This window comes from Cyrtonyx montezumae, unplaced genomic scaffold (assembly GCF_038088225.1).
Source record: "Cyrtonyx montezumae isolate F1298 unplaced genomic scaffold, pur_monq_1.0 scaffold_3, whole genome shotgun sequence".
NCBI lineage: Eukaryota > Metazoa > Chordata > Aves > Galliformes > Odontophoridae > Cyrtonyx > Cyrtonyx montezumae.
The window spans coordinates 31,120,579-31,264,757 of NW_027072034.1; the positions used below are offsets into that span (position 1 = coordinate 31,120,579).

The 144,179-nt window shown below is 39.2% G+C and overlaps 2 protein-coding genes across 2 annotated transcripts; one reads left to right on the plus strand and one right to left on the minus strand.

Annotated features, from left to right (window-relative positions):
* Nucleotides 1-24,986: 24,986 nt before the first annotated feature.
* ST6GAL2 (ST6 beta-galactoside alpha-2,6-sialyltransferase 2) lies at nt 24,987-47,702 on the plus strand. Its single transcript, XM_065743617.1, has 5 exons — nt 24,987-25,941; nt 29,759-29,856; nt 32,612-32,713; nt 33,832-34,006; nt 47,181-47,702. The coding sequence occupies exons 1-5, from the start codon at nt 25,002-25,004 to the stop codon at nt 47,447-47,449; spliced, it is 1,584 nt and encodes a 527-aa protein (XP_065599689.1). The 5' UTR covers nt 24,987-25,001; the 3' UTR covers nt 47,450-47,702.
* Nucleotides 44,444-117,124, minus strand: LOC136053049 (pinopsin-like). The gene is made up of 4 exons (XM_065743618.1): nt 116,788-117,124; nt 97,795-98,120; nt 68,423-68,656; nt 44,444-44,806 (listed from the first exon to the last, which is right to left on the minus strand). The coding sequence occupies exons 1-4, from the start codon at nt 117,122-117,124 to the stop codon at nt 44,582-44,584; spliced, it is 1,122 nt and encodes a 373-aa protein (XP_065599690.1). The 3' UTR covers nt 44,444-44,581.
* Between the last annotated feature and the right edge of the window lie 27,055 nt (nt 117,125-144,179).

Consider the following 144,179-nt stretch of genomic DNA (forward strand, 5'->3'; position numbering starts at 1 on the left):
TATTTTTGAAGAAATTAGCTCCAGGTTTGAAATCTGTTTTCTCAGTGCCCTAAGCTGAAGGGCGAAAAATGTTATTTTTATTAATTAATTGTGCTGCAATTCATGAAAGTTCTCAGTTAAGAAGAATAAATCAGTGGATGAACTCCTCTGGGATTTACAGTCATCTGCTTTTGACACGAAGGGTTAGCGCAGCACTCCTTTTTGGAAACGTTAACCCATTCCTGGTGGTACTTTTCTTTCACATCCATTTCTCCCCTTCTATATTCAAAGCCGCATCTCTCAGTTCAACCAACTGCACCGCTTTTGCTCAGATACTATTTGCGTTGCTCTCTCACTCGCTTCCTCACTTTGCAGGCACGCCTTTTGCAGGCGCCTTGTTCTCATCGTCTTACGCTTCGCAAACGTGGGCACCGTCGAGCTTCAGTCCCGGATGCCTTTGCACTAATCTGACACAATGAACGTTATCAAAGCGCTGCAGAGTTATCTCTGTACGTGAAAACTTACTTAGGCTATTTGCAAAGTAAAACACCATTCGATCTGAACAAAAGCAGCGAAACGCGCTGTGAGAGGGCGTTATTAAGCGCTCAGCAAAGCCGAGGAAGGACGAATATCGCCTCTCGAACGGCGCCGCGTTCCTCCCCGCATTTACGAGCGACTTAATGCGTTTCTTCTCAAGAGACCTTTCCGCTTCAAACGCCTCTTTAATTAACGCAGCCTAATCTTCAAGAGCCAAAGCCGTCTGCGGCACTCCCACGCCGCGCGGGTGTCGGAGCCACTCCGTCCTGCACAGTGGGGCGCATCACCGCACCTCCAACTTTCCTTCGGGCTCCGGAGCCCCGTGGCGACCGCCGCCCCCATCCCCACGCATCCTCCGGGCTGGAGCCGGGGGTGTGTGGGCGACCCACGCCCCTCCCCGAACAATGAGCCGGGGCAGCGCCGGCACGCCGGCCTCGGCCGAGAGGTAACGGCGGGAGGGAGGGCGGGCGGGGAAGGGGGTGCTCTGAGGGCCGTCCTTTGGCGGGGGGCGGCTCCCGCGGGGTGGGTGGGTTGGGGGGATGGGGCGGTGCGGCGCGGAGCCGCCCGCCTCGCCTCCTCTCTCCTCCCCTCCCGCGTCGCTGCTATCCGGCGGGAGCCGGGGTGCCGCCCGCCCCTGCGGCCGCCCGCGTCCTGCGCTTTGTGGCGGCAGCATGCGGGGGGAGCCGCGGCGGCGGCGGCGGGCGGTGGTGGTGGCGGTGGCCGGCGGCCGGGCGGAGCGCCCCGGCTGCTGCTGCTGCTCCTCCTTGGGGGGCGGGCGCCCCGCAGCGCCCTGAGCCCGGCGGTGCGGTACGTGGGGCACCCCCGGCACGTTTATTTGTTCATTTAGTTATTACTGGCTTTTTGTTCTCTTTTTTTTTTTTTTTTTGGGGGTGGGGGGGAGGAGGTGGGAGGGCGAGGGGGAGGGTTTCTACCGTGCAGCGTTTTCTGGGAGGAAAATCCTATAGGAGAAGCCATATGGATTCTCGGTGGCACAGTTCTGTGGCTTCGTGGTTGAGCAGCTCCCAAGCGGGGAGCGTGCAGGGTGTGTGCTCCGAGAGCCTGAATAGATATGTTTAGAGAAGCGGAGCTTTCCAGGAATTTAAATGAGAGCTTTTCTTTCTTTCTTTCTTTCTTCCCTTTTTCTTTTTCTCTTTTCTTTTTATTATGGTTGCTTTTCAAGGGTTTTCTGTTAATTCCGTGTTTGCTTGTGTAGGTTGCGTTTGTAAGTAATTAGCATATAGAAATCGATCTCCTCAAAGGGAAAAGAAAGAACATCTCGGCGAATTTACCGCTAATAAGCAGCGCAGATCGCTTCTGTGGGCTGCAGCGTGTATCTTTAGATGGAGCGTTATCATCCCTAACGCTCAGCTATCGTCTGTAGCCTATTCCGTCATGGCAGTGTGTTTCAATTGGTACTGGGGGAAAAAGAAAATGTGACGATGTTACGCGGTCGAACAGTTTAGCTGCTAATTGTTGGAGCAAGATTTAGCCATCTCATTTCTTCATTGGGAAGGAAATGTTCAGGAGGAGGCTGGGGGCAGCAGCAGACTTCGGGGTTAAGGTTTCTGTTGGCTTCTCAGTCTGATTTTCCTTTTTCCAGTCTTGCAAACTTTCTGAGCTTTAACCCTTTGCAATGAAACTTTCCAGACGAGGTGTCTGCATCCAGGTAATTCTAATACGTCTACATGTTTGTTTTGGAAAACTCACGCAAAAGTAATTCAGCTGTTTTTCATATGGTGGTTGGGGGGAATAATTACTGCCATTTTCTATATAAAGATGAAATTCTCACAAGTTCTTGAAGAGTTTTCTTCTTTATTTTGTTTTATTTTAAATACAACTTCAAGGCATTTCTCCTTCATAAGTGCTTTCAGATTTAAATGATATTTGTGGTGGTTACCCGTTGGTTTTGTGTGCATCTTGCTAAGACTGGGATTTGTGCTGTTGGTAGACAATGTCATGGGCGGTGTACTCTATACGGAGGTGAGAGGGTGCCTGTGTGTGCAAACAGAGGGATGGATATTCAGCACCAGTTCAGCAGCTGACACAACAGGCAGCCTGTCAGATCTCTGCTCCACTCACCATTTGCTGGGAAAGTGTTGACTTTGAACTTTTTGTAGGCTGAAGTCTCCAGTGATGGTGTTTAGGACCTCCCCAACTCCTGATATAGTAGCAAGAAAGCTGTTTTCTCCTACACTTCATCTGGGCAGAGAACAGGATTTCCCAGCATTGTCCATGCTGCACTTTCAGAGTTGGGGGATGCATACAAAATGCTACAGATTTGTTGTAAAGCAGCACAGCTCTTACATCTATGTTTTGTGATGTGTTTCCGCCCAAGGAAAGGAAGAGAAAGGCCAAACGAGTAGGAAAAGTATTATAAAAAATTTACAAAATGTGCTTATAGGTATGCTGGCATTGCATATGTAAGCATCCTAGCAGCAAAGTATGAAATATAAGTTTGTTGACCTTATCTTTGTCCTTTGAAATCCGCAGTGACTGTTTCCTTTGCACTCATAAACATAGTTGTACATAAGTGAAATTGGATGTAGTCTTTCCCAATTAAAAATTACAAAAGTAAAATAGAAATTAATTCTAATTCTTTATAATGTAATTTATTTTCATGAAATAAGATGAAGCAGCATCCTGTGTATAGCATCCTAATGATAGTATTGTGAATTGATGCTGTATGTGTTAGTCACTACATACACCAGTAGGGTTTTATGTAAGTCTTCAGAATGCTACTTGCCCATCAAAATTGTATGTAGATCTCTCTGCAATAATTTTCAGACTGTGTTTTGGGCACTTCTCTGTATTTTCTGGGGTCTGTTTGCATTTGGCAGGCAATCTCCAACTGAACTATTTGGGCATATGGTGTTGGCTCGTTTTCTTTAGGCTTATGTAGTAATGACATTAAAAGAAGCCAAAATGCATTAAGTACCTCTCTAATATTAATTATCTTGATAAGAAGTTGCTTCAGGTACTGTTAGAGCTTCAGATGTATACCAATGATTTGTGATTGGTGTGAAGGCAAATCTGGGGAATAGGGTCAGAAGGAAACCGGGTGCAATCTGTGAAAGTCTGTTGAAATTCTGTTGCTGCTACAAAAAAAAAAAAAAAAAAAAAAAAAAAAAAAAAAGAAAAAATTGAGCACTTGGTGACCCAGTAACTTTGGAACAAAAGCGTAGGCACTTGATTCAAGGAATGTGAAATCTGGAATTACTGCTACTTTTGTTGTGCTGAAATTATTTTTGTCAAGTAAGACTTCTGGGTTCCTTGGAGTAAGGGTTTACAGCCCTTAAATAGCTCTTCCTGACACTGAGCTGTATCCCTTTTGTGCTTTTCAAGCGTGCTAGAAAGACTGGCTAGCAGCATTGGTACTGATGAATGGAAAAGAAAGAAGTTTACAACAGCAGATACTTTCTGAAGTTGTTAGTTTCCCTCGCTGTTAGTTACTTTCATGCATTAGGCTGCCTAGCTTGAATATCATTAATGTAGTAAATGGTTTGTTAGGCACCATCTGACCTTTTGTCTTGTTTAATTATAGAAGCTTAGTGCAGTGGTCTGTGTACAATATTCGGCCAAAATAATTGCTTTCAGACTTTTATCTGACCATGGCTATTTTTGGAGCAGCTGTGTGCATGGCTTTTTTTTTTTTTCCTGAACTTTGCACTTTTTTAGGTTCTTATTTGTAGCCGTGCCACTACGTTTCCAATTCACAGAACCAAAAAGTACTTTGCTGCTGTATAATTTTGTTGACAGTCATACAGAGCAATTGTTCTGTGTGCCATCACAGTGTATGTTACGTGCCATCACAATGTATGATATTCCTTAAGGCTTGTCCATCATATTTAGAATCCATCAAGTCATGGCATGAATGGGAAAGTTGCTATTGATTTCTTTCTCCTTGAAAGTTTTAGAAGTTTTATACAGTTTCTGAAGTTAAGATTATTTCTTCCAGCGACACTGTGTATCTTAAAAAGTATTCTAAGGATGTAAAAGTAGTAGCAGAGGATGAAATCTGCTCTACAATAAATTTGTAGTGAAGAGTTTGTATGCAGCAAATCCCTATTCATGTCTTTAATTGCCTGTATTAATTCCATAATGAATGCCTCCTCCAGTACAACTCCTGTTGCCATATTTAGGATATAAGATCATATGTAAAGCTGAATGCAACTACCATCTTGAGAATAATGGGGGAAAAAACTGATATTTGTTATGAATTTTATGGCCATTTTATGTTTTAGATCCAGTCTTTTTTGCAGTGTAAACACTTAAAACGTTTTTCTTGATCTGGGGACAATGCTGAAAGGAAATGAATATTTCTTTTTATTTTGCCTGGAAATTTTACATAGATTGTAAGCAGAGCAGATATTTGTTAGCAGATACTTGGCCTTGAAGGCAAAGCATGCCAACATCATTATGTTTGTGGCATACATTTCTCAAAGATTGGCTATTTCTGGAGGGACAAATGCTAGAAGAGTTAAATGTCAGGGAGCTATTGTCAGGGTTCTTGATGAGGGTCCTTGACCTTGGGATCTTGTTCCTGACAGATACTGTGACAGCCTGTTTGTCTACACTCCTTCAAAGCCCTCTTCCACACCACTTGCTTTGGAGAGGACAAATCTTCCATGCTGCCAAAAACTGCTGGAAATCCACTGGGAGCTGAGGGAGTACAGTAAAGCTGGGCTCGGGGACATGGTGGCCCTTCTTGCTGTTACATCTCGACAAAGAGGTGGCCCCACATCTGGGTATGTGCTATATGCCCACATCTACCTTGTGCTTTCTGGAAAGCTGCATCTCCCAAATGTAAATGAAAAGTAAATGTTATTCGCTGCATAGCTCTGGTGTTGTCACTGTGGAAAGATGCCCCTCTGGTTTGGTACAGTCCTCTGTTTTTTATATTAAATTATATAAAACTATATGAGATTAGAACTTTGTATAGCTAGGGTTGCAAAATGACTACAAGTGTTCTCCGAAGGCTGAGCACAAAGTCATGTGAAACAAATGGTTGTTAAGTGGGAGAAGGAAATCTGTTCCTTTCCCTGTAATGTGTGTTGGTCTGGCTTGAAGATAAGTGACGCACCAGGTGTAGAGGAATTAGTGACATGTGGTGATTTGTTCTGCAGTTTTGCAACACCATTGTGTCACTAGGCGTAACATTTGATAAGGGATCTTTATTGGATCCTCAGTTTCTTGTAACTCTGTTTTGCTGAGTTCTCTTCCTGATTTTGGTAGTGGAGTTTCTTTTCAGTCTGTCCCTGAAAGGTTAACTTGTGCTCTGCTTGTTCTTATCTGTTCTTCACCTCTCTCTGCAAAATACCAATTCTCTTTCAGTTGTAATGCTATCTTTGAAGGTTTGGAGGTTTTTGGGCAAGAACCAGTGTAAACACTGTAAATATATTACGATTTTGTTCTATGGTAAGGGTCTAAAATGCCCTCATTCTTCAGGTATTTGCATAACCAAGAAATGAAGAATTTGACATTTTTATGAGTAAAGAAGTATCCACTGGATCATCTTTATATAAATTGTCGGACTTATTCCTGGATAACAAGGTGATAGATCAAAGCACTGTTTTAACACAATAGCTCGCGAATCTGAAATATATTGTTTATATTGTTTTATGTTTCAGTATGCAGAGCCAGAGTTCAGCTCCAGACTGGAAAGGGGAGATGGTGCATTTCACCCTGATGCTGTGGTAGTGAATATGGGTTAGTAGTAAATGAAAGCTGTTCCCATCTGATGGCTGTTCAGTCACCTGTGAAATGTGGTTTCTAATAGACAGGTTTCCAGAAGCAGCCGTGGCAATTAGCTGAGCAGAACCAGCCCCCTTGTCAAAGGACTTGTTAGAGTGGTTAACAAGGACATCATGCCTTGTCTTAGCCTAAAACCATCCTGTCAGCTAAGTGTTTCCAAACACTTCCAGCACAGTAAAGTTTGATTGCTGATCGTGCTCTGTCTGCTTGTGGAGAGAGGCCAACAGTGCTCTGTCCCTCCTATAAAGACTTAATCCATAAAAGCAGAAAGTAGTATACTGAGTGCACAGCTGTGTCGATGAGGTCCTGGCTCCAGCTGGAATTGCTTGCAGAATGTTCAAAGGCTTCACTGGGTTTAGGCTTTCAACTTACTTGTGGAAGCTTTAGGGAGGACAGGCTGTATATCTCCAGGTAAGGCTGATCACGTCCAGACTTGATAGTAGTTACTGACAGTTTGTTGGAGAAGTCAGTGATTAATTTTAACGAGTGAGTTTCCTTTGAATGTATGCTCATGCATACTAAATACAATATTATGCCTATGTTAAAATTGAGGTTGTTTTCTTTGTTTAAACTTCAAATCTGGTAATGGCTGATTATTTTTTCCAGTGTCTTTAAACATCCATGTTTTGTGGGCAGCCTCACTGTAGGAGGAAAGAAATAAAACCAAGTACCTATTCTTCCCCAGAACAGCCTAAATGCCAGTGAAATTTTCACAGTGGTTGCAAAATATTTTCAAGCACTTAAGGAATATTTAACATCACATATTATACAGCCTGGAAGGCCTCTAGTGTCTTTAGCAAATGCTAGGTCTGATCCCTAGTCCCCTGGGTTTGAGGTCTCTTGCTGATTTCAGGTAGGCGTTGGGTCTAACTCATGTGCTTCTTGGTTTGCATTCCAGCTGCAGGAGACAATAAACTTGGGTGGGAGAAAGCAAAGCTCCTAGGAAACGTACGTGAGTTAGGTTGTATTTTGATGTATTGAAAAAGTTGGTTTGAAAGCAAAGCCTGCTTGGACTAAATATATCATATGGTATTATAGAAGCGTTGAGAATAAGAGGAACGCAGGGATTTATTGAAGAAAATTGTATACTGCTATTATTGAAGAAAGCATTGTACAGTATTGGGTCTTTCTCTAAATTGTGGTTCTAGTATAGAAATTGCATTATATCTGCATAAACAAGAAACATTATTCCTTAGGAATATTGATGTGGTTTGAAGGAAGCAAGTCGTGACATTGAAGTTGGCTGTTGCACAGTACATGGGGGTACAGAGCCACAATCTGATTACCTTGACAGACATTGCTCCAACACTGCTGAAGGGCACAGAATATCAAGAGCAGTTTTACACTCATGAGTTTGTGTGACAGTAGCTGTGTGGTGTTGACATTTTCTACATAATATGCCACCTTTTTTACAGAAGCTTATCATTCACCCATAAAACACATGTTCTGATTTAAAGCGTAGTTAAAAGGTCTGCTTAGCAGAAAGAGAAATTTTACTAAATATAAAAACGATTGCTTTGACAAAGTGGAGATTTTTTGTTCTTCCTTTTTGAACAAGCATGGCTCTCAGTAGCCTTTGATTTAAAAGGCATTTTGGAAAAGATATTTAGAAAACTGGAAGTCCATTTAAAAGATTTGTTTCTTTCATTATCTCGACAAACCTTGAAAAGTAGTTTCTGTGCCTGCATAGTGATTATGTTTCAGAAACAGTTCTTACGGTTTTTATTATGTGCTGAAACATATGTTTATAAAAAAGACTATAACCCGGTGGAAAAAGTGTCTTATAATAATAAACCTGTCGATGGGCCATATGCTGCCATCAGTATGTTTGAAAAAATAAATTCTTATAAAAGTGTTAAGTAAGTTTACAGCCCAAGTGTTAAGTTGGGGTCAGGCTGTGGCTGGTCCTCTGTGGATTACTGGGGGAGGAAAGTGCCTCTCCTCATGCTCTTTTCATTAGCTCATGCACTGAGACAGTGAGGTAGAGCAGTGTAGCACATCCTCCCAAAGGACACGGAAGCCTCCTAGTTAGGAGCTCTGGGAGATGTAGAGAACCCCTCCTACAGCTGTCATTGGAGTTCCATAGGTTTGTGCCAATCCACTGTAGGACTGTGTATTTTATAAACCTTGACAGAGATTTGCAGGGTTGCTCCTGAGAAGCAAATGTGAGATATTATCAAGGAATTGTAGAGTCGTTGGAAAGGACATTAAAGATCATTTAGCTCCAACCTGCCTGCTGCAGGCAGAGACACCTTCCAGAAGATCAGGTTTCTCAAAGCCTTATTTAGCCTGACTGTGTTTAGCAGCATCTAAAAGATGGCAAAACAGAGCTCTGATAAATACATAACTGGATGAGAAATATAGGAAAAGCTTCACTTCTTCCTATTTTTTCTGGGCAGATCATTATATGGACTTTTTTGTGCTCATATTACACATCTTTAAATGTAGGTGCTGTGGTGGTTGCAAGGCCTTTTGTTTCTGAAGAGCAAAAGTAAGTTGCAGTAGGTCAAAGAATGTGTCACTGTTAAAAGGCACTTCTATGTGTGGGGTCAGTGTTTGGTGAATGTAGACACTTTCAAGCATAACTTCTATGAATGAGAGTCACGCATGTGTGCATCTCAAAAAGAATAGGCCTCTTTGTAACTGAGGCACTCTCTGTGTAGAAACCTACTTCACTCAGAAGTGGTTTTAGTTTCCTGTTGTTTTCCACTACTGATCAGCTGTGCAATGCTTATTTTTCCTGGTGACTCTGCAGGTGATAGCCATTGTCAAAGGAAATATCAAAGATAGAAGAACTGTTTAAAGTGGTTGACCATGCCAAAGGCTATGTCAAGAGATGCATGAGGTTGCCATAGTATCTGTTGTCAAAATTGAGATTGTGAACAGAGCCATTCCCACCAGGAGCAAATTTCTTACTCAGAATCATTCCTGGGTTCTTCAAAGCTTTGAGTTTGCTCAGGGGAAAATTTGCTTCTTGAGAGCTGAGATCTTTCCTGTGGGTTTTCTGCCCGGAAGCTTAATGAGATATATTGTGTCTGTGTACATGGCTCCCAATTTTCAAGAGGCCCTTGGAGACTGAGGGAATGAAGCAGAGAGAGGAAATAAGCTGCAAAAGAAGCTCACAGACCACAGCAAAGAGTTTGCAATTGCTACTGAAATGGAGAATAGGTGGAATCAGTAATCCACAGAAAAGAGGGGAGCTTCAGAGCTACGGGGAATGTTCTCTGGAAAAATAAGGCTAAATATGGATTGAAGAGGTGGTGAGCGGGCAGCAGAGTCTGGGGAGAAAACCATCAGTGCCTAGTGCTTAGCTTTCTACTGAAGCACTTTGGTACTGGAAAAGCTTGGAAGCATCGTTGGACCATTTCTCTTCAACCTGGGAAAATGTAGCTCTCCTGTGGAGACCATCAAGTCTGGCCAAGTCCTTACACCCTGTTGGACCTGAAGGATGGTTTGTGGGCTTCAGCACTGCCTCCTAAGCATAGCTGATGAGGTGATGAAGGAGTCTGCAGTGGGCCAGACTGGCTTGTCTACAGTATATACAAGCCAGCATGTGGTGTTAACGAGTGCAGCACTCAAAATTTGCACAAACCCACACTGAGTAATAAAATAGCCTGCAACTACTCCAAGGCACCAGTAGTAGCCAAGCAAATTTGGAATGTCTAAGCCAACCATTTTAAAGTTGTGATGAGCCAAAAAAAATTAGGAAACAGTCCAAGAAATGGAGAACGCTTTTCTGGAACTCTCATATCTCCAAGATGCTTTGGCCAATTTACCTCAAACTTTCCAGAGAAGCTTTCCTTGGCACAGGATCATGACTGTGAAATTTCATGTGGCTAGGCTTTACTTTGTTGAAGTTTTGAAGGTTAAAACTAAAGAAAAGCTAATCTCTCCATTAGAAGTATTTCTGCTTAGCTGATCTTCATTCCAACCTAATTGTTCATTGCTATTTCTTGTTTGGGCTGATTGTATTATTTTTCCTGTTTATTTTAGATTTCTTTTTTTAATTTTGAGAGCATGCATTCAGAACAGCATAGCTTGGAGTCACATGGTTTATGGCTGTGTGTGAACAAACGTGGTGAGACAGAAACATTAGCTCTATCTCTATATGCATACGAGAAGGAGTTACAGAGTCTTACTTCCACGTTGTTAAAGTTGGAGAGAGGTTTATAGAGTATCTGATTTCACCTCTATGCTTGACAGAAAGGAGTCTCACTGTCAACCAAGCTTTACTCTCTTTTACTTGCAAGAAAATGTCTGGTTGGCTAACTTGTCCATCTTGCTCCTGCCATGGAAAACCGTGAATGTGCCAGTATCCTAAGATAGGCAGCAGTGTTCTCCATGCGTGGTCTTGAACTGCTCTTCTTTTTTTTTCAAACAGCTAGAGTTGTTTGTTTGTCTGAGGTGCTCAGCTGCTAAAATTGCAAAATTCTAGGTAGGCATTAGAAAGTCTTCATCATTCTGGAAGTGCATTTATTTATTTATTTTTCCTTAAGCTGTGTGTGCCTTGGCTGAGATTTTATTCTATATAAGAGTTACACTTGTTGTGTACTATCCCTTTCTTCCGCTACAAGTACTGGTTTCTGGATGCCGTGGGGACCAAAGCATGATACTGCAGATAACTTGCTATTGTTATACAAAGCCAAAGGGATGGCACTAAGCAAAAGTATCTGAATATGCTGTATTTAAAGAGATTGAATTAATTTGACTGAGACACTTTATAGCAGGGCGGAACAGATGTCAAGTTGGAATGAGCCCTCACCCTGAGGCAGCACTTGAAAGTGTTTGATGTTGATGCTTGATTGTGTTTTTCTTTCCTGAGCTAGAGTTTAAAAGCACCAGGAAACACTCAAGAGAGTCAGTGGGTGCTGCTTCTTGAAGATCCAATGTCTGTTCCATGCAGGATCTGCTGGTGTTTGCTGAGCTCTACATTTCATGAGGCCAGCTCCGAGTAGGTGCAAGGACAGTCCTTGTGTTTGCTACCTGTACTAGAGGGAGGTAGCTCATTGTCGCTTAACACGCCCCAGCAAAAACATACAATTGTTTGTCCAAACATAGTACATTATCATGGGTTAATTCCCGAAAGAGAGAGTCTGCATAAAATACATATCAACTTTCTATTTGCTCAGGTGTTTTAATATTAGGAGCTTCAAAAAGATGAACACAGCCAGCCAAAAATCAATCTGCTGCTATGTAGACAGCCAATGAGAAGAGTGTAGGATGGGTGTAGTGCGATCACTGCTGTTTAAACCAGTGATCAGATATACTACTACTTTCTGCAAAAGCTGCAAGCAGTAGCAAAACCCTGCTGAAAACTCCTGAACCATAGAATTAAAATAATTAAGCCTTGCAGTCACTATAACATACTTTGGGTTTGCAAGGACATAATATAAATGAAGGTGCAGCTACTACACAGTGTACACAAAAAATTTTGCTTTTGTCATGTAGTACAGGCTCTTATATTTTTAGAATATGAATTATTTTCAGTTGAAAGTGCTCTGAAGGTTCTTCAGGTGGTAATACTAGCAAAGCCATAGTTATCAAAAAGTGGAAAAGTGGGAAAACAGGACATATAGGTAGAAGTATGAATCTTGATTACTGAGGTAGCTCAAGCATTGCTGCACATCTCTGTAGTGCTCTGCATAGAATCCTTGAATGATTTCTTTAGGAATCAAGGCCACAGTGGAAGAGATCACCTTAATGCATTTTTATTGTCTTGGCATTTCTAGGAGTAGCGTGTCGACAATCTGCAGGCTGCCAAACTGCAAAGCTTTGAGTTACTCCTGGTGCTGCTTTATCCTGTGCTTGCAAGTGAAAGTTTCCAATGAGTCTTATAAACCTACTGTGCAAGCTGAGAGAAGGGACAGAAGACTGTAGCCTTTGGAACTGCAGTGTTACAGCACTGCACTCTGCTGAAGCAACACCCAGCTGTGCTTGGAAAGGCATACCAGTACCATGGCTAATTGGTGCAGCAGCAATAGTAATTCATAGCTTTGACTGTTGATCGTTTGAACATGGCTAAGATCATCATCTGATCCAGCACAAAAACTCTGTGAAACCAAGTTCTCATTCTACATGTGATTTTTCCCTCCCCTAAATTGTTTGGAATCAGCTGTACAGAAGTGTGGTTGGTAATAGCAGAGCAATGAGAGGATTGTTCATGACCTCATGCCATTCATTTCTCAGAAAGTAATACATAATACCACATCAGCTCCACTGTGGCTTTAGGATTTAAACCAAAATTGCCTTTTTTTTTTTTTTTTCATTCAGATCTGCTAAAGAAAACAGTTACATTTTTTTATTTTTGAAATGGAATACCTTTCTAAGTAAAATATTCCTCTCATTTTCCTTCCATCTGAAGCGAGGTTACAAAAGAAGAAAATTGCGAGTCGCATACATGATAAGCACTCAGGAAAATGTCAAGTGACTTGGAAACAGGCATGCTGAAAACTGTGTCGTCAAGATGAAGGCAGATTCAGTCAAGACTTACAGCAAGGGTGTCTGGTTCATAGCACTTGGAGGAGGTTCAGGGTAGGATTGCTGATCTTCCTAAGAAAATCAAGTGGTTATAGTGACATGGTAATGCTGGAAAAATATCCACAATTGTAATATGGATTCAGCATTCACCTGTGCTGGCTGAGATACTGTAGAAATAGTAGCTCTAGAGAGGTACGTACAGTGTGTAAAGTGTATATTATATTTAGAGTGTTACGTTTTCTAAGAAGACAGTGTTTTCAGACAGCAAAAGTCATAAATTCTAAAATTCTATTTTTTCCCCCAATTTTCTGATGTCCAAGCCAAGTGAAATTGATTATAAACTAGACACCAATGTGCCTGTTTCTTACAACTGTGTGCTTGGCAGAGAAGCAGTGGATTAGAATTTGCATACACTTGGGTTCTGTGACTCCTGGAGAAGAAACTGTGTTACCTAATGCTGGCTTCTCTACAGCATGCCCTTGGGCATGTTCTGTTTAAGTGGCTTGAAAATATGTGATTATTCTCTATGTGCTTTTCCACACTCTGCATCCTTATGGAGACTGTGACATTTTCAGTGTCTGTGGTCTGCAACATTGCTTTTGCCATAGCTTTTAATGGTTATCTTCTGCTTTAACAGAGTCTTTGGTGTGATGATGGCATGGAAGGTTTAACAGACACAAATTCTTACCTGCATGAGGTAATAAAGTTGGAAATCACTTCAAAAGAATCAATGTTTCCATTTGCTTAATCCATAGAAATTCTGCTCCTTTAATTTCTGTCCTCATTGTAAAAAATCATGCAAGCCTGCTTGTTCTTTCATCAAAAATGATTCAGACCTGAGGGACACTTGTAATTTGGAAGTAATTAGTAAATAAGTCAGATAAATACTATCCATTGAGAATCGTGAAATCACATTGGACAGGATTCATAAAGAGCTGTATCAAATTCTAACAATTAAAGCTTAAAAAAATTATCAGTAGTTGGTACGATAAGTCCATTTCATCATAAATTAGCTCAGTGTTAATAACTTCTGCTGTTTTCTGAGCAGTCTGAAGAGATTTCACAATTTCAAAAAATGACTAAAAGAGAAGGAGAAATTCTGTATAAGTTGAGAATCCTTAGGCAAAAGTGTGTCTGTAACTGGCTATCTGGTTTGCAATAAATGTAGGTAGACAAATCTGCTACCCATCTTCTTCAGACTCACAGGAGTTTTACCTCATTTCCCGAACCACAGTAGACCACGCACAGCAGAACATTTTGTACAGATTATTGAAAAACTTGAGAAATTTGGCGTAGATTGTAGACAAGTGATGACTAGGACAAGAATCTCATTGCTGCTTGATTTAGTTTGTGGTTGCTGCCAGTATATATATTTTGTCTTTTTATACCCATCTTTAGTGTGAACTTCAGTGTCTTTTTCTTCCACTAGTTTGAAAAAATGAATCTGATGGAAACAGGAAAATCTTGCTCTGCTTGCAGGGTGCTGTGTAGCACTCCCATACCTCCTTTAGTATTTTTAACTGCAAAACTTCTATATTAACATTACTGACTTGAAATATAGATGCAAATCAGAAAATAAAAGCAAGAATCATCTAAATGTTAATAACGTTAAACGTGAGCTCTTTGATCAAGCTAAATGATCATTCATTTAGTCTCTGAACAGGGCTGAAGCAGGACTGAAAAACCATCAGCAAAATAGGTTTGACAGGATTGGATGTTGCTACGGAGTCTTATGTTAAGACAAAGATTTCTTTCTCAGAACATTCTCTTTTTGTACTGGCAGAGAAAACCTTTTGATCGATTTAGGGCAGTGAATTGTCTTCACTTTATTACTTACTCTTTGCTGTTAGCACTTAAAAGCTGCAGACATGGATTGGGTCTGTATTTTACAAGACAAGGCAAAAACGCGGAACTTTGTCTCCGTTCTTACCAACAGTTTTCCTGATTCTGTGAATGGTTGCTGTCAGTGTTGTCAATAGGTTTCTGGAGAGGTAGATAGTGCCATGGAGAAGGAAGGGCTGAGAGAATTAGGGTTGTTCAGCCTGGAAATGAGAAGACTTTGGGGAAGCCTCATTACAGCCTTTCAGTACTTAAGGGGAAACTATAAAAGAATAAATAAATAATAAATCAGTCTCCATATATATATAATTATATAATATATATTTACATGTTCTGATAGTGATAGAACAAGGGGAAATATTTTTAAACTAAAAGAGGGAAGATTTGAATTAATTATTAGGAGGAAATTCTGTACACACTGGGAAGTAAAGCACTAGCACATACTGTACAGAGAAGTTGTGAATGCCCCATCCCTGGAGGTGTTCAAGGTCTGGTTGGATGGGGCCCTGGGCAGCCTCACCTAGTAGGAAATGTCCCTGCCCACAGCATGGGGTTGGAACTAAGTCATTTTTAAGGTCTCTTCCAACCCAGACCATTCTATGATTAAGGCCAGGAACCTGAAGAGATGCCAGCACTGGCTCCAGACAGGCTCTCAGGGAATGCAAGCAAGCAGCTGGGCAGATCCCAGCTTCTCCTTGCAACAACCAGGAGGGAGCCCTCACCCACAGCTACTCAGTTGCCAGGATGTCACTAGGTAGTGATGAAGGAGGTATAAAGTTTCTGGCGTCTTCCTGAGGGGGTGGGTGGTGAAAGAATGCATGCCATTGGTGACTCAAGGGAACTGCTTCTTACTGTGGGGCAACCTCCAGTGCTCCCCCTGTGCATCCTTCTCCTGCTGGAGTAGACCATTTCCCTTCACCTGTTCCTCCTTTTCCCCTGGAGAATCACATTCTTCTAAGTGGAGCATGCAAAAGATAGACTTGTTAATGAAATCAGCAGTATTTCAAAGAGTTGTCTATTGGCTGAAAACCAAAGATGACACAGCATTTGAAATCCCAGTAAATAATTTTATGAAAATCTTACAAATTTCACTTGTTGAAGAATTGCGTGAAGGGAGTGGATGCTGATTAACTTCAGACTTCAAAGTTGGTATTTAAATTGAGAATTTTTCCTCTGGAGGTAAAGGCATGTCAGCAACCTCCCACAACTATAGTAGTAAGAAATGTAGAAATGTATTTTCTATTCCTCAGATTAATAGTATCCTATAAATCTAAAAATACAAGGGTTTAGACTCCGTTGTCTCTTATGATGGTTAGAATTATCACCAAATGCTAATTTCACTGATGTATCCCATAGATAGATCAAAATATTATCCTGTTATTTCAACTTATATAGCAAAACCAACTGGTGCAGCTGTCTTGCAGTCCGACCAACTCTCTCTCACATTTCACCTCAGTTTCTCATTGTTGTAATGCTGTCAGAGCTTTCAGAGACACTAATTTTTTTTTGTTCTACTTTCTACCTTGTAAAGCCCTTTGTACTTTGTAGGGAGTGAATGGCAAGCTCTGGGCAAGAAGATTGGCTATACCTTATGTGCACAGCATGTAGGCACTAATGACTGCACAAAAAGTAAATCTGTAGAGAAGCCAACCAGCAACCTTGATCTGACACTATTTTAGTGCTGGTTTGTGATGGTAGTCCTCAGAGATCCTGTTTCTTTGCAAAGCTTCTAGTCAGGTAAAATTCAAGTTCTAGTGGTTAGGATCAGGTTACAAACAGCTGTATCTCTCACAGAAGAGATTTCTGTTGATCTTGTCATAGTTCAGACTAATATTGCCCTAAGCCAAACATAAAACACTACCAGAACAAGGGGAGGGGAAGAAAATTAAAAAATTACCCTTAAGTACAAATACCACCATATTTTGTTTTGCGAAGCCAAACAAAGCATCCCAGCTAGTATAGGTTGGCTTATCTTTGGCATAGTCATGTTAAATATTAAAGTATGTACAAATAAAAAAAGGGAGAAAAAGCATTCAAGTCCAGGAAACTTTGGTTTCTGGATTGTATTTGTAATGTAGAAAGGGCTCAATTGACTTCGTACTTCAGTTTGGCAGACCTTCTTCCAGGGTGAAACTTCTCATTCAAACTTCTAGCCTTGAGCAAATTAGCCTGTAGAAGACATGTTGTTTGTAAGCGTGTGAGAATACAGAAATGGAATATTAACAATGATACTTTTCTAAATGCTCTCTTACAATTATGTTGCTAACATAAACAAATCGGAGTTGGCTTGAGATAGAGTTGAGAAATCGGGAACCATTTATTTACCATTGTTCTTTTTTAGAGTTTTAAAACAAGAGCCTGCTTGCTGGCTTTCTGGAACTAATATAAAAATACAGACCGGAGCCTAATAAAAAGTAAGCAATAAAGAGTAAAGCAAAATTCAGTACATATAAGACTTGCATTATTGGATCATGCAGTAGAAACATTACTGTATGGATGTGAAGTTTACTGCTGTATTGAGATAGAGACATTCTGTATATCTCAGAAATATTATTGCTTTGGAGTAGAAAACTTAAGTTCGCAAACCATTCCTGCTTGGAACAGTCTGTGAGTTTGGTTGGGGTTTTGTGGCACTGTTGACACAGACCTTTTGTAACTGTGCTCTCTGTTCGTGTGCATGTTAGTATAAATGCTTTCATCTTTCAGGAAGCAATTCAGATTGCCCTTTTTCAGTGCAATTACTGCTCTGTTAAGTTCAAGTAATATAGCATCTAAAAATGTTTATGGAGCAAAGAAAAGATGTCTTTTATTCTAACCTTGCCAAGAGCAGAAATAAAATGAGCTGTTGTGCTCGCAGTGTAGAACTGCATGAGGATTTGTAACATCCTATTTCTTGTGGTTTAGTCTTGTGTGCAGTCTGAGATTTGTGTGATTTAATGAGATTGTGATTCGCTTATCCTGTCAACCTTTAAATAAAACACCCTCAAAGCACTTCCTTCCTTTTTTAAGTCATGTGTTTTGCAAGTACAGTATCAAAAGCTGTCCCTCAAAAATAGAGGGGAGAAACCAAATACAGTTGTACGTGCTGGTTTGACTTTTTTCCTTATGTTTCATTGGGCACTGAGTAAGCCATCCATTTTTCTGTGTTTCTGCCTTGTTCTAGGCTGCAAGAAATTTATGCCATCATGTTTGGTTACGTATGACATCAGTATATTGGCATGGGCTGCTCCTAAACTGCGGTTTTGCAGGAGGAAGGGATTAAAACCTCCTGTGGGCAGGGAAGGATCAGTCCCATAGAAACCAGGCTGTACTGAAGTCAGGCAGCAACTCCTGCTTGCAGTCTTTGGTCACCAACCCTGCCTGTAGTTTGGATCATCTCTGCGTGCTGTGTGAAGCAAATACTCAGGGTGGAAGAGGGGAAAATATGTGCAGCTGTTCAGGATTCTAATCCATTGCAAAGCTCAGTCCCCAGTGTTGCATGGAGTGGGAGGGGAGCAAGGGTCCTGCTGCACCCCCTGATCTTACATTTTTTACAGGAGCATGCTGGTCATCTATTGGGTGGGAGACATAGGGCAAGATGTCCTGGGACAGAGTCTCTCCCAACAGGAGGGGGACTCACCTGGTGGGTTTGATGATGACTTACTTCCTGCCCACCCAACCTCTCTCTTTCTTCCTCTTCTTTTCTCTCTTCTGTGTGCTCACTTTTTCATGGACCTTCCATTGACAATATAAGCAAATAACTTAAAAAGATGTGCAGGAATGAATGGAAGATGAGAGAACAAGTGGTGCCAGTCAATCTGTTGGCTTTGTTTCTACACCTCTCTTTTACCTACAAGTCATCTGGCTCTTTCCTGCAAATGCACATTAGGCTTTGAAAGAGCCTGATGCTGATCAGATCCTCTGGGAGTAAGCATAGTCCTATTGATACTTGTAGTTTGTGGTGGTGGGTGGGGGGTGTCAAAGATGCATAGATATAGTGCAGGGATAAATGTGGACAGCTTTATGGCCTGATCCTGTCGTGGAAGCAGTCACTACTGACATGTGGTGCAGTGTAAAGCAGCCTTGAGCCTTCACATTTTGCTGTGAACTAAGTCAGGACATTGCAAAGGTCTGAGAAGAGCAAATGGCATACATGTATGTGGTCTCTGGGCTGTGCTGGTGGTTCTGTGGCCTGTAGGAAAGTAATAGCTAGCCCCAGTGCCAGGCAGTTTGAACTTGATGGTGGAGCATGGAGGGGAGGGTGTCAAAGGCACAGAAGATGGCTTTGTCCTTGCACTAAAACCTGGAGATTTACACTTCTAAGCCCCTGTGCTCATACAGAATAATCTGGGACATGTTCCTTGGCAGAAGCCACACTGAACATTTCTCCAGCTGCTGGGTTGCCAGCTTGAGTGAATTTTACTGCAAATCACACTATGTTTGGTAATTGTCTTACAGCCTGAGCTACTGGAAATGGGTCATTAGTAACAAATGGAAAAAAAATATAAATAAAAGCTCCCGCCACCATCCTCCTTCAACTTGAAACCATAGGTTTTGTCATAGAACCTGAAGACAGGCACCCTGCTTGGCTTCGTCTATCCCCAGGAGCAAACAAAAACCTGAGACTGCTTTCCAGATGCCCCACTTGAGAAGCTTGACTTGCATTGAACAAACGACTCTGGTAAGCAATGCTATCATTTGTGTTCTGCCCAAGGAATCTCCCTTGAGAAGATAAATATATATATTTAAAAGGCACTGAGCAATGTTGAAAAGAAAAAGATCTTGTTTTGATGTTTCTTCTTTGTTTCAGAAGATGTTTTCTTAAGTTGCTACAAGTAATGCAGAATTCAGCTTGACTCTGCTGAATATAACGCTGAAGGAAATAGCCAGATTTATTGGGACTAACAAGGAAGTTGTCCAAAAGGGATTCATTAATTAGGAGGTCTCATCACAGCCAATAAGACAAGTGCCTGGGCCATCAAGTGACTAATATACATCTTTTGGCAGTCACTACTCCCCACAGGCTTGCCTGTCTGTTGCTGCCTACTGTACAGCTTGCACCACAGATATGATGTGATAATGCTAAAACCAATTTGGTATTTCCCACAGGAGAGGATGAGCGTGCCTCCCCACCCTGGTAATGCAGCCTCCAGCTGTCTTGCCCTGTGCCAGGGGTTTCTTAATACCTTGGAATTAGCTGAATGAAAGATGAAGTGGACTAAAAGAGCATTTGCTATCTGTTCAGGCTGCTGAAGTCTTCCATCAAATAAACCCCCCTCATCTGATTCTCAGCCCTCTGGGAACGGTTGCCCACAACTAACATTTGCTACCCCAAATAACCCCGGGGTGACCTTCTCACTGCAAAGCTGCAGCCAAGAAAAGCCCTGTTTAACATAACAGTGCTCAGCTTAGAACATCAACTTGAACCATTCTGACCCCTGAGCCGCTGGGGTCTGTACAAATTAATTTTAACAATAGACAGTGTTGAAAGGGAGGAATGTTTCAAAGAAATTAAAAAAAAAATCTCCCTCATCCATCTCTTTTCATTTAATAGTCATGAGGCCTGCTTCAGAAAAATCAGGAGTGCTCCTTGTTAACAAACAATGGACCATATACAGGGAATGGGGAATGCTTTGGTATCTTGCATCTTAGTGTTGGAAATATCTTGTTAAGTTGGTTCTGCTTTTGCAAAATTGGCCTTTAATTTTCGCTGGAGAGGTGGCTTCATTTTGTGGGTTACTTTGAATGTGCTCTTGCTGTTTTCCTTTATTTTTCATAGTTGACACCAGTACTTGTATTAAGTAAATACATAACTCTCTCTACTCGCTGTACTGGTTTGTGTCTTAGACTCATGGTATTTTTAAGGTTGGGAAAGACCTCTCAGATCACCCAGTCTAACCATTAGCCCATCCCCACCATGCCCACTAACCATGTTCCTCCATGCCATATCTGCACAGCTCTTGAACACCTCTAGGGACAGTGACTCCACCACCTCCCTGAGCAGCCTGTGCCACTGCCTCACTGCTCCTGAAAATAAATGTTTCCTGATATCCAACCTGAACCTCCTCTGGTGCAGCTTGAGGCTGTTAGCTTTCATCCCATCACTGTTACCTGGGAGGTCAACCCCCACCTTTCCACAGTCTCCTGTAAGCTGCAGAGAGCAGTACCTTGCCTCGTACTTTCCAAGGCTTCCATACAAGCAATCTGATGGTAGGAAAAACATCCCTGTCCATATGGTAGCTAGGGCTTAAATCATCTAGTGATTGAAGGACCCATCTTACATGAGGTAATAACAAGACTGTACCTTCACCCTCTGGGGCTAATCAGTGCATCGTTACTTCTGCTGAAAGAGAGCTTGGCTTGGGGGTAGGCTTTTGTTTGTTTGTTTGTTTGTTTTTCTGAGTGCAGGCTTGTCCCTGTGGCCTTCTTTAGCATGAGCATTGACTTCAGCATTGCCATTTGGTGTAGCAGGCACAGTGGTGATGGCTTGATAGTTGAACTAGATGATTTTAGAAGTCTGCTCCAACCTTAATGGTTGTATGATTGTTCATAAGCAGGGAGGATTATTAAGGCAGGGGTGGTGAAGTTGGATACATGAAGCAACGTGATTGATAACTGAAAAATTTCTGTAGATTTGTGTTGATAACTTGAAAGCTGTTAGATGAGTGCAGATGAGAGAGATGGAAGCTTATTCCTGAAGGATTTGTTAGATTTCAGTAACTGTGCTTATGAGACCACCTGTTTTTCTTCATTTGGCCAACATCATTCATTAAGATTGTCATTTCTGCCTTGCTACCCAAACATTTGCTCCCTGCAGCAGAGATGTGCTGCCTTCATGAGCATACCCAACACATGCCTCAGGTGGTTCTGTGGGAGATCCCCCACAGAGGGGTCTGCCACCAGCAAGGGGGAATGTGAGGAGGGGCTGCCCTCTGCTCCCAGACATCACAGAAGGCACTGACTGCTAGGTGTGAGAAACGCCGGGAGCTGAAGGGGAGCTGACTTGGTGTTCTGTGCAGAGGAAGATAAGATAAACTGGTATTTCTTTGGGCTTATGGCAGCTTTCCACTTGCAGCCTTCCAGATCCTGTGAGGTTGCAGGGGTCCTCCTGCAACTAGTACAGTAATGACCTTGAATTCGCTTCCAGCTCAGCTGTACTGCTAGAGGACAAGGCTTTTCTTGTGAGCAAAAAACATTAAAGCAGCACAGAGATTTGCCTGCATAGCTCCAGTCTTCAAGAGATTTGAGTATCCTTTTTGAGGCCCCCACTTGCAACAAGGGATTGTAGATAAGCTTCTGCAGTAGCTAATGGGTAAAGTTTTCTGATTTATTCTCACTGACGTCTCTCCTTTTACTTGCAGCACTGACAAATATAATGGTGTATGCTGCTATTTTCTTTTATGTAGATGATTTTTTTACTGCATGATAAATGTAATCCTGTGTATGCTCACACGTGCGTGCTAACCAATACAAGCGTTCTCTACAGCTCTCCACTGATTAGGCAAAAGATCTTTTGCCTCTTTTTTTTAATAATTAATAATGCTACTTATTGCTTTTTCAGATTGCAACCTGAATATCAAATGGTGGAGTCCAAACTAATTCTTCATGCTGCAGCAGCCTGCTGCATGGAGCACGTTTTCTTATGTGATTATAACCTTACGTATTTTCACACCTGAATTAAGACTAAACCCTTTCTTACCAAATTCCTGTGGTAAGGTAAAACAAAACTTGGAAGACCTGAGAAAAACATGAGGTTTTGTTAAGGTTTGTGTTTAAACTGTGGTTAGACTTGTTGCGTGAGTGGGTGAAAGGTATTAGCGACTTCTTCCTTTGTCGCTTCTACTTCCTGTGAGCTTGTCTGTTAGAAAGATTCTGCAAGATGCTTCCCATGCAGATCCGGTGAGAAATGTGTATTCAGCAGGAGAAACATCTGACTGAGCACAGACCAACTTACACAGCGGTTTGGAAGCCACGTGTTGAAAAGTGCTGGGGAAACACAGCAGGGAAAATGATAAAAAGGGATGAAAGCAGTTCAGACAGGCAAAGAATGCCGCTTTAAAAATGCAAAACATCTGAACGCTGATGAGTGGGCTGGTCGAAATGACTTCTGGGCAGACTGAAGTTGCACACAGTCATATGCTGTGAGTGGGCTCCCACAGGACATCGCCTGGAGTGATTTAAAATTGGAAGCAGGGGGGGAATTGTTGAGGTCCTGCAGGGAATGATCTTGCAGCAGCAGCAGCAGAATGCAGCTAGGAAATGGGTCACTTGGAGTAATAGCTTTTTCTTTCCATGTGGTTCCTGTGAGTTGAGCCAAACGTGTGCCAGAGCACAGGGTTACTGGACTCATGAATGTTTTTTTCAGTGTATTGGGAATTAAATTTAGTCACCCGAGTGTGACACTGAATCCCTTCTCTGGACAGTGCTGTAAGTCCCAAAGTTAGCTTGTTGGTTTTTTTTTTTTTTTCTTTTTTTCTCCCCAGTGTTCTAAACTTCGCCTTGATTTTTAAAATAGCCTGTGTTGGAAATGTGATGCTGTGGCTTCTCATTCCAGAGGGGTCTGCAGAAACCCTGGTCTGAAGTATCCTTGCTCATACCACCTGCAGTCTATTCTCTTGTCTGCATTGTGGTAGGCAATCTCCTGGTTTGTGCTGGAGCAACTGTGTGTGACCACGGTGACATGGATAAAGGGGCTGACCCATTATTACTATTTTCTTTTTTCTATAAAAGGCAGCCTTTAATATACATACCCTCAGCTCCCTGCTGTGTCAGTGTATCAGGACAAATCGTGTTGTTCATAGCTCTGTGCACTGTGGTGTTAAGCAAGATGGCAGAGGTGTGGAGCAAGAATAAGGAACAGAATTGGGGATACCTTGCCCCAGCATTGCTGCCCATTTCTTTTCCATGTGAGAACACAGCCTTCATTCTCATCTTGACACTCACCTATGATATACCTGAGCAGCTTGAGGAAAGGTGGCAGTTGTAGTGACCATGTGTTTAGTCCCTCCTGGCTGTGAGGTGTAACCAGCCGAGGTGTTATCAGAGGTGTGTGATGCTGTGTGTGCTGTTTGAATGTGGTTTGATGCAGTGTGGGCTTCTGCAGTGCAGGCTGCTAATGAAATCCCCGGCTCCGTTTTCTCCTGTTCTGACCACAGCTGTCTGGCACGAGTGGCTTTTAAGTGGCACCATTCAGTAGTCGTTAGAGCAAACGGGACTAGGAACGAAACTCCAGGAAAAAGGGCTTATTTTTAAACCGGATCAGTTAAGCGATGTGTCACTAAGTAGAATACAAAGTTAGTTACACTGTGGTGTTAAAAGTGACGCTGATGATGAGTGTGGTGCGGGGGTGAGGGGGAATGATAAGGATTATTGTAAGGAGCAAACTTCCTTCTGCTAGTTTTGACACCAAAGCCTACAAACACCACTCCATTACACAAGTGGGTTTGTTTAAGGGCATGGTGTGTGCGATGGTCCAGCAATGCATTAGGTTATTTCTCTTGGAACAAAGCCCCCTTGCTCAGACTTGATCTCATTTCAGACAACACAACCTGCCATTAATATACAAGCCGTCCAAAATCCCTGGTATTAGTGGAGCACAGATTTCCAAGTCTAGGTCTGACATTCCTCCCCCACCCTTCTTATGTAAATCTCCATCGTTATCCTAAAGGCATGTATTTAGCTGGAGGTGCTAGTCATCACCCTGTTTGGAAAACTCTTGAAGCTCTGATGAGCAGAACTCCTTCATATCACTTCAGGGCATGCACATCATCCAAGCACAGCATCCAAACAGCACTTTGCTTATTCGGGTTCAGTCCTGGGCTGCGCTCCCCAGCGAAGAATTTGGCTCACTGAGGCTGTGTCAGTTCAGAGCAGCTGAGGAAAAAGACGCCTGAACTGCTGGTGTGATGCCCTCCCTTGCTCCCCATCTGATATCCACAGAGTACTGTGTCTCTTCAGGGATGCGGGCAGGGGAGGACCATCCAGATGAGTCTGTCCTCCCTGCCTTGTGCAAACGAGCAGTTAGTTTATTATTCTCCCCACTGTGCATGCAGCCAGGCATGGGTTTTGCTTTTGCTTTTCTAATGGTATGCTCTGCTCAACAGAAGCAGGCAGGCACATGATCTCCCTGAAGGCAGGATCCAGTGTTACTGTAGAAACTGGCCACCAGCTTCTTTGTAGCGAGCAGCTGTCACTGTGTGGTTACAGCCAAAACCTGTCACTCCTACAGTGTCTGCGGGCTCTGGAGTTTGTTCTTTCATCTGAGTGCTCCGTGCTACAGCTTAAAGATGAATTCTGCACCTTCCATCAAAGCTTGTTAAGTTATTTCTGAATTGTATCTATTTTTAGAGCTGTTCCTGATTAATATTTGATGTTCTTTACAGGTGTCATTTTTCTTCGCCAGTACTTCAGGGCACAGAGGAGCTGGTAAAGGCATTGCCATGAAACCTAACTTGAAGCAATGGAAACAACTCATGCTGTTTGGAATCTTTGCATGGGGGCTGCTTTTTCTGGTGATCTTCATCTATTTCACAGACAGCAACAGTGCCGAGCCAGTTCCCAGTTCCTTTTCTTACATTGAAACGAAGCGGCTCCTGCCCCTGCAGGGCAAGCAGAGAGTCATCATGGGAGCCATACACGATCCATCATTCTCTGAAGCCATTGATGGAAATGAAGTACTCCTTAATGAAGATATTTTAGATACATTTAAATCAGAGACTGGAAGTATTAAGAAATGGACTGATTTGGAAGATGCCTTTAAAAGCGAAGATGAGTTTTTTCCATCCCAGATAGGACGAAAATCAAAAAGTGCTTTCTACCAAGTGAACGATGATTATTTATTTGCTGCTGGTCAGCCACACAACAGCTTTCAAGAAATAGCAAAATTCATCTCAGCCGAGGAGGATAATCCAAAAGAAAATATTTTGCAGAACAACTGGAGCCGTCAGAGAAGAATGAGGAGAAGAAGCACAAAGCACAGGAGAAGCCAGATGCTTGATGAATCTGACGACTGGGATGGGCTGTATTCTACAATGTCGAAATCCTTTCTTTACAAGCTTTGGAAAGGAGATGTCTCTTCCAAGATGCTAAACCCTCGACTGCAGAAGGCGATGAAAGATTATTTGAGCACCAATAAGCATGGGGTGCGGTTCAAAGGGAAACGGAACTCGAAGTTGACAGGCGACCAGCTTTTCTGTGAGCTAAAAGAAAGGGTGAATGTGAAAACAATAGATGGCAAGGAAGCTCCCTTCTCCACTCTTGGATGGGAGAAGCACGTTCCTCAAATTCCACTGGGCAAATTGTATACACATGGCTTTGGGAGTTGTGCCGTAGTCATGTCTGCTGGTGCGATACTGAACTCCTCTCTAGGGGATGAAATAGGTGGGTGAAGTGCATCTGTTCATGTCCATATGTATGTACACACGCGTGTTCACGTTTGTCTTTCAAGAGATTTATACTTCTCAAGCACTGGCCTCTAAAGGTCTGGTTAATCTCTCTTACTAGCATTGTGTGAGTGTGAGCATACAGATTTCAGTGAAGCTGTTCCCTTTCAGAACAGTATTACTGAAAGGAAAATCTGTCCTAAAGTCCTGATTTCATTTATTGAAAACAGTGATGCCTTCATGTTGTTTTACAGCTTGTAGTACAAAGGAGGCACTGGTTTCATCAGGTTGGCCGCATTTGACATTTTGCTGCAAAGTGCGTTTATTTCTTCAGTAAATTAAGAGCCACTTTCAGGTTTTATTCCGAAAAGTTGTGTTGTACCTGTCCATATTTTGGAGTGACTCATCAGGAAACTGTGGCATTACTGTTCTAGGCTAAACTTTGTCTCCATGCCAAAAAGCAATTAAACATAATCTTAATCTCCTGCATGTTTACAGCTCACAGGCAAATGGTATTCAGACTCTTCAGTAACTTCATGCTCCAAGATCACGTCTGCTGACCTCTTTTATAAGTGTGAATTTAAACGAGTTCAAGTATCTCTTCCCATTGTTTCTCTGTTACTGCACTGAGTCATTGAGATGTCAACATTATACAATTCCCCACTTAAAGCTGAGGGTTTTGTGATGGCTATTCAAAAAAGAATTGTGGAGCCATAAAACTAACCAGGGTCAGTTTTTGTTTTGCCTTTTTTTGTTGGCTTTTTTTTTTCTTTCCCCAGAAATGAGTGTTACTAGTTGTATTAACAGTAGCTCATTTTAGTGCTACGTGTACAGTATGCTAAGAGCATCGAAAAAAGGATGAAATGGATGTCTCAGGCTTGCTTCTGGAACAGGAGGAATTATCTCCTTTAGCTCTATAGTAACCTTTTGATGTGCACTCTCTAATCCTCCCATCTTCCAAGACTTCACATTCCAGTACCTGCTTCATTGCTCTGTATCATCTCTTGGACACAGATGGGTTTCCTTTAAATCTTTGGGATATTTTAGAGCTGCTATCATTATCAAACTACTCTAATAGGCTTTCAGCATAACCCAGGTGCCCTGCTGTCCTATAGCAAAAGTCAAAAGTTGAACCAGGGTGACCCATAATTTCACAGGAAGGCTCCACTGATTTAGAAATCTCTGTAGTGAGGTAGCTTGGCAGCATGACCCTTCTCCAGAATGTTATTGTGTACTGAAACAAAATTTCCTTTTATTGGTGTTTCCCACTGCATCCAGTTTACACCAGTAAAAATTAGTGATTTACTGGAGAATCCATAGCACACTGTGATTTGCATTATGGGAGCATGGATCATGGCATGTGTGTGCTTGAGTGCAGGCCAGGTGTGGTATTTGGGACTCTTTTGCTCCTGTGTTTCCATTCCATCATAAAAACTCAGGGCACAGAGAGCTTATGCTATTCACTGCACAACTTTTGGTTTAATTGGAAATTATTCTCTGATGCTGCCTAAAAGGAAGAGATGCTGCTTTGTAAGGCCTACACCGACATTTCACATCTCCTGCCTGCTTGACAGGAAAGTATGTGGGGCAACAAGATTCACAGATTTCTGTAAGTGTTGTGCAGGCTGTGAGCAGATACTATTGACTGAGCAGAGAATTCAGCTCCGAACTGTGGGGTCTGGCTGACTGCCATCAGACACACAAGTCTTTGCTGTCCCTGTGACTCTTTGGAAGTGTCCTCAGTGTCCAAAGTCTGCATAACTGAGTGGGGAAAAACACCTCATGTGTAAATTCTGGTTTGGGGTCTGCGTGTTGTACAGCCTTACTTGATGAAGTTGCAGTAGGCAAAGGCTCTTACTGTTTACTCTCCTGAAAGAGAAATAGGTTCAAGAAAGGAGCAGTGCAGGATCATTCTCTACACAGGCCTTTAGCTCCCTCTTCTGTGTGCCTACTAGAAATGCAGACAAAAATATTTTCTTTTGCATCGCTTACCCCTCATTTCTTTTCTAATGAAACTAACGATGGAAATGCATGCAACAACATAAATACTCCCAATGTGATCATGCTACTAAATGGGAGACCCAATTATTTTGGCAAAATCAGAAAGTAACAGGGGTTTATTATGATCTAACCTCAAATTTTTTTGCAACTTCTAAATAGTTATTTTTGACTACTTACTAAGATTAATATAAAAACAATTATTATCAGTTCTTGCATCTTGATAAAATATTTTCTGGTGAAGCAAGTTATTTTTTTTCTTCTTGATATGAAAAAAAACAAAGATGAACAATTTTGGAAATACAGTGTACTATCTCTGATTTAAGTTGTGAACCATACAATTCCCATTTCCTTAACCAATTCCCATCTCTCACTCAAAAGGTAGTCAAAAAGTTGCCTGAATTTACTTATATTTTAAGTTCGTGAGCAGATTTTGGTATAAAGGGCTTTTGTTTTGCTTTTCCATCTCCAGAAATGTTGTAGTACTTGCCAATTCTATAGACTTAGTGCCTTCTAGCTTCTCCACAATCAAGATAATTATGTTTAGGCAGGTGAAGGTTAGGTGCTGGGGGCATATGGGGCTCCTGCATAGGGGCATGGAAGAAGTGTCCACTCCTTGGTAGCTCCTGAGCCGCTGGACCTAGTGATGTTTGGCAAAATCTCTCATTTCAGATACAACACATTCAAGCAAACAAACATGACAGAGAATGGACTGCTGACTTCATGTCATACATCATTTTCTTGTCTGGAGTACAGGAAGTGCTGAATGAAGTTGGGAAGGGTTCAAAGATGGGAGTTGAATTGTGTCAGACCTGAACATCCTAAAATAAAAGCATGTTAGTAATATTTGGAAAATTCTGCCTACTCCGTTTTTGGGCTACAGATGACCATATTTGAAGTGACTAAACAAATCTGTAAACATTCTGTGCATTAAGGCATTACATATCCATTTTGGCCTGTATCATACTCTGCTTCAGTTGGTAGAAGGGATAAAAGTTAACCAGATAAGGTGAATATTGACAAAGGCAGTGTGTTTCAGTAAAAGTGGGCATCATTTCACTCCTTTTGGGCTTTGATTTTTCCCTAAAACATACACTGGATGGATGATAATCTTATCCGGCAGAGGTTTGCACATGGTATCTACCCATGGTCCATACTTAATGCTCACCTGCTTTCTGTTCTGACTCTGATGTCAACAGCTTGTGGGGAATCTCACTGTTAACGTTGCTAGGCCTCTGCTACCAAGGATTCTTAGGTTTATGTTTGTGAGAAGATCTGTAGATTGAATTCCCTGGTTGGACTCTTTAAGACCTGTACTGACCTTGAGAATAAGTACATTCGGTTAATAGATTTGGGGTGGTCTGAAGATTTTTCAGGTCCTATGAAATACTGTGAAGCACAAGCTTATAGTTGAGCACTGTTATTCATTTGAATATATAATTAGATATCCTTTCAATTAACATATTTTTGCATGGAGTATAATTATGTTTAAAATTTTACAATAAATATAGCAAGTGAATGTGTGCCGGATGTACTGATAACAATTCCATGTGAATTTTATCAAATAGAAATATTTAAGTATTGAAAACTAAATTTAAAAATGATATATATTTTTTTCCAATCAATGTTAATAATGGTAATAATGTATGGCAGATGCAAGAGGAGTTTTGTTTGCTTGTAGCAGAATGTTTATCATCCTTAGAATACCAAGATCAGGAGAAATGTGCAAGTTTTACATTAGTGGGGATCATTTGTTTTATTTTAATGTTCTGTCTCATTAAGAAGAATAAAAATGACCACCTTATTTATGCTCCCAGATTCTCATGATGCTGTTCTAAGATTTAATTCTGCTCCAACACGTGGCTATGAAAAAGATGTTGGAAATAAAACAACCATGCGAATCATTAACTCTCAGGTAAGATCTTCCTTTTGTGAATAAAAATCAGTGTCACTTTTGTATGATATGACATTAAATTAATGACTTCTGAGAGTTAATGTTGGTTAGTCTGGGAAACAGCTAGTGATTTAACAGTGGTGATATAGAACAGGTAAAAGTTCTCCCTACAGTGATATTGACATGTGCTGTCTGTTTAGAGTGACTGCAGTAGTTACTTGTTATCCACATTCCAAGGAATTGGTTTGTAGAGCTTCTCATGTGTCCTGCACTTCTACAGGCTCTGCAGGGTGTCAAAGTCCTCAGTAACAAAGACTTTTGCCACACCGCTTCCAGGATCTTAATAAAACCTGATCTGTGGGGATCCCAAAGCTCTTTTCTTCTTTTCTCCTGTTCCCCAATTATTTCTTCATTGAAAGGTGGAAAGGGTGAGAACTGATTTGTCTGAATGTATAACTTTAGGCATCACTGTTCTTGAGAAATGTGTAGTCATCTAGTGAGAAACTTCTGTATCCACTGGGTGTTCTACCTGAGATGAGTTCGTTTATCTGAATGGAAACAGAAAATGGGATTTTCAGCACATCAGTGTCAACAAATGAGGCATGCATTGAACTATAGTGACACATTATGGTTGTATTTTATTTTTTTAATTTTTAATTTTGAAAAGAAACATTATCTGGGACAAACTAAACATCTTTCATCTTCCTGAAATGTAGCCAAAGTGTAATAACAGAATTGCTGCGAGCTTTATGAAAAACTGGTACAGTGAGTTTACTTAATGCCAATGGTATGGCTGGCTACACAGCATTTTGTGTATGTAAAGATTCTTGCTGAAGAATACAAAATCTTACTCTGGGTTTAGTGCTGAAATCTGTACTGGAGAATTGTGGTTTACATTGATCTTAGTGTCATTTTAACTGTGTGGGTTTTTTTTTTAGTTAGTTTGTTTTTCCCGACTATTCTTCTTTTTGGTTTTGGTTACTTCTTGCCTAAACACCCTGGTTATTGACCGTGCCTAAATCCCTGTCCCAAAGCAATAAGGAGAGCTTAGAAACCTGATTTAGTTGACTAGTTTTACTAGGGACCCTACAAGGAAAGAGAAAAGTGCCTGCAAGGAGTGATTTGAGCTCTGTTTCTTCAGTCAGCTCAGGCAGCTTTCTCACGAACATTTGTATTCCCATTACCTTTCTGCTCCTACAGAGAGGTCAGAAGCCATCCAGGAAGCTCTGGCTTCCTGCTCAGAGACTGGTCTTTCCCTGCCAGGAGAGAAATCTGCACAGGTCACTTGATAAAAGTGGCTTTCCTTACCAATACTGGAGATGTGTAAACCATACTGATTTTCTGACCCTCCTTCCCTCCTTACTGTAGGAAATTCCTTCATTCAGTTGATTAAAAGGCTGTTGTAGCCCTCTCCTTCCCTCATGTTCCCTGCTATGAAAACCCAAAGGACTTGAAGAAAGCCAGTGCAGCCACAACACATATTGTTATTGCAGAGGAAATTCATCTCATACATATGAATGCAGGCTCACTAAGAGTGAAATTTCTGTGGACAACACCTCTGAAGGACTCTTGCTTGCTGAAAGGCAAGTGAGAGCTCCTTTGTGTGATAACTGTAGAACTGAGCTTTAAAAAGCTTGACCTTTTGGTCTGTTTACTCTGTACTCTCAAGAAAGAAGTTTATGTTCTCAGGCAGAAACTGCTCTGAGAAATGGAGTCAGGGATGCTGATGGCAGCAAGGCTAATTCTGTTCTTATTGTAGAAGGATGATACGAAGTCATTAAGCTCAAAGTTTATGGTAGAGAGAATATTGCTATGGCAACAATATTATTTTTCTGAAGAAAAGTATGCATAATCAAAAATGGTTCATTGGATCCTAAAGGGAAATGAAAATTAGTATGAATTTGTCTGGAATGTTGATTAGTTTAACAGCTGGAGCCAAATTCATGCTGCATCAACCAGTGCAGAAATCATTCACTTCAGTCCTTCCATTGCATTGAATGCACCAGAGCTCAGAGAGATCTGGTTAGACATGGAGAGTCTGTGTAAGAAGAAGCCAGCAGAAGTGGAAAAGAAACTTCCATTGGGGTGGGAGGATCAAGCAGAGTACTAGAAGGTGTGGGAGGGAGCTATGAGAGTTCAGTAGATTAGAGCAATATCACATTTACTTCAAAAGTAGTGCTACCACATGTCTATTCCTGGAATTGTTTTTCTAGGTACGCGAACTTTTACTGTCATGGTTTAATTTGCCTTTTCAGAGGTACTTCACATGAAACTGCTTCTGTTGAAATGAGAAAACAACCAGTGGGGGGAATAAAAGAAAAATACCAATACAAGAGTATTCTTCAGGGCTGCAGCTCTTCAAAGAAAGCAGGTCTATGCACAAAAAGAGGATCCTGCAGGCAGTGTGAAATACCGTAGCTTTCATTGTAATGTTCCAGAACATGCAGTAATGTTGATATACAATTATGCAGAATCTCAAGTGGTCTCATTGCATCGCAGATGGAGAGTAATTCAGAGTAGTGCTACTTCAAACTGTCATAGAGCTGTTTATGGCTAGGCTCTTTATGTATATATATAAACAACCCTTTTTTTGTGTATTGTACATAAAAGGGCCTATATATATCTGTATATACGGAACAAGTTGCTTAAAGTCAACCAGAATTAAACTAGAGCTCAGAACAGAGTGGGGAGGACTGTTTATTTTAGAGAAAGGTTTTGCCCTTTTTCTGGATCCCATTTGCTTTTAACTGGAATTTTTTTGCATGTGTGTTTGCAGATTCTCACCAACCCAAACCATCACTTTGTTGACAGTTCCTTGTACAAAGATGTTATCTTAGTAGCCTGGGATCCTGCTCCCTACTCTGCAAATCTGAATGTGGTAAGATGTCTGCTTGGTCCTTTCTTCCCAACTGGTCCCAAAGCAGTAGGCAGAATTTGCCTATTTAGTACTCCTGTCTCCCTGTTTCTCACTTAGCACATTGAACCTCAAAGTCTTTCTCTGAGGAGCAGGGTCCACTACTTAAGCATGAACTGGTCAAAATGGGTTTATTGGTTAAAAGCTTTTTTTGAAGCCTGCAATTGTGGGTTGCTCTGAGATGCTAGTATAGATGAATGGTGGGGACTTTTTTTTTGTGTGTGTGAGATGCTTCTATTTTCATGTAGCAGTGAATTTTCTGTATATTTGCAAAGGAGGGATATTTCTAGATCTCAGAAGAAGGCCTTATTGAGAAAGGTGACAAATTGCATCCTTCTTTTCTCACCTTCCTAGACAAAATACATCACCTCAACGGCAATCTTTCTTGGTGCCTTCCCTGTGCCCCAGGCCTCCCCCTACCAGTTTCCCTTTGCGTCTGCTCCCCCGCAGCCATCTGTGCTCCTCTCTGAGAGCAGCCAACATCCATCTGGTTGTCACTTGGAGAGCCTCTGCCTAGGCAAGTGCTGCAGCTCCAGTGGACCGGTTGATCTGATGGTTCTTGGCAGGAGGAGCTGAGAGCTGAGCAGGCTGCAAGTAGGAAGAACCCTTCATCTGCTCAACTCCCATAAAAACAGATGCCAGAAACTGCCTGTTTCTTGCACAGGCTGCCACAAGGCTGCTTCACGTGCTGATGTTTAGTGTGCCTGGTGGGCCTGAGTAGGAGTCAGGGTTGGCTTGTCTTGCTGCACTTAGTTGCTTATTGGATGTCTCTGTGTGAAGGCAGAACAGTCTAGACTGAGGATTTCTAGGACAAATGTTCACCAATGCAGGCAGCCTTCACAGAATCACTGAACGGCTTGAATTAACATGGGCCTCAAAGCCCACACAGTCCCAACTCTTCGCTGTGGGAAGGGCTGCCCCCCACCAGCTCAGGTTGCCCAGGGCCCCATCCAACCGGGCCCTGTGTGCCTTCAGGGTGTTCAAACTCATTCACATTGTTTCTCATGTAGCATTCAAAATACACTGGATGACATAAGATTAAAGAAAGTTCTTGTTTTGTTTTGTTTTATTTTTTTTCTCAGTGGTATAAGAAGCCAGACTACAATCTGTTCACTCCCTACGTACAGCATCGCAGGAAGAATCCAAACCAGCCTTTTTACATTCTCCATCCAAAGTTTATATGGCAGCTCTGGGACATAATTCAGGAGAACACTAAAGAGAAGATACAGCCCAATCCTCCTTCTTCAGGTTTTATTGGTAGGTGCATCAAGGATGAGCCCAGTCTATGTTAGATCAAAACAAAAATGTAAATGTGTACGTTTCATGAGTATCTTGTCCACATACATGTATTTTTTGTTCTTGATCCATATTATGATCAAAAATACACTGTATGACCCTATGAGAGCTATAAAACAGTTGGGTGAATTTAACGTTCTGCTTTCTTACTCTTCATATCCATAGTATGCATATCATATTTCTAAAATACACACATCTGTGAGAAATGTATATGATTCCATATTAATTTATCTATTGATAACCAACTAAATTCTGAAGTTCTTTGTTGGGATCACAGAACAGAGGTGCACAAGACCATTAGCAAAGGCATACAGCACATCATGCACTGAGGATGGAGTCACTGATGAAGTCTCACAGACCAGACTGTATCCCATCCACAGGTCAAGGAATAGGATTTCCCAAACCCTGCCACAGCTTCCAGTGTCTAGTTTGTAAGTGGCTGAAACATCCCATTTCTCCTTACCCTCAAAGGGAAAGAATTTCACCATATTTTTCCATTCTTTGTTAGTATTTTTTCAGGGACAATTTGGCACTGAGGCTACAGTTGATGCTGCATAACATCATATATCAGAGCATTATCTGGCACATAACAAATCCTTATTGTGAATGTTGAAAGGATGCATGTTGTCCAGAGTAGCAAAACTGAGTCAGGGTCTTCTTTACTCATGCATCTAGAGGCACCGGCAGCAATAGAACTCCAAATACCATTATTTGCCTCAGAAACTTGTCTTTTCCTACTTCACATTTTCATACTGGTCTGTGTATTTGTTACAGTCAGAAGATACTTACCATTCTTTTCACCTGACTCTGAAATCAGTGATACATGACATTTCATCAGCCATGGGAAAGCCACTTCTGAGAGCTCATACTGGGCTTTGCAGTAGTGTCATTCCATGGTTTTGTGGAGCTCACCAAGCGCCATAGGGTGAGTGGTATAACTTACAGATGCCTGAGAAGTGTCCCTTGACATTCTGAGTGAATTGTGCTTTTCTGGAGCGTGAGTGGAAAGAAGAGAAGGCCTGTGTGAGTGGAGGATGGCTTTGCAGTGGGTTACTTCTTGAAGTGAGATTTTTGGTGCTTGTGTGTAGAAATTCATAAAGAGAAGTCTGCTCATGTGGAATGATCTCATCAGCAGCATTCACATTTTGCAAAAGCAATCCTTGGAGTAATGGAGCTGTTGATAAAAATAGGATAACAGCTGCTGATAATAAGAATAGTGAAGAGGATCATTGTGCTGTCAATCTGTACTCTCTGCCATATATAAGAACACTTCTAAAGGTTTCTTTGAGAAAACATGGTTGAATTTCACTGTAAGAATAAAACAGTGATCATCAACCACGAATGTAAATGTTCCTGACAAAAATATACTACAAGCAGAGAATGCTTGTAAAATACTAACCATGAAAAAAGCAAAAGCATTGGCAACAAAAGCTGAATATACTTACATATACTGTGTGTGTGCAGATGTAGATCAGGCTATTCACCTATTTTATTTATAATATAAGAATGCCTATTATTTGTTTATAATATATTCATACAACTTTATTTATATGCTTCTTGTCCAAAGTGCTATGTATTTTAGCAATGCTAGTATTAGCTTAAAGAAAATAAGGCAGTAAGGGAAGCTCGCTGGGAGTCATACCCACCTCGTTTGATAACTGCTTACTATTTTGATAGATGCTTTTTAAATGTGTCATTAGGGAAAGGCTTCCTATTTTAGAAACATTATTGAATAGATATCAATACATTGCACATGTAATATAATGAAAACTGGGAAAGAGCAAGGGAACAAAAACTATGTCTTTTCAAAGAGCAAGGCAAAGCATAAAGCATATAATGCAATTTGGCAGAAATCTGAAAAGTCATGTTGGTCTTCATGTCAGGTATCTCTCAACAACTCATCCAGCAAATATTCATTTGGAACTGAAGCTGGCAGACACAACTGAGTGCACCTGTACAAAACATGTGTTCTGACTATCAAACTTCCTGTTTATTAGTCCCAGCTTTCAAAATTTGATAAATTGTAAAAATTAAAACGTGGATACATCAGGAATGTCAGGAGCATTTTGGGGTGATCTTAGAGAATTACTTCAGCAATTACATCTTTAATCTGAAATTTATATCTGTTTCTGCTGCTTAGCATAATTTACAAGAAACTGAGAAACAGTACTCCCAAAGGAAGGATTTGGGATGGAAAGTGTTCTCATGGTGTTTCTCTGCAGCACCGAGTCACCATTCTTCAGCAGTGAAGAATATCTTTTAACATTCAAGAGATTCAGGAGAATCTTTAAATATTGTTAAATAGCTATGTTAAGACATTTAAGTCACAATATTAATCCTTTGGGGAAAGGGGCAAGTGGTCCATTTGTGGGGAGGTAAGTCTTGTACATATTGTTACTTGGGTGGGATGAGTTGGAACCTTTTCCCTGGTATCTACCCTGCATAGGAGATGAAGAGGACAAGTTTTGTGCTTATTTTGGGTTCTGGGCTGCACTATTTCAGCATAACTCTGTCCTAGAGCCACAAGCTCCACCAGACTCCACCTGTATTAGTTCAGTGTGAGGCACCTGCACAGTAATAGCTCAAGGCTGAGATGACGGATGCACAGTGTGTGTCTCTGCTGGAGGAGAGGGGACAGGAGAGGCTGTGAGGAGGAGCATGGTACAGAGCAGAACTGGATGTGCTCTACAGGCTACATAGAAAATAGGGCACTAGTCTGGAATGCTTTGATTTTATCACATTTTATGTACGTTTTCATACAGGTTTAACTCTTGCAGTAATTGCAGATGTCACTGCTTCTAGCCACTTCAGAAATGCTGACATATAACACATATATGATGGAAATTTTATTAAAATGAGAAGAAACGAATACTACCCAATGCACATCAGCTTCATCCAGTTTCTATGGCATTAGGCTGTAGTGTGCAGATGTTCCTGCTTTCAGTTATCTTCCAAGCGAGGTGTCACCTTGCAGCAACCCATCCATCACTGATGCCATTCTGCACCTTAACAATGCCACAAATATCTGACTGCAGTCTTTTCCACTGAATTTGTTATAGGTTTAACACTGCTTCCTGTCCAGCTTAATGATAGGTATTAAGTTCAGGACAGCATTGCAAACAGACTGAACTTGTTGTCGAATGGCATCCAGTTTGTTGTGTTACTTCTAGGGGTATGCCATCTTTGTATAGCACAGACAAGTCACCCTTTAATGGAGCTGTCTCAAGTGCTTTGAATAATGACCGAGAACATAGATCTGTTGTTGCTCTTTGTTTTCGTTTTGGTTTGCTTTTCTAGAGAATAGTTCTCTTAAGAGAAAAGAAGCATTTTATTTTAATCTGGAAATCTTCTTTGGTTTGTTTTCTGAGACACCGACGAAGACTTTCCCTAGCTTGTAACTTGTCTTCTGTGGCATGTCATATCTTAGCTAATGTCATTCCTCATTATAAATTATTCGCTCTTTGTGTCTCTAATCTAATCCTAGATGAGCTTTGAGAATCCTTTCCCCAAATATTTTTGCACTGTTTTTGCAGCTGCCACCGTCATGCTTTTAAACAAAATGCTGCCTAATGTTCTCATTGTCTTGCATTAGCCCCAGGCAACAAGTCGCCTAGGTGACTTTTTGCAGTTAACAACACTGGTTCACACTTGGTTGAAAATTGGCTTTGTTAAATGAATATTTATATGTTTACATCCAATCCTGGACTGCATTTTTTTCAGACATGATGAAGTGAGTCCAGCCATCAAATCTTAGATTTGGATTGCACTGGAAAATCCTAAACTTATAGTTGGAAAAGCATCACTCGGGAAAGATTTTACCCTACCTTTTGGCAACTGCAGTATATGGTACCTGTTCACTATCAATATGGGTATCCTGTAAAGGCACAAAATTCATGTGTGTGAAATCTCCCTTCCCTCTTTCTGAGCATACTCGTGTTCAATTTTTAATTGAGCCTAATGATGTGTAAACCATCAGTCTTCGTGTCTACCATTCCACTGTAAGTAAGCTATTCATTCCTATACTTTCCTTGGTAGCCTATTATAAACAACCTATATTTGACCTGCTATCCTTGTCATCTGAAGTAAAAGACCAGTGTTCTGTGCCCACTGGATGGGTTTGTATATTAGCATTCTGAAAGCTAAGGTGTTGTGGGATTTTTTTTAGTAATGTTTAGATTATATACAGTTTTGTAATGAAGACCCTTGTTTATTAGCTGAATTTTGCATGAATTCCTGCTTTCTGTAGTCCGTTGGCACTCATGGCCTCTTCAGAGGTGGTTTTACCAGAAACCCACATTTGTACACCTATCACTTTTGTCTTTTTGACTGTGACTTTTATTAACTCCCAAATGTTAAACTTCTACATTTTATGTTGACTGTGTTAAGTGGTACTCTTTCTATGTAATATAACTTTTAGCTTAACAAATGAACCACTGAACGCAAAATGATTACTAAGCCCAGGTTGATTTATTGCTAGGAGAAGGAAAAGTCTTGTTTGATGCGTTACAGTTCACATTACAGACTCAAAACATTTCTGCATCATTAATAGTTGATAACATGATCTTAATCTTTATGTGCATGCATTGAGACAATTGTACAAGCAAGACTACCATTACGCTGCAACAGTAGCAGTTCACTATATGACTATGAGCTTAAATTGAAAATGGTTTTGGAGAGTGTGTTGAGTAGAAGAGTGCATCTCATCTCCAGCTCTGCTTTGAAAAACACACTTCCATGAACTGAAAAAAACAAACTTAGTAAGAGTTGCCTTTATTACTGTTAACTTAATCAGCTGTTCGTCAGTGGTTGGTTAAGGAACAGAATGGTGCCTTTCAGATCAGTATTGCTCAAGTATTATTATGCAAAGAAATAATATTTCCTATACATAATCTTTAAATTATTTTCATTTAAATGAGAAACATTCCAGAGTTTAAGCATCTCCTACTTCCATAAATTACAGTCTTAAAAGAGCAAACTTCTCTCCTAAAGCACCTCAAATCACATTAAAAATATTCAATATTCTGGCACATCACCCAAATTTGGATAATATATTTAAAGATATATGATATTGCTGGTCAATATTTTCCAGTCTATGTTCAATAGTAATGTTAGGTATAGAGTATATTACTGTGATTAATGTATAGATTTTTGCATTCCATGTTGTGACAGGTATGTCATTTCCTAGCTCTAGTACATAATATGAGTATCTATTCATCTAAGATGACAAGTATTACACAATTTGTTAGGGTTAGGCATTTGGTGACAGTCAAATTCCTTAATATTTGTTTTTCTTCAAATTTTGGTTACGGTCTATTTCAGTTAGTTTTGTTGTAGTACATTAACTACACAGATGTAAAAGAACCAATTTTAAGAAACATAGTAATTTTAAAAGTTCAAAGTTTATGTGTGTTTCAAAGAATATCTGAGACAAATTTGTCCGTTTCAAGGAGTAACAAATTTTCCTGTGCTATGTAAAATCCAACAAACTAATTTATTTCCTCAAGAGAGAACAGAGTTGATAGAAGTAGCCTAACATATAGAAGACTGTTATTTCTAAACGTTTTATGTATATTTGTAATGCCTTCAAGTGCTTGCTTTATCAAACAGACGTATTGGTGCATCTAGCTAAATTCTTTCCTGTAAATAAATTTGTGCTGTGTGTGAAGTGAGTCACATTATGAGTGTAATAATCAGATTATGCTTATTCAAATGTTTCCAGTGTCTCTTAAATAATTTTAAAGCGATGCTGAGCTTTTGCTGAATGTCTGAATGATACATTATTTGAGATGGTTTTTTTATATGGCATCCATTGTATTCAGGTATATTAAGCTATATTTTATTTTCTTCTAATCTAGAGAAGATTAGTTTTTAAATTAGTGTGCTAACCACAAAGCCTAATTGAACTATACCAAAGATCCATGTTGGAAATTGGAAAACTGTTAGGTCATTAAAATTGCCAAGAACAAATTAAGAAATATTTTCTGCTATTGATTAGAATCTATAATGTATATTCATTTCTGTAAACCATCCACACAAATAATTTAATTCTGGTTTAAATGTTTTCAGAACAGGTTGTAAAATTCCAGGAATTTATTTATGCCAATCAGACTAAGTTTAATCACAGAATTGTAGGAATTGGAAGGGACCTCTTGAGATCATGGAGTCCAACCCCCTGCCAAAGCAGCTCCCTAGCCCAGGTTGCACAGGTAGGCGTCCAGGCGGGTCTGGAACGTCTCCAGAGAAGGAGACTCCACCACCTCTCTGTGCAGCTGTGCCACTGCTCCGTCACCCTCACAGCAATGAAGTTCTTATGCACATTTGCGTGGAACTTCCTATGCTCCAATTTGTGGCCATTTGCCACACACTGATGGAGAGTCCAGCCTCATCCCTTTGCCTCCCTCTCCTTAGATATTTATAGATGTGGATCAGATCCCCTCTGAGTCTTCTTTTCTCAATGCTGAACAGACTCTCAGCCTTTCCTCTTAAGGGAGGTGCTCCACACCCTTTATCATCTTTGTAGCCCTCCACTGGACACTCTCCAGGAGATCCCTGTCTTTTTTGTACCACGGAGCCCGGAACTGGACACAGTACTCCAGGTGAGGCCTCACTAGGGCAGAGTAGAGGGGAAGAATCACCTCCCTTGACCTGCTGGCCACACTCTTTTTAATGCACACCAGGATGCTATTGGCATTCTTGGCCATGAGGGCATGTGGTTTAAATTGTACCCCAAGCATCAGAACATAGTGGATGTCTGCCAAATAGAGGAAAAAATAGAAGAAAAAAGATGCATCTTTGTGAGGATTTAGAAATATTAATAAATCATATTTTGAAAGTAATCGTAATTTATTAGCATCTAACATTGTACTGTTTTAAGAAACTTCCACATTGGCTGTTTCTGTAGCATCATTTCTTTGTAGTAATTTCACAGAATCACAGAATCATAGGGGTATATTTTAAAATCCTTTATTAAGAATATTCTGTGCTCACAGTCCTATTTATTTTTTAACACAGTAGTTAGGAGCGTTGCCGTTGACCTATAAAACATTAATAAAGCACACTTCTGAGTGATTACTGTAGAACAACTTTCCTCTACACAGGCAGAATTATTTTGCATTTTTCCATCTTATGGATGTAATCCTAATAGGATTTCTGAAAGATGGAAAATCCAACAAGGGTATTACTGTATATTAGAAAAAAGAGTATTCTATTCAATAAAGAAATACTTTCAGCTGCGATTTTGAATGTATGGTTGTACCATTCGTGTTTGCCAAAGCTAAAATTACTCCAATTAGCTTGACTTTTTCCTTTCTATGAATTTTTGATTGGATAATTAAGATCTAGAAATATTAAAGGATAATCATCAGACTTGGAAGAGACCTGGAAGTCATTTTCCAGCCTGCTTACTGATTCCACGGTCATGCCTGTCATGTTATTTTTGAATGCTTCAGTGTTGAAAAGATCTGAGTTTCATTTCCAAGATACTCAGTGCTGAATTGGGCAAGGCTGTGAGCAAACTGATCTAACTTCAGAGTTGTCCTTGATCTGATGGGGTGAGATTGGACTTAACAAGCCTGAGAGATGCCTTCCCCTCTGAAGTACTCCATAGGTTCCTCTAGGCCCCACTGTGATTTCATCATTCAAATTTACAATATTTCTACTCTTTGTACAGTAATGGATTCTTAACAAGTTAGGTAGGCGCAGTAACATTGCTACTATTAGATGAATTAGATTAGTTAATCTAGATTTTACTGAGATTACTTAGGGCCAATGATAAAAGTAAATTTTTCATTGTGTCCCATGAACTTTACTTGGCATTCACCTTTCTAAGGAGTACTACTCCTTTTTGTTTGTGTGTTGTAAATAGCTTACAGGCTTTCTCATCCAGCTTTTATTTTTTTACTCAGTCATTCATGTCCTCTGGTCTTCCCTAAATACTTTGCCACTTCCACTCTTATTCTCATACATCCTTATAAATGGAAAAAGACCATCACCCATCAGCTTGTGCCTTGCACATAAAATTAATTTCTGTCCATAGCCAGGTCAGTCAAAGTGCAAGATTCATACCACCTAGCTTTACATGCCTCCACATTGTGATTGTAGTAGTGTGATTGTCAGCCTCAGACATAGCAGAGCAAAAGGTAAATATGGCTGTTAGACGTGTGCTCCTATCTATGTGTAAAACTTCCAGCCAGTACTGAGAGGTATAATGCAAGTGAAATACAAGTTATCTGTGCTGCCATTCAATTTTTCCCATCATCAACACAAAGAAATAAGAACTTATTCATATGATCCTTGTTTAAGTTCCTACTGTAAGATGAGTCGACAGGCACTGCATCCTGAGAGTACCCACTTTCTTCCACTAACAGCAAAGGAACCTGTGATAGCTATTTAAGATGTGGGTGTCTGCACCATTGAGCAAATTTGGCCAGATGAATCACACCTTGTTTTCATTTCTTCATGCAGTGTTCCTGAAAAAGCAATTACATGATTTTTTTCTAAGCTACAAGAGCTTCTGAAGAAGAGAAAGTACAGCTATCAAAAGCCAGACTGTATTTTTCAGTTTCTGCCTGCCTAGTCATTGAAGAAAAACAAAACCTATAAGGAACAATCCATCCCATTGTAAAACAGACATCTAAAATAAGTCTGATGAATTTTGCGACAGAAATACCTGCCTCTTGTCATTGTCTTTAAAGAGGACTGTAGACCAGCCTGCTCAAAAATGGAAATATACATCTCTCTGGGATTAATTCTGCCCAGACTACAAGGAGTTGGGATAGCAACTCTTTTCATTAATGTCTACTTAGATCCATGGTAAGCCAGTCAGTACTGTTTTATATGTAGTAATTGTGCATTATCTGAAAGCTAACTTAAGTACTGTGAACAGAGACCAATACTGAGGTATATCATATGGAAATTCTTCACCAGAATTTGTTTTTTCTTTATGCTGATGATCAAGGAGGAGATGATATTGCATTGGGCAATGATGTGAAAAGTACATAGATGAAAGAAATAAATAGATGTACTCTGAACAGCTCAGGGAAAGGAATTAAACAAGGGAAACCTGGAAACCTGGAAAAGTTCAGTGTGTGTGGGAGGGGATTCCAGCTGCAGAGGGGAAAACAAGGAAGCAATAATGCAAAAAGAGATGTGTAAAGATAATAATTGGGATTACAAATGAAAGTGAAATAGGACTTGCAGAGCAGACTGGCAAAGAAAGCAGGATAACATAAGCATGTTTAGAGAGTAAAGAAAAACTGAATATAACCTAGTACTAGTGCAGATGGCCTCATGGTTCAAACAGCTGCTATTGTATTAGAGATGTTTTTTTGTAAACTTAGTGAGATCTAGAGGTGTCCCCCTGGGGAGAAAGTTCACACCTTAGAAGTTATGGAACAGTACTGAACCCACTTGTTTTCTATTTTAATTAGGACTCAATTCATATAATGAAAACAGCTCCCAAATACTTTCATTTATTTGTTTGTTTGTTTCCAAAAAAGCATTTTGGGGTGTTTTTTGCATGTCCTTGATCAGGGGTGTTATCCTGAGTGCCTTGGGTTCTCACTCATCAGTTGCTAGGATGGGAGTGCTGTTTGTACCACACTGTTGGTCTCTTTGACTGAGGTGTTAAAGATGACATTGAAAAAAAAAGTGGGGCTGACTATTGTTTTTTCTGAGGAGGATTTGTGCATTTGACAGATTCATCAGATCTGGAAGTCTCAGGATTGCTTGCATTTCCACCAGGACAGGTAAACCTCTGTGGCCCAAAGACACCTCTGTGTATGGTAGTTTCTAGTAATTCACAGAATCAAAGAATCACTCAATGGTTTGGGTGAAAGGGAATCACTCAATGGTTTGGGTGAAAGGGACCTCACAGTCCAACTCCCTGCCAAGGGCAGCTCTGCCCCCATCGGCTCAGGCTGCCCAAGGCCCCATCCAACCTGGCCTTAGGAATGGGGCATTGTCTTAACTCATCTTCCAGTTTGTTTACTTTAGACTTAAATGCAAAAAATGTGCTTTAAATTAGCTGTTACCACTCAGAAATGAGTTCACTGATTCACTGTTTTCTCCCTAAAAACATTGTTATCCAATGTGAACAGAAAATTTGAATTGACTGACAGATACTAAGGTTGTCTGATTTACCTAATCTGAAACCACAAAGAATGGGCTGTACAGAATGACACAGGAAAAGCAAAGAGCTGAATTAGGTAGCCCATACCTTTTAGACTGATCCTGGAGGACACAGATCCACAAGTCACCGAGGACTAAAACTTTACCACTTCTGAGTGCTCCATTAACTAAAAATAGGAAAGTCAATGATATTGCTTGAAATTTTGTCATTATTGAACCATACCTGCTCATCTTTATTGTTACTAAGGAAATGATAACAGAGTCCCAGTTTTTGTTCTTGACAGCTTTCTCATCCCACAAATGGCAATTTCCTCTAGTAATTTTAAGGTTAGCTGGGTAGTGTGACAGTGAAATCAAACAATATATTCTGTGTAAGGCTTGTCCTTTCCATCAGAGTACATTTTCCTCTTACACTGGTGGTGCAGCTTTTGCAACTGGCTCCAGGCCTGGCTCTTGGTGCAGGAGAGAAGTTACTTTTTTGTCTGTTTCTGGACGTGGTTCATTATTGCACAACTTTCCACCATCTGTTCTCTGATTCAGCTGCATAACGGTTACCTTGGAGTGGCAGGTGGGCTCTCCATCAGTTGAGGAAGGAGGTTGACAGTGGAAAAGCTGGCGAAAGCATTTATAAAACTGAAACAACAAACAAACAATTCTAGATATAGTTGCTAGGCAGGCTAAAATATAGAGCATCTCTGTTAGAGTTTGGAGGCAAGGCAGCGTGGCTTATTAAGCTCATGCTTTTTGCCCACATTGAAAGTAGATGTTTTTTCATCTTGAATCTGTGTATCTTGCTGTTAAAGATTAAAGTTCACTTAAATTTGTAGACTTGTCCTTTGAAATTGATATGCTTTGCTTTTCTAAGGCCATAGGCTCTGTAGACTGTAAAGCTGTAGAAGAATCTGAAAGGTTTTCAGAACCTTTTCTTTGTGATAAAAGAAGATTTAATCACAGAAGCAATTGATTTTCAGTTACTTCACACATCAGGCAGGGAAAAATATCATTTTGATAATCTAATGATACACAGCAGGAAGAACATAAGGTTCTTTTCATTAACAAGCCATTGAAATCTCAGTGTTCCCAAATTGCAAACTAAGCTTCAGAAAACGGCTTTGCTTAATTAAAGAAGCAAAATTATTTTTTATGTTAATTCGTTTCACTTTTGACAATTACCCAAAACACCTTTGATGCTTTATGATTCCAGAACTGTTGTAATGAAAAAAAAAATAATAAAGCAATGCCTTCAGTTCTCATTTGTATTTTCAAAATGAGCAGAATTAGTACAGCTGTCTCCTCTGAGAGCTGATGGTCATGTTCAACAGATAGGTATACCAGCAGTGCAACAAGTGTCTCAATATATTTTCTATATATTTTGATTCTTAAATTACATCTTAAAAAAAAAATTAAATTAAAGAAGGAATCAACAAACTGGTGTCCAAGGCTTAATCAGTCATTTTTCTGTCATGTGCTATACAAAACAGAAGAGGTTCTTGTCAACTACTGATATGAAGGTATTGCAGTTTAGACAGCGCTATTGATCATATCATATTAGTCCCTTTAAAAATGTTCAAATGCAACATTTAAGTTTCTCTCATAGCTATAAAAACCTTCTGTTAGTAGAGGTTTATACTTGTGCCAAAGGGAAGCAAAGCCTAAGCACGTTTTCCTCCAGAATCTGTACTGGTCTTTGTTTTCATCCCAAGCATGGAATTAAGGAGAGTAACAGCACCTTGGGAGTGCACAGAAGGTTAAAGCTAACATTTAGCTGGCTTTAAACAGGGGACTTTAAACATTTCCTTATGGTCTTTAAACACTTCCTTATGGTCTTTCTATGCAGCTATTGACACAAGGCAAGAAAGAATGAGTTAGCATTTTGTAGGTTCCTCCTTGCTGGACAGGAGGTGGAATGAGGTTTTTCCTCTTGATGGCACTCACAAGAGAGAACACTTCACAAGAGGGAATTCATCTTTCTGAGTCTTTCTCCAGACTCACTAGAAAATTCTCAGAAGCTGTGAGCCTTCACACAACAATATTGGTTGATGCTTCTTCTGCTTGTATTTAGGCTGCTTTCCTGGCAATGCTTCCTGTCTGTTGAGAAGCAGTTGAATGGAAAAATGGGAGTTGCTTCAATTCAAGGCCAAGAAAGACCGATGTTATAATAAGGTGTAGATGTTTCAGTGACTCCATTGGTATCCCAACATTGCCAGTAATTTGAACCAATCATTCAGAACTTGTCAAGTGAAGAAACGTGGGTGATACTGGACCATTTTTCAATTTTTGTTTCTACATGCCATTATATAAAAATTAAAATAAAAAGTAAAAAAGGAAAGGGCTAATAGTAAGATTCTCCAAAGCCTTGAAGATAAAGAGGTATGTAAATGTTCACAAGACAAAGATATCTTAAATGACAGCAGAGGCTGGAAAGGAAATAACTGGAAATTTAGAATTTAGCTGTGTGTATGGTAGAAATATGAAGAAGAGCTCCTTAAAAACATCAGACAACTGCTTTGTGTGTATGTGTAATCTGTATCGTCCAAGTGAATGCAGATATCTAATCTGTCTTGGTAGAGAATTTCAAGAATTCATGATGTACAGTAAAACCGTGAAAGTCATCAGTTGGCTCAAAATCTTACTGCACAGCTGCTTTAGGTCCTTGATACTTTTGTGGGATGTTTTGTGGACATAATAGGGTACACAGGGATGTAGGAGAGAGCAGCCTCCTCCCTCAAGGAGACTGATGGTATGTAAGCACTTAAAGGCCTTTTACTCTGTCCTTGTGCTCCATGAGCTGCCTTGTCAACTCTATAGGGATCAGTCTTTATGTATCAGTTACAGGTGAAAGATGCCCTAATCAAAGGAACTATTATTTCTGTAAAGTCACTAAGAGAAGTAATACTTAACATGTACGACACTGAATGAAAGCAAGAAATAAAAATAGACTGGCTGACTGCAGGGCAGTTTCTGGGAGAAATTGGACTTTCACTCTTGTTTTCACTTTTTGCTCCAGGTATCCTCATCATGATGTCCATGTGTAATGAAGTGCACGTGTACGAATACATCCCTTCAGTCCGACAGACTGACCTGTGTCACTACCACGAACTCTACTACGATGCAGCTTGTACCTTAGGGGCTTATCACCCGCTGCTCTATGAGAAGCTGTTGGTGCAGAGGATGAACAAAGGTTTGCAGGATGATCTGTATCGCAAGGGGAAGGTCATTTTGCCAGGGTTCAAGTCTGTCAAATGCCCGGAACGAAGTAATTTTCCACCCTTGTAGAAGAGAGTCCTTCACAAACAATGTGCAATAAGGTACTACTGTCGTACTATAAACAAGGAGAAAATACTTGAAAAATGTATCTTAGACCAATCCAGTCTTGAGTCTATAAATTGTAATTAAGTCGCAGGCATGAGAAATACTTCTTTTCTGAGCCTGAGTATTTATTACTGCTTTGCAAATAGTTAAAGAAAAGGAAAACAAAAATCTTAGCTTAGAAAAGGTGCAGAGGACATACTTAGGCTGAAATATACTGTATTGTTGTGGGTGTGGCCGTTAGAATTTGTCAGTGGTCTTTTATGCCACATATGCTAGACTGTAATTTTTTTTAAATGAACTTATTTAACTGTTAAATCCAGCGTTGTGAGGCAGCCTGTATCTCTCATGTTCAGAGCTGCCAGTTGAACAATGCAGCATTTCTCATGGCTCCACGGGATTTTCACACTCTCCAAGAATGAAATAATTGCTACTCTGAGCTGAATATTCATTGATTAGAGGAGTCTTTTAATTCCTATTCATACACTGGTTCACTTGCAGGTTTCCAACTGTACAGGAGGCCTTATGGTGGCTATGAAGTCAGTGCAGATGGAGATGGCTGAACATGCAGCTAAGCCAGTTAAACCACTGGATGTACTCTTGGTACATTGCTCACACTGAGTGGGGCAGGGGGGAAAAGAGATATTTCTCATTTCTGTAGAAAGCAACAAATGTACTGATAGCCCATTCAGAAAAAGATTCTCCCTGAGAGGCCTAGAAGAGGGTGTGAGAAGGAAATGTTGCCTTCCCCTCACTACTCACAGATAAAAACTATCCAGAGAAAGCCAAGGGAGACTGTGTAGCAAACACAAGTTGCACTGGAAGCAAATGTAGAGGGAGCTCACCTTTCTGCAGCAAAGATAGCACTGAGGATTACAGACATCATTTGTTAGGTGTTCCATTGTGATCAAAATTATGTTCACTTTCTCACAAGTTACTGCTTTTAAGAAAGTATGGGAGTTGCCTGACAAGAGCGAAGGATATCAGCATTTTTTAACTGAACATTCGAAAAGCTGTACCCCAGAGAAGCTGTAATGTCTGCAAAAAAAAAAAAACCTGACTGTGGATAGCATATGGAGATAATTTAATATTTTCCTTCATAACACACAATGAGAATATTCTCTAAGGCAATTCTGAAAATCGACCTGAACGTTAAGACATCCAAAACATAAAGTCTTAAGTTTCAGATTGACTCCTGAGTGGCAGGAGGATTTCTGCGTGCTGTTTTTCTTTCTATTGGCAGTGGTGGTCTTTTTTTTTTTTTTTTTCTTCATGTGACTGTACCCTTTCCCATGGGTCGAGTTTAGTAGAAAAGCATGTATGGAAAAACACAGCTGTATCCTCTTTGTGTCCATTCCAAGAAAAGGCAGACAGTTCAAAGAGGCACTGAAAAGAGCAGCTGAGTGGTTACGGTAGAAAGTATCTTTTGTGTTTTGTCTTATGCTACAGTAAGACAATTAAAGTGTGCAAGTGGTATGAATGACTGTTTCCATTTTGATAGCAATGTAAGTGTCATCACAGAATCTTTTTTTCTTTCACTCTGCTCTTATGGTCTGATGGTTTTTCCTTCTCAAAAGGGAAGAAACATAGGGCTTAGCTTTCTTTTCCCGTGTAGCTTCTTAATTTGGGCCTTATGGTCCTCTAAGATTCCTCTCCCTGACAGAAAATATGTCCAGATGGTCTAAAAACCGTATTTCTATGTTGTGTGCATAAATACATCCATAAATCATTTCGGTGCATATCAAAAGGAATAGATTTTATTTCTATTAGCCTTAGACTATGGATACATTAGCTACTGATGTAGGTCAGCAACTTTTATTCTTAATAACATTGCTATTTAATATTACAGAGGACAGATAACCTATTTTTAACATGTTTGGTAAGGTGCTTGCAAAACATTTGCCATCTGAGCAAGTACTTCTTAATCTATCTCCCTCTCCAGCATGCTGGGTTAGCTGACACATGTGTGTAATGGAAGGGAGATGATTACCTTCCTACAACTAGGAACTGCTACTCTCCATAAGCAGGAAACTCTCAAGTTCTGAAAAATACCACTTTGGTCTGCAACCACTAACCTCAAACTTTGATTTACATAAAGAAAAAATACTAACTACATTATTCAGCTACCCACAGCAGGGTTGTGTAGTATTACTCCCTCAGTAATTTGTCCACATAGCTGTTGTACAGAACAGTGTGATTTTTGCAGAGATCCTTGCAACAAGTGCTAGCATCCCTACTTAACACATCATTACTTAAGTGATGTAGAACCAGGTCTGAGATGTCATCAAACAAGCCGTATATTTTCACTTTATTGGATATTTAAGGCCTTTCAGCAGATTTTTTTTCCTTTGCTGGTGTTCTGACACTCTTTAACTAACTATTTCCAGAAGAATTTGATGTATTCTGATTTATACAGCAGTCAGTGCTCCTCTGTAAGTGCAATGTAGGTTCTGTGGCACCGTCACCTCAGAAGATGCCACAGAGCTGTGCTGCTGGCACTTGCTTGCAAATATGGAAGACCAACTTGTGATGCCCATCTTCCTGAAAACTCAAGGATACCTAGAGTGGCTTTGTAGCACTGGTTTCCACTGTGATTTTACATTGGTCTGTCTGCTCAAACAGCTGGTGGCTGCTTAAAGAGATTTTATTCCCCTACTGTCCTTTCTTGTCCTTCGTTTTTTGACACAAGTGCAAATACACTTGATTTGCTGACTGAGGGCTCACCTCCACTTTGTGCAAAAGGAGAAGGGGCAGAAATGAAGAGGGAGCATGAGGGACCTTCAGAGGTGCTGCTCTCACATGGAGGACCTTCAGAGGTGCTGCTCTCGCTCTCTGTGGTTTTGGAATTGGTGGATTTCATAGGAGCCCACCAAGTATTTCTTGCATTTATAGGCATTTCACTGTCCCTCACAAGGGCAAAGAGATCTTTATAACAATTCAATCAACTTGAAGCAATGAGTGTGTACTAACACAGAATCTGTGTGTCTTTTAATACCAGTAATGCATGAGAGTGCTGTTTGTAGACAATGTGAAAGGAAATGCATTTTTCCACTCAGATCACAGAGTTTTTGGAAATAGATGTACGCATGGCTTCATAGCTCTCCCGTGTGACTATTGCACACTAACAGAGAGGAATGGTACCAAGACAAGGGAGGTCTGCACTGACTCAGCTCTTGATACGTGCTGTCAGCAACACCTCTGTTAGTTGGTGCCTGAGCTCCTTTCACACTTGGTACAATGACGCAGGTTTCAAATTTATGGAATTTTACTGACAAGTAGGAATCAATTGCCTTCAAAAGCCAGAGAATCCCTTTTCTGTGCCCTGGTACTGTGGACAAAAGTTGCACTCTGTTGAAACAAAACTGAAACACAGCAGCATCTTAAACATGCTGAATTGGTTGAATTTCATGATGCTCCTTTTCCCACTGTGAATTCTGTAGCTTTTCTGACATGGTGCTCTATCATTTTATGCATTCAACCTTTGAATGGTTAAGTCAAGGTATTCTTCTGTTTATTAAAGAAAAACTGTGACAGGTTTTGCCTCATTTTGAGCCAAAATCTTTCTGCTGTAGATGAATTATTAATTGTTCCATTCCTTTATAGTTCTAAAGCTTACCTGGGCATAAACTCACAGTTCAGCTCAGTTTAATTCTTAATTAAACTACTGAATATTGTAATTTTTTTTTACCTCACTGTGCAGTTTTATGCTAGTGAAACTCTGATTAAGTTAGGGAAATTACAGTGATAAAATAAATTGTACCTTGAGAGAGAAAAAGATTGCTGACTCACTGTGATCTGCAATCTCTCTACACATGTTTAGCTAAGTCATTGGTCAGGACACTTTCTTTGGTGAAAACATCCCAATTCTGAGCTTGTTCATATTGACCTCTTACCAAAGTCAACAAAACCAAGGGAGCATTTTACTAAAATGAAGAATAGTATCTACACTGAATAGTTTCACAGTCTGAGGGTACTCATTTTAGAGATGGATTGAACTAAACCATTCCAAACACAGGTAGACAAGTCGAATCCATAGTGATTTTTTTTCATTCCCTTCCTCCTCAGCAGTTCTTAGGATAATGCCACTTGAACAGTGACACAGATGTACCATGAAAGGAATATCAAGTGCACAGACTGCAAAAATAATGGGTGTTCTTTTTTCCTGTCACGCTTTTTAAAGTTGACGCATATTAAATAAATTGCTTTTTGAAGTAGGTGATTCTGAAACCTGTAGTTAGAGCACTCAGCTCTTTCCCGGGAGCTATCCTCTCTCTCACACGCAAGGAGGATACCTGATTTAACTGTTTGAAATTTAAAGTAGCCCATGTCTGGGCATGCCTGCATTGTTAAATGAATGTTGACACTGCAAATTTCTTCTCTCTGGCTTAGTGATCAGATTCAGAGTTTTGTTCTTGAAATAAGAGTTGTGTGTAAAAGCCTTACATTTACCCTTATCATCCCATCACTCTTACAATATGTAGTCATTGAACTATTCAGATATAGACTGTGTACTTTTTTAATAGCTTTGAGAATTATTTTGTATGATGATTTTTTTAAATGAATGTGTACTCTAATAACAAAGCTTAAGATTTTACAGGAGTCACATTTTTAAGCAGTGTTTGTATACATTTTAACACTTTTTATATTTTCTATTATGATTTTGTATATTTTTATGTATGCACAGTGTACAGATTTTTTCCTGTAAATAAAACATTGGTTTTCATTTGTTTGAGAGTGCTTGTCTTTTTATGCTGGCTTGAGTGAATAACACTGCAGACAGCACAAAACAGAAAATGTAGCTGTCACTGATGTCAAAATGAAATGGACTGATAATTAGCTATCACAGAATCACAGAATCATAGGGGTTGGAAGGGACCTCTAGAGATCATCGAGTCCAATCCCTTGCCAAAGCTACACCTGGTAAACTACAGAAAACAAGGAAACATTGCAAAGGCAGTTTTATTCTTAAATGAACGTGTCTACCCAAGCAGGTGCTCTAGGATCTCCCCATCAGGACACACTATGCTGCAATAGCTTTGGCAGTTCATTTATTGGAATTTCAAGCACTCTAAGCATGTCATGCTCTGGTGATTTAATGCTATACTTGAAATGCTAATAAACTAAGTAAGAAGCTGTGCCATCCACTCAAGGAATCTAGCGTTATGTCTTAGCAAGAATAGGCTTTTTTTAAACCATTATTTAAGTAAAAAACAACTTATCAAAGGAATGCATAACTTGTCATTCAATTTGTGATGAAATACCATATAACGTTAGCACTGCAAGTCTGCTTCTTTCCACTAAACATGTGGCATTACACTTCTTTGGTACTCTTTTAACTGTGTTTAAAGAACAAGTCCTGACAACAAGCCCAAGAGACAGTTAAGCCAAGGGAGAAGCCAGGTAGGTCTCCCTTGAACTGATGTTCCAACCACTCCTGCAAGAGTCCAGAATAATGCCCAAGAAATGGACAGCCATGGGAGGGGGCCTTTGTTGGTTTGACTGGTGTCTAATGTTTCAACTACACCTGGAACTGGATCCAACAGTTCCAAATAAGGGCTAGAGGAGACTATCCCATCCCTTTTTGCTTTGATAATATAAACAGAGGCTAGGAAAGGGCTGGCTCAGTCCTTTTTCTCCACTGCTGCTACCTGTACTTTTCACTGCTGCTGCTTTTCCTCTTGGTTCTACACCACACAAGCTCCTGTTGGCAGGCCTGGATCCAGGGCTGGTGATCTCTCTCCCTCGTTTTATTTCTTTTTTTCTCTCTTTATCTTAAAGTTGTTAAGTAATGCAAGGCTTACTTGAATTTTCTATAAAACCATACGGCTTAGGTAGATATAATTTGGGAAAGCCAACACACATATGATAACCATTGTTCATTTTTTCCTCATATGTACAGACCTTGAGTGTCATTTCATCTTAGTTCAACCAGGGGGATTTGCAAGTCTGGTCACCCCTCCCTCCTTCATGGGTGAGATGTGACACTATGCAGTGGCTGAAATTGGGCTTTTCACCCCAGACAGTCACAGTGAGTACACGCCTATAAAAAAGCTGATGAAACATTAAACATTATATTGCCATCACATAAACTCCTGGCAGCCAGTAATCACGCAGCTCATCTTTCATATTATACCACCTCCTGGCAGGTGACATCAAGGGAATAATTACTATATGTCATGATTTGCAAGTAACGCTTCACAGAAGACTCAGAACACCTAGTTACATGAGGGGATAAACTGAATGCTGAGATGCATGGAAAAAGCAACTAACTGAAGCTTATCAAATGCTTTAACTTTGCTTTTACTGGGCTTTCTTTTTTCATTAAAGAAAAATAAATATATTACTGTCTTTCATATGATAAAATGCTCAATATGTTAGATTGTCTGTGACATGAGAGAGGATATTCTAGTCTCACAGCATGTTCCACATACATACAGTCTAGTTTATGGGTAGGTGGTTAAAACCTGAGAACTATATAATGTTGGGTACAGCAAGTATCTTGCTGTATTCCCTATTCTTTAGCAGTGACAGCTATGGAAGAGGTGTGACACTATCTCTCTGATAGTATCTCAAGTAACTTCACAGGCCACTTGCTTTCAAGTTTCAGTCCCAAAACCAGACTTCACCTTTCTGAACAATGTATTCTTGAAGGAGGCACCTCTTGTATTTTATTCACAGAAGTCAGTACTGTTTCACTTCAGCAGCTCAAAGGAGGATGGCTCTGACATGTAGAACTTCACATAAGCGTTTTGATCAGTGTATATCTATTGCCAGCTTGCCTGCTGTGATGTGACTAAAAGACACATCTTAGAGGATGTGTCTCACTGTTCTGACTGCAGCATGCACCTGTTAGCTTACACAAAGCTACAGAGGAGCCAGTATTTTGCTATAATCACACCCAACACTTGCTGCAGTAAACTGCACCTGTGGCTATGATTAAGCAGTGTTTTACTGTAGGCCAACATCATTATTCAGGATGAACAGTCATATGCACAGTCCACTAACACTTGTGGCTGGGTGGGACTTCTTTCCCTTTCATCATCTTGATCTTTTCAAGGTGGCTGGTGGGTGATAATTTCTTTGTTTCATCAGAATAGCATGGATGTATCTGCTGTACCATAAAATCTACCTGAGTCTACTCAATGTGTCTTTTTTTTTTCCTTTGATATTTTGATTCCACTTTAGTGGCAGTTTATTGCAGATAGTGCATTTGAAAGTAATTAATGCACTTCTGTTGAAGTTAAGTATGGCCTGAACCCAAGCTTCATGCATTGCTACCCAAGGCAAGTTAGAAATGCCTGTCCTATTACTTTTTGCTAAAAATATGCTAATATTCATGTAATTATGTAAATGCCTATTAAATTTGATGTATAAGGATGCATTAAGTTCACAAGGAATTAACTGTAAAGCAGTAATATGATGGGTTCTTCTTCCCAGAGGCAGAATTGCCACTGACAAATGACAGCACACACAGGTTGTGAGAAATCACCAAGGGGATCAGTAGCTGATGAAATCTCCGGGCTCTTGAAAGTTATTCAAGTGAGTAAAAGAGTCCAGGGTATGGATGTGGGAGAAACAAGCATTGATGAAAACCAGAAAGGAAGGAGAGAGAATCACAGAATCAGCGAGAATCACAGAATTGTATGGATTATAAGAAACCTTTGGAGATCATCTTGTCCAGTCCCTTGCTAAAGCAGGTTCCCTACAGCAGGTTCCATAGGAAAGCATCCAGGAGCAGCTCCAGAGAAGGAGACTCCACAACCTCTCTGGGCAACTTATTCTAGTGATCTGTCATTTGCGAAGTATTTTTTCCTCATGTTCATATGGAATTTTTTGTTCCAGATTGTGCCCATTACTCCTCCCTTTCCTGTCAAGGGAGCACCACTGAAAGGAGCCTGGCCCCATTCCCTTGACTCTTGCCACTTAGATATGTATAAGCATTGACAAGATCTCTTCTGTTTTCTCTTCTCCAAGCTGAACAGCTCCAAGTCTTCCAGCCTTTCCTCACAAGGGAGATGCTTCAGGACCCTCACCAACTTTGTAACCTTTTGCTGGACTGTCTCTAGCAGATCTTTGTCTTTCTTGAACTGAATAGAACAGAACCAGACACGGTGCTCCAGATGTGGCCTCACCAGGGCAGAGTGAAAGGCAGCTAGAAAGATGAACTATACCAGATGCAAATGAAGAAATGCTGCTTTTTTTCCTAAGTCACTTAGATCATTTTGGCTATTTGTTTTCTTACTCTTTATAGCACATTCTTTTAGGGAGAATCTCAACTCTTGCACTGCTCTTGTTGCTGCCAGGTTTAGTGTTGTAGGATGTGATTTTAAAACGAACAACAAAAGTAGTATTGTGAGCATTAATTGACTTCTTCTGTGGCTCAGTTTCTTCATAAACACATCCCATGATGTGTTAAAGTTAGTAAAGTCTAATGTCAGCAGAGTTTGCATTTCACTGCTACGCTCTGAAAAACCTCATCCACTTCCATAAGGAAGCCCATTTCCTCAGTGACCTGTTTCTGCATGTAGACAAATGCAAATATCCTATCAGTTGCAGGATGCTGACAGGTAAGGCATAATTGTTGTAGCCACAGCTTGTTATACATTTCTGAGAAGACTCCAGAAATCCTGAGGCATTCAGGAGGGCAGGCAATAGATATCACATCTGCCTTGGCTTATGGGAGTAGTCAGAGGGAAAAACTGCTGCCAGTGCTGACTCTAAGCTGTCAGCTGCTGTTAATTGCCTTGCTCCCAGTCATCTGGCTGTGATTGCACTTCATTACTATAATATCTTTCTGGCCTGACTTCAAAACAGTGTCCCTTTCCAAAATCAATTCTGGAGTGCTGATGCATGCTGTGTGCTGTCTACATCCTCACCACTGCCACCATGAGCAGCAGACACATCTCCTGTGTGTATGAGGTGCTAGGGCAAAAAGGAAGGAGGCTGGGGGCTTCTGGATTGTTTTCAATAAAGATGGAAATCCTGTAAGCATAGTTCAGTTATAACTTATAATAGTTCAAGAAAACATTACATGAATATGCCTCAAGAGTTCATGACCTGTAGACTGTCTCATGTTTCGTAGATTAAGGTGGAGTTCCTGATCCAAAGTATTTACAACTTGGATTAAGATGGACAGTAGGTAGGATTTTTTTGGCTTGTGATAGCAAGAAACATGACACGCCTTTTCTACAAAAACTCCTGTGGTTTACCACTAAGCCCAATATTTCTGCCTATAATGAGTGTGAGCCAGGAGGCACACAGGACAGACAACCATGAGCGAAAGGTGAGGAAAGTTCTGTTTGGGGCCTGTTTCTGATTCTGCTTTTTCAGAAGAGAGGACAGGAAGCTTAAGCGTTCTGCTGGATCAAGCAACCCTATTTTCCTGCCCTAGCAAAATGCCTCCCTGGAGGTGCTGTGTTGTTTTCCAGTAACTTTCAGTGCCTCTATACAAATGAAATTATAAGCTATCTGATAGACCTAATTTAGACTTTAAAAATGCATGGGGTTGAACAGAGGCATCAGGCCATTAGGCTGTTTAATGAGCAGCTGAAGCATCCCAAGAACGGTAGAGACAAGAAGACAACAAATCAATAAACTGTTACCAAAATAATGATAACAAAGTTGTTCCACAGCAGAAGAGCAGAGAAGGCAGAAACAAAAGAGAAGAGCTCAACGTCTGAGAAATATTACCTTATTTTCATGAATATAGCATATTATTAAAAAAAAATTCATTTACTCTGGAGATAGGTCCTTGTGTAACACACGCTCTCATAAAGTGAACAAAATCAGAGACCAAAGCTGCAGGAATTGTAAAATGGGGATAGTTATTTTGTTTGAGGAAACAAATCTACAGAAACTTTACTGTACGCTTCAATGTAACAAGCATGACTGCTGAATTTCTGGGAGTCCAACTGTGCACATGAAAGCACAGTACAAACAACAACACTATGTTTTCACTGCACATTGCTTTAAGAGAGAATTTATGCATTCAATGGGGTTTATTGCTGAGAATAAAAAAGACCGATTGTCATATTTATCTCAAGCTAGCTTTTCGGTGCCCTTAAATAGACCTATTAAAACCCATACAATATACAAAATGGCAACATATGGTGAAGATATTTCCTCCTATCTAAAAGGAACTTAAGGAAGAAAAAATTCTTAAAGCAGTGTGAGGAAAAGGAACAGGCAAAGAACTTTAGTGAACAGCAACAAAACGGACCCTGCCTCCATCTTCTCATTTCAGTAAGCCAGAATTGTTTAGGGCTTTGCAGTGTGATTGATGGATCCTGACTGACAGATGCAGAAGTAAATTTACCAGTCCGTAAAGTAATATTATGCTTCATGAGAAGAAATGAAGGGTCTATTACTACTGTAACATGTGATGAGTGATTACAGATCATTTTGAAATAACTCCCCTTTTTTCAAAAATTCAAAACATAACAACAAAAAAATTATTATGCCTCTTGAAAAATGTATGTGTTTATTTAGTCATCATCAATATGCTCTCCTGCCTGCCCCATTTTCTCTGGTATTCTCAGTTCTTCACCCATGCACTCTGGATCAATCTTCAAGGCTTAATAAAAAGAATCCAGCTAGCTGTGATGGGACTTAGACTGAAATGTTCCTGCCCCAGTTCTGATCAGATGCTTGTAAAATTGTGGCTTTCTTGTCTTTTTGTCGCTCTTGGTTCTGAGCGCTCTGTCCATGACCGCAGTCTGCATGCAAAACATGTTTAGGGAAAAGAGTTCTTCCAGGTGTGTCGTACAGAGGTTCACTTAGTTTGAAACCAAGAACATCAAACAAGGAAATCCAATTTCAATATTTTCATTAGATTATTTTTGTAACATCTTCCCTTGTACGTTACTCAAGCTTTTTTTGCTTGACTCTGTGTCACTATGTAATATTCTGCTAATACACACAGACACACAAAACACACACAATAGTAATTACAGCTTGTATAGCAGACCCCTATACATTTGTCTACACCCATTTCTGAAAATCTGGTCATAATTGAGTCACAGTATAGGGATTTAAGAGATCTGTTGGTTTTGGTTCAAATTCAGAAGGTTGCAATAATCAAGGGAGTTAAATATTGTAAACAAGATGACAGAAACAAGAAATATCTCCTGAAGTGTTGCTCCTCTTCTAATATTCAGTGAACTATTTGAAATATTCACAACTATGATTAACAGTAAGGTTAAATCTTTATTGTTATTATTATTTGAATTTCTCACAGTTTTAGAAAGCTAGAAGATTCGTTCAGAGAGAAAATACTAGAGGAAGGCTCAGTGACACCAGCATGTCATTAATTGGAGCATTGCCTTGGCCACTGCAAGCCAATTGCACAAGAATGGCCCACTGCCTACAAAGCAAGGGAACAAATTGAAAAGTCAGGACCTTTGCATTGCTGCTTTTTCTGTGACTACACATTAGTGATGGCAACTGTGCATATTCAGAGTCACTAGCATCTGCACAATATATAGGACACTGACTACTGTTGAGCATGAGATGTGTTATGTACAAACAGAAGCATTAAAGATGCTTGTAACTGTTTACTTTTTACATCAAGAAAATCAGGAGCCTTGGTCCCTACAGAAAACTGAAAGAACTGAACTGGTTTAGTCCAGCAGTATGAAGACAGAAGGTCAATTGATTGCTGTATGTGAGTATGAAGAGAAGACAACTATCAAAGAATGAAGGTTATTGAGTAAATCAGGAATAAAGAACTATAAGGAGGTTATAAATAAATTTAGTTTGGAAGCTAGCAGACCAGCCATCAGATTAAACTGCTTCTACTTCAAGAGCCATGGACCTTTGATTTGTTTTCATTTGGTCATTGTCAAATTTCTGAATATTGTAGAGTCATAGAATGGCCTGGGTTGAAAAGAACATCAAAGCTCAACTAGTTTTACCCCCTCTGCCATGGACAGAGCCACCAACCACTAGACCAGGCTGCCCAGAGCCACATCTAGCCTTGCCTTGGATGCCTCCAGGGATGGGCATTCACAACCTCTCTGTTCCAGTTTGTCATCACTCTCTGAGTGAAAAACTTCATCCTCGTATCTAACCTAAATCTCCTCTGTCTTAGTTTAAAACCATTCCCCATTGTCCTATCACTATCAACCCATGTAAAAAAATTATTCCCCCTCCTGTTATATGCTCCCTTCAAGTACTAGAAGGCCACAATGAGGTCTTGACAGAGCCTTCTCTTCTCCAAGCTAAACAAGCCCAGTTCCCTCAACCTTTCCTCATAGAAGAGGTTCTCCAGTCCTGATCATTTTAGTGGCCCTCCTCTGGACCCATTCCAAGACCTCCACATCCTTCTTGTGCTGAGTGCCCCAGGCCTGGATGCAGTAGTCCAGATGGAGCTGCACAAGAGCTGAGTAGAGGGGGACAATCACCTCCCTCTCCCTGCCGGCCACCCCTTTTTTGATGCAGCCCAGGACAGAGCTGGAACTCCATGCTGCAAGCGCGCACTGCTTGTCCCCAAGTCCTTCTCCACAGGGCTGCTCTCCAAGAGTTCTTCCTCCATTCTGTAGAAATACCTGGGACTGCCCCAGCCCAACTGCAACACCTTGCACTTGTCCTTGTTGAACCTCATTAGGATCACACAGGCCCACTTCTCCAGCCTGTCCAGGTCCCTCTGGATGGCTTCCCTTCCCTCCGATGTATCAACTGCATCACTCAGCTTGGTGTTGTCTGCAAACTTGCTGAGGGTGCACTCGATTCCATCGTCTGTTGTTGATGAAGATGTTGAATAGCACCGGTCAAGATCAACACTTGAGGGATGCCACTCGTGACCGTCCTCCACCCAGACACAGAACCGTTGAATGGGATTAAATGATGCCGTTTACAGTGAAAAGGGACTAATCTAATGAAACAGACATGGTAGAGTTTTCTATTTTATGCTACATTTTCCATACTGTGAAAGCCATTATTTCTTTGAGCACAGCAGCCTCTTTGCCCTGAAGGGAGAAGGACATTATGAATAAATCATAAAGTTCTACAGATCTGAATTAGACTTGCCATGCAAGTTCACAAGACTTGAAGCAGTAATGTAACCTTTGATCCTGAAATTTCTCTTGCTGCAAAACTAGAGTGATGATCATCACCTGTGTTAAAGGATGATGAGGATTAAATCAATTAATTGACTATTTGTTTGGAGGCAGTTACATAAATACTGAAAAAAATCGGATTAGTAAATCTTATATCTTTTTCCTCTCCATCATTTTAATCTGAAATGATAGTTGCTTGAATTATTAGCTGGATACATGACTACAAAGATATACCTGGTAGACACAGTAAAACACTAAGAAGTAATGTCAGCTGACAGATGAAATGTACAAAGATTTCATGCCCTGGATAAAATTTTACTATTATGCCACAGCCACATCACAAGAAATTATTCAGTGATCAAACAGGAGAGATAAATGAGAAGTTCTATTACCTCCAGGATTACACTTATTTTTCAAATCTTTGCCATCTGTTGAATTTAATAGTCCTCAGAAAGTAACTAAAGTCTTTGTTTATGCAACCTATTGCATTGCATTACAGATTCTGTTTTCTTCAGCTGACCTGTGCCTGCATTCAGCTTTGAAATTATAGGTGGCAGTAAATACATATCTGGAGGCCTATTTCTGATGTTAGATCTCCTTTCATAAAATGACTGATGTTAGATCTCCTTTCATAAAATCAGTCAGCTGATTCCCTGGACTTATCAAAGTTGTCAGGAGAGAGCTGAGGCCATCCTTCCTCCTTTCTAAGCTAATTTCAATGAAAATGTACTAGAGTAGATGTGACTTAATAAGTTTAGATTTCAACTGCATTTTTATTTTGAAATTTGTCTTGTCCAAAGGGATCACAGTTTTTACCTGTTGCAGTTTACCTGCATTACACTCATAATCTAAATGACAGTGCTAACTTAAACCTCTGAAGAAATGTTTTAGTCAAAGCTTACAGAATACATGAAAGAGACAGGAAAAGACCCAGTAAGTCATTTTCTATGACCCTCCCTCTCTCTTTCTGCACTATCTGTCATTTCAAATTTGATCTCGGCCTAAGCTCTTTCGGAGTCTCTTCCTTTTTCCTTTTCTCAGATACGGCTTCTTTGCTTTTGTAGAGTGGATGTGGACTACAAAAGGATCCTACTCTCGTTGCTACAAACCCTACCCATTGTATTTTCCCATAGGTGTTCTAATCTGTTCATTACCCTTGTATAATATGGAGCTCTCTTTCTGTTCCTGTGAAACCCCATGTTTCTCCAGCACTATGAAAAAAACAATACAGGAAATGATAGCAATATTCTTGGATGATGTTTAAAATGATATGTAAGGTAAAGAGATATTACTACCTGTTGTGGTTTAACTCAGCAGGCTGCTCGCCATCACATAGCTATTAACTCCCTTCCTCTAAATGGGAGATCTTATCATAGAATAATAGAACAGTTAAGGATGGAAAAAAACTCTTAGATCATCTAGTCCAACTGTCAACCCATCACTACCTTGCCCACTAACCATGTTCCTCAGTGCCACAGCTGAGATAAGGGCAGTTTAATAAGAAAGATAAAATCAAACAAACAAAACGTAACAACAAAGAACGGAATAAAAATCAAGCAGTGCACAATGCCAGCTGACCAAAGTCCAACCAGTCTATGAGGAACAGTAGCCCCTCAGCCAACGCTCCCCAGTTTTATTGCTGAGAACAGCCATATGAAATGGACTATCCCTTCGTCCAGCTCAGCTCAGCTGACCCGGTTCTGCCTCCTCCCAGCTCCCTCTGCTGGCAAGGGAATACAAGAAGCTGAAACGTCCTTTGCTCTGTTCAGCACTGCTCAGCAAAAACTAAAATATCGGTGTGTTATCAACACTATTCTCACCTTAAATATACAACACAGCACCATATCAGCTACTATGAAGAAAGCTAATTCTGTTCCAGATGAAACCAGGACACCGCCCTTCACTTTCCATGACTTCCAGAAAGGACAGTATCTTAAGAGGACATAATTTTTATTATGGTACTAATTAGTCACATAGAAACATGCTTACTCTGTGTTTGCATTCATTTGTGTGTAATTGTTTCCGCCTTTATTAAATGCTTTGCTTGCCTGGGAGATGCTTTTTTACTTCTTCTCCTGTGGATCTAAATAAGAAAGTCCAAAACTCTTGTGTGATATTGAAGCCAGCCCAGCCCTCAGAGAGCATCCACAGCAAGGCTGAGCTCATGTCAGCATATTCAGCTGGTCTGCACTGAGAGTGCAGCCGGGGGCAGCATGAAGCTCATGGGACTGATAAACACACTTGTGACCCTGGTTAAACAGGTCATATGCCTGAACTGATCTTTTTGTCATAAGCTGAGAGAGAAATACCTAAAATAATTTTGAACTCAGTGTATGAAATGCAGTTATACCTTATGACAGCAGTGAAGATGCCCTTGAGACCTCTCTTCCCTTTGTCCCTCAAATTTTAAAGGTCAGATCGCTGTACATTGGGAAAGAAATGTAGTCAAAAAATTTCTGAACCACATAATACTCTACTTAGAGTATTCTGCATTGAGAGATCATATTGCCTTGGCTTATTTTCAACTTAAGAGCTCAGATACACAATTCTATTTGGACAAAATTTCCAGGTGACAGGAAAGGTAACGCAGCATCACTTCCTTATGTTATTATTATTTACTCAGTCAGCCCAGCTAACGGTGAAGAGATGGGGAAAATAAATAAATACATAAATAAATAAACCCAAACAAATCACGAGTATTAACACCTACATGAATTTTAATGAAAAATTATAGCAATTAATGGTATAAATGTTATAGTGAGTTCACAAACCTCTAGAAGGTCATGAGCTTAAACAAATGTGGTCTATTTCCAGGTCTTAATAGATACATTTCAATTTGTGCATAAAATGAGTCTTGACACAACTGTCTCTTCATTGTATACTTTCTTTCTAGATCTATAGTTCTGTGTTCTCATGCAGCTAAAATATCTTTGTTTTCCAAAGGGAAAAATAAAAATAATTAAAAAAAGCAGCAATAACTTATGCATATATTCCCGTAGCTTTAAAAATGAAACATTACCTTGTGTGCGAAGTACTGAAAACTGCACAGTACCATATGAAAATTGGCTGTGAAAACGCAGATGTTACACATCCAGGCAGGGAATATTGCAGCTATTATTATTATTTTTTTTTATGACTATCATGTAACTTTGTTTCCCAAAGTGCACATGCATTTTCCCCTGCTCAGTGAACAATGTAAGGTCAAGAAAGACTGAGAAGTGTTGTAGAAAACATGTAAGGTGCAAAAAGCTTATCTTTAAAGGACTCCTCATGCCCCATTTCAAGTTCTATGAAGGCATTTCAGAGGCATTGGCGTGGAAGTGATGGATCTGGTGTGAGCTGGGTAGTGGTGGTACAGCTTCCTGCTGCAGTCTGGGAAATGTCCAACTTGCGACCTGAGTCAAGGCCAGCATGCTGGATGATGTGTTATCACACACCTAATGCAGCTAAATAATGTGTAAATGCCTTTCTTTTTGTTCACAGCCCTAATCTACTGGGGAAACCTAATTTCCCTGCTGGGTTAAATCCTGTTTATCACACATCAGTTTTCAGTTCCTTGACTCTCTAAAGCCTTTCCATAGATGCTCCTTGCTTGGGCCCACAGATTCCTCTGTTCATTCCCTATATGTAACCTTTCCCTCAGTCAGCCCCATCCCTAACATGATAAATTTGGAAAGGTCACAGTATTAATTATCTTCAAATGAGTGTGTATACTCTTTTCAATAACACTTCATCAAATCTGTGGGGAAAATGACAAGGCTAGCTTCTATTTTTGTAAGTACAGTGATTTTAATTCAAGAAGATAGAAGAGTAGAAATCAAACTGGTAATCAGAAACTCCTATTCACATCTAATACATCCCACCCCACCCACTCTCCCTCCTTACTTTTGCTCAGAGGCACTTTCTGACTCCAGAAATAGCACACTGGTGAGAATACAGTTTGGGTCCGGTCTTGTTTTTTTCCCAGTTGTGAGAGGTAAAACAGTGTTAGAAGAACTAGTGTGAATTTCAGTAGTCCAGGGAGCTGTAGGTTCACTGCCTGAGTGAATAAACATGTGGAAGTAACTGCCAAAATCATGTAACTAGCCTGGAGCCCATTGGCCACGGTGGAGAAATGCTGTTTTACATCAACAAAGGTTGTGACATTAAATCTCATCAGGGACTTCCAAGAGATGTGTTCTAGAAATCCTTAAGTGATAAAGGATCTGCTTTAAATTCCTCTTTCCTGAGTGCTAGCTTGAAATAATATGAAGTAACAAATGCAGAATAGCATGATCTCTGTACCCACATTTTATCCATAATCTTTCAAGCACTCATTATTCATTTTTTGCCTTCTATTTCAATAAAAAGTGAACTTCTGATACTCAATATAAGGCTAACCTCAAAAGCTGTCACATCATTATGTTACCCAGCTAATAATGCCTGGTTGTCAGCACGTGTCCTCAAGTACAATTACACCAGTCAGAAAGCTTTTGGGTGTTCAAGCTGGGGGAAGGTTTAACAGCTGCTTGTATATAACCCGAGGAAGAGGATCATCATGGTGAAAGAAGGTAAATGGAGCTGTGATAATGAATCTGTTTAGGGTGGCTGCATTGGTGGAATTTTAAAGACATCAATCTGTGGCAGTTTTGTGCTTTACAGTTTTCTCAATGAAGCTTAATGTCTGCCTGGCATAATGTTACCAGTCCAGAAACAACCTAGTTTCAAAGGTGCACCTCACTCTTCCTGGAAAAGAGCAGCAGAAGGACAATGGCATAAGCCAGAAGGTCCCACATGAAGAAGTCTCTGCCACTGTAAAAAAATCCACCATTTCCACAGCCATGTTATCATTTCAGCAGAACAAACTGAACTTTTTCACTGGGGCTTCTGAACCATAAAAGTCACTCAAAAGCCTGCAAGAGAGTTAATTTTAGAGTGCTCTGCAGGATGAGTTTTAAGGCTGGTTTGGAGACTGACAATTCCTCAATATTCCAAATTGATTTATGACAAATGGAAGCTAACACTGTATTTGCAGTCAATCAGTGATGCTTTGCAATCTTCAGAGCATGTCCCAAAACAAAAAGGAGAGCTTATGCAAAGAGAAGTAGAGATTAAGTCGTGAGTTCTCTGTGCACTTACAAAGGATGTAGAGAAATAGCCTACTGTGACATCTTGCATCTGAAAAGACAGAACTGTGAAAAATGTGAGCTAGATAATTTCTGTGTTGGAAAGCACCAGTTTCCTGTGACAGTTCTCAGCAAAGAATGAAGCCGAGAGAAACTGAATGCTGGGAAGGAGATAATTTTTCCTGAAATGTAAAATTTATAGAAATGAATGGGAAAAGCTCCAAAATAGCTGTGAGGTGCTGTGAACACACTTCATATACAGGACAATGGTGTTACTATTTCTCTTGGTTTGAAAGGACTATGAACAGATGGATGGATGAGTTTCACCTTTTGTGAGTGAATGTCATTCCTCAATTTCAGATTAAAAATAGCTACTTTGCTATTAATACACAATGGCAGAGCAGATGAGAGCTGAAAATCAATGCTAGGCTTCTACTATTACTTTACTTTTATTAAAATGAAAAGTATTTACCCAAATCTGAGCAAGTTCTGTTTAAGAAATGATTTTTTCTTGATTTCTCCACAATAAGGAGGATAATTTAGAAAATAATGGAACCCACACACTGACTACCAGCTGGCAAGAAATGATCCACCCTCCAAGACTGACTTTGCCCCTTTGCATTTTTTCATTAAACTATGGCAGCTGTGGAACAGTAGGCAGTGGGAATCAAACGGAGATTTGATTAATAAACGATTATTCTGAGAGTTCCAAGGAGAAATCTAATGCATCAGTTTTCCAAATGATTAGAGACTAAGCAGGGATACTTCAGAATCTGCTTCCAGATTCCTGCCACGGTGCTCCTGAAGAAAAATTTCTTCCCCCTGTAGAAAAACTTGCTGTTTGGGATGTGCTCTATCTGCGAAGACAACGACAAAGTGTCCTTGTCTTCTCTGTTATAGACTGCTTGGGTGATCTCTGCGTGGTCAGATGATCACATGGAAGTTAAGGGTGAAATCAGTCAAAAAGCTCAGAGAATAAAGAAGAAAGACAAATGCTGCTTTTGGGAAATTTACATAAGTAGTGTAAAATGTAAGATAAAGGAGAAAAAATAGCAAGTACTTCAGCATGAGTACTTTTCAAATGGAGTACTCTCTTTTTTCATTGCCAGCTCAAGCTAGACTTTAGAAATGAAGTCCTAGGTTTCAGGAAAGCAATAGTATCTTCTTCTGATTTCAGGAAAGTTTCAGAGTTTGCCTGGGATTCTACCCTCAGACTCCAGAGTAGACCCATTCCTTAAGAACTTTAGGATAGGTTAACCAGATGAAGAATACACTGAGGCAGTGGCAAAATTATAATATATTTCATCACTGCATTCAATTTTAAACTTGTCTAGGTTTTGTAATAATATAACACTGTTGTTACAGGTTGGGGGGTGACCTGCTGGAGGGATCTGAGGAGAGGGACCTGGGTGTCCTGGTGGATGACAGCCTGGCCATGAGCCAGCAGTGTGCCCTGGTGGCCAAGAACGCCAATGGGATCCTGGGGTGCATTAAGAAGAGTGTGGCCAGCAGGTCAAGAGAGGTGATTCTCCCCCTCTACTCTGCCCTTGTCAGACCTCACCTGGAGTATAGTGTCCAGTTCTGGGCTCAAAAAGACAGGGATCTCCTGGAAAGAGTCCAGCAAAGAGCTATAAAGATTATAAAGTGGGAAGCTGATCTGTCTACATATATCTAAGGAGAGGGAGGCTGGACTCTTCTCAGCAGTGTGTGTAATAGGACAAAGGGAAATGGCCACAAACTGAAGCATAGGAAGTTCTGCACAAATGTGCATGGGAACTTCCTCACAGTGAGGGTGATGCAGCACTGGCACAGGCTGCACAGAGAGGTGGTGGGGTCTCCTTCTCTGGAGATGTTCAAGACCCACCTGGATGCCTACCTGCGCAACCTGGGCTAGGGAGCTGCTTTGACAGGGGGTTGGACTGAATGATCTCTAGTGGTCTCTTCCAGCCCATACAATTCTGTGGTTCTCTGATTATATAACACTAGGCTACAGTATATAACAGGCAATTAAAGGCAAAGATAAGCAATGCAATGGGCATCATGAGGATAGGAAATGGAGAACATCTAACATGATGTAATCAAAAAGATAACATGAACAATGCATATTTTTTCAAATGTCTTACTGCAAAACACAGTTTCAAAACTTCCAGATCTGCCCTAATTAAACTTCAGGGTCAAAAACTGCCAACACAGAAACATTAAGAAGTTAACCTCCTGTATTGAAATTGACATTTAGAGGATTGAGGTTCCTCAAGTGGGTATAGGCATTTCAGAAATTCACCTTGGCTGTCAAGAGACAAAACTAATTTTGCATAAAGAAGTGTAGAAGTCCATAAAATGGCAATTCTAATAACTATTTATTTTCAAGTAGATCTATCACAAAAAATAGTTAAGTGTTGGCAACATATGTCCTCCTTCATACTTTTTTCAAGTTCCTGAAATCCTTTCCTCTTCTTGCCCCTCTTTTCTTTCCACCTCCACCCCAATATTCTTCTTTTCCAAATAAATTCCAGTACATCCACTAACTCTGCAGCATGCAAATTAACAAATAATGCGTCCCTCAGAAGAACACAAAGAATTTCAGTAAGCAGATGTGTATCTGTTCTCCTTATCTAACAGTATATTATCTTGACTACAAACATTTCCATCCTGAGACTCCATTGATATCATTTCAATAAGCCCTGAATGCCCTTCTCCCAAGGACACATCAGCAGGACAGGTAGTCACAGAAATCAAGATAGACCTTAATGCAAATACAGCTTAAAAATAACACTTCTTACCTGTTTATTCATAAGTATGTAGATAATGGGATTGCAAACAGTGCTGCTTTTTGCTAAGATGGAAGGTATGATGCTTGCAACAGGAGTCACCACACCTGGCTTACCAAATGTTGCAAGTAGTGCTATAACTCCATAGGGAATCCAGCATACAAGATAACAGATAACTGTAGTGATCACCATGAACAGTACATGGTATTCTCTTTTGCGAGCAGTGTTCTTGTGGATTTTTCCAACCTAGTGAAAGACAAAATTAAAGATGGGATTTGAGCAGTTGTTTTTATTGCTTTAATAACCTGCTAGGTCTTAGATCAGAAATGACAATCAACACTGTAATTCCAGAAGCAAAAGAAACTCAAACCCCAAAATGAACAAATGCAATGGGAAGACATTAGAGAAGCCTTTCAGAAGGGACTTTATGAGAGTGTAAGTGGTTGGATTCATTCTTTACAGACTACTTAGGTGCCTCACCGTTTTGATAAAATGTCTTCCTTCCTGATAAGCAGGGATCTGATAAACAGATTTTTGTGCTTTTAGGAAAAGCATTCCAGATACTGATTAAATTCAGTTACTGCGTTATATATATATATATATGGAGAGGAACTGGATAAACAAGAAGCACAGCTTCAAATGGCAGTTCTCAATACAGTGGTACAATAGCTCATCATGCTATCATGAATTTACCAGCAGTTACATTCTGGTTATAGCTGAGCAAACCCAGCTTGGCTAAGGATGTATTTAAAGCTTTCCATCTCCACTTCAAAATATACTCTCCTTTGATCTGTCTGAGCTAAGGCATCATGTCAATTTGGAGTCTAGACCTCTAAGTCAGATGCTAATCATTATAACAGTTCATATCACTAAGCACACAGGTAATACCTGTGAGAAGGAAGTTTCTTCCTCTAAGTAGAATGTACTTTCAGAGTCAGTTACAAGCAATAAGCCGTGTGAGACTCAAAGCCTGTGGAAGTCAGCAGTAGATTGAGTGTGGTACAGATCAGGTATGGGTGCTTAGCCTCAGGTGATTGGAATCATAAAGTAGTTCTTAGAAAACATTTGGAAATGTTAACCCCAGAATAGTGAAGCAGCCTCACACTGCTCTTCCTAAGTATCTCTGCAGATAGCAAATCTTTGCAGTGTCTTTGCAGAAGCAAAAAAAAACCCTCTGCAAGGAGGCAAATTTTTGTTCCAGCTGCACTACACTGTCTCTAGATAAAGCCTCAGTACACTGGTATCCCAAGGTTATGGTTAATTCCATAACTTCCCTCCAGAGTGTGTTTAGCAAACTCAGATGAGCCAGCAGGACTTCAGGAACCATTCAAATGTTTAAAATAAATCAACTGGTTCTTGTACTCAGACAAATAAAATTTATATCCACTTTAAAGTCTGTGCCTCCAAGTGCAGTGTCGGAGAATAAACTGCACCCAAGGGAAGGGCAGATGAAACTACAAACATAAATAAGGAAAAGGGCAGCTCTGTGTAATGCAATGTATCCAAATTTTATCTAACAACAACAGCAACAAAAATTAAAAGAGGAAGAAGCAGCTAATGATCTGAGTCAAATGTCATCTGTTGCCAGTTGTACAACCTGCATGTGTTCACACAGTGTCAAAACTCAAATCTTTACCTACCTCTTTGCAGTGTGGGTATTTTTTTATAATATAAATCTAAAACATATATAGTAACTGTGTAAGCATACTTGAAAGGAAAAGCAATATGGTGATGTTGTTGTTTTCACTTAACTATGATTCTAGTCTTCTGCAGTGACTGATTCTACCTGGGATTAGGTAGAAAAGTTTCCATTGGAAGTAAACAAAACACACACTATCTTAGTCTGCCAAGAATAATCAAGTATTTTTTTTTTCCTGTTCCGTCTTCAGTAATAAATAAATAAATAATTGCAAAAATAAATCTGTCTGTTCTGAAAACAGGGGGGACAATTCTTCTGTTTGAAATAACAGAACTTGTATCTCATCATTACTTTGGCTTGACAAGAGAATTAGTAATAGGTAATAGTCCAATCTTGTATTGGTTATTTAAGCTAATTTTTTTGTGACTAATAGGAACCTTTACTGAAGAATTTAGGGATCTCATGTTAGCTGCAGCTATATTAAAAGCTATGTTAAAGTAATCAACCCAGAAATGCAAAGCCCCAGCTAGCTACAGCATCCGCAGCTGAAGATCTTCAATGAGGGTAGATGCATCAATCAGCACATTAGAGTTTGCAAGAGTTTAGTATATGCACAGATAAACTACAGATTAGAAATAAGGGAAGAAAAGATGTGTAAATGGGAAGTGATTGTGCAGAAATTTGGTATGCACCCTTCTAATTTCACATCTTTATTTTGTTACCTTAATAAAGGAAGTCTACATTGTCATATGCCTCTGTTACTATGCTAAGCTGACTGTCTGTTGGTTCCGATACTTCCTTGTAAATTTGACTGTGCTTTTGAAATTGACTAGTTGGACACAGGTCTTTGACAATAAGCTCTTCATATGTCACTAGAGAATATCCTTATTAATGTGCTCAAGAGGAAAAATATAATGAGAAATGAACTCAGACACCAGAGAACCCACTCTAATTTGCGTTTTATTTTGTTTTTGTGCGTAGTTTTTTTCCTCTCATCTTCCTTTTCTGATTATTAAAAAGGAGAAAACTGGTCACAGTTGATCCAGAAACAAGACATACATATGTCCTCGATATCTATTAAAGATGACCTTCTGATGCAACCTTCTATAACTGAATTTAAATATTCATTTGTCAAGATACAAATCAAATTGAAGGCAAATGTTCTTAGCCGCCATGTCCAAAAATTCTTTCATTTCCATTTTTAACTAATATATCCAATCATGATTTTTATGTATACTTCTTACTATAATTCTATAATATGATTTATCTATAGTCCAAATCCTGGGAATGAGTGAGCTAGAAGTTCGTCTTTTTTTCATAGCATGGTTAATTTCAAAAGTACATTTCCATTCTCACTGTTGCAGAGAACTGCAGGAAGAAAAACAAGCAATGGACCAGAAATAATAAATTATCATAACATATGTCCTTCCTTAAAGGCTCTAGATCCCAGATGAGCTGACTGTCTCAGCTTTCCAGAAGGGACAAGTAAGGTAAGTTTGCAGCCCTTGTGGTGAACCAAAAAATGTACCTGATGCTTCTCTCAGTGTCTAGTTGATGCTTCAGGCTTCTGTAGCTGTTAACTGCATTTTATGCTTCAATTAGGTAATTCATCTACTTTCTTAGTGTCAGTCATCTTTTTAATGGTGTACTAGCTAACAGACTCAACTTTGTTTTGATCCATATTGCCTTGGCCTCATGTTCACATCTGAGACTCAAAGATCAGTGCTCTTTCTTCAATACTGAAGTAGATGTTCAACCTCCAGTTCAAAGACAGACCAGATCACTGCAATGTCCTTTTACTCAGTACTAGCTTGGGAAAGGGATCTATTGGGATGGTGGTTCACTAAGCACAAGACTGTAATTAGCAGAGTCAGCAGAAGCAGAGGATTGATTATAAAATGAACAGTGTGGGGCAGAAGCTACAGACAGCTGTGAGAGCAGTAAGGGCACTGAAACTGGAGTGATGGAGAAAGATTCAACAGCAAGGCAAGATTTGGAGCTGAAACCTGAGATGTCGCAGCTGGCCATCAAATGACAGTTGCTCATTAGCTATGGGAGAATGAATAGTAGTAAACAGCAGCATAAATGTTACAGTTTTCATATGAGATACTCCAGGATGGAGAAGACGTGCTGAAGGTTTGCTTAGATTGGTATGTATGACATGAGGTGCTGGAGTTATGCCTGTAAAAGTGAAGGAGTGAAGAGATGGGAAAAGAGTCATATTTTCAGTATCTCTGAGCATGCTGCTGGATTATTGCCTGACTGCCCTTCCCCTGGCCTTATGCTTCATCTTGGGAAACAGAATTGAGTGTGTGTCATTGTTTCCTATCCTGTTATTGGCAGACAGCAGCCCCCATTCACAGAATCATAGATTTGTGGGGGTTGGAAGGGACCTCTAGAGATCATGGAGTCCAACCCCCTGCCAAAGCAGCTCCCTAGCCCAGGTTGCACAGGTAGGCGTCCAGGTGGGTCTGAAATGTCTCCAGAGGAGATTCCACCACCTCTCTGTGCAGCTGTGCCACTGCTCCGTCACTGCGCTGTGAAGAAGTTCCCATGCACATTTGTGCAGAACTTCCTATACATCAGTTTGTGATCATTTCCCCTTGTCGGGGAGCCCAGAACTGGACACAATACTCCAGGTGAGGCCTGACCAGGGCAGGGTAGACATTCCCCTGCACTTCTCAAGGAGAGGAAGAAGAACCAGGAGTGAAGCTCATCCTGGAAAGGAGGAGGTAAGATGCTTCTATTTTTAATTATCCTACTCTGTTATTAATTGGCAATACATCAATCTTCTCTAAGTCAAATCTCTTTTTCCTATAATGGTAATTGGTAAGTGACCTCTCTATCACTAACACACAAGTTTTCTTTGTCTTTTTCTCTGCCCCTGTCCTGCTGAGGAGGGGCAGTGAGAGGGCAGCTGGATGATTACCTGGTTCAACCCACCACATTGTGAAACCACCCTGATTCATTCTGAGATACGTTAACAACACAAGAGAACCGTGGGATTTCAAGAAGTTTTAGATTACTCAGCAGAAGTGTGCACAGAGTTTTGTTTTTCCAAGTATGTACTATATTTATCTACAGTTATAGTTTCATTGTCTTTGCAGCATTGTAGCCTACCTTTAGAAGGTGTTATCTTTAAAAGTTCTCTGTTTAAAGGTACTAGAATGCCCCAAGCAAAGTACATCTACAGAAAAATTACATTTTTGTAGATGAAAAAGCAGTAGGCAATTTAGCATCAAAACGATTTCATTTCTTATCTTTAAAGTATTGCACAATTTAACACAATTGCTACACTGTATTTTCAGTAGTTGAATCCAAGTGTCTCCCAGAGATGCTTGGTGTCTGCATGGCCAGATGATAGAAAAGCATTAAACTGTGATAGTAAAAAATATTTGAATAATGGGCTAGATAGCTGAATTTGTAAAGCCCGATCTAAGTGTGAAGATATATATATATTCTTTTAAAATACACAAAATATTTAAACTATATCTTGATGTGATGCAAAAAATACTAGGCCATTGGGATCAAAAGGTATTTACTGAGGTTGGCTGGAAACCACATGTCTTTGCTGTAAATTCAGGTCTTTTTTCTGGGACAAAGACCACCTCCTGCAAATCAAGAGACCTGTTCTACTGTAGGGAAGGCACCACATTTAAGGAAAAGAAGATCTGGGGGAGGAAGGTGGGAGGTAATTTTTTAATTAAAAAAAAAAATTGTGTGTCTCCCCTAACTTCATCCTGGGAAGCAGCAGAATTGGGGTTTGTTTGTTTTTCAAAAATTAGCTTGAGGTAGCAACAGGTAAGCTCATCTAATCTTAGGCACTGAGCATAAGATCGGTACAATTAGCTCTTGGTTTGCATTGTAGCCAAGCTGTATCTTGCATATATACTTAGTGCATTCTTTTACCCTCCTTTTCCACTCAATCTATCACGCAAGTCATCACAGTTACAACTAGAGGAGTTTTCTGAGCAAACACTTCAGATGTGATACACCACAAAGCATGGGGGAAGCCACAGGGGTATGCAGTGAGGAGGAAGGCAACAGCAGAAAAGTGCTCAAAGGGGGCCTGAGTGACACATTACTTGATTGACCTCAAAAGCTGAATCCCATCCTTCGGTGCTGATGAGATATAGAAGATGTACTGGTCACCAAGTGATGGGCTGCAGTGCTAGTTCATGCACTGGAAATGGCAGCTCTGTGCAGAACACAGGAAATTTCAGTGGCACTTGTCAAAGACTGGAGGGGTCTTCAGCCACTAAAAAGGGGATCTTACACTAGGAAATGGCATGGGTTACTAACAAGAGATGCTAGGATTTTGTCCTTCAAGATGTTTAAGGTAGAGGATAATAAAAATCACATTCTCTGTGAACCTAAGTAGTTAATGCTGTGATCATCCTTTACCTAGCCCACTATAAATAAGCAATATGGACACAGTTTGCAAAGTGCTTTGTTTGTTTATTACAGCTGATGCATTTTTCCTGGAGCTGCTTTTGTAAATTTTCCATTCAAAGAGCCTTGTTTTCTTCTCTCTTCCAAAGCTGCACAGTAAAGAAAAGGCTATTTATGAGCAGCAGTGTTTGCTGCCAACCTTCTTAAGTGTCAGTTATGCATGCTTGTTTTGACATGATCAAATATTCAACAGCACTATGAAAACCAGAGATAAATAATCATCTGAGGGAAATCTGCCAATCTTTGAGCATTTAGTCTGCTACAGTTTCTTAAAATGAACAGAAGGAAACTAGACTTTTTAATGCTAAAAACACAGTAGATGAAAAAACTGTAAAAAGATCATTCTCCTTCCTTTACAAACCAGTCAAGTAAGGCAGTCTTCTCCATTTCTAACATAAAGAAATTAAAAATGCTCTCAATTTATTGGTATAAATAACCCTGCACAAACCCCAGAAGTGTCTCAAACTAAGCAGCAGCTCAAATGTCAGCAGTGATGAGCTTTTTCCTCTGCCATCATTATGGATTCTATCCTGAAGCAAAAACAAGGAAAAAAACCACAAAATCTGCAGAAAATAGAAGCTTCAAGTAATCTGCTTCTCAGTATGGGCTACTCCAGAACTGACACTTTATGGATTGATACTAAGAGAAAGTACTTTCATTGCTATTTAAGGGACACGGTCACAGGAAAGTGGGGCTTACTACCTCAAAATTGAATGCCTTGTTTATTGACATTTAGGTGCTAAAAGCATTTAGTACAAAACAAGAGTGAACACTGAATAGATGTACTGACCCTATGGAAACAGGGACTAAACAGAAACATCTGCTTAAGGTCATCTAGCTGTCCAATGGGCCCTGACTCTACAAAGCATTTACACTTGCATGTTCACTGGCTAAACTGAGGATTAATCAAGCATCTGAGCATTCACTCAGCTGGAGCCACATAATGAGTTAATAAAAACAAACACAGAAGGAGGAAGCCATAAGAACGCACAAGGGGCTTTATAGATAATTATTTCAACATCACTGTCAAGTTTAGTAACTGAAGTCCACAAGAAGGACATTTTATCAGCTGAAGTCTGGCTTCATTGGGAATATTTGTTATTGAAATCAGAGTTGTCATCTCAATGCCTCAAGGTGAAGTGAAGATATGTTTTAAATACAAAACTTAGGTCTTCGTACATTGCCCTTGAAGCATAAAAGCTATTGCTGCTAATATCGGTTCCGGCGTGGACATAAGAAACACTATAATCCTTTTCATTTCAGGATTTTTTGACCTGTATTAGCTGAAGGGCTTTTAGCAATGATTTGACTTACAAAGTGAATACATTCACATGCACGCAAATAAGCAGCCCATGGTATCACTTCTATCACGGACAGCTTATATTTTATGCTGATCTTCTCACTACAAATTTTCTAGCGACAGTATGCATGAGAAAATTAAAGGTGCATCATACATGGCTATCATTTTGTTTGTTAACAGCCTCATTTTAGACAGAGCAGTACATCAGATATTCAAATCCTCAGGACAGACCTGAGCAGCTGCTCCTTGTAAGGGAAGTATAGGAACACAAGAAGTTGTGTGCCAGTGATGCGCTGTGAGGAGCCCACACCAAACAACCCAGCCCTCAGAAAATGCTGGCTTATGACCAGTAACTAATTAATCAAATGGTCCAAAGGCATCAAGACAACAAGTAAAGTATTTTGGAACACTTCTATTACCATTATAATTATGCTCAATAAGGAAAAAAAATCCTTCTGAGGTGAAATGAAGAACCAACAGCTCTGGTTGCTCATTTAGCAAATATAGTCTTTGCAGTGATTACTCACTTCTAAAAACTGCTATTCGTACCTACATCCTTAAATAATTGTGACTCTGCACATGTTGCTATCTCTGATATCTGATATTCCATGGCATTTATCTGCCTGAAACATATTGAAGGTGTGTGGAAAACAAGATATGTGGAAAATGGAAATGGAATGGGAAGTGAGGTGTGCTTTATATCTGGAAGATATAGTTACTTGGTGCAAGAAACACTGGAATTTATGTCCAAAGTTATTTGAAATATAATCAACATTCCATCAAAAAGATTATCAAAATAAACTGTTCAAAATATTAAGGTCATTTGGGGTTTCATGTGTCTAATATGCTATTTATACAAAATCCCTGGACAGTTTGGGATGCTGTAATAGATAGCAAGACATCCCCTTGGAGCCATCAAGTCTAATTTGTCCAATCTGATAGTAGTTACAAAGTGTATTATTTTCTTGTATTTGATTGCTTGTCTAAGTCCAGTTCTAGTAAACATGTTATAACTGGCCTTGGCACACAGTAACTGACATCCCTATCATAGGGCTCAACACAAACATGTTGGCCTGAATTAGCTTAAAACCACATTGTAACTGACAGATGATAAAGGCTTAAAGGAACCTCAAAGCTTCAAAGACAGGATACATTACTCAGCTTCCATCATGCCCTGCAGAAGGGATGAATCTTCCTTGATCACTTTCTTTGGCCTAGAAAAGCACTGAGTCAAAGCTGACTCTATCAGGAGGTCATGAAAGGTGAAATGGCCCCTCCATAGGGATTAACATTACAAATTTAGAGCCATTATGTTAATACATGATGATAAGCAATGAATTGCTAGTATCTACATAGGAAATGGCCTGCAACTAGAGGAGAACTGGTTTTGGTCATAGGTCAACAAAAATAATGCTTTGAAAGACGAGAACACATAGCTAAAGCTACAGCTGTAGCTAAAGCTAAAAGAAATAAGAGGCTGCATCTCATAATTGACAAGGATAATAAATGCAAAAAACAGAGCAAATGTCAGCTGAGATTGGAAATCCTATTTATCTGGAAACAGAACACTCTCAAACCTCCTCACCCTTCAGGTATGTTTGCAGTTTGCTTTATGAGTTGCCCCTTTTTGCTGAAAAAGCCAGTGATTGTTTGAGTGTATACAAGTATATAGATTAGTATATATATATATAATTTACGCACTATAATGTACACGATATATACATGTATATATATTTACACACAGTGCATTATAAGGTTGGAGAAGAAAGCTATACCACAAGTATGACTAACAGTCCCATCCACCTTTTGAATGAAATTAACATTTTCTACCCTAAATATCAATGCTTCCTCTGAATCTGGGGTGTGAACTAAGAAAAAAAAAAAAAAAGAAGTATTGGGATAAGGTTCTCCCACAAAAAAAACAAACCAACCAAACAAACAAACAAAAAAAGGTAATATGGATATCCCCCTAGATCAATTTTCTCTTGTATATATAAAAGCTCTTAGTTGCATCTAACACTGTTTTTCGTGGAGGCTAACACATGGGTGAGAACTTGTGCTTTTCTTTCATTTTGGTTGATAGATGCTGCCCTTACAGTGAAATTAGACACTGAAATCACTCATGCATCAGCATTCCTTTGGTACATAACCAAAATTACCCCTGTTACTGTGGAGAGGTCAAATTTTCCAATATTTTACTGAGGAATTTACTCCTTTTTTTTTAAATTGAGCCTTTACTCAGCTTAACATGAGCCAGCAGTGTGCCCAGGTGGCCAAGAAGGCCAACAGCATCCTGGCCTGTATTAGAAATAGTGTAGCCAGCAGGAGCAGGGAGGTGATCATCCCCCTGTACTCAGCTCTGGTACGGCCGCACCTCGAGTACTGTGTTCAGTTTTGGGCCCCTCACTACAAGAAGGACATTGAGGCCCTGGAGCGTGTTCAGAGAAGGGCAACAAAACTGGTGAGGGGTCTGGAGCACAAGTCTTATGAGGAGCGGCTGAGGGAGCTGGGATTGTTTAGTCTGGAGAAGAGGAGGCTCGAGGAGACCTTATTGCACTCTACCACTTCCTGAAGGGGGGTTGTGGTGAGGAGGGGGTAGGCCTCTTCTCCCTGATAAATAACGACAGGACGAGAGGGAATGGCCACAAGTTGCGCCGGGGAAGATTTAGATTAGATTTGAGGAAAAAATTTTTCTCTGAAAGAGTGGTCAGGCACTGGAATGGCCTGCCTAGGGAGGTGGTTGAGGCACCATCCCTAGCGCTGTTCAAGAAGCGTTTAGATGAGGTGCTAAGGGATTTGATTTAGTAGTAGTTGGGTAGGGATAGTGATAGGAGGATGGTTGGACTAGATGATCTTGTAGGTCCTTTCCAAACTAATGTATCTATGAATCTATGAATCCCCTCGTAGTCCCCTGAGAATTTCCACTGACATATAAAATGAAACAAGGCATCATTAAAGACACCTGGGTATTTCTTTGACATGGAGCTATTTATATTTAAATTAGCCTAATATGTGTACTTGAACCTGGCTGTCAAATTCTATGGATTCTGCACAGAATATAAATCCAAAGTTGTTGTGAGTCTCTCCCCTCATCAGCACCTTTAAAAATATAGCAACTATTGTGGAACTGGTGTGAACGCGTTCTCCTCCATACTTACAACAGACCTTTCTTGTGATCCTGCCCCCCTACTCTGTGCTGGTGAGAGTTTACCTGGAGTACTGTGTCCAGATGTGCAGTGCTTGGTACAGGAGAGACATGGGCAATGGATGGATAATTTCTCTCACAGCTGAGAGAGTTGGGGCTGTTCAGCTTGGAAAAGTGAAGGCTCTGGGGGGACCTGATAAAAGCATTTCATTTCAGTATCTACAGCAAGGAAAGAAGGGGACAGACTCTTCAGCAGGGTCTGTTTTGATAGGACAATGGGAAATGGGTTTCAAACTAAAAGAGATTTAGACAAGATAGAAGGAAAATGTTCTTACAATAAGGGCAATGAGGCATTGGGACAGGTTGCCTGAAGAAGTGGTGGATGCCCTGACCCTGGAGACACTCAAGGTCAGGCCGGATGGGACTCTGAGCAGCCTGATCTAGCTGCAGGTGTCTGTTCATTGCAGGGGAGTTGAGCTAGATAGTTTTTAAGCACACCTTATGAACAGGAAAGATGAAGTACCCAGAATCGTGTACCTGGTGTTACATCTCTCTTGCCCTCCCTCTGATATGCCAGCAAGGAGAAATAGGCTTATGAGTTATGCCCAGTCTTAGTGCTTATAGGCACTGTGCTCACAGGAAATGAAGAAAAGTTCCTTTTCTGTAGCTTGTGTGTTACAGAAAATTCTTTATAAATTAGGTATCACTATAAGACTTCCCATTAAGAAACCTATACTTAAGCTGCTGTAAAGTTTACTATTTGTTTTAGATTGCTAAAAAGGCAAGGTAAGCAGAAACAAACTATCACAAACTGAACCAAATTATTACAGATTTATGAGTTCATGCCTGTATAGCAGACTTCAACAATGCAGAAATTTGTGCTTGTAGAAGGCTGTGATTAAACTCAAAATAATCCTGGGTTAAACAAGACTAAAGCTCTTGCTAAATATTCTCTAATCCTCTCCCCAAATCCTCTACAGTTAGACAGGTGAGGAGGGCAGAATGTCACCAGATCACAGTGTGCATGCAGATATGAAATGGTCCTTGCAGCCTATCAGGCAAGAACATAAGCATCAGAGTGAGGAGGCATTTGCTCTTTAAAAGAGCTGGGGTTTCATCGTACATTACAAATACTTCTCTAAGCCTGGTCAGCTTATAGGAGCTGATGATATATCCAGGTATTATAGAATTGTATACAGAGAGATGAATCCAAACCCACAGTGCTGTGATTTAATATATTATATTTCAAGGCTGACATACATCTACAGTATCATGATATCTAAAAAGAGATGGGAGGCAAATGGATGAGGCCAGGCTATTCTCAGTGGTGTATAGCAACAGGACAAGGAGTAATGGCCTTGAATGAACACAGAAAATCACAGTTCAATCTGACCAACTTTTGGCCAACCCATGTTGTCAGTTCTGACATGAAACACTGATCTTCAGTTCAAACCATGGAAATTAATTAACTTTCCTCTGAAGGCAAGAGCCAGTTATTTCATCCTGTGAATAATAATGAAGTAGGCAGAAAAACATCTTCTGAAATACTTTTTTTCCTCTCAAGATATTTTTGTGTAACTATGTTGAACATGAGGTTGTGGGCTATTAGCCTACAAAAGACAGGCAATTGTTAAAATTCCCACAGCATGGAATATTCATCTGAGAAGAGTATGTCTCCAGAATATTTGTTGTGCACTTTACAACAGGATCCCACTGTTCATCACTGAAACAAAATTCACCAAACTTGCTTTAATGCAGGTCAGTGATCTCTACTGAGACACCAGCATCAATCAGGGACAAAGTAGCAGTTTTAACAGCCCTAATAGAGGTGCTAGAAACCTGCTGACATTTCTGTGGGAGAGTCAAGCATTTGAAAAAAGTGAGAAGCTGTGTTAAGTTCACCATTTTTAAATAAATTCTTGTCATCTCTCTGCAGAGCAGATAGTGCTGAAGCACAGCTGTGAAGTATACTGACACTGAGCTATGGTGCTGATATGCAAATGGATTATATTACATTTTAAAACAAATTTGCAATTTTTTGCAAAAATTGATTAGTTGGCAAAATCTGTTTCAATTTTATCGTTGGACTATAATTGCATGGAAAGTAAAAAGCAGGAAATATGGCAATGTCCAATTACATACTGGCTTTGATACTGCTCATGCTTTTGAATCTTACATTTTCAAGTCCTCTGAGGTTCTAAATCAGCATTAACATGACAAAGAAAGAATCTCAATTAAAGAAAAAAAAATGAAGTAACCACTTATAAGTTGACTGTAGCAACTGTTTTGGGAAGTTTAGTTCTAAGTGTCCTTTCTTCATCTCAAATTTGTTTCCAGTTTGTAGCAAGGGAGGAATTCAGCAGACATACTCCTGTGTAGCTGTCAGTCTCATGCAGGTAGTGCTTTGATAAGTGATTGCTCATATCTGTGGGCTATGGGGCTACAAGAAGAACAGCACATCACCAGTAGCAACTAAAACCAGCCAATACAAATTCCAAATTTTGTAACCAAATTGAAATTTTTTTTACCACACTGTAATGGTTCATTTCAACTATCTGCCATGCATCCTCACCAAGCCTGAGGAAACCGACATAAAGATACAGTAACAGACTTCTGTGAATTAAAATCAGATGAAGGCTTTTCTTTAGCATGTTTCTGTGCAGTGGTTAAAGTCCTGTAGGAGCACAGTAGCAGTTCAGCAAACTGACCTTTTGTCTATGAGACTACTCACTTTGTACCTAAGAAGGTATCTGTTCAGTAGCAATCAAAGATCTACTTAAAGATACAGTTCTGCTAGAGTTAGTTGGCAAACCTGAACAAATAGCTGTACCTAAATGTAAGCATGAATTCGATGGAAACGATTGTTATCAGCAAAGGTGACTGACCATGAAGAGGAAGGAGAGAAAAGTAGACGAGAGGAAGGCAAAAGGAGGGGTGGGAAAGAGGGGAAGAAGGGAAAAAGAAGGGCAAAAGACCAGTGAATCTTATCATCGAAGTCTATGTTAGTGGCAATGCCTTTATTTCTTTATATAGCAGAGTTTAGTGAATAGCCTGAACAGAATGGTCATCAGCATTCCACCGTTCTTAAAAAACTCGATTTTTTCATAGCAGCTGTTTTAGTTTAATTAACTAGCTTTTCCTCTTCTATTTTGTAGCACTGCTTCTTTATATATGCAACTATGACACAAGCATCAGAACAGAGGACAAAGAATAAAAATGCAGATATAGCACTATAACTGAAAGATTACAACGTTTGAACAATGGCATACATCCATATTTTTCCTACTATTTCATCTCTCCTTTAAAAGCACTGTAGCTCTGATCATACCCCTTTTTTTCTTCTCTACCCCAATCCCTTTGCAATTTTTTAATTTATACAAGGATACAATAACAATGGGATTTTTTTCTCTGAATCCCTTTCCCAGTATTTTCTAGTATTCTATTTATTCTTTTGATTTACCTGAGCTTAGAAATGTTTTTGTTGTTGGTGTTTTTTTTTTTCATAAAATTACTCAAATTGATTCCTTCAAAGTGATAACTGAGATCACTTCATTATTTATGTACAAATGTATATGCACATATATTATAAATATTACATTGCAGGTGCTGTTGATCATCTGCTGCACTTGTAGGCCTTACATACTCTGTTCTCCCCTTCTAGCAGCACAGTGGGTACAGCTGCTCACTCCACTGTTGATCTATGACACTATTTCCAAATCTTCCTGCTCTCCTTGTTTATAGGTTTTCTGCTTCAGTCATTGAAACTGCCCAGCTAACCCAAGCTGGCCCTGAGAAATTACTGCTTGCTTTCCTAATCAAATGCACTCACTTCCCAGTTGATGATCTCCATTGGATATTTACTGTAACATGATTGGTTTCGTGCACTCTGATGAGTACTGTAACAGAACTACAAGGGATGCCACATGCTGGGGCTCGAGGTCCAGCATCATGGTGCAGGGCAAATGGTCAGATCCTTTTTTCACACTCTAAATCTGTAAATTAGCACTATTCCCAATAGCAAAACATGTCCTTCATCTTGCAATGATGACATTGGCACAAGGACAATATTCTTTTACAGAACAAATTTGCTGGCCTTCCTTTTTTGACCACAACATTCAGGAAAAGCAACACACCCATATTTGTACCAAGATACTAGCTAGTCTAGTAATGATTCACTACCAACCCAATTCCCCTTCAAATCAGTGTTTATTAAAAACAGATCTTGCAAATTCAGCTCACCTGTGAGCAACATTGTGTTTCTGAGTTTTGTGCCAGAAGAATCCTTCAGAGTGCAGTGCGTAAGTAGGGATGGATAAAGTCAAAGCCAGTATAAAGCTTGTCCAGTGTGAATTTTATCACATCAGTGAGAGAAGGATGATTTAGCCTTACAAAACTCCACAACTCTTTTGTAAAGACAGAAAGTAATTGAGCAATACCTGAACCTCCCCAAGGAAAGGTCAAAGTGAAAAAGAGTGCTGAGTTAACAAGATGATTCAGCAGGCTGGAATCATATTTCTTTTAACTTGACATTTAGATTGAATTACAATCTTGAACTTCCTCAGTGAGCAACGGAGCTCAAAGAAAATCCATTTAGTTTTATAGCGAGAAAATCCAAAATGCACCAGGTTGATATGACTAAGCAGCTACTGAGCCTTGACCGTGTTGGAGAATGGAAGTATGAGCAGGGCAGAAAAGGTTTTTCAGTATTGGAGAGAGAAACAAAACATGTAAAAAGAAAAGGCTCCCAGGAGTCCCATGCAATTAATAAAAGGCCAAGGCTAGATTGCCAACCACAGTTACAAATTGCCTTCATAAAAGGTTTAAAGATTGATGCAGAAAGACCAGGTAGAAAAGATGTGAAAGTAAATTCTTTTAACTTGACATTTAGACTGAACTACTATCTTGAACTTGCTCAGCAACTGAGAGAAAGAAAAGTAACAGATAAGGCCTTTAAAGGCTTTCAGAAAGTGTTGCAAGCCATACAGATGGAGAAAAGAGCAGTATTCAGCTGAACTAGTTGGATGAACTTTTCCCAAGATGGGCGTTTATAAAGGCCCATCTCCTACCTGTCTCTAAGATAGAGCAGAGAGGATTGCTCTTGGTCTCCAATTAGGGATATATTGGATCAGAAACTTGTGACAATACTAGTTTTACTAGTTTTGTGTTCTGCATGAGGCAATGTGGCTTGTGTGTAGTGTTTCACAGGCTTATAGCCAAGCTTTAAACATGTTCAATGTAACTTTTACCAAGAATAAAAATGAATATAACTTCCAAATTTGCAGGGAAGGTAAAGCTCCATTCATCATAGGAATGCTTGTCCTTTTTTTATTTTTTAATTTAGGTGAAGAATATTTTTTTCTCCCTTTTCTATTTCTGTGCAGGTTGGTTTCATTCACACTTTGTATTTCATCTTTAATAGGCCAAAAAGAAGTGGCAAGACCTCACCTAAATGGGAATCCTTCTTTCCACATGTTGGGGTCAAGGGCAGCAGAGGTGTTACATTACCAGATAAAATGGTTATTACAGCCTTCTGTCTCTTAAGTGATGAGAAACAAAACAGCCCAATATTAATAAGATCTCCCTAGGTGTTTACCCTACACACCTTTTTATTATTTGAGAAGCAGTTTAGTTGACAGATCTCCCATTTGAATTTAGATTACCACTCAAGTACAAAAGAATGTCTGAAATAGACTCTAAAGGCAGTCCTATCACACAAACAGCTGTGATAAATCTAACTGCTTAACAGATATCAGTTCTACTATTCAAAATCAAGCAATTACCCATTCATTATAAGCTAGGATGACTCTACCTAAATCCAGAGACGGTTGTTCATTGTTTAAGATGCATGTGGTGTGGTCTTTTATAAGGTATAACCATGGAAGAAAAGATGCTGAACAAAGTGAAAAGTGAAGCCTCAGACCCCTAAATCTAAAAAATAAGACTGATTATTCTTTTTCACTTTTTTTTTAATCATCTTATTATAAGAAATCAGTTAAGTAATAACAGAAAGTGGTTAAGTTATTGTAAGACTGAAATAGAAAAGCTGGGGAGCCAGTGGGTCAAGTGTTATTGTCTTGAAAATAACTTGAGAAATATAGCAATATACTTTATGAACATTTCCTTGGAGGCAACAATGGCTACTTTTTTTTTCTTAGCCTTTATCTGTCCAAAAGGATTTTGATTTACTGCTTAAAAGATTCCTGAGATTTTTAAGCAGAAGATCTCTATAATCAAGTGGTCGAAGAGTTCACATGACAGTCACACTATTAATGAACTGATGTTCATGCCTGATGAGAACTGATGTAAAACTCTGATGTGATGGATTAGTACCATTTCTCCTGGGAAGGTCTGGACAAGTGCTTCTTCACTGAAGGAGGCTCCCTGTAAAACTGAAGTGTCAGGTGCAAACTGTAAAGTGCCTTAACAAACTCTCTTTCAAAAGAACCAGATGTTTTGAAGAGCCATATGTTATTTAATTTTATTTGAAGAGCCATATGTTAATTAAAAAAAATCCCTAGAATATTTCACAATGACTGCTTTCACTCTGCTGGAAAATGCTCCCTCATTGAGGTGCAGCGTGATCTCCTCTAGACTTGCTCAGCCCAGCTGACTGGCCTAGCCTGCTGTCAAGGCAGCAGCCTCACTTCCTTCCTCCCATTCCAGCCTGGCCTCTCTACCATGTCCCTGTGCTATGCACGCATGCAAAAAATGCTAACTTTCAGCCCCAAAATTGCCTTTATTCATTGCCTTTTAACTCCAGACAATCTCTTCCTCCCTGCCCTACATATCCAGTTAGTAACCTAGGAAAAAGTTTTAAACTTGCTGCTTAGGCATCAGTGTAAGGCTACACAAAACTATGTTTGTGCTTAATCCAACTGAGTGATGCCCTGTAATGAGACCTACAGGATTCTCTCAAGGTTAATAATTAAAGGCTCTTAGACTATTGCCAATCTATTTTCATTGACACAGATAAATAAACGCTTCTTCTGTTCAAGAAGCGTTTAGATGAGGTGCTAAGGGATTTGATTTAGTAGTTGGGTAGGGATAGTGATAGGAGGATGGTTGGACTAGATGATCTTGTAGGTCCTTTCCAACCTTATGAACCTATGAACCTATGAACCTATGAAATAAAATGCTGCCTGATCTATTTTATATGTTTAAATTCTTATGGGCTCTATTTTTACCATCATTTTTCTCTTGTGACAACAGCCTTCACTTAACCATATGGCCCACTGAAATGAGTAGAGTCTGCCACCCAGTAAGATACTAATAAATTGAAGTATGACTCCAGTTTTAATCTAATGGAACACTGTAAGTAGTTTTCACTGATCCACCATGAGACACGGCCAGGTATTGTAGCCTTTTTCCACCTCTTTCAGATCAGCTGCAAGAAATTCATACCTTTCTGAAATGCTGTCTGAACAAAGAAATCTCCCAGAGAACCCAGCAACAATTTAATAGTGTTCCAAAAAATATACTGGCTGTTTATTTTAAAAGCAAAAGAAGAAACTAGTATTGACAAACAAAGAAATTAATAATAATGATTTCAATTGGCTGTATGAATGTGAGAGTATAATTAGAACATGTGAAAATTAGCATAACTTTTCAATATTTCTTTACAACACTCATAAGATTCAGTAAGCTGAATACTTATCTTTGCACCTTTGTTCTTGCTAAACCTAAAGAGCAATGAGCAACTATGTCAATGTGAGAGCTGCACATTTATTGCCATATCAAATCATGCATACCAAACAGGGTGGTGAAAGTGAAGAAGGTGGAAAAAGTTTATGTAGAACCACAGAAACTCCCTTGGAATGTTATTAGCAGGCTGTTCTGTAAAAACAGAATAGAGGTGCTTCATTTGCAGAGGTGAATCACAGATCAGCTAAGCTCAAAGTTAATACTAGCATGATACCTTTGCACTGGGAAACTGATTCACAAAGATGCAAACGTTCTATGGGAAAATGCAAATTTGAGACACTTCTGGTGAAACTCGTTTTCCTGGACTTCCCTCCTGTTCCTTGACAACAGAACAGAGATCTAAAATGTCTGCTCTTTTAGTGGCTAGTTACCTCATAGAGATATGTTGTTCAAGATGATGGATCTCACAAGCATTTTAGCTCATCAGCTCCAAGGTTTATCAGGCTCTTCTGTTCCACACTGTTTAGTCTAACCAACTTCTGTGCATAGGCACCAGGACCTCAAGTGGTCAAGAGAACACTATTTTATTTTATAATAGCTGAATGTTCCAGTGAAGGATTATGTCAAAATAAAATACTACTTACATCCTGATCTGTAGGAAATAATGTGGTTTAGATTTTGTTTCAAGACAAGAAATCTCTCCATCAAAAATCCCAAACTGGGAAAAGACCAGAAAGCCTAATTTCTCAGCCAGCTCTATTTAAAACACTATCCACAATTGCCTAAAGTCAAGGAAGAAAGCCAGAAACTTAGAAATTCCTGTGCACACATGGAACTTCTTTCATACAAAAAGCTGCCGCTAGGGAAGAAATAAGAATTCAAGATTTCTTAACTTGCATACTAAAATTAAAATCAAACTTCAGTGGAGAAAGAAGTCATGGATTATGCACATAATTCTAGCAGTATGAATAACTATGACTGTATCATTTAATAAATCCACCACACGAAATGGATCAAGCTCTAATCATCCATCCTGCTCAAGTATTAGCATGCTTGGCTCCGTAGCAGATTTGCCCCAGTAGTCTCTAAGAATGCCTTCAGCCACTATTTGTAAGACAGAAAGCATTAGTGACAACTCCCAGTAGGTGGCACAGACAGGACTGCACCAAGTTTGGCTCCCTCCTTTCTATGTATAGCTCTGCGTTGTGACATAGACTTATACTTATTAACGCCTTTGCTATAAAATCAAAACATAGCAACACCCTCAACTCCATACTGTAGGAGCTCACTACACTGTCATGCTGGAATGAAGCCTTGGAGGGATTTTTTAAATATATTTTTATTTGGTCAAATAAGTAAAATATGAACTACCATTTTGAGAGTCACTGCATAAAGTACAGTGGATGAGCAAGGCCAAACACAGTGTGGTATGGACACAGGTACTATTTCTTTAAAGACCAGTAAAGGTTCCTGATCATGAAAAACATGTCAAAACAGAGCATGCATTGTCATATGCATGAGGGCTCCCCTGTGCAGAGTTCACACAAGCAAAGATAAAATTGTTCAGCTTCTAAAGTGTGTATGATTTGAGGAAGTGCTTTGCCTGCCTTGCATAAATGCTATGTATGAAAAGACAAACTGTGAGGTCATCATAACCTCACATCAATTCCAAATTGTTGTACTTATTTAACCTGTTATATTCATATTATAATGTGAATATAAGGTTTGCCTCTGAAAATGAAACGTACTTTCATGGAGGAAGCATAAACATACCATACAAGCCTAACTCTTTAGCAGTAAACAGTATTCACCATAAAGAAATACAGGACATAGTAGGTGAAAAAAATATTAGAATATGAGTATGATTGATCTCATAATTTTATGTAGTTTAATAAATCTATACTATTAAGATAATAAAAGCCTGACAGCCCTATTGGATTCCTCTGGCAATAACCCTTGAATCCATTTTATGCAGAAGTTTGCACATGCAGATGTGCAAATTATTCAACTGAGCTAGCCAAAAAATTCTACCTATCTGGTAAGATTACAAATTACTGCTTCTTTGAAATAACATTGGTTCTTCTTTATCTTGTTCAACTTTTTTTTCTTTTACAGGACTTTCTTCCTGTAAGCACATAGTTGCCATTCACATTCATTTCTGTAATGTGGATTTGTCATAACATACTGGCACTTTACTATGTGATAAAGTTCTTAGCTAAAATTCTTTCCATCTACTACTGTCATTTCAAGCTGCCTCAGCTGCTTTGCCTTAAGCCTTCAGAATTTTCAGCAGTAGAAGAGGGGCTACAATATGGAATGAATGAATTTCAATAGCTATTGTAAAAGTCCTCTGCCATATTCTGGACAAACAGTCCACAGTGATACATGCAAGATAATCTCTTTTACCAGGGACTCTGCCTATCACTTAAATTTGGTTGCTTAAATTGAGTCCAGTTATGTGAGAGAAAACAAGAGTTACTCCATTCTTAGTGCTGAAATATAAATAAAAACATAATATTTATTCTGGAGGACATCTTTTAAATTATCAATTTAATAACCAATGATAAAAAAAAAAAAATATTACTCATTCACCTATCATCAAAAAAATTTACTAAGACGTTCCCTGAACTGAGACATCGTGAGTCTTTGGTATTGATGTACACCATTTGCTCTAATCTGAAAGAACTGAGAAATTGCAGCCTATATTTTATGGAGATTCTATGTTCAGAGATTAAAGCATCAGATCTTAAATTTCCATTACCTTGTTATTAAAGATTGTGACAAGCTTTTTTCTTCCCTAATTCATCTACGGAATGAAAAAGTGGCAAATCCAATGAAATCCTATTTTCTGACCAGCCATTAACTTGATTTACAGCTAATTTCTACCGTGCTTGATTTACGCCAACGCTAAGTTACTGCTTCTCTGCAAAATACAAACAACTAACGATTTACACTTAGGTCAGCACAGAGGAAAGAAGATCATAATCTTTTATCGTTCCTTTTTCTCTTCTATCATGCTGACATCTCAGAATTGAAGACTAATCAGGACAGGCGCTTCAACAGTCAGTCTATGCTTTTTATTTAGACACAGAAGTAAACATCCCTGAACAAGCAAATCCATTACCCACGAGCTAACCATGTGCCTATACAAGACTCAACAGCAACTGAAGCCTACAAACATTTTGCAAGGCATTTTTTTTTGGATGGCACTGGACCATCATACTCTTTCTCTCTTAAAAGCTGAGACATTGAATTTAACTACCTTGTAGGTACACAAGAAAAAAAAAAGTTAGTGATCTCCTTTATTTCTCAGAGTTTTGTGTTTTTATCACCAGTTACAGAAAACACCGGATTTTGTGCTCTTGGGACAGAGTCCTTCAGTACAAACTGATATTAATTTGGTGCACAAAATCTTTTTACAGTTGAAAGCAACATACCTCAAAAATTGATGCTATACTTCTTCTGTCTTCATAATAAAGCATACATGAAAATTTTTTCATCTCATGGGCAAATCCCAGTAGTTCAGAAACAGCACAAGAATAAGTTAGTTCTTTAAAAATTAAGCAAACTGAGGCGTCGGCGCTGAGAACAACTTTTTATTCCAGCAGCTAACAGGAACAAATAATCAGTGCTTCAATATCCTTCAATAATAATGTAAGGATAGAACTCTGAAATTTTGAATTCTGGCACATGAAAATTGCTGTTTACTAAAGTGAAAAACATGTTTTAAAGTACTCATGAAATGAATCCCAAAATTCACTAGCAAAATGCTACAGATATTTTTCATAAGTTCTTACACTTGTATTTTACAACTCAAACTGAATGAGAAAGCTATACCACAACTGCTTAATCTTTTAACTATTGCGCCACTGTTTTGAAACTAATTGAAAATGAGCAATCAAGCATTTTAAAAACAATGAGATTATGAATACACTGTATCTACTTTTCAAGAAGAAAGCATTTCTTTATTATGTTGTAAAGCAACCTTTTACTTCTTTCAGTGGGACTCGTATGCCTTTAGTTGTCAAAATTTGTCTGCATTGGGAATAGCATCTTTGAACATGAGTGTTTTTCTCTACTGACTACAAAGGAAATATGACTAGATAGATGATGAAAATGTCTTGAATTCTCACAGCTGACTTCTCAATAGCACACAGATTCTTTCTGGCCAGTCAGAATTGTAGTATCACCTTTAAAAAGCATTGGAAAAGCTGGATATGCACAACATTTTCAAGCTGTCAAAGGAAATCTATTCAACTGAAAGTAGGAGGAGATCTCTATATGTAAAAAATTGGGTCACAGTTAAGGAGAAGAAGGAAGTAATGAGACTTATGGCTTATGAAAGAAGGGAGTAGTTATGGAAACAATCATAAAAAATCAGAAAGAAAAATGGTTTATATACTGAAAAGTTTATATGTATCTAATACCATTTACAGGTTGTGGCCTAAATCTTAAAAATAAAATAAAATTAAATTAAATAAAAAAAAATTCAACATAATCCCCTCTCAAGAACAAATGGCAAGAACAATGAATTAATTATTTTCTACCTTTATTTTTTCTTCCTTTATAATTATTCCATTACTTTTTTATTAATAATTTTCAAAGTAGTTGTCTCTGGTATTGCCTCATCTACATGTTTCTGAGAAATTTCACCATGGCAGAAGTCAAGATTTGAAAACAACCATATTTTCAATAAACAGAACACTAATATGGACTACGTGGACCCAAATGGATTTCAATGCTTCTCTTCCTCAAAGGAAACAGTTTTAAAAAGAATATCAGCTGCTATGTTTTTCTACTTGACTAGATGCAGAGAGGATATATTATTACATAAGAATGTCAATTGCCCTTATGATTAGAAGCCTGTTCTTAGTACTAGAAGCCCCAAATCAATGTATAAAAAGGCATGTTCTGGGTGTTGTTATCAGAATCAAAAATGGTGTGTTACTAGCTGCGCAGTGGCAAAGGTCCAACAACTGCTCAGAAGATTATATATGCCAATTAAAGACTATACAGCACTTTTACAGACATTGATTCTGAAAACGTTATTGCTGACGTTCACTAAAAGATATGCAACTACATCACTTTCCAACATTTGATAACCTGGCAGATGTCTCTCATTACATTTTGGTAAGATTTATCCCATCTCTCTCAGCCTAACATGAGATTTGTATTTCAATTAAGTTCCCATAATCTCCTGATGATGCAAAAGAATACATCTACCCAGTCACATGCCAGCTGCATATATTTTCGCTTGTAAATTATATGTAACTGTGATACTTCTACAGCAAGCCTCAAGATGGAAATGCCAAGAATTTCTTCCTCTATAATATTAGAAGGCAGGAGACAAAGTCATCCCAAAGGGGAAGAAATGACAATTATGAACACAGTGTAATAAATAAATTGATAAGATCATAGAATAATTGTCTGTCTGAGCATAGATACAGTTATGGTCAAGCACAGTTGCAACTACATCAAACCACAAATGTACCTAATCACATTTGAAAAAGAAAAGCTATGGGAACCAATGGACTAGATCTACATCATCTTCACCTGAATTACATTTCTTAGATCTTTTTTGTTTCATTAAATAACGAGAAAGATGTTGAGCTTTGCTTCTAAAATGCCTATGGCTACCAGTCTGTTTTTATTTGGGGCTTTTAGAAGACAGAGGTAATGGTACATAATCGTTTTATCAGTTTTTTCTATTTAAGTTATAACTTCAGTGCCGACAACAATAAAGTTAAACTCCCTATAAATAGACATATGAAGCACATGGAGGAATGATGGAACAATTATTGCTTTTCCATCCTGTTTATATAATGCAAAGATAATTTATTTTGTGTTGAAATTGTTGAGCATTCTGTCCTAATGTGTTACCTTCCTACAAATAATCATTTTCAAATGAACTACAGAAATGGAAGGGAAAATTAATATTTAAATTAGACGCTTTACTTAGGGTGTGGTGAGACACTGGAACAAACTGCCCAGAGAAACTGTGTATGTCGCACCCCTGGAGGCACTCAAGGCCAAGTTGGATGGGCCCCTGGGCAACTTGAGCTGGTAGGTAGCATCTTGGCTCCCAGCATGGGAGATTAGAACATGATGGTCTTTAAGGTTCCTTCTAACCCAATCCACTCTATTATTCTAGCACGAGTGAAACTTCTGCTTTATAATCTTTTTCATGACTACTTTAATGAACAATGATGCAAAAACTGCTTTTACAGCAAAAACTGCTTCAGCTATTCCGAATAGTAGACGTAAAACAGGATATGAATCTAGATTTGTGAAAGTCTACACCTCCTCTCTTCTTTTTCTCAGAATTTCTTTGTGGGCACAGGAGACTTCAGAAGACTACAGTTGTTTTTATTAAATGATTTTTAAAAATATACTTTGAGTTGAAATCTCACTACACAGAAACTGAAATTATTTTCTTCAGATTTATAATTGAGTCACAATTTCACTCTGGAAGCATTACTCCTTGAATAAGAGACCTGAGCATTCTTCCTCTAAATTTGGTAACTTGAAGTCTAGAAAAAAGAAGAGAAAGAGAAGATCAGGTGGTAGGACTCTAAAAGTTCAGCAGGCGGAATAAGATAAGACTATCTGATTCTCCTATGAAACCTGAAAGTCAGATTATGTGGAACTTTTCAAAAGAAACAGGTTTCAAAAGAAAAAAAAGTTGTTGTAAAGGAAATAGGTAATGAATCTACATTTTGGTTTCTGAAGAATTAATTATTAGTAGATGAACCATGCGATGAAGGACAAGGTACACTGATAAGGGAAATTCCTTCCCCCTCTAAATTAGTGTTAAACTTTTCATTTGTTTTTTTAATTTTCTTTTGTGTTTAAAAAAGGGAAGTTTTTCACAGTGTAAAGTTTCAAATTAGAAATGAAGTTATGACATGTAAGAATGTAATCAGTGTTCTTCATCTCTACTTTTTCTTTGCCCTTCTTAAAGGAAAAGAGAACAGAACCATGCAGCAGAGCTATCAAGTCAGGTCACACAACCATCTGCTCCAGAACTCCATCTTTACTGTGCTTACAGCATCTCTGTTAAACAGTGAGTGGGGTAAGATCAAATATGCTTCAAAATGAAAACAGAATAAATGATACGGATTTTAGAAAATCAGCCAAAATTATATTGAAAATCACAGTGGGTGTTCCTTGTTTCACTTAGCTCAAAAACTGGATGGTGTGACCACTGGCCCTTTGCCCACTTTAACACAAAGGCTGCTGCCCTGAGCAAGAATTGCATGCTCAGACATATATTATGCTTAGTATTTAAGTCTTAGTGCTCTGCTTAGAATCCTTTTTGTTGTTCTCAGTGTCCTAGCTACATTCCATAAAGACCTTCTGAGTTTTTTTCAGGCATAACTTTTGATGAAAGATACTGACAGCGAGGTGAGCCAAGAGCAGATTCTTTGCAAAATCAATCTGAAAACTTCTCTTGAAGAAATGTTCTGGGAGTCTTCCTGTCCTTGGGCAGGATTTTTATGCAAGCAGAAGTTAATGCTGGCAGAAGAGAACTGTTCTAAAAGTTTTTCTAATTTCCATTAGGCTGGTTTGTATGACTTCTTTGGGTGCCTCAGTGGAGGATTTTAATCATATTGTGCTTTCTGGGCTACAGTGATTGCAATGCTAATCTCCGTAATTCCACATTTGGGATCTCACTTTTCAAAGTGTAAACAACTGACTCGGATTGTATAAAGAACATTTTTCCCGAGGGAACACAATGGCAGAGTCACAGGGAAGCATCATAAGCAAAAAGCTGAAAAAAAAATCTAATTACAATAGCAGAAATAAGTCATTCTCAGTTTCTTTTCCTTGTTCTGTAGAATGTGTACAAATAAAATATGTATAAATAATATGTTGTGAGGGAGAAAACTTTGCCCCTTTCTGCTTACAGACCCAAACATACCATCTTTATAGGAAAACTTGAAGGAGAAACTGAATCTCAGCATTTGTAACAATGGAAAAACAGGTCTCAGAAAAGCATGAATAAATATTACCATGAATAATAATACGGATTCAGAGGGAAGAATAAAAGTCTAATAAAATATTTATGCTTCTGCCCATCTTAAAATCTGATGCACTGCCAAGATCACTAGCAGCTTCCGAAACCACATGTTTTTATTTGGCTTTCTGTTTTCAGAGTTACTTTGTTTACCACCTGTGAAACACTCTCATGATTCAGAGCTAACAATTTCCAGTGTCTTGTTTACCCAGCCCCAGGACTCAACTATTCCAAGTGTGTTGCACAAGCATGGTGGTAACCAGGCTCGGCTGTACAGATAAAGCAAGTCTGGAAAAATAACATAGCTTAAGAGAAAATAACTTCAGCAATGCCTAGTGGTCTTTGAGCCTGATAAACAGCAAGAACTTTGAGACAATAGTGCACTTATGCTGTAATATCATTTAATGGCCTTTGCTGTTACCATTATTCATAGAGGGGTTATACTGACTTGTAATTCCTTGAAAAGAAGATCCTTTATAAAATCTGTATTACTGAAATCCTTGAAATCTTTTACCATTACACAGATTGCCGATGAATTCATTGGATTTATGAGTGCCTCAAGTGTCAGAATGCTACAGCATGAGACTAAATTTAGAGAGAAAAAAAAAAAAGAAAAGCAGACCTATAATTACAGTCCTGCAAAGGGAAAATTCAGGCTCTGTGCCAATTCTTGCATTAACTATCCTAAATCTATTCTGATATTTATTCCACCTCAATTAATTTGCGCTGTAGTATTAATAATGGCATAACTCCTGTACTCTTGATCTCAGGGTTCAATACCATTAACTCTGCAATGCTCTAACATAAAGATATCTATGTATCCTGCAAAAATATGTAATGCATATTTTAGAAAATTTACCAAGCAGCTGAAGCTGGGATAATGTAGTTATTATGTTTGCAATACTCTCACATTTCATCCAATACATTACAGAGAGGGTCACAGAAGGACTTTTTTTAAGCCATGAGGCCAGAATAGTCTTGCAAGATAACAAATTTTTGCCCGTGGCAGAAATTAACAGCATTACAATGGATGTAGTAACCTTTCTTAACTTTACATTACCACACCAACACTATGTGGTTTTATATGAGAAGTAATATATTTTATTTAGATATTGCTCATTTCTTCTTCCACTTTGAAATGCAACATACTTTAGCATTTTGTAACCTACCCTGTCTATTACAGAATTCATAAGGGACCTACAACTGAAGAGAAGTCTGTCTTTCAGCTACTGTATCATGATATGTTCTTTGAAATTTTACATAGGAAATTTATTAAATATCAGATGTCACGACTACAGTATTGGAAGTATATACTTCATTGAAAGATGAGGACTGATGATTAATGAGATTTTTCTATCTGAAATATAACTTCTCAAGGAAATCTTTTACAAAATCCAGGAAAGAGTTAAATACTTTTTGTAAAAAATCAGCTACTCAAGAATTTCCAAATGCTTAGGGAGCTTCTATGCACCTGGATCACAAGAAAGGGGAAAGGATTTGATTCTCACTGGAGTGCCTTTGCATTTAATAATCATAAGATCTGAAGACATTCCTTCAAATTGACTGTACAAAACTGGATTTGATTCTTTTTCACTTCCATCCTTCACAAAATTTCTCAGGGTCTCAAACCTCAGTCTTCTAGAGATCACACTAAAAAGCACATGGAGTAACAAGCAGAAATAATTGTTGAAAATTCCATTCTTTCTCCCATACTCTTCCTTTGACAGTCAATTGATCAGTCAACCCTTTTTTCTAACCAATCTCCTTAATCTTCTTATATAACTATAAAATGCCTATAAACTGAAAGTGTTCGGTATACTTTCTTTCCTCAGTATGTTTGTCACAACTTCTTAAGATCCAACAAAGATCAGTGAGATTACCAATACTTTTAATAAATAGTAAAATAAAAAAAAATGAAATGAATAGAATAACACAAGTCTGCATTTAGAACTAGAAAATGAGGAACATGGTAAAGGCTTTTCATCTATAAAAGCATTTGTACACTGTGGTGATAACTTGTCAAAAAGGGCAATGAGTGATGAAGGACAGAAGAGACAAATGTTTATAAAAGTTGTACTGCTAATAATATGCAAAAGATATATCTTTTCAAGATCCTGCTCTCTTTTTAAGGTGATAGTAGAGGATAGAGCTACCCAGGGACCAGGTATGGTCTTCAACTTTGCTTTAATGGTTTACAATCAAGTGAATTTTTTTCCATGTTACCATTTCACAGCATTAAGATGAGTACTAAAACGTGATTCATCAAAGCAATTTTACTGACTGGCTCAGCACTCAACCAGTAAGATTTCCCACTTGGGCCTTAAGTGTTCTGAAAGTTTTGACAAATTATGGAAAAGGCACGACCTTAATTTCTTATGACTAATGAAAAGTGAATTACATCCAATTTAATTCTGTATGAGACTCTGTTCAGGGATTTACTGCCCTTTTTTTCCCCCAGTTTAAAACCTTTAGTTAATTTATCTGAACACTTTAGAGAGCTACCTTTTAGAGAACACCTTACACATTCATTCCTTTCTCATTATTCATCATCAAACCATTTCATTACCATCCCAAGAGTATTAAAACTTCACAACACCACATCCCTTGGCAAGGTCTTTTTGAACGTTAATTTTGGAATATCTGCAGTGTACCTAAAAGCAATTAGAAGAGTGTCATAGTAGTAATAGTAACAGTGGTAATAGCAGTGGTAGTAGGAGAAGTATTTAAGGAAATTTTTAAAGGCAGACTAGAACAACATGGAGAAAGTTGGCCCCTGGGACAACTCTGCAAAGTTCAGTAGATTTAATTAGTGAAGAATTTGGATTCCACAGATCAAGAAGCAGACATTATTAAAATGTCATGACTCAAAAATAGGAAGAAATGTTTACACAGATGTCTTACAGACAGATGTACGCTGACTTTACAAGTGCAACCTTCACGCGGATATACTGATTTTGGTAGGATGCAATATTTCCAAACCACAAAGCCAGAATCTTTATGGTGGTTCTCTTTGGAGCTTCAGGACAGAGAGGATCTTACAGAAGACCCTCTTGCCCTGTCCTTCAGACTTTCTGTGGTCTTTTCTATTTAGTTTTGCTTTGCTGTTTCACTGTCTATCGTCTACTACTTCCAAACCAATAAAGGAAAAATAAAACATATTTCCCACTATTGACAGTGTAGAGAAGCTTACCTGTTTAACAGCATAAAGGAGCCGACCATAGCAGTACATCATGACCATTACAGGGATGACCAAGCAGAATATGAAGAGACAGATGATATACGATGTGGACTGAGCTGACTCAGATGACCAGCGCACCGAACAGCTGGTGCCTGCACCTTCTATCCCATAACTGCTCCATCCAAGCAGAGGTGGCACAGTCCAGAGCAAGGAATAAACCCAGGAGCCACCAACTGCCAGCAATGCCTTCTGATAGTCATCGCTGCGCTTGTTACACAGGGTGAGGGTGCTGTAGCGTTCGTAGGACAGGACAGCCAGGGAGATCAGGGACACAATGCCTGTAATGAATTAATTTAAACATTTACTTCCATTATTTTACACAGCAACCATTTAAAGCCCAGAGAAATAAGACACCTTTCTGATTATTGCATTATTTGAAGCAGCAGTGAAAACCATTCCTATGTTTAAATCCTCCCTGGACCTGGTTGCTCTGTCCACCATAGAAGAGTTTGTTTAATTTGTATTTAGCTTCAACTGTAAGATTTTCATACTTACAATATATATCATAGTGTTGCCTAAAAGGTCTGAATTAGGCATTTAAATTTCCCTGGCTCAGGACCCTGTTACCTGAATATAATAACCCACCATGAATGCAGGATTGGTCACTTTGAGAATAGATCAGCACTCAGTCATTAAACTAAGACCATGACAATGTCAGTCAAAAGTAGATTAAACACTGACAATCAGACTAAAACACAAAACACTTCATACCATTTCCTTTAAGTAAATGTAAATAGTTTATCTTCTCTACATAGGTTAAGATTGGAGTCTTAATTAAAACCTCTTGGCGGGAGCTATTTCATCTTTACTCACCTTTTATTATAGAGTTCCACCAACATGAAATATATTACATTTTTTTTTCTGGAGGGTAAGAACTGTGATATATAGAACTCCAAGCCATAAAAGTTCAAAACAAAACAAATATATATATTTTTTTGTTTTGTTGCAGCAATGCCTGTGTTATACCTAAACTTTTAATAGCACTGAAATTAATACCAGTCAGTACTGACTTCTGGCGCTTTCCAAAGAACAAGGCAAAAAGAGAAAAGCACTTAAGTGATAATTCATAAGAGGTTTTAAAAGTTAAAAAGTCACAAGGGGTTTCATGGGGTTAAGTACATTAAAACATGGTAACTATGAAAATTAAAAATAGTTTCAAGGCAGGAAGTGATGCTTGTGAAGGCAAAAAAAAAAATGTCAGAAGAAGATGATATTAAGAGCAAAAAATGAAAATAGAATGGGTAGCTTTTTCTAAAAGTGAGATGCATTCAATTGAATTGGTCTAAAGCAAGAAAAAACACCTAGTTATCCATATGGGAGAGAAACAGGGACAATAGAGACAACAGAGACATCCCTCTCCCAGTCTGCTCAGTAAAACTTGCTGTAGTATACTCACAACACAGAAGCTGAGACTGAATAAAACCAATATAAGATTCACATCATGAAATAACTTTTTTCAAGACTGTAATTGACTATGAACCTGAGTAACTAGATAATTGATTGAAGGACAGACACGCCTCCTCTGTTGGACTGAAACAACTTAATTTCATAAGACAGACAATGCCAGGTTTTGAGATGAAACTGCAGTTTGAGACAGAAGGGATGTGAGGAAGAGGAACCAGATGTGCTTTCCCTGAGCAGAAGTCTTCTCTGCACCCTCATTCCCAGGTGAAGAAAGAGTGGTCAGAAGTCACCTGGTGGTGCAAAAGCATCAAAGCATCACATTCCTGAAACAAACCTAGCACTCCAGCTGCCCTCCTGGAAGGGTTTCTGGGCTGGACCTTGCATGCATTTTTTCCTTCACCCTGAAAGACTGCGATGGTAAAAGAGAACATTTCAGTATTCTCTCCAGATGTCACTCAATGCTCTCTGGACTGTGAAAAGATCTTGTAATCCAGACTGGATAAAGTGGAATAAAGTTTTTTACTTTTCTTTCTGCCTCCTATCTTTGTATATCAGAGTTTTCTTAATGTCGCACTGAACTGTTGCAGCCTTTGTCAGAAATCCTGCAGTTATCTGATATTCTACTTTCTAGTGTATCTATTGCATTCAGAGGAATTAATGAGAATCTTAGCTTTAAAAACATAAACAACAAAAAAGTTAAATATTTTAGAATTATGGTTGAATAAAATATCCATAATCTTAATAATCATAAAACAAATGAAAAAAAACAAGTTATGAAGAAATGAAAATAATTATAATTTAAAGCTAATTGCAGTGCTTTATCCCCACATTCCATTCTTAATTTATACTAACGTTTATGACTGTCTAGGCTGCATATATTAATTTCAGATGAGTAATGTTTTCTAAAATTACAACAAAATTAAGTTCAGTAATTGCACATCTAAATAGAGCTTACCTCCAACAAATATTTTGGGCCCTGAGCTGGTACCTAGCCAGACAACTCCACAGGAGCCAACAACAGTGAGGAGTGTAGTTTGCTCCCTCAACATTCCATGCATATACAGGAACCAAGTGAGGTTCTCTCTAAACAGAACTGAAGATGACACACACACACACACACACACAAAAGCCAGAAATTGCATTACAGGAGCAAATTATTATTTAAAATTAGCCATAGAAATAAGTGACTTTGAGATGAGGCATGAGGCTTTTCTATGCAGCAATTAGCTGCAGTGACTAGTTTGTAAGAAATTAAATTAAAGTCATAAACCAGGACAGGCATTCATTTATAGGAATATCATCTGATACATTATCCATTATTTACTTTTATTTCCGTACATTTATTTCTGGAAGCACAGCAAGAGTGTGGCACTATGTGAAGGACACAGCAAATCACTACACTCTGCTCCTGTGAGTCTCAGCTAAAAGCATTACATTTTCATATGAGTTTTGTTGCTATTTTACACTTCTCATTATGATGTAGTACTTGGAAAACATGGAAACAGCATGCAGGCTGCCCATGATCTGTAGGCTACTAAAAACTGAGAATCAGATTCAACCCATACTGGGTAAAACATGCAAATCTGATTCAGTCCATACAAGGTAAGCACTCTGACTACTGCCTTATGTATGTTTTTCCTCTTGAAGCTCCTGAAGGTCATTATGGTTAGGGTTCTGCAGCAACACAGTTGCATGACAGAACACATGGTCTGCACACACAGTCTGTAGTCAGTACTGTGTTCTGGTTATGAATGGCCATTGACAATGTAAAGAAACCACAGGTAGGCTTAAGGAGACCAAGCTTGTAGTAATGCAACTGAACCTTGTGCAGGATATTAATGGATCAAAAAGAGATGCAAGCTCTTCCAAAGGCAAAGAACATTTTAATGCACCAAACTCTATACAAGTTGATTCCAAGCGCCAGGGTTCCCATGTGACACAGTCCTCACTAGTCCCTCAGGTGTCACCTGGTAAATCTGCTGTTCCAATAGCTGGAGAATATGATAAAACTCTCTGTGGCAAAATGAGATGGAGAAAAGCAAGATCTAAAAGGAAGGAAAGGCTTTTGTGACTAAACACACTCCAAGTTGGGAACATCAAGGAATCCCATGCTGGGGTATTAGTATGTTAGTGCTTCTGGCTGACCTCTTTCATCACATTTCCCCAAGGACACTGGACAACCAATAAGTAGCCCCTTTCAGATAAGGTCTCTTACTACCTTGATTTTTAGGTTACAAGTTTAATTTCAAGTTTTGCTTCCAAATAGTATCACATAAATATATTACTGAGTTAAACAAAGTGAGTGTGATCTGTGACATCACGTTGTTTTCAGTAGAAAAAACATTCCTAAATTTAAATGAGAGCATTTCTATTAGCTCCCTATAGAAAGAAAACACATCACATAGGAAAATGAAACGTAAACAATTTAAGCAACTTAAAATATACGACATTTCCAACATATGTACACTTTCATATCTCCTTAGAAGCCTTTCTGAAAAAAATATGCTGAGGGATTTTTCACAAAATATAATTTGTATGTCTCCTATACTTAGAAGAGGTTTGGAAACAGTGAAAGGAGAAAAGCAACAAGCTTCCTTTCTGATGACAGCTTAATCTTCAGCTGAAATTTTCAGCTCTGGGCCAAAGTACCTTACCTAATATCAGCTATGGAACTGAAGGCTTTATGAGAGTGTGCATGGAGCAAGCTTTTCTGTCAGCTGTATTTCCTTCTTCTGTGTACCAGTTACATTAATAATAATAACAAGCAAAATGACTGGGCTCTTCTTACCTTAAAGATCAAAGCATTTATTTCACTAAAATACAGTAATTTCCACTACAACAGTTCCAGCCATCAGAGGCTCCCTCACAGATGGAGAAGTTAGAATATTATAATGATAAAAGCAGAACATTTCCAAAGCTGACCCTCTGAGCAGAAGCAGGGGGAGCATTTGTTGACCTGATAACTGGCCTCCCCACAGCAGAGATGTTTCTGTAAAAAATCAGAAACTATTGGGGCATGCTGTAATGGGGAAAGAAATAACAAAACTCATTATTATTATGCTCTTTTAAAGTATTTCACTGTGCTTTCCAGCTCTGAGTCTTATAACAGAACAGCCCCTTCACTCTCACAGTCTAGATAGGGAAAAAAATACCCATCTCACATACCAACTCCAGGGAGGTTTTACAGATTTTATTTTCTTTTCTTGTCTGATGCCAGAGCTATCACAAGTATTAATGAGAATGCTGATCAGTCTGCCAAACCTCCAATATGCTCCAGAGTATGAAATAGTCTTAGCTCAACTAACAGCCTGCTATCAGCTAGGGATAGTGGGAAAGTAGCACTGAAGAAGAAAAGCTGAGAGAGCAACAAGCAAGAGATTGTGAATGTAGAATTTCACAAAGTATTTTTTATCAAGGTTGGCTATTTTTTTGTTTATTTGTTTAATGTGTTCTTTTCTTTTGTGAGAAGCACAAGTGAGTATTCAGAAGTGAGACCAATAGGTATGGTGGATGAGGGTATGTGGCTGCTGTTTCTTGCTCTCTGGATGCTGGTATTTTACTATTTCCTTTTCCCTCCAAAAGGGAAAAGAGAGATGTATTTTATGGGCCAAATTCTAGCTGCTGGCAGATTTTGGTAGAAGATCCAAAACATTTCCAGAGTTAAAAGGAAACCCAGGCAAACCTAGAAGACTTTCCAGAGTTAAGATGAACAGACTCAAGGCTTTGGTGAGCATCACTAGCCTGAGTTTGAAATTTTCAGCCCACTATATACACTTCAGTGAATCAAGAAATCACAATAAGTCATTTTATGATATAGCAAAATTGCAGTGATAAACTCATTGTTGGTATAAATAACTCAAGCTGCAGCTGACAGTACAGATGCCTCAGTAACTCATGGAAGCAGCTGAGAAAGGAATGTACTTCTAAAACATGATCAGCTATATTTGAATATTCCTGTTAGACATTTCAATAATAAAATAAATGGTCAAATACAAGTATTCTTGCATTTCACAGAATCACAGAATTGTAGAGGTTGGATGAGATCACTGATTGATGTTGATTCTAGCTGAATGCAGAGGTTTACTTATCACTTCCTTTTCACTTTTAAGTCATTAAAACCACTTCTGCTGATTTGAAATTGAGAAAATATTTCTCGCAATAATTTGTTGCACATTAGCAGCTACAACCAGGTTTTAAATGCCAGCATTCTAGGCTTTCATTATATAGGCTACTTCAAATATCAACGATTCACTCTGAATATAAGTAAACAAATCAAGAGTTATTTATTGAATGCCTGTAATTCCTTTTCTTTTGCCTATATGACTTGCAGTCATGACTCCATTTAGAGTAGGCAATATTTCCCTTCCCTGAGGAATTATTTTTCTGTTTAGCTCTAATGGGGGTAACAGTTTAACTCTGATGTTGCTTGAATGAAATCACTACAAAATCAATCCTACAACCAAGCCTGCTGGGACAAACCTGACAGCAAACATTACGGGTCCTGTTCAGTAAACTTTTCCTGATCTTTTCTCAGCAAGCTTTTCCTTGTTTCTTCCTTTGTATGAAATGCCTTCCTTTTCATCTTCAATAGTGACAAATTACCTTTATTTCTTTCCCTGTCACTGAATTTTTAAATGTGTATGTGTTGCACATTGAGTGATCTTAATTCTAAGCTGTATCTTGTGATTTATGCTTTTGTGCCATGTTATTAATACACCTGCCTATCAACCAACAAATTATTTCTAATGACATAAATATAGTAAAGAATTCCTTTTTGCACCTCAGTGATGTTTGCTGTATAAAAGCAAGCAAACAAACAAAACCACTAATTTCAGTTTCTCTTTCTCTACATTATGCAGAGCCCCTTTACATTCTGGAAAGCAGGGTGAGCACTTGCAAATTCAGTTTCCTAAATGGGATGCCTCCATATCAGTGTATTTATTCAGATGCTTTTGGGAGTCAGAATAAGAAGCAAAGTCAGCACTAGATGGAGCTCCTATACAGTAGCATCTCAGGAAAAGTCTAGGGGATCTGTGCACATGAGAGAAACAGGGTTGCACAGTGCTGATGTAGCAGGGAGACGCTCGCAGGGTGCTCAGCTGCAAGCAGCAACCCCACATCCATCCCTGTGCTGCTTTGCAGGACCTCCATCCCCTGCCAGGAGTGTTTCACTGCTTTCCAAACAGGGAGAGCACCTTCCTTCATGCTGTGCATCTGCACAAGGGTAATACAAAACACAGTCTCGGTTTGTCTACATATGAGACATAGCACCATATCAGCTAAGAGGTGAATTTACAGCATTTTATCACACCAGTCACAGAGTCCAGCTTCCACCAGAGCATGTCCAGCTAGTTTTCTTCCTAAGAGACTTCACTTTTTCACTGAATGCAACCACCCATTTTTAGTATTAAAGGCATATTTCTATTTTTTTTAAATTCTATTCAATTGTTTTTCCGCTTTTTTTTCTTTATTTCTCTGATTTTGGTCAAATATCATTCCTAGAGATGGAACACAGTACAAATATTTACTTCTCTGAGTTAAGTGCCTATCACAAGGACTAGAGGTAGATTTTATTATTATTTTTTAATAATAACTAGTTATGACAGTTAATAACTAGCCACACATCAACTAATTTGAATATAGTGTCAAAATATGTAGACTAGCCTCCACACTGCCCTCGAGCCAGGATTTTCTTCAGCAGTTTTACTACCCAACATCATGTGTTACATTGGTAGGAAGAATGACAAAATAAGGTTACTCCGATCCCTGTCCCTTCTGACTTTGCCTCCAGTAGGAAATTAAGGGAGAAGAAGGGATATTTTCCAGTCCTTAAAGCACAGAAGGACATTAGAAGATGAAATCCTTTGCTGTATTCACTAAGAGATTTACAGCAAATTTAATCCAATCAACAAGTCTAACCTGCAGCATTGTATAGATTAGTAGAAGTTACACCAGAGTATATAATAGTGGGCATGGAGAGAGATATAACATAATGGTACAAGGCAGCATGGCTATCATGGAGGGACACCAAGCCTAAATAATTTATTCGTGGTCCTTGACAGTGACATACAGACAAAGTTGATCTATTTGATAAAGCCTACTAGGATTTCCATAAACCTTTGACTAGACCAAAGGCTCTTAAGGATAGTAAGCTGTCTTGCAATAACAAAGATCCTCACAAGGATAAAATGATCGATTAGAGGCAAGAACAGGAGATAACAGTTTTCTCAATGGAAAATTTTAGCCATCAAAATCCCCTATGGATTTATGCCAGGAACTACGTTATTCATCATATTAATAAATGATCCGGAAAAGATAGTGAAGAGTGAAGTTTTCTGATTATGCTATGCTGAATAACTCAAAATCAACAAAGCTGACTGTGAAGTATTGCAGATCAACCTCATGAAACCGAGTCACTGAGCAGATGAAATGCTGTACTGATGTAAACTGCCATATGTGAAGAAAAACAGCCCTAGCTTTAAATATGCTGCTATTGTTTCTGACTGACTTACTGCTATGGAAAGAGAGTTATGATAGAGAATTTTATGAAAACCATTTCTACTAAGCACCAATGCTCAGCAGCACTTAGAAAAGTAAACATCAGGGACTATTAGAAATGAAAAACAAAGAAAACAATAGAGACTATCAAAAGGTGGATAGGAGTTGATTAGTGCTTCTCATAATATAAGACTAGGATTTCCAAATGAAATCAGATTGTGGACTTGGAATAAACAAGCAGGACAAGGTTCTTTATTTTGCATAGTATATAGACGGTGTGTGGAAATCCATGGCATAGTATATTGTGAATACCAAAACTGTAGAGTTCCAGAGAGGATTCAGTCTGGGAGATAAATCCAGGAAGAATTATTACACTCAAGAGCACTACTTCAGTCATTGATTCAATACATCACAAATCAGAGGCTGCTCTCACTTTATACTGTAATAATACTATAAAATATTGCACATTACTATAACATTAAGTTCAGCATTTTAGCTTTGCTGTGCAACGTTTTTGCATGGTAAATGCTTTGTATGGATGTGCATACTCCTTTGCAAGGCACAACTTGCATTTAGTTATTAAAATGATATGAAGAAAGAGTTACAGAATAGTAAGAAATTACTACCTGCTTGTAGCTACTATTAGTACTTCTTTCCCAAAGGTCTGAGTGCCCTCAGCCCCATAGAAGATACTAACATTTAGAAAGCTCCTACTGCATAGAAGATACTAACATTTAGAAAGCATCCTCAAATTCCTTGTTAAACACCCCTTGATGCGCTGACTAATGGAGAAAAACTGCTATATGGAGCAAAGCAGATGGTGGTACGTCTACTTTCTGCTCTTATCACAAAGACTATTAAGCCATGGCTTTGTCTTGCCTCATAACCTACTTTCTATTCACTAGAAAAAGCCCATTTAAATCCCTACTGGCATATTTATTTGGCAGCTTTTCATCCTATTCCTCTGGTACATTCTTTGCTTCTCACAAGGCCTTTAAATAGAAATACACAATTAGTTTTACAAAATACATCCAGTAAAGCAAGCCTCAACGTCATCACACAGCCGTTGCTGGACTGCACTCCTACTGCACAGCCACACTCTCTCTGAAAAACCTGCAGACCAAAACTTTGCAACCTGCCACTCCTGCAATGCTATTCTGCACCATGGCACTCTGTAATGAAATCCTGCTGAATGCACACCCAGGCACTTGTGGCTCACCCGAAGGACTGTGATCAGGGCAAGGTGTGGGAGGAGCAGCTGAGTCCCCTGGGTGTGCTGAGCGCAGAGCAGAGGAGCTGAGGCCTGATGGCGGCTGCAGCTCTCCCAGGGAGCGGAGGGGCAGCGCTGAGCTCTGCTCTGTGTGACAGCGACAGGGCCCGAGGGAGCGGCATGGAGCTGTCAGGGGAGGGGCAGCTGGGGGTTAGGGACCGTGCTGCACCACAGCGCGGTGGGCGCGGAACGGGCTGCACAGGGCGCTGGGCACAGGCCAAATTTGCACAAATTTTGTTTGTTTTTCAGCTAGCTGTTTTGCCTCGAACAGATTTTGATCCTTACAAATGTCTACGAAAATAATTAATCTGAAGGAGGGTTTCAGTCTACTGATGCATTCGAAGCCTGCCTGATTGATCCCTTCTTCCCTTGGAAAGTTATCTATTATTTCTGCTCTGGATGGCATGAGTGGAACCAATAGAAACAATAAAACAATAGAAAATGATAGAACAACAACAACAACAAAACAATGGAAAAACAGCAGTAGAAAATTAGCATACGGTGAACATCTGCCTCTAACAAAACAGTACAGAGTATATATAAAGATTAACAGCTTACCCCAGTGAGTCATTAGTCTTTTGCATTGTGGCTGGTTTGGTTTTGTAAGTAACAATGAAAGCTTATACCTAGTCATCGAATGCTACTTCCAACGTACTGGTGGCTGACTGAAATGGTTTTAAGAAACCATAAATGGGAGAACTAATATAACGGACACGTTTTAGGAAGAGTCATTGGCTGAAGCTGCCCACAGCAATTAATCCTGTGGCTTATAAGTCATCTTCCTGCCCTGATCCATGTTGAGTCCAGCATGGCATGAGGAGAGAGAAAAGGAAACAAGTCCCCCATCACTCAGAGGGGCACAGGGACAGCTGGTAGCCTGGAGATAAGGAGGCTGAGAGTTGAACTCACTGCTATGCAGTGCCTTGAGGAGGGAAGGCAAAGGGAGGTGCTGAGCTCTGCTCCTGGGAACTGATGGCAGAATGGGAGCAACACCACAAAATTGCACCAGGGAACAGTCAGACTGGGCACTGGGAAACATGTATTTACCATGAGACTGCACAAACACTCCAACAGGCTTCCCAGGAAGGAGGTTGACCTCAAGAAAATGCTGTAATTTTTGGTTAGCTGTGACATGGTCAGGCAGTTGGACTCAATGATTTTTAAAGGTCCCTTGCAACTAAACTACTTTTCATTCTGTTTTATTTTCATTCTGTTCTATTCTAATTCTACTGTTATGCTATGCTATGCTGAAAATAATGCTGGGATGTCAGTGTAAGGGAGCAGTTACCTGCGGTGGTACTTCCTTGCGTTTGAGGTCTAGAAATCTCAAATGTTCACCCTGCCTATCTCAGTTACAGAAAAAAAATTAATAGCAGTCAGAGGTAATTTTCCCTTAGTATTCTGGAGAAACAACAAAACCAAAAACAAAAACAATAAAAGCCACAAACCCACAGACCTTCCAGCAATTGGGGGTATTTGGGTTATTGGATTATTTAAGTAGTGATTCATTTTAGCTGTGAAATCACCAGAAACACTAAGAAGCCTGTGAATCAATAGAGGCTGTAGCTTATTAACTTATTAGACATTTATTGAATCTCTGGTTTTAGAAATGCTTCTAAGCTAGTGTTGATCCCTTTCTAGGGAAATATAAATCTAAACAGAGCAGCTCCAGCTTTGAAAGGAACTTGTTTTTCTATACCAGCACAGTCTTTTTGCAAACTACTGTAAATTATTTCCTCATCTTAATAAATATTCTTTGTTAGAAAAGTGACAGACACACTAACAGAAAATAAAAACCTTGGTGGTTATTTCAAAGAAAAGGTATTGGCCACTGATGAGAAAAAAAAAAAAGAAAAAAAAAAGCAGAAAAAAGGAAATTGCTAGTTATTAGCCATTACTGTGGCATTATTTGAAACAATGCCAACAGTCATGTATCTCCTTTATCACTGAAAAGCCAGTAGGTTTTCATTTGCTTATTAGACTGGAAGATGTAGCTTTCTGCTTAAATGCTTCCTGTAAGAAATGATCATTGAAAATAAATGCCATCAGTTAAGAAGCTGCCACTAGCTATATAACTTGGTTTTAAATAGTCAGAGATAATGTCCACTCTCTGGTAGACTGAAGAGACTATAAGGGAAGTTCAATTTAAAAAAAAAAAATACAGAATTCTGTTCTGATGTGGTAGCACACAGATCTTAAGAATTATCAGAGATTATTAAGCACATAATTACACAGAATATGATTGAATAGCCTTTTACAAGCAAAGTTCAGTGTTCTCCAATGTACTTTTTCTGAGTGAATATTGCTTATTTACTGACTGTAGTTTATTTCATTTTACCCAGTAAGGGCCTAGGAGACTAGCTATATTTTAATAGCATATTTCTTCACATATATGTGTTCTGGCTACGTATACAGTTGTTTTCTACTTTCTTCTATAGTGATAGAAAACTAGTATCAGACACAGCATTACCTGCATTAATGCTGTGACCTAGAATTAAGGAAAGGAGTCTGCAAATGCACATGATTAAACTCAACTCTGACAGAAATGCTCTTCCATCATCTCAAACACAGCTTGCAGCCCTGACTGTTAAGACTCATTCATCATAAGGATAATTTTGCAAGAAATTTCATGTGGTTTTTCCTTTAAGCCTCTTCCATATCTGTATGTAAAATGATTTCATTTTGCATCCTTCTTTGCATGAATCCTTAACATTCTGCAATACATGTCTATAATGTAGAGCTAGGTAGCAAAACCAAATATATGCACTGAATCACAGGCATGACTGCTTGATATGGTAGCCTTAAAAACAGATGGAAAATTGTAGTTACTTGTACACACACAAAAACATACTTTGGGCACGTGTAGAACATTTCTTCCAGAACAGAATTTGGCATCAGAAGGACAGCTGATAATTATACTTAAAAAAATTCCAAGGAAATTGTTGATTTTCTTACAGAATTAAGCTATTCTTCTGTCCCTCCTTGCAGGGACACACGTACAAGATGCCACACACCATTCACTGTTAATATCACTGCATGGCTTTTGTTGCCTATCTTTCATTTAGGCATTAGGGGAACAGACTCTAGATTATCATACAACAAAACAGAGCAGCTGAAAATATTGGCAGTGGCAGCTAGACTCATGATGACTCAATCTACATGTGCCTGCTGATGCATGTTGAGGGGCAGGCAGGGATCAATGACCTGTTCAGAGTACGCTCTAGCTCTTGTTGGAGACAGCTGCTTCCATCTCCTCTATGCTGAAAGCTGGGAGCCTGGAGGAGGATGGAAAACATCCTCACTGCATGTTGAGCTGGGTCTGAGCTGAGGCTGCCCAATCCAAAGGAGGGAGAAGCAACCATGCTTGGTAGTACGGACACTTTCTCTGTATTATATGGTTCCTTCTTTAACTATATTTTTTAACATTTTTGCTTGAGTTGACTCTCTGTTTCTGTAACACGTGAAAATGCAATAATTGTGCTCCCCAAATTATCTGTAGGTAGAGCAGATAGCATTTTCCCTACATGATGAATGTGTGGTCAAGTTCTAATAGGAGATAGGCACCACTTCAGGATATTTTCCAAATATCACTTTTGGGCAAAGTAATATCAACAGGCGTGGTGTTTGATGCCAGAAGGAACTGGAAATAAACTAAGAGGTAAACAAAACATCCAGGAAAAGGACACCAAAGTGAAGATGGAACTATAAGAAAATGACATAAAAGCCAAAAGGAGCAAAAAGCACCCTGGTTGTGAGGGCCATCTCATGGCTGCAGAGAAGAGGTACAAATCACATATCCACCTCTCCATCCTCAGCTCCTTTCAGACCTAGTGGAGACAGGGTCACTTCTACAACATATCTCATATCACCCTAAAGAGAACTTCACAAGTACATCAGATGATTTGCACGTTGGCTGTGGAAACCTGTTTTTCTGTTGATTTTGAAAGAAGCCTGAGGGACTGGAAAATGTCTGTTTCAGTGAGATGATTTCCATCTGTCTCTAAGAGGTTCAGCATTTCATGTTTCCAACCCAAATATGGGTTTCAGAAGCATATTTAATAATGTCCTGCATAAGTAATTTTGAGCTTCCATTTACAGTCTAACAGATACTAGATGCTTGTAGTCACACATTAAAAACCAGACAAAAAGCCCAACAACCACCAGTTGTAACACTATAGTAATTGTCAGTAAAACCCTCCAGGTAATGATGGTCTTTTTTCCTTTTCTTGTACTGTAAGTACCACCTGTGATGTTTTCCAATTAGTTAGAGAACCTTTTCCTTGCTACTTCCCTTGAAACAGTAAAATATCTCCAATATCAAACAGCCACCTAGGAAAGTTTGCATTAGGTCCTGTTTACTGCAGTCACAACCGAATTTACTCGCTTCAAATAGAGAACATTTTTGAGTTCTGATGGAAAACTTTCTTAAACATTACTGATCATTGGTGCTTGCTATCAGCTTTTTTAAAATAGAAATACAATTTTTAGTCCCATTAGCTCACTTAGAAAAGCAGCTATCCATGTTCAGGTGTCAAGTAGAGAGCTGATAAGAGTGATTTCACACTGAGAGATGAGTACCAGTCTACTGGGGCTCAGGAAAGTCTAGGCTTGAGCTCTTGCAGGGTCAAGTCAGGGTCAAGAATATAAATCTTTTACCCTCGGGGATTAAAACAAAAAAAAGCAAACACAAGCAAACAAAACCAAGATTCACTACCATATATCTTCTCACAGAAGAGCTACTCCACCTGGGATTTCAACTACAACTCATAAGCAGAGAGATTACACTATGATGAATGTTTGTACTTCAATTTTAAGTGCCTTCATTTAGTGCAGTAGTCGAAGACACAGCATATGAAATCACATCAAAATATCGAGAAGAAAATTATTCATTTAATGTTGCAGGAAGGCCGAACTTCAAACCAAGAGCAGCTCTGGTTCTCATTCTCTGGCCATTTACAAGGGAATAAATCAATAATTGCTTTAATGTGACTGAAAAGTTTATCTGCCCCCATAGTTCAAAATTACAGGCTTTTTAAAAAGATTGAAGTCCTCAATTAGATAGGACATCAGTTCAGAAATAGTCATAAAGATATATTTGCAAACTTTTCTTCAATTAGAACATGCTGAAGAGCACAGCCCTATCTTGCATACAGCACAGGGACATGGTACTGTGTGGAAGACATGGCTTCACATCACTCAGCTTTCACAGGAAAACCACCTGTTGTTTTAATTATCATGAAGAATGAGGTAGAAATAAAACAGTCAGACATCTAAAAACATGAGCTAAGAGGTCAAGAGTCACAAAAATGTCATTGTTAGTGATGCACCTCAAAACTCTCCAGCCATAGAATCCAGTGCTGGTTTTTCTAGGCTGGAGAAGGCTTCATTTTTAACACAGTTGAGTCTACTTAATACTTCATTCTGATATAGAATAAAGTAGAAATTCTGAAAATGCACTCTGGAAGTTGTCCATACCCAAATGCTGCTTGTTCTACATCTTTGGGAAGTCCACAGTGGTACAAATATCTTGGGAAAAGATTACATTTTCCTCAAAGTTTTAATCTGTCCAGAAATGTGAAGTGTTTAACAGGGCATTAGAGACAGTATGTGTGAGATGGTCAAAGCTGCATGACTAACTTATTCTTAGGTTGAGATTTCATTTTGTATATATATGGTCTCTGTGAGAATGTTTTACTAAATGATGTATTTTCCTAAATTAAATTTTAATGCTGAATCATTACATAATATATTTAACAATTATTTCTTCAGCCTGCTTGCAAAGTTTACTCAGAGTTCACTTGGGAACATGTGTCCTGTCCCTGTGTCCCTTTCCATGTTTGCTTGAGTGTATAACCATGAACCTGTCAAACTGTGTCTAAGTGGTGGGTAAGAAGAACAAATTCATGAAATCCATCAATTTCCCCAGCTCTGTGACGTGCAATTTCCACTACAGTGACCTACTTGACGGAGTTGCAAACGTGTGCAAGCACCAAGGGAAAATCATTTATGACAGGAATAGCCCATGTTTTCCTTCCACTAGTTCCATCCTTATGCTCCCCAAAATGAAGTCCCGACAGCTCTTGTGCTGCTGCATCAAGTCTTATGAAATTTACTGTTCTCCTTAGAAAACACATTACGTGCTTATTGATCAGCATCTGCACTGCCCATTAGTTTCTAAACCATCTGCCTTCAGAGAACAGTTTGAAAGCAGACGTGTAGAAATCAACAAGCAAATAAACAAAACACCTACGCTTTGTCCATATTTTTTCCATTGTGCCCATGGCAACTCCCTGGTACTGGTTCTTGATTCATGATTTTTAAGTTCCCAGGGCAAGCAATGAATTATCCAGTAAAGACTAATTCCACAGCAGCTCAATTCCACAGTCAGCAATGTCGATTGTACTGTGGATTTTGCAAGGAAGAGGATCTGATCTGCTTTGCAGATCACCCCTCAGGGAAACATTTATGTGATTCTAAAAGAGATAAGGCACTTCAAATAAAATGAGTGATCTATGGCCACATATTTGCATTTCAAACAAACCTCATCTTCCTACTTTAACTGTCTCACTGGCCTCCAGGCTACAGACAGGTAAAGCCTTCACTCTCAGTTTTAGACAGGAAGAAGGTGGCTTTCTCAGCACCACAGAACAAGTATGAAAAAAACAAAATAACCACATAAATTCCACTCCTTCTCAGATGAGATATAAAAGGTAAATTACTTTTTAAAATATTTTTACAACTTGAAGTTGTTTTTTGTGTGTTTTACACATTGTCAAATAATTGCCAAGTCATGAGGCTTGGTTGCCCACACTTTGGTTCAGGAAAGTGCAATTCTATTGAAGCTGATAAATTTCTATAATGCCATCTGAAATTCTGGTCCTGTAAATAAGTTTGTCTCAGTAGGATAGACTGGGAAGAAAAAAAAGATAATGATTTTAAAGGGTTTATTTCTGCTAAGCTTGATGTTGAACTTCAGTTCTTCTTTCCTACAACATTATTCTCTCTATGGATCCTGAGCATTGGGCTCACTCCTCTGAGTTCTGACAGGCTGAAACAAGACAGAAGGGAGGCACAACAGAGAGTATGGTAATTTTCAGTTAATAGAAAGCATATAACTTTTTAGACACATAGCTAAAGGATTGCAAGAAAGCGTTAGCAATACAAATAAATGCTCTCCTCAGTCACATATGATGCATTCATACATGTTCCTTTTATAAAGCAGCCTTTTGTATTGTAGCCATTATTTTGTATTATTCGTAGTTGTTGCAATTATGTTTGTAAATCTAATCCATGTTGTCACTCACAGTGTATCCATAGTGATCAAGACAAATGCTGTGATCTAGACCGGACTACATCAGTGCCAGAAACTCATCTAGCTGACAAATAATTTCCTTATCTTCTGTGATTGCGCTGTGAGGTCTTATGCCACCAGCTTATGATACAGAATATACCTATTTTTCCTCCTTTCAGGTCCCTGAATCACTATGCTATGTTTTACGGAAGCCAAGAAAAAGAATGATTTTTTTTTTTAAGGAAAAATTCAAATTCAAATTCAAAGCAAATACCTCTCAGATCATTTTCCGAAAACTGAGAAAAAAAATAACCATTCCCATTACTGTGTCACTAATATGTTGGGATATTAAATGCTCAGACTACAGTGCTTGATACACACATGAGATGCAAAAGAGTAGTACACTTAGGAAATTTGTTTTTGGGCACTGTGAGGAACTGAAATGCTATCAGCCTGCTGCACGCCTACATTAGATCTTCTTTAGCATATCTTAGGGTACTTAATTTCAAGAAAAGTATGAACAGTGGTATTTATCTACAGATATAAGCTGTCCATAGAGATGAGTGAATATTAAGCCACCTGCTACTATTATTTGCTTTTACTTGTGTTATTTACCAGATAACCTTTTTTAAATAAATTCTGCCAGCAAACTTCTTCAGTATGCCCTTTATGCTCTGTTACGAAAACCACATAGTGAGTGTTGCAAGGCTTTGCAAATGGAATTGTGAAAGAATATCTTTAACACTGTTGGGAAAAGTTTCCATGTGCACAGTTCAGTAATTGCCACCAGTACAGCAGTCCCAGCCTGCACAACCACTCTGCTATCAAATGAAGAACCAGTCAGTGAAGCTGAAGTTAGCGCTCTGGGTTTTGTGCTTTTGTTTCCTTGCTACTTCTCTGTCAATCTAACCCATTTTTAAAACTGCACCAGGCCCTTTCACGTGAACGCTGGCATCACTGCAGCAGAGAAGCCTGCCATTCGTCTGATTTATACAGTCAATGTGAAGAATCAATCCACAAGCAAGTTTCTACAGAATGACTTTGAGAAAGCTGTTTGCTAAAGCTCCAGACAGCTAAGGGACCAGGTGTCTACTTCAGTGCTCACAAAAATGGAAAGAAAATATGGAAAGACATGGTTTTTTTTTAGATCTGCACAAATTAAAACAAACCACCATCCTCCAAAACCAAGCTAATGTGTTGGTGATAATGGGGTTTATTTTTCGATAGCTAAAGCCTGTGCTGTTAGGTTATACAGCTTTGGGCAAAGCAGAAGCTTCCCATGGGAAACTGCCAGGTTGAAATAACTGTTATTAGTGAAGTACAAGCTTGTGGAGGGGAAGGGCACCAGAGGAGAGAACACAGTTAGAAACAGCAGGAGTTTACAATTCAAGTAGAACAGAGGAGGTTTGGATCTGCATTCTGACTCTTCATCAAGGGTTGATGAAGTGCTGCTTAGGCCAAAGCACCAGTATGATACACACCTGAGCATCAGTGGGAGAAGACCCTTGGATGTGCTCAGCTCTATCCTGGTGGCCTGGAGGCCATCGAAGCAAGGGTGTAAAGCAAGACAGACTGGGTCTTGCAGTCTGACTGAGAGTCGTGTGAAGACAGACAGCCACAGGACAGGTTATATCTTAGCAGATCTATTTTGACATAGGAATAAATGCACCAAGGGTCACAGTATGGTTGTGCAATCATAAAAATGATTGGCCGCCTTGGAAGGACAATGGCTGTCATCTGTCTCTTCTTTTTTCTGTTTTATCGTTTTATAATGTAAGTAATAACTTTCACTTAAGAATTTAAATATCATACAGCAAAAGCCTGTTGTGGGAAATGTTTTCTCTGGACAGAAAAGGGATGCAAAGATACTATTTAACTACAGCTTTGATGCACACTTCGAGTATTCTTGACATGTAGCCCCATGACTTAATTTGTTATTGAATCTGCATTATGTAATTTTCAAATAAAGATTAGATTTTGCTCTGGGGGAAAACAGAAAGCATCTAATGATAAAAACTGTCATTATCTGGGACAAAAGGGAATTCATGTTATAGATCAATAGATAATTACAAATGACACATGGAGGACTTTCATGAGGCTTTGTTTGTGATGTAAGCAGTGCTGAAGGGACTGTTTACTGTTGGCACAGATATTCGTGAAAAAGAGGAAAGTGCAATGTATGTTCACACACTCTGTTATAATTCCTTATTCCAGAATGAATTCCTCTTTTCTAGATGCCATTTTCAGCTCTTAAATAAGTTCTTTAAAAAAATTGGATATGTTAAGGAATATTTATCAGCGGTCCACTATTTTATAAAGCCTTCAGTTAAGATGTTTTACACCATGAATTTCACTTCTGTTTTACTGTAACAAGGAAACAAAAGCATTGCTCTATTTAACCATACTGTAACTAACTCATTGAGTTGCTTCATTAACCTCTGTTGAAAAGAATAGGATAAGAGAATTATCATTGAACTCTTACCAAAGCAGGAATTGACAAAGCCATACCACCTACAACCATGCTCCCCTCCAATCCATTTGCCGTGGATGTTAGATGCAAAACTCAGCGTAGTACCCGATATGCACACTAGCATGTCACTGATACTGATGTTCAGGAGGAGCATGTTGACAGGGTTACGGAGGGTTTTAAACTTGCAGAAGAGGATGAGGACGATCAAGTTATTCAGGAAACCGAAAAACAAGATAAACCCAAGAAAAACAGCCACTACTGTGTGCCCACTTCGTGAGAGTCCAGCCCTTGGATCAACAGGATCTGTAGTTGCACCAAAGCTCAGGTTGTATGTCCAAGTGTGGTTCATTTCGGACTTTGCCACAGGTAGGTGAGGGCAGAGACACCAGGTGTCCTGTGCTGAAGTCCTCTGTCAGTTTCACAGAGGCATCCCCCCATTACAAGTCAAATCATTTCAGGATTCTTGTGATCTTCACTCAGCTGAGGAATATTTTCCTGCATTACCTTTCAGTGGTCAGATCTGCATGGGGTTCCAGGGCATGAAAAACAAGCAATGTCATCAGATTCATATTTATTCTTAAAAAATGGGATCATCTTACATGATCTTTTTTGACGCTTAGACTGGAAGGTGTCTTAAGAGGATGCTTCAACATGGCCTCTTCCTTCAGAGCAAATGGGAAACCCTCCTACCAATGGCTGATACTGTTGTTTCTTCTGCTAACATGTATCTCTGAAAAAAAAGAAAGAGAAAAAAAATGGTAAAAAAAACCAAACCACAATTATTTCCATATCAAGACTAAAGTCAGTGTATGATTTAATTACAGCATCTCCCTCTTTGAACTTTAACAAAAATTCCTCAGTCTGTTGAGTTTTCACTCTGATTTTCAACAGAAATATCAGTTTGTGGAAGTTCCCTTGGCTATTTTAAATAGCCCCATTTCTCAGTTTATCATGAAAAAGGCTGTGCAAACCTTTCTAGTAAAGTTCCTCAGAGGAGAAAAATGCTTGCAATACTTATCTTTCACCATACTTTCCCAGAGGAGAAATCTGTATCATCTTCTATGGCAAGTTAATCCACTGAGTAAAGTTTTAGAATTGGCGAGAATTTAATTACAACTAAATTTGTAGAAGGAAAAAATAGTTCTCTGTCCAGAAAGAATAATTTCAAGTGCAGACTCTGCAACTCGCAGGTGCTTACAAAGGTTGGCAAAGCTGTGATATCAATTCCACTTCTCCCACATTTACCAGTAGACAGGTGTTCTTCTTCATTATTTATAAAGCAGACAAACACCCTGAGCTTCACATCTCTCTCCCACCACAGACATGAATTTGTATCGCCACACACAGCCAATTTAATGTGTGTGTATTTTGTGAAGCAACAGCAGCATGCTTAATATGGGTATGTAACTGCTTAGCCAGCTTCCCACATGGTTGCTGGTAAATTTTGCACCAGTGCTGCTATAAAAATGGAGATTGGTATACATGCAAAAATTTCCACTGCCTGGAACAAAATGCATAATACAGAACTGAAAACATGAAAACTTTTCTTTTAAGAGGCATAATTAGACACATTTCAAAATGTGGCATCTGAATTACTCCTAACCTTTGCTTTTTGCAACTTGTCCAGTGAAAATAAGAAAATTTGTATTAACCAATTGCAAAGATAAGAGCTCATTAGTGTTTCCTAAAGATACAGAGGTTTGTTTTTCTTTCTTCTATCACAGCTTTTTGACATAGTGAGCTCTGTGGCAAGTATTTGTTACTACTATTTCCCTAATTTCACAAAGTCATGGTGGTAAACATATGGTGTGCAGTGATTTGGAAGACAAAATCTTTGTCTGGTGATGTTGATTCATAAAAATACAACATACATTTTGCAAACCTACAGAATGGTGACCCAAAACTCAAAAAGCCAATGCTTTATACTTTCCTCCCCCATTTAGGAAAGACACAGTAATTTAGATTGGTAAGGGTCTCAAGCAGCATACTAAGAGGAAGAACACTTGAAATTCTCTCTGCTATCTTTTGTAGATTTCTTTTTTAATAATCCTCCTTATGCCCTAGCTATTACTAAACTAATCTTTTTTTTTCCCCTCCATTATTTCTAAGACAATTTTATCTAATCTGTTTGCATTTGGCTGCTTGTTGAGGAATTGAACTAAGGTCAGTCATATCTGTTCCTCTCAAAACCATAATGCTGAATCTGGCTTCAAAATTTGGAGAGACTTAAGTCTGATTTACATAGATTAATTTGCACAGATGCAATTTTTTTACCCCAAAAATTGAACTGGTTATGCCTAGATAATCTGTACCAAAGATTGCAGTGTGCCATCATAAGTATTTCTATGTGGGAATGGGAATAATCACAGGCCAAGGGTTTGAATTATCGCAGGATAACATTATCATTAAAGCACCACAGTTAGATCAAGGCTACAATCCCCTTAAAAATATGAGTAACTTCATATTCGTGTGTCTCTATTAACATCAAAATATGAATAATATATGTAGGTCTTTCATAAATAGTTACTAAATATGCACATATATGTTAGATGTTTTACTGAGGTTTAGTGGGGAAATATTTGTGGTAGGTGGATGGACAGACTGGATGGTCTGGAGGTCTTTTCCAGCCTTGGTGATTCCATGAATCTATGAGCATTCTTAAAGACATATTAAACATTCATATTTACAGAGTTTGTAAAAGGGCATTTATTCTCTGGGTAGCATTTAGCTGACTGCGATTCAGCCCTACACCAGGTATGCAGACAAAGCCCAGGCCCTTCCCCTTTATCATGGAGTGTTGTGATTACCAGTGAGTATAGTGATAGAACAAGGGGTGATAGCTTTAAACTGATAGTAAATAGATTTAGATTAAATATTTGGAAGAAACTTACTCAAAGGGTGGTGAGGCACTGGTATAGGTTGTCCAGAGAAGTTGTGGATGTTCCATCCCCAGAGGTGTTCAAGGCCAGGTTGGATGGGGCCCTGGACAGCCTGCTCTGGTGGGAGGTGTCCCTGTCACAGCGAGGAACTAGAATCATTGAATTGTAGACTCGTTTGAGTTGGAAAGGGCCCTTAAAGGTCATCTAGTCCAACTCCCCTGCAATGAGCAGAGACACCTACAGCTAGATCAGGGTGCTCAAATCAAATGATATTGAGGCTCCTTCCTAATCAGCCATTCTATGATTCTTTCTCCTTTAACCACAGAACAGCAGCTTGCAACGGGAAGCCTGCAATGCATCTGGCTTCCGTACAATGGGTTCTGTCCTGGTGTGCCCAGCATGGGCACTTTGGTGCTCAGAGAAGAGGAGCAGTGTAACATGTATTTTTATAAAGGTAAGAAACACTGTGTGTGCTAAGATGTGGTCAGGCCACATGGCCATTTTAAACTGAAAGATGACTAAAAGGACTAAGGTATGGTATGAAAAGTTTGGGGAGAACTGAAGAGACAGGAGCCTGCAGAGAGAAACACCTGAAGATCTGGGCTGTGTGCAAGTCTCTTTGCAGTAAAAGAACTTAGTAGTAGGAAGTGCTACGTTTTTACACCTTTGATTAAAGAATAAGCCAAATTCAGATTTCAGTAGACAGAAAATTCCCATACACATCACTTGAAAGAACTGGTCTAACTAAGACACTAACATTTAGTAAGAATAATTGACTAACACATGTTCCTGAAAAACATCTGAAAATGGATTTGCACGCTTTAAATTTGGTTTGTTTTCTTTTCCTCCAGACACATTGCTTGCTTTATGGGGGTTGCTTTTTACCACACCATCTTATGGGTGACCTGCTGCGCTGCCAGTGTCTGAGCTCCAGCAGGACACCCCAAACAGACCCAGTTTCTAGAAGCCTGAGGGACATCCAGTGCCAAACTCCATCTAATCCTGCTAATTCTACTTAAATAAGTACATAAAAGCTACAGTTGTATTTGAAACAAATAAATGAGCATCCAGATAATTTCCTTGAAGTAGTTTTTGTGGAACTGAAAACGTACCCAAAGTGATACAAAATGGTGATACAGCCAGGTGAATTAAGACCAAAGTTCATTTAATGTCACCAGTTATTGAAAGCTTTGTTTGATAACCAATTCTGACATCAGTAATTTAAAGATACAGCAAAACAGACACCCATCAGTGCTTGCACTTCTCTCTGAAGCAGTCAGGAGGAAAAAAAAAAAAAAAAAAGTGTTTCAAAAGATGCTATCTCAGATGTTATATTCTGAAAATATAGGCACTGATACCGAGAGTGTCCAGCACTTGCCAACACACATTAGTGTTAGCAATATCCTACACCAGTGAAGCTGCTTTTCCATCTCTACTTTGACCAAAAGTAAGCATTGACTGAATAGTGCATAGAACATATGAGCTTTAAGGGTTTCAGATTTTTTTTTTAATGAACTCCTTCTTTATTTCTAACTGGCAGATTCTTGCTCATTATCCCATGTGAAGTTGTGCAGCATGTCAAAAATGTTGCTAAATTCACTTTCTATGTTTAACAGCACATAAAATTGCAGAAGATTAATAAAATCAAACTTCAAAATAATTTTGTTAAAAATTACATTACTCTCTTGCATTATATTTACATTATTCTCTTGTGATATAGCTAAAAAAAATCACTCATATATAGTCATGCACACAGACTTTATCAGCCTGTTAATATTACAATTTTAAAAGAGGTTTTCCTTCATTTATGACTTAGTTTTCTACTCAACAGTTATAATTTTTAAAATATTCATAGTTATCTCAAAGACAATCCCAGCTGAAACATTATGAAGTGGGGATACACTGCTGGACCCAACATCTAAATTATGGGTATGCAGTGCTTAGTTTAATTTGTGTGTGTGGAGGTGGAGGAACAAGACTGAGTTTGTTTGTATACACTGCAGCTTGATTTCCAGTGAGGAACAGAATTGTTTTTAATGTGCAGCACTCACAGTCAAATCACTTGAAATAGTTATTTATCAGATGTGAAAGAAGAGAAATGGTGTGGGACCTCACAGCACTCAGGGCAACACTCCCGTCTCTGACCAGGTCAGGCTCTGTGCACCCAGCTCAACCTGCAGGTGTCCCTGTTCATTGCAGTGCAGGTGGATGAGACAGCCTTTAAAGATCTCCTCCAACTCAAATGACTGTATGATCTCTTCTGGACTGCGCTCTCCATTCCCTAAGTCACACTGCAGGACGTGAGAAGTGGTAAAGAAAGAGAGGAGGCTCTGGGAGTTTAGGTACCTCTCAGCTCCCAGAATCCACTGTCTGCAAAGACCCCCTGCATGCAGGCTCACAGACATACTCATAGGCATTTACATTTATGAAAAAGAACAAACACAAAACCAAAACTAACATAATACAGAGTACACGCTATAAGGTTATCACCTTTGAGTTACAGCACTGACTCGAGTGAAAATTCTGACTCTGAGAAAACAGCATTGAAAAAAAGTAGAAGCTACTTTTAGCTGGTGTTTTCAAAATTAAAGCAACCCTCTCCGATGCGCAAAGAATTTTTCCTGCAGAAATTCCTGTTCTAGCAGCAGAGCACAAACTTTTGACTCTTCTTTTTGGGAACAACACAGAAAACCGGAGAGTAATGAACCCACCTGCATCCATCACGCAGAGCAACCAGATAACATCAGCCCCCACCTGGATCCAGAGGAGGTGGTGGGTAGGAGAGTGATGCTCCGCGCTCACGGAGCGGGACTGGTAGGGCTGCTGGCGGTACGGTGCTGGCTTTCCGCGGGGTGGAAGTGGAGGGCTTGCTCCGCCTGCTGGTTCGTCCTCCTCCTCCTTCTCGTCCTTTTCCAGGCTTGGGACAAAGACATGCAACATCGGGATAGCCAGGGACGACGGGCAAAGAAGGGGCAGCCAACACTGCAGGAGCCGCCTCCCTGCTGAGTCCTCCCTGTTATAGGGATCTCCCCTCTTGTTTCCCACGTTGTGTTCTTTGTTTTGCAGATTGAACAGGCGCTGAGTTACTGCGTGCTGAAATCTGTTTTCAGGAATAGAAATAGCACATGGCTTGACAACTCTGTAATACTGTGCCTTTCTGTTACTGCTGCTGTCTACTACTGCTCTTTTTGTGCTGCTCTGCTCTTTATTTGGAAAGGAAAGAAAAGAAGCCCACAGGGAATGAATCACTGAATAAAGGTACCAGAAGAAAAATATCCTGGAGTATGCCTTGAACACCTTGTAGCTCTGATTCTTGCTCGGGCTTCTAAAGAGCCTTAAATTTGCAGACCACAGGTAAAACCTGGATAGTAATTGTGCTAGCCACAATATTCCACTTCAGTTGATGTAACCTTTTGTTTCGTCATGCTTGTAAGCTTTTTCACCTCCTCTGGCTTAAAGATGAACAAACTGGTGTGCCTGTCATTAAAGAGACAAGCAAAAATGAGGCTGTGGAAGCTTAACCACAAACCCCTGGGTGTCACCCATGCTAATAACAATATTTTGATCAAAAATTCAGCATAAATTACTTTGTGGAATAAATCAAGAATTGCTGAATGAAATAAATCAGGAATGTACCTGCTGCCATTTATTAGTTACCAACTTTGAACTTTTCAAAAAATATTTTGTATCAGAAAAAAAACCATGTTGTCAGCACAAACAAACCATTGGGCAGTTACATACTTGATTCATTTTTGTGAGTCTCCCTTTGCTTCGGTGATTTTGGACTGGGGCAGTTTGCTGACATTACTAATTGCTGTGTTCTGGATGGCATCTATTTGGGGTTGATTCTGGTGATGCTTCAGGAATTAACCTGAGATTTTTTGGTTTGAACTCCTTATAGGGAATGCATTCAAATCCCATGGATTTCCTGCCTACCTTCTGCTTCCAGGCAAGTGTATGAGTTTTACTATGTTTCTAATATCATTCAGAAGAAGGGACAGTACATGAATCAAGCAGAAATAATACTGGAAATTGTAGTGATGTTCCCCCAGTGTGAAAGTCAAATAGATATATCTGTAGTGTCTTTCACCACCCCAGTGGCCTTTCTGTAGCAGCTGGAGATGCACAGTAAGATAGAGCCTTGGCTGTGCACCAGTGTGTAAGGGGGCAAGATGGTGCACAGCCAAACAAGGGATGGGGAACAGTGTTTGGGTGGTGCCCTGTGGAGCCAGAAGTTGGACTTATTGATCCCTTCCAGCTCAGGATATTCTCCAATTACATGATCTGTTGAGGCCAGAGTGTCTTTAGAATAGTTGTATCCTACTTTGAGCAGACACCCTTCAATTTGCAAGAACGTAGATGTTTACATCACATTCTTATGTTCCTACGGGAACTATTTTTACTGTCCTTGGTTATAATCACTGTAACTTTTACAGTGCTGAGAAAGACTTTGTAAGTCCAGATCATTCTGCTTTGTGATTTGTTCTTGAGTTTATCCTTCTTCGGGATCAGCTTAGCCCAAGGGGTAACGTCTCTTCTGATGTTCTCAAAAGAAAAAATGTTTCAGACTCTTTCCCTGGTTTCAGTGAAAAGATTTCAGATTTGCTGCAGTCACCATAATTTCATTGGGTCAACTCATAACAATGGAATGGTAGCACTGATGTAAATTGTGTTTTTATACTCTGTGTAGTCTGAGACAGAAACACTGAACAGTGGTGGAACTTTGCTCTATTGTACAAGCATGACTTCAACAAGAAGCTGTTTTGATATTATTAGGGTTCATTTTGTTTTGCATAACAGTGATAAAATAAGGAGAAATCATAAAGGAAAATAAAGGAAAACTCTCCCCTTCTGCCCATCCACAGCTGCAGTCATTTGGAATTCTTTACAAACCTTACTGTAAAAGTATTTACCAGTGAGTACTGGAAGTGAAACCAAAGATCTTGTAGTCTATGGGTTGAAACCCCTAACTAGTTGTTTACTTATAAAAAATGGCAGCAAATGACAAATACACTGGCTTCATTTCCAGGTTTAGATGTTCTGGATGGTACAGATATCACAGTTTGTGAGTTTGGAGTGAGAACAGCTGATGTGAGTCCAAAATTGAAATGGCTCATAATCTCCATATTCTGCTCAAAGCATATGATGATGACAAGTCTCTATAAGCAGCTACTAAAATTTAGGGTTAGAAACAATAACGTAGTCATTTTAGTTTTGGAACAAGAGAAGAAATGACAAAACCACCATCAGAAGTGATAAAAATTCATTCTGGTAAGATTGGTTTATGTCTTGTAAACCAATGCAGAATTTGTGAGTTAAACTCAGTTTTCTTTAGCTACAGACAACCTATATGTTCATTTATCTGAACATAGGTATTTCATGTGTTTTGAGACAGGAGCACCCTGTCCAACAGTTTTCTGCCAGTCTAGAGGAGTGTGAGTTTCCAAAAGATGCTCTCCTGGCATCTCAAATCACAGTAGATACCTGTAGACAGTCAGTTTAAGTTCATTGGGTCTCCAACAGAACTGACAATTGTGAAAAACATGATGCAAGTAAGACAACATTGGACAAAGTGATCTAATAAAAGATGTTATCTGTTTGACATGAGTGCATAAGGCTTGCCTAGTTTTCTATGTATATTATCTAGCCTAATGAAAATGCTACTGCTGTCTACAAATCTTATCTTACACGTCCTTTGACTATATAATAGCAGCAGCAACAGCCATGGCTATTCAGTGAGCCAGTTCTTTGAGCTGATTGGGGCTTTGCTTAGGTGTTTGTGAGATTCTGATGTGCCTATATGATGAATTTCTAAATCGCAATCAGCTGATGTTTAATTCAGTTACAGATTCTGAAGATACTTGTGAGACAGAGAAGCATTTCCCAGAGTCTGGATCCAGATTGCAGATCCCAGCTGCTCCCTGACTCCATGCTGACTGGTGTTCATGCACTTACTGTGGTAATGTACTCTCTTCTTCTTACAGTCAGTCCCAGTGATGAGAATTTTCCAACTTCAGGCACCTCACTGCACATCTGAGATGCAGACGTAGGGAGAGGAGATTTTTTCTCTTTTCAGTAGCTTTCTTTCTGAAGGTAAATATACACTACTCATTCTGTAGTGGGACACTTGAATAAATATTTGGTTCAAAGGAAAGCTGCATGCCCAGTCCTGGGAATATGGCATAAGCTTCATACTCCAAACCATTCATGGCATCACCTTCTTGTTTCCTTGGGTAGCCAGGGGATAACTAGTGAATCCTGGGAAGATGGAAATAAAAGGTCAAATGACTGTAGAGGACAGGTTGAGTACCTTTGCATATTTACATTTGGCTAGCAGAGCCTCTCCCCAGTAGAAGTCCCTCGGGAATGTTCTCCATCCTGTTACATCATTCCCTATAAATATGGATTACAGGCATTTCTTTCTCCTTCCATGCTCTGTTGGATCCATCACTTCCAGTCAGATGGGACACAGCCCCATCCAGAAACACCTTGTTTCCATTGTTGCCTTGTCCCAGTAAAGGCAACTCCCAAACAAGACCAGGATTTTCTACTGTTATTTTAAAGTATAACAAACTCTGAAGGCTCAAAAATCACATCAAGCTTTCTCAGATAAAGAGGAATTCTTAAATGAAGGCTTGGTTACATGAGCCCTCAGCTTGCATTGCCCTTCTGGAGGTAGGTGTGTGCCTGCAAGCAACAGAGAGAGATGAAATATTTGTGATTCTCTCTGTTCCAAATTTAGCTCCTACAAACACATTGTGCACCCAGCAATCAATTATATCCCTAAACCACCTCCCTGACAGCCTCTGTTTGCTACAGCTGCTTCTTCAGTGACCCAGTCTACCATCCAACAGTTCTCACCTGCCACTTGCATTTACCTGATGTTAGTCTCCCTTATACCTCCAAGCTTTTGCATCCAACTTTCCAAATCTTAGGTATGAAGGAAGCTAAGACACAGAGCCAGAGATCTTCATGCTTCCTTGCACCATTTTCCAATCTGATGTATATCGGATAAACTATTTTTTCCTTCCTAGTCAATGAGAAGGGAATGAAATTGATGAGTTTCCTGATTTCCAGTCAGAGGCCTTTTCTTGAGCTGAGGTAGATGAAGAGCTATTTTTTCTCTTTCTTTGCCCTGGCTGGCCATTCTGCTCCTCACCAGGGAAAACTGGATGCTTCTCAGGGCTTGTTTGTAATTTAGTAGATGGCTGGAGATCTATTTATTTATTTATTTATTGAGTACAAACATGAAAATACTGTCAGTCCAAACCAGCAGTATATTCAAATATCAGATTTACCACTGGAAGACAGATTGAACTGAACTGTTTAATATATATCTGATTGTGTTCTTGCTGAAGGGCTGCACTTAACATTTTTTAACTCCATTTGACAGTTTCTTTGAATCAAAGATGACTTTTAATAGAGTTAGATTTTATACTAGATAAGACATGCTGTTTTCAACCAAAAACACGTATCCAGCAGTAGGAAGGAAGCAGCTGTTGTGTCCACCAAGATCAGAAAGAAAAAAAAAAAAAGAAAAAGGACTAGAGTGAAGGGAAGGAAGAGACTGAAAGCCACTCATTTTACTGTTCTTTTTTTTCTAGGAAGATAATTAACAAAAAAGTCAAATAATGTAAGCAAATCTGGAAGGCTTAGAAGTTAAATCAAATTGGAGTTTCTATAGACTTTAAAACTGAATGATATTTAACAATCCCAACACTGGATTTATCCATCTGGTATATGCTTGCATAAAAAATGGTGTATTTTGTGTCATTCAGAGAATCTCTTTAATATTCAAATAGTATGACTAGAGACTCAAAACTTCTACCTGATAACTTTTTGTCTCCACTTGTCTCCATTTAAGTCAGGAGCATAATCTATATTCCTAAATTTCTGTCCAATTCTTGCCTTTCATAGCAATTGGCCTTGAAGGAGTAACTTTTTCCATCAACATACTCTGTTTTCTGGAGGATGAAAATTATTTATTCATTTTAAAGCAAAGCACAGTCTGTGAAAGCAAAGCAACAATATCTCTCATGCAACACAAACTGAACATCTTAAGAGCAGGCATCTCAAGAGAATTTTTAAAAGATACTTCCAGCTCCATGACTATTGTTATTCTGATCTCTCCCAGAGCATATATTTAAGACTCTAGAGTATTATTAAAAAAGGGAGACCTTCTTTCTCCCTTGCTCATGAAACCCTTGGCAAAATGCTTCTCTATTAGAAAATGTTGTCTCCTAGTTGGAGCCAGATTCCATTTTTGCAAAAAAAATATAGGTGTGAGATGGATGATGCTTCTCTCATATGTCTCTGCAGTTTTAACTCCACTGTTTTTCTCTTGGTACTCTCCCAGACCTTATAACTCTTCTTCAGCTAAAACATTATGTCTTCCAAGTCTGTTGTGATGGAGTGGGACTAAAATATGACTTTTGATTTTCAGGTTAAATTTTCAATGTCTATGTTAGAAATATATATCAGATGATATCCTACAAAAATACCAGTTCCATGATATTTTTCACAAATGGGGAAAAGCAAAATTTAGTGATACTTCTAACTTAGTAGTTTTTGACCCTCTAGTATACAGTGTCTTTGCAGATGGTCTGTGAGGACACGAGCAAAGGAACTGATAGTGTTCTGATTTTAATTACATAAAAGTCAATGCTTAGCGTGCATTTTGTTCTATCAGAAATTTGGAGAGCTCTCATTCCTTAGGCTCCAAATATAGGAACATACCATCTCCCACAGCTTTATTAAATACCTATAAAAACTAACAATAACTTTTACTGTCATTCTCTATGAACAATATATCCATTCATTAAATGAGCCTTTCACATGAACTGCCAATCAGTACTTGTCTGTATAGTTTGTATCTATCATCTGGGCTTACCCAAGCTATGACTTGTACTTAAATTGCAAAACACAAACATTTAGAACAACCATGGTTCCGGTATTACAAGGATTTCACAATGTTGCTAATTTAGAAGCATGTTTTAACCAAGAATCATTTGCAAAATACATATTTGCTTTCTATTTCTTGTGTTAGACCTAATTGTAGAACAAGATTTTGAAGTAAATGTATTCTTGCTGCCAAGAAGAGCAGCCATGTCATACAAGAGCCAAGGTTCTTACAAAATTAAGTCAATTTTTTTGCAAGATGACAGCTGTTTTTTCTTGGCATTGGTGATTACAAATCCCTAAGAGAACACTTTGAAGGCTTTTTGACAACCCTGGCCAAAAACTGTAATTGAATGAGGATTGAGATCCTGCAAAAATTGATTTGCCGAATACTTGTTGGGTTCTGTAGTTAGCATTGCCACCTTAAAAAAACAATAACAGGCACCTCTGTTATGTGGACTTGTGTCCTAACTTTAGCACAAACAGCAAATCCATAGTAAATCTGGCTATCTGATACAGAATCAGCCATGTGAATATCCAGGCAGTAAAATCAAAATGAAGATGCAATGAAGAGGGTAAGCAGGCTCCAATTTGGTAGAACAAGCCTCACTGATATATTTAATTTTATTATACATAAGTTTGTTTTAAGCCAATGAAGTATAGTATAGCACTTAGGGATGAATACTATACAAAGGAAAGATATTACTACTATGCAAATCACTTCTGTGATTCTTTTCAATGACACAACTTAAGTGCAACAGAGCATAAAAATTTGCCTTTTAAGAGTCAGCGAGATGGCTCTGGTTTAGAAATATTCTCCCAAAACTCTGAGTATCTCCTCTTTGCTGTTACTTCAGAGTTGTACGAATAGGATCAAATGGGTTCAGCCAGAAACCTGGAAGCATATACTGGTACCTATTTCTCCCTGAAATAGGTATTTCTTGGATGTATCTGCTCCCATGGGCTGATGGTACACAGTCTGACATGGATTCAGCAGCGGGAAAAATAAGCTTTAGCCTTTATGATTAAAATTACTAGTCTGGCAAAAGGCCAGACCAAATACAGAACTGGAATAATACCTGTTTCAACAAAGCATGTATTTGGTATGAATACATTTCTGAGGTGGCTGTTAGTTTTGTCTCCAAAATACTGGTTCATTGTGCTGTATCTCTGAAAGCTCCCAGGAGACAAATCAGCATCAATTTTCAAATGCCCAGTGCATATAGCCCAAGTTAATGAATACCACAGGCAAGCTAAATTCTACAACAGTCTCAAATGTAGTTTTTTGTATGTGGGAATAACCCTCAACCTGATAAGCAATGAGCATGAGCATTAGCTTTTTTGACAGTCTCTGAACAGTGTGAAAGAAGATCTGAGAAGTATTTAAGAGCTGGGCAAGCATTATTTGTTTTTGGGCATACCATTGTCAATTACGCTTTAAAAATAGAACAAGCAATTATTGTATATATTTTTTTCTATTCATCAGCCTGTAAAAGGATGGCTAATATTTAAATGATAATGCTTGGTCTGCAGCTGGATTTATGGATTGCTGTTTTTCAAACAGGTATTTTTGCTCTGGCATCCTGCAGATTTCTGCTAGCAGGAGGCGTCATTCAAGTATAGTAGAAAAGAGAAAGGGCCCAGGGCCCTTTATATAAGATAGAAAAGTTAAATTCCGAAAAGAAAGGAGAGAAAAAACATTTTGCTTATATCCTTGGGGTTTCTGTTGTTAGGTGGATTTTCCTTTGAAAGGCACTATCATATTATTTAAATTCAAGAAGCAGAAGATGATTTCAGGAGGCAGGAGAGGTGTTAAACTATGAATGGCTCACTACACACACAGGTGCATGTGGGTGGCTTCACTCATGGGAGCAGCCCACAGGAATCTCCTGTGTGGAGAGCTCCCTTCAAGAGACTCTCTACCCAGCTTTCTATTCCCGATGTCTTCAGGAGGTGAAAAATATCTCCGGTCTGGGAAATTCAAGGGAAGGCTTATGCTGGTCTTACTGTACCAGTTAGAACCTGGAATGAAATTTTCTTCTAACACTGGTGGTATTGAGAATTTCAAGATACACCTTCTCAAAATGAGCGCTATCAAAATGAGTTATGGTCCTTCCAGTATTTCTTTATTGTGGGTTTGATTTTTATTATTATAAATATAATAATAATAATAACAATAACAATAAAGGCTATGAAAAAGAAACATGTATAGGGCTTATTCCTAGAGCTGAGCAAATCTCTTTGGTGTCTAGAGCCCTTTCCTTAACCCTACAGGCATATTGATACCACTGCCAGTTATCCCATTTTTGCTCCATAGGGTAACGGTGCTTCCACATCTGTCTTTCTCTTTTTATGGCGTTTTGTTGTGGATTGGGGGATTTTTCAAATTGTCTCTTTGTTTGCAGAAAGTATCCGTTTTTATGTAGAGTTTGTGCAGAAGATGTGAGTGCCAGCCCGTGACTAAAGACAAGGATAAAAGGGTTATAGCCAATGACAGGAGCAACTGCTGCAGAGGTAGCAACTACTGCTTGTCTTTGTGAAGATAACACGATGGAAATCTTGTGTACCTGTTTCTGTTGAGTACAACCAAAAGATGGCAGCATTTTACTCAGCAGGGATGTGAGCTGTTGAAACAAAACATGCAACTTGTGTTTGAGGTGTCAGGGTTTCATTATAATCCCTGCCAAATGCAAGCAATTCTAAAATATGTTTATATCAAAAGTAAGAATAATTACAATCCTCAGAACGTATTTTTTTCCATAATCTTAATAAATTGAAACTGCTTAAGCATTATTTTGGGAGACTGGGAACACAATGGGGTTTCTTTCAGCATGATCAGATTTATTTTGTACATGCCTTTCTGTTTCCCACCAAATCCCATCTGTAATTAGACCTTAAAATCAGTTTTGTTAATTTTGGACATCTAGAAGTAGGAAATATTGACTGCTGTGTAAGAGCTTTCTCTGCAATTAAACCTGTAAAGATTTTTTGTTTTACTTATTACTGGAGGCGACTTTCCATTCCTGTGAGATGCAGAACAGAATAATTTCAATCAGAATTGTGTGTGGAAAGTGAAACATACAGAGCTATTTAGCTTCTTAACATGTGACTTTTGGCACTCAGAGCATTGCAGGTAGCTTTAAGAGAAGGCAACTTAACTGGCACTGTTAAAAAAAATATATTTATATCTTAATTTTCAAAAAATAATAAGCATTATTATTCTATTTTTTTTTCCAAAATTTTTAACCAAGAATGGAATTTAAAAAACACAGTTAACTTACAATTTGATGATACCTTGCAACCTCTTGTAGATAAAAAGATGCTAATTTATGGCTGAAATACAAACATTTGATTAAGTTTACCTGAATTTAAGGGCTTTAGTGTGAAGTTGGACTGCACTATGCAGTAATGCATCACTGATATTTTATCTTACGACTTTCCCCAGTCACTCATCTAGTTCAGATGAAGGGACAGAAAATTCTAGTGTCTATCTTCAGGCTCAAAAAGCATCTAGACATTTTGAGGCCTATTAGCCTAATGAGAAGGGCTGCAATTTTAGTTTGAAAATGCAACATGGGTGATGTGCACTGAATACTTTGTCTCTGACTCCCAGTAGATGCCTGCACTCGTTGTCATTGGATCAATGGAGTAGAGCCCACTCCCAGCACATGTGATCATGTGTGCTTGATAGCAGCAGTAACTCCCAGACGAATACCTGAAGAAGATCAGAAGCCATACATTATCCATCAGCATTGCTGCCAAGATCCCACGGGGTCGTGGGTAAATGACTGTAGCATACATCTTTTTGGTTGTTGGTTTTAGTGAGCTGTTAACCCAAAGCTGAGAAAAAAAAAAAAAAAAAGGCAAGATGTTTTACAGCAGAGAACAAAAATACTCCATGGCAACTTAAAGATGGTTGGCTGATTGAGTGTGAGTTTGAGAGCATGAGTTTGAGGGACCATTTTAAGTTGGAGACACAGTCCTAAAAAAAGAGGTATCATCAAGGCAGAGGGGACCAATGATGCAAGCAATCCACTGCCCCATGGGCACATGAAATTAGGCAGATTTGGAGATTCTCATCCTTCACCACTGATAAAGCCAAGATGAGGTAATATAACATCACTGTGTGAAGAGCTTTGTCCATATGAGCTGAAGCTGCAGGCTGCTGAGTGCTGGGGAAAATAAACATTGTTATGAGCTGTGAAAGGGACAGTTAATCAAACTCAAACAAGCAGATGTAAGGCTGTTTTCTAAGCTCTCCATTGCTTTTAATTTGTTTATTAACTGTTGAAGTAAAGTGGTTGTGGCTGTGTTTGTTATTTACACAGAAATTATAGTCTCAGAAAATAAGGTCTTGGCACACAGAATTAGTTAAGCCATTTGAAAATAATTCTCAACACAGAAAACATTGCCTGGAGATCAGTTTGTGGCCAATGAGCATATCCAGCCTGTCCATGTTGCCAGCCATGGTCTCCAAGGAGAATTGTAATTGAAGCTGTAAATTAGGTTTGTTAAGATCTCTAGCCATGAATGGGTGGAAAGAAAGCAAGGCAAGGGATTATTGATGAGCGGGATCAAACTCCATAACCGATGTAAGGTTATAAAGCAGGTATGGTTATTATGGGACCAGGTGCAAGTGGGATATCTCCCACCTAACTCATACACCAAAGAAAAAACAAGTATATATTTAAAGGCATAGCACGTACATATTCATTAAATTCCAAGGATATGACAGAAATTCCAAGAAATGATTACATCTCTGGTGGTTGTGGGATTAATTCTAACAGTTATTTTGCTGTAAATTTCCAACCTTTTAAGGGGGTGTAGCCTAAACCAGTTCCCACTGATGTTATGTTGAGTTGAGGCATTTGTTTTGTCATTTTACCTTCAAAAACAAGACCTCTGTTTACAAACCTAAGTTAAGTTCTCATTTCTCTCCATAGTGACTGATACATTCACTGTTGCTTTTTCCAGTTTGCTGACTCCTAGGGCTGGAATTAGGCACCAAACCAAACTATGGAATCCTGAAGGTCTCTCTATTAGTGGATTATTTTCTCTTAGTTTGTAACCATATGGTTCTTAAGACCCCTGTGGGGACTCTGTGTGATTATGTATGTTTGAGGCATCAGATAACCCACTGTGCATGTTCCAGTCTAAACAATGGGGAGTATTTTATGTCCCTATCCATCTCCACACATCCAGCAGTATCCAAAGGGAAGCTTACATGTTTTTTGCCTGTGCTTCATCTTTGCGGTCCCCATTCCCACTATAGCTAATATGTCCTTATCTCTGGACCACATAGTGGTACTACTGCCCCTAGGACCACATTTGCTGCCTTGCTGCCATCTAGCTGTCTTATTATCTCTGGTTACCATACCAGAATTTCCAGATTCCCAACTACACCCAAGACTTGTCAGTTTCCTCCACCCAATTTTTATAGGGTTTGCTCTGTCATTATTTCTGCCTATAAAAATAGACCAGGTGTTATTAATGGTCAGTAAATCAAATTTGGGCCCTAGCTTACCCTGATTTTCTTCCCCAAATTTACAATTTCCTCATTTTTCTTTCTGTCTGATTTGTTACAAATCTGGTATTGTTCAGTTTAATGCAACTACTCCATAAACTGGCACCCCTCCTTCGCTTCTGGGGAGTACTGTACATACCCAACAACCTGAAACATTCAAAGCTTGAATAAGCTTTTCAGTTAGTTTTATATAGACATTTTCTGGACAAGCTAAAGCAAAAGTTTAAATTATACAGGCTAGATAAATATTAAGCATTCATAAGTTTCAGCAGTCCCTTTTTGGTAACAGTCTACTGAGGTTTTGGGGCCTTCTTTGTCATGGAGTGATGTATCCACAAAGCTGCCTCCTTCATTTTGATTGCTGTGTGGGTGGTTAGAAGTATTTGGAATGGTCCTTCCCATTTCGGATTGAAGGATGAATCTGAAGGAGATATAATATACATATAATCTCCTGGTAAAATATCGTGTACCGGTCCATCGAGGCCTCAGGCCCTAGTTTCCAGAAACAATTTTTCTATTTCCTGAAGCTGCTCCTGTAGGCTAATTACATATTCAGTTAGTATTTCATTCCCTATCTGGGCAGAGATTCCCATTTGTACTACATAGGGCCTTCAATATAATATTTCGAAAGGGCTTAACCCCTCTTTGGCTCTACGTTTTGTTCTGATTCTCAGAAGTGCCAGAGGCAATAATTGTGGCCAGGATAGTCCAGCTTCCTGGCCCAGCTTTACAGTCTGTAATTTAATTAAGTGATTCATCTTTTCTACCTGACTGCTTGCCTGTGGTGTGTATGGTGCGTGCAATTGCCAATCTATTCCCGATTGCTTACTGACCTGTTGGACAACTTTTGCAATACAGTGAGTTCCCCGTTTGGAGGATATTGTTGCAGGAACCCAAAACCTTGGTATTTCTTCCTGCAGCAATACCTTAGTTACTCCCTTGGCTTTATTGGTCCTGCAGGGGAAAGCTTCTGGCCACTCTGAAAGGGTATTTGTTAGAACTAGCACATAATGAAACCCCCTTTTTTCTTGTCAGTTCTGAAAAATCAATTTGCCATTGCTCTCCAGGATAATTTCCTTTACCTGTCTGACCTAATGAAACCCTGGGGCCTGTTGGGGATTATTCTGTAAACAAACCTCACACAGCTGTATTACTTGTTTAATGTTGATATATAAATTTTAAGCAATCACCATCCAGCTTAAATATTTACATAAAGCCTCTGTTCCCCAGTGAGCCTTTCTATGCTTGGCCATAATTATAGTCCATAGCAGAGCAGATGGTATTACTATTTTGTTCTGCAGAGTAACAATCCATTTCCCTTTCTACATTTGCCCACCTAGATCCTCTATTAACTTCTGATCCTCCTTTGATATTTAGGCTCACAATCAATTTGTATTTTACTATCCAGGACCAAAGACTGCAATCCCACTTCACCTGCCTCTATTGCACTTTTTCCTCAGAGTCTGTCAATGAATTACCCATTTCTTGAGTGGTTTCTCCTTTCTGGTAGGCCTTACAATGCATATTGGCCACTTTCTCTGGTAGCTGTACTGCTTCCAAAAGTCTAAGGATTTCTTCAGAATGCTTGATATGCTTTCCTTGGGTTGATAGGAGTCTTTTTTCCTTCCATATTGCCCCATGGACATGCTCAACACCAAAAGCTTATTTCAAATCTGTTCATATATTAATTCTTTTCCCTTTTGCCAGTTCTAATGCTCAGGTCAAGGCTATCATTTCTGTCTTCCATGCTGACGTATTTGGGGTAAGAGCCTTGGACTCTTATTACCCTGTCAGCAGTAGTTACAGCACATCTGGCTTTCCGCATGCCCTGCCGAACAAAGCTGCTACCATCCATGTTCCAAGAGTCTTTGGCATCCTCTAGCAGTTCCTCCTTCAAGTCTGGCCAACTAGATTATACCACCACAATCATCTCCGGAGAGTCATGAGACACTAGTTGTACTGAGGTTCCACTAACAAAATACACTGGATTGACAGTGTTAGTCACTACTATTCCCACATCATCCTGCTCTACCAAGATGGCTTGATGTTTGAGAAATCTTGTGGTGAGAGCCAGTGCCCTCCCTTCACTTCTAGTACTGCAGATATGGTGTGAGATGCCAATGTGGTAATTCTCTGGACCAGTGTGAATTTATGTGCTTCTTGAATATTAAGCACTAACGCAGCTTCTGCACTCAGACAACTCAGACAACCTTTGCTTACTTCATCAAGCTGAAGGGCTCTACATTTTGGGCAAAGATTCCTAAGGCTATTCCTTGCTTCTCATAAGAGAACAACCAGAAAGGTTTATTCGTGTCTGGAAACCTTGGGGCAGGAGCCCTCATGAGTTCCTGTTTTAATTGTCAAAAGGCTCTTGTGGCCTCCCCGTTCCAGTTGAGGAATTCTTTGGACAGGATTTCAAATGTACAGAGTGGCTTTACCAACAATCCGTGGACACCACCCTATCATTCCCAGGAAATGTCATTCCCAGGAAAAAGAGCTCCTTAGTTTTTGCCACTCCTTTCCATGTTTCCAGATCAAAGGAGGAAGATGGTACTTAGATTAAAATAGGGTCCACCTCTGGTCCCACTGCCTCCTGCAGTGGAGGCCATGTTATCTTCCAACAGGCCCTAATCTGTGAAGACACTGGACTACCAGGAAGGCTCCCCATCCCTTGGTCACCTTATCTGGTGTCGCATTGAGCTGACGCATCTGTTTTGGCTGTCCTGTCTTTAATAACGAGTATATATTCTACTTTGTTAGCTTCTCTTGACAGCAAGTTTCACAGCCTCCATATTCTGGAGGTTAAATTTACTCAAGCCTCCTACCCTTCAGCTTGTATCCCCTCAAGTTATGCGAGGCTATTCTTATAATATGGAAAAGCTGTTCTCATGATTCATTACATTCATTTTATTTCAGTCTTAATAGTCAATCTCACAGCTGCTCTGAAAGCAATGCCCCCTATGTTTTGAGGTTGGCCCACAACATCAGAGGTGAATGTTGGTGGTGTGCCAGTAGAGGTTGAACCTTCCCACCAACATTCCATTTCATTTTGTTGTGTGCATCAGCTGGCAGCAGAGGGTCAGTCTAACACAACGGCATCTGACATGAAAGTATAGAAGAAGCAAAAATGTGTCACTGAACTCCTCATGTAGAAAAAATGGCACCCACTGAAATTCATCAATGTTTGCCGAACATTTATGGAGACCAAATAGTGGATGTGAGCACAGTGAAACAGTGAGTTTCAGCAGTGGTGACAGTGATGTAAAAGACAAGCACATTCCGGTTGGCCATGCAGATTTTCATGAGTGTGGCACACAGGCTCTCGCTCATCTCTGTTGAAAATGCATAGCTAGTGATAGTGACTGTTGAAAAACAGCATTTTGTAGCTGAGAATTTGCTCTATCACATAGCATTATTGTGGTCTTTGTATCTGTCGTAGTTTCCATGGAAATAAATAGGAGGCATTACATTCAGTAAACTTTTACACCCTTTGATTCTAAAAGACAGTAAAAAAAGAAACACAGAATTTTCAGAAATTTGAGTCTGTAGATTTTCTTTTTTTTTTCACTCTTTTCTATGTTGCAGCCAAAATAATTTTTAAATTATTTTTAACAATGGGAAAATTGCTGTTAATTAATTCTTTTTAATGTCTCCCTTAACCAATATATGATATTTTCTCAGTAAGCCATGGAAAATAATTTAGAGCGCAAGATAAAAAATAACACTGGGAAGACAGAGAAAATGAATTACCAGCACTAAAACCATCTGAAAATGTCAGTCTGGAAAGAACCTATGAGGCTGCTGAGTCCATTTCCTGCTTTCCTTAGAAAATACATTATTTTAATCTCTATCATAATCTGATAAATCTTTATCTTCAGCCTTTTTTTTGCCCCTTTCAAAGAGTCAGATTGAAACTTGCATCAGAGCTATGCGTCTGTATGTTTGATCTTGTGACCACTTTCCTTTTTTACTTAAATATTTATTCCCACAGTATCAATCAAACTGAAATATTTTAACAGACCTGTCCTTCCTCAGCCTTTGGTATGATAGAATATATAAACTGGATATTTATGGAATCTCCATTCCTTCATTGAAATTGTCATGGATGACCTTTAGTGCTGATTGGAGTCAGTAAATGCCTGGACATCTAGAGCCTTGGAATAGTATAGATACATATCTTATTGGGAGCAGCTGAGGGAACTGGGGTTGTTCAGTCTGGAGAAGAGGAGGCTCAGAGGAGACCTTATCGCTCTCTACAGCTCCCTGAAAGGAGGTTGTGGCGAGGCAGGTGTTGACCTTTTCTCCCAGATTACAGAGATAGGATGCGAGGGAATGGTCTCAAGTTGCACTAGGGTAGGTTCAGGTTAAATATTATGAACAGTTTCTTCACAGAAAGAGTGGTGAGATGCTGATAGAGGCGGCCCAGGGAGGTGTTGAAGTCACTGTCTCCCTGAAGATGTTTAAGGAAAGGTTAAATGTAGTACTTAGGGAGGGACGTGGGCAATATTGGTGGACAGTTTGACTAGAAGATCTGAGAGGTCTTTTCCAAACATAATGATTCTACAATTCTATGATTCTAAGAATTGCTGTGTCTGAGCTAATAAGTCTCTCACTTGGCATTATTTCCTTTCCTAGATTTGTTTTTGTTCCATTCTTACAACATCATATCTTTCAAAGAGTTTTCAAACTTTCATCATAAAAAATGTGCAAGTATAAACATGTTAGCTTTGATATCTCACTTACTGTCTTGGCACCATTTGGAGGTGGAATAATGGCTACTAATCAGTAGATTATCAGAATGGGATTTCATGAAAATGCTCTCTGAATAGCACCCAGAGCTTCTGAAGTTGTGTGAACTATAATTTCCTGAGGGAAATGTGTGAACATACATATTTCGTTTAAAAAGGCTGAGCAGCAGGCTTTTTAGCACTAAGCTACATCAATGTGAATGTAATATTTCAAGCATGCAATAAAAATACATCTGTACTGTATAATAATAAAAAAAAATTGACCAAGCTCATGTAAATAAGAGCAGTGATAACAGATGCATAAATAAAAGTGATATCATAGCACTGAATTTTCATTTGGAAGCTATCTCAAAAATTGTTCCTGTGGGAAAGCTATCACACATAAGAAGTTTCTACTAACCCACGTAAATAAATCTATCTGGTTCTAATTTGCCTTCTTTGTGATGCAAGCTGGACAACTGCAGTCCTGGGTAGCAGACTTGGGCCCTTGCTGTTAATGCAAGTCTTGAGACACTGGTCTCTCGAGAGCCACCACACCTCTCAGTGCAAAGCAGCAGTGTCCGTCCCTGCAAATGCTGACAGCAGAGATTTGGTTTCTGAAATTTACAGCAAGTCTCCTTTTAATTATGATATTTTCACACACACACACAGACAAGAATTTTCCTGTACCAAGCTGTCTCACAGATGAATACATACACATGAAACTGCGTTTGTTCCTTCAATTAATTGTCTCTATATGTATTAGGTAGCTTCCTACAAGATAATTTATTTAGCATGTCAATGCACCACCAAAACTCAAATTGATTTACCAAAGAGAATGGTTCTTACATTGTAGAGAAGTGGAAAAAAAAAGGTCATTAATACAGGTAAGCAATTGAATTTATTTGTGCTGGCATAAATTTGTGCCTATTTCCAGCAATGAAGAATTGTAGAAGGTGGTCTGTAGATAAGACTTGACATGAGATGAGAGACTTAAATATTCTTTTTTTTTTTTTTTTTACATCCCTGAGGAGACAGGAAAGAGAAGATTGAAAAAACTGTGTTTCCCTGGTAGAAAGGCACATGGGAGTCTTGAAACTGTAGATTATGGGCTCTAACAGGGCCAAATACACTTGAGTATGGAGATTCATTCAAAATGGAGATTGGAAAAGAGGCTGCTCAAAAGTGGTCTTTATGAGAGTTATAAAAGCCTGGAGTCTGGAATCAGAGAGGAGTTCGTAGCACATATCTGTTTATATAACAGCTGTAAGCTCCATATTGATCTGGTTTTGAGCAGCGATAAACAAAGTCATGAGCCCAGCTGAGGCAGATTGCAGTCTGGTACAAACATGCATCAGTCAACATTCAGGATCCTGTGTCAGTGACATAGACACTAGTCAAAAGGGAGCTGGGTGAGGTTTCAGCTTTGGTTGGCTTTTTAAAATAAATTAATATGGGAAGCTGCTTGCTACTCTAACCCATTAGATCATCTTTTGCAGAACTTTGGTCAATCTGCAGAAGGCCACAAAAAATGCAAAGTAGCACAGATCAACAATGAAATAAAAAAACCCAAGGGAATAATTTTAAAGTAGTTTACCTTTGAAAAGGTAAATGTCATGTTTTCTTTCATTACCTTACTTTTCTTTCCCCTCTAGCCCTCTCTTCACAGGAGGGCTCATTAGAAAGGCCCATTAGGGCAGTTAAAAGTGAGTGGCTACTCTGACTTTGTCATCTGAGCAAAGTCAGTGTGTAAGATGTCATGAAAGATAGAGACTGTTCACTGGCGTTAGCTGTTGCAAACAACTTTCTGCAATGTTTTCCTTTCTCACCGTAAATTAAGAGGAATGTGCAGGAGGAATAAAGAGATGGATGAAAGATAACTATTTGAGAAATTCTGGAAATGTCAGATATAAAATAGAATGCCAGTGAAGCTGTTTTAGATTCAGGCCTCTCTTTGTGTCAAACATTAGAAAAGTCATACTTTTTAATACATCTGGGCTACCCAGTAAAAAAAAGACAGAGATCTCTTGGAACGAGTCCAGCACAGGGCCAGAAAGATGGTGAAGGGCCTGGAGGATCTCCCTTATGAAAAAAGGCTAAGTGATCTGGGTCTCTTTAGCCTTGAGAAAAGAAGACTGAGAGGGGACCTGATCCAGGTTTATAAATATCTGAGGTGTGGGGGACAAAATGGCAAGGCCAGACTCTTTTCAGCAGTGTGTAGAGACAGGACAAGGGGGAACGGACAGAAACTGCAGCACCGGAGGTTCTGCACGAATGTGCGCAAGAACTTCTTTGCGGTGAGGGTGACGGAGCACTGGCACAGCTGCACAGGGGGGGTGTGGAGTCTCCTTCTCTGGAGATATTCAAGACCGCCTGGACGCCGACCTGTGTGACCTGGTGTAGGGAACCTGCTTTGGCAGGAGGGTTGGGCTCGATGATCTCTTGAGGTCCCTTCCAACCACTATGATTCTATGATTCTATGATTCTATGATTCTATGGATGCTTATACCCTACGGGCATTATGTTCAGCTGAAGAAAGATGTTAGAACACACACAAACACCAGCATGAAGAGAATATATTTTAAAGGCTATTTGTATCCTTCGCTTCTCCTTCAAGTACATTTTTCTTGGTTGCATTATAATGTAGTTGGGACTACATGGGGCTCAGACCAAGCATATAAGAATGTAACAGCTGTTTGTGCTCAGCTTGCCCTGTGGTGTCTCTGGCTACCTTGCTGTCAGCACCTAGATTACATTGCTTTAATTAGAAAATCAGGGCATGTTAACATGGTGATCTGCACCATGCAGACTGCTTGAATATGGTGGCACACCTTGTCTGAGGAAAGTTTTTACTGAAAAGTCTAAGACAATGTCAGCACACTCTCTTGAGAAACTGTGACCCTGCTAAGTAGCCTGGTGTTCTGTAGTTAGGAGCAAAGAGTGTTTTCTGCTGTTTTTATAAGCCATCTTTATGTAAATACATAGGGAAGGGCATATCTCATCTCATTTCCGACATAAACAATAAAAGCAGCAGCAACAGATGTCTTTGTAAGTAGTTATTCTCAGTCTGAGATTTACCTGCAATTACCTCCTTTTATCATGGAGGATATGCTTAGCTGAGAACACCAACAAGGCAGATGCCTACCTAGCATGAGATAAGGTGAGTCTCATCCCATATGTCCATCTGCTGCTCTCCAGTCAACTATTTTCAGTTCTTATCTATTTTGTCTAAACATCTGATTGTTCTTGCTGATTTTCTTCTGAAAATGTTCAAACTTCTTTTAAGATTCAGTCTCATGTATCATTTGCGTTGCTTCAGGAGAAGTATGATCAGCAGATCAAGGAAGGTGATTCTGCCCCTCTGCTCTTGTGAGACCCCACCTGGAGTACTACATCCAGTTCTGGGTTCTCCATCATAGGAAGGACATGGAGCTCTTGGAGCAGGTCCAGAGGAGGGCCATGGAAGTGATCAGAAGCCTGGAGCACCTCCTCTATGAGGACAAGCTGAGTGAGCTGGGGCTCTTCAGCCTAGAGAAGAAAAGGCTCTGGGGGGACCTTATAGAGGCCTTGCAATACCTGAATAGGGCCTACAGGAAAGCTGGAGATGGACTTTCTATAAGACCATGTAGCAGCAGGACAAGGGACAATGTCTTTAAACTGAAAAAGGTTAGATTTAGACCAGATATTAGGAAGGAATTCTTTTCTGTGAGGGTGGTGAGACACTGGGACAGGTTGCCCAGCGAGGTTGTGTATGTACCCTCCCTGGAGTCGTTCAAGGCCACACTGGATGAGGCTTTCAGCAACCTGGTCTAGAGGGAGGTGTCCCTGCTATAAGCAGATGTTGGAACTAGGTGATCTTAGAGGTCCTTTCCAACCCAAACCATTCGATGACTCTTTTATCCTTCAGGTTGCAAGCTGACCTTCGTTAGTGTGACAGGAGCAGTGCTGCAGCTTCAGCCACTTTGCAGATGTACTGATGGTGGTCTGTAACATTTTCCATTTGATTCTTGTGAAAATAGTTTTGATTTATGCTGGCGGGAAGGTGAACATAATTAAACCCAAAGTCAACCTCCTGATTTGTAATAATTTGAGACAAACAGAAAAGACTGAAAATAGGTAATTAGATCACTATCAGGATATATTTTTCAAAGGCACTATACATATCACTCAGCTTTTAAGATAATCTTGCGTCACACTTTGAAATATTTGGCTTTCTCACATGTTTAAATGGTAAGATAATTTTCAGCATCCTGTAACGAGTGCTGCAGTACCTCAGAAATACCTGCAGCAGTTTAGAGACGGTAGCATCCATGCAATCTGCAGGTTGAGAATTAACATGAGAACTGCTTTGCTATTTTGACAGGTGTGAGTTCTGTCTACAGCTTCTGGAAAGATATAAATTCATTCTTCAAAAGTATACACATTTGAAAAGCATGGTTATGTTCCATGTTGAAACTCTAGTGGGTGGTGAGCTGGATTGTTAAACAGTTTGTAGTGAGAAGTGGATGACTGTGTAGAAGGAGAAGTGGCTTTCCAGTCAAAATGTGGATTTCATTATTGTTTCAGGTATTTCTATTCAGGTACTTATTTATTTTTTGAAAGAAAGTTGCAACTAAGGGAAAAAAGCAGACTTGCGGAGTTCCTATACTGAGATGCTACCATCCCAAGTTTCCATGACAAATTCATTTTGCAGACTACTTTGGGTGAAATAGCTAAATGTGAGTTTATTCCATTAATGTTTTGTATTTTCCAGGAGTTCCTCATTGTTGCTTAATCTTAACCTTACATGAAATAGATTATCTGCAATTAAATGCTCAATTCAAAAAACATGCTGTCTTCTTCCCTTGTTCCTGTGCATAGCAAAGCCTTCATGAAGGAATTCCCTGCAGATCTTTATGCCCAAATATTTCAGTGATATGATTCTCATGTTTTAGGTGATATTTTTAAACATTAGCTGTTTTTCTACTTCGCTGCCATTGGCACTTCTGCAAACTGCTGGGCAGAAGCTTGGGGCTTCCTCATTGATTTCTTTGCACCGTACCTTAACGGCAACAGTTCCCAGCTCAGAAGTGCATTCATTCATCTCACTTTGTATGAATCATTAAGCAAAGCAGGATGTTGTTCAATAAATGCCTTCAGTGAAGATACAATAACTCTCAAGGGTAAAGATTCTGTCAAATACAGAAATAAGTTCTTAATGACGCTGTGGAATACAGACATTATCACACTATAATATTTGCTATTAGATTTATCTGCAGACTCAACAAGGAAGCTATTTCTCAGAATAAGGACATATTAATACACCTAAAGGGCTGTACTTACTAATTTGATACTGAAACATAACACATTCTGACGTGCATATGATTTTCTTAAGTG

Bases quoted from the DNA above. Each gene is read 5' to 3' on its own strand.
- ST6GAL2 (XM_065743617.1), top strand. From the start codon at position 25,002: ATGAAACCTAACTTGAAGCAATGGAAACAACTCATGCTGTTTGGAATC. The intron at 29,857-32,611 runs GTAAGATCTTCC...GTGTGTTTGCAG, and splicing joins TGCGAATCATTAACTCTCAG to ATTCTCACCAACCCAAACCA. The intron at 32,714-33,831 runs GTAAGATGTCTG...TTTTTTTCTCAG, and splicing joins ACTCTGCAAATCTGAATGTG to TGGTATAAGAAGCCAGACTA.
- LOC136053049 (XM_065743618.1), bottom strand. From the start codon at position 117,124: ATGAACCACACTTGGACATACAACCTGAGCTTTGGTGCAACTACAGAT. The intron at 98,121-116,787 runs GTAAGAGTTCAA...AATTCATTACAG, and splicing joins CTTTGTCAATTCCTGCTTTG to GCATTGTGTCCCTGATCTCC. The intron at 68,657-97,794 runs GTAAGCTTCTCT...GTCTTTCACTAG, and splicing joins TCCTTTATGCTGTTAAACAG to GTTGGAAAAATCCACAAGAA.